Source organism: Homo sapiens, chromosome 14 (assembly GCF_000001405.40).
Source record: "Homo sapiens chromosome 14, GRCh38.p14 Primary Assembly".
NCBI classification, from domain to species: domain Eukaryota; kingdom Metazoa; phylum Chordata; class Mammalia; order Primates; family Hominidae; genus Homo; species Homo sapiens.
In genome coordinates, this window is record NC_000014.9 from 69,695,489 (window position 1) to 69,817,384 (window position 121,896).

General features: G+C 44.3%; 3 protein-coding genes, 2 long non-coding RNA genes and 1 other non-coding gene across 17 annotated transcripts in view, besides 9 other annotated features; 3 read left to right on the forward strand and 3 right to left on the reverse strand.

The window, feature by feature from the left end:
* SUSD6 (sushi domain containing 6) overlaps positions 1-19,656 on the forward strand; it is a 103,549-nt gene extending 83,893 nt beyond the window's left edge. Inside the window, exons 3-6 of the mRNA NM_014734.4 lie at positions 7,907-8,104; positions 9,116-9,254; positions 13,189-13,616; positions 15,466-19,656. Of these exons, the coding sequence (NP_055549.1) occupies positions 7,907-8,104; positions 9,116-9,254; positions 13,189-13,616; positions 15,466-15,491 (791 nt within the window). The 3' untranslated portion in view covers positions 15,492-19,656. The remainder of the gene's footprint in view (positions 1-7,906; positions 8,105-9,115; positions 9,255-13,188; positions 13,617-15,465) is intronic.
* Positions 5,804-6,098: a silencer, noted in NCBI's record as "tiled region #930; K562 Repressive non-DNase unmatched - State 5:Enh". NCBI's record gives its function as "represses a minimal TATA promoter and a strong SV40 promoter by Sharpr-MPRA in K562 cells {active_cell/tissue: K562}" and the evidence as "EXISTENCE:reporter gene assay evidence [ECO:0000049][PMID:27701403]".
* Positions 17,704-17,998: an enhancer, noted in NCBI's record as "tiled region #8327; HepG2 Activating non-DNase unmatched - State 8:EnhW". NCBI's record gives its function as "activates a minimal TATA promoter and a strong SV40 promoter by Sharpr-MPRA in HepG2 cells {active_cell/tissue: HepG2}" and the evidence as "EXISTENCE:reporter gene assay evidence [ECO:0000049][PMID:27701403]".
* Positions 44,822-46,021: an enhancer, noted in NCBI's record as "P300/CBP strongly-dependent group 1 enhancer chr14:70207027-70208226 (GRCh37/hg19 assembly coordinates)". NCBI's record gives its function as "activates an origin of replication core promoter dependent on BRD2, BRD4, P300/CBP, MED14 and CDK7 cofactors, with strong dependence on P300/CBP, by STARR-seq in HCT116 cells {active_cell/tissue: HCT116}" and the evidence as "EXISTENCE:reporter gene assay evidence [ECO:0000049][PMID:35650434]".
* LOC100289511 (uncharacterized) lies at positions 70,795-72,225 on the reverse strand. Its single transcript, NR_029378.1, has one exon. It is a non-coding gene; the product is annotated as an uncharacterized LOC100289511 (long non-coding RNA).
* Positions 71,521-71,570: an enhancer, noted in NCBI's record as "active region_8647". NCBI's record gives its function as "activates an Ori minimal core promoter by ATAC-STARR-seq in GM12878 lymphoblastoid cells {active_cell/tissue: GM12878}" and the evidence as "EXISTENCE:reporter gene assay evidence [ECO:0000049][PMID:35858748]".
* Positions 71,611-71,660: an enhancer, noted in NCBI's record as "active region_8648". NCBI's record gives its function as "activates an Ori minimal core promoter by ATAC-STARR-seq in GM12878 lymphoblastoid cells {active_cell/tissue: GM12878}" and the evidence as "EXISTENCE:reporter gene assay evidence [ECO:0000049][PMID:35858748]".
* SRSF5 (serine and arginine rich splicing factor 5) lies at positions 71,654-76,517 on the forward strand. 12 transcript variants are annotated; one of them, NM_001039465.2, is made up of 8 exons: positions 71,654-71,892; positions 72,650-72,794; positions 73,116-73,186; positions 73,310-73,408; positions 73,694-73,763; positions 74,979-75,052; positions 75,507-75,617; positions 75,706-76,517. In NM_001039465.2, exons 2-8 carry the CDS (start codon positions 72,669-72,671, stop codon positions 75,971-75,973), a joined length of 819 nt encoding a protein of 272 aa, NP_001034554.1. In that variant the 5' UTR covers positions 71,654-71,892; positions 72,650-72,668; the 3' UTR covers positions 75,974-76,517. The 12 variants fall into 12 exon arrangements, with proteins under 12 accessions (NP_001034554.1, XP_016877082.1, NP_001307143.1 ...); XM_017021593.3 differs by having other exon boundaries at positions 75,709-76,517; NM_001320214.2 differs by having other exon boundaries at positions 71,654-71,767.
* Positions 71,770-72,534: an enhancer, noted in NCBI's record as "NANOG-H3K27ac-H3K4me1 hESC enhancer chr14:70233975-70234739 (GRCh37/hg19 assembly coordinates)". NCBI's record gives its function as "activates a minimal SCP1, AML or CMV promoter by ChIP-STARR-seq in naive and primed H9 embryonic stem cells {active_cell/tissue: H9 hESC(naive and primed)}" and the evidence as "EXISTENCE:reporter gene assay evidence [ECO:0000049][PMID:30033119]".
* Positions 72,531-72,580: an enhancer, noted in NCBI's record as "active region_8649". NCBI's record gives its function as "activates an Ori minimal core promoter by ATAC-STARR-seq in GM12878 lymphoblastoid cells {active_cell/tissue: GM12878}" and the evidence as "EXISTENCE:reporter gene assay evidence [ECO:0000049][PMID:35858748]".
* Positions 75,027-76,226: an enhancer, noted in NCBI's record as "CDK7 strongly-dependent group 2 enhancer chr14:70237232-70238431 (GRCh37/hg19 assembly coordinates)". NCBI's record gives its function as "activates an origin of replication core promoter dependent on BRD2, BRD4, P300/CBP, MED14 and CDK7 cofactors, with strong dependence on CDK7, by STARR-seq in HCT116 cells {active_cell/tissue: HCT116}" and the evidence as "EXISTENCE:reporter gene assay evidence [ECO:0000049][PMID:35650434]".
* Positions 76,518-79,927: 3,410 nt separating the features above from the next.
* Positions 79,928-101,753, reverse strand: SLC10A1 (solute carrier family 10 member 1). The gene is made up of 5 exons (NM_003049.4): positions 101,312-101,753; positions 90,609-90,819; positions 83,694-83,872; positions 82,845-83,041; positions 79,928-80,900 (listed from the first exon to the last, which is right to left on the reverse strand). Exons 1-5 carry the CDS (start codon positions 101,665-101,667, stop codon positions 80,794-80,796), a joined length of 1,050 nt encoding a protein of 349 aa, NP_003040.1. The 5' UTR covers positions 101,668-101,753; the 3' UTR covers positions 79,928-80,793.
* Positions 97,524-97,818: an enhancer, noted in NCBI's record as "tiled region #10266; HepG2 Activating DNase matched - State 5:Enh". NCBI's record gives its function as "activates a minimal TATA promoter and a strong SV40 promoter by Sharpr-MPRA in HepG2 cells {active_cell/tissue: HepG2}" and the evidence as "EXISTENCE:reporter gene assay evidence [ECO:0000049][PMID:27701403]".
* A 6,961-nt stretch (positions 101,754-108,714) lies between the features above and the next one.
* Positions 108,715-108,843, reverse strand: LOC124900353 (small nucleolar RNA SNORA11). Its single transcript, XR_007064406.1, has one exon. It is a non-coding gene; the product is annotated as a small nucleolar RNA SNORA11 (small nucleolar RNA).
* Positions 108,844-116,271: 7,428 nt separating this feature from the next.
* LOC100506358 (uncharacterized) lies at positions 116,272-120,479 on the forward strand. The gene is made up of 2 exons (NR_149012.1): positions 116,272-116,510; positions 119,777-120,479. It is a non-coding gene; the product is annotated as an uncharacterized LOC100506358 (long non-coding RNA).
* Positions 120,480-121,896: the final 1,417 nt, after the last annotated feature.

A 121,896-nucleotide genomic window follows, 5' to 3' on the forward strand; every position in this document is an offset into this window, starting at 1 on the left:
GATCTGGTTCATTGCCTTCATGTATTGAAACTGAGGCCCAGAGTCTACGGGCAGTACCCAGTTTGTCCTTGTCACTGGACTCTGCCATCTGTGGCTCCCTTGACAGATTATGGGTGTGAGAGAAGCCTGACTCCGAGACCCTCTGATACTGCCCAGTGCTGTGGAATGGGAATACAGCCTTCTGGGGTTCAAATCCTAACTGTGCCACCCACCTGCTGGGTGAAATTGAGCAAGTATCTCAACCCCTGGCTCATCTGTGTAATGCATTGTTATGTTTCTAGAGGGTTTTTTGTGAAACTTAAATGAGTTACATATGTAAAGTGCTCAGATAGTGCCTGGCCTGTAGTCAGTGAACACAAGCTGTTGTTATTAGGAGGCTTCAGAAGAAACCTTTTGACCATATCAGATGTCATCACTTGTTTTTTCTTCTTTGTATTTGTCTGGAATGCTCTAATTCCAACTTGCCTGGGAGGCTTTCTTTAGGGGAATCACCTCCCCTTTGAAAAAGGCTGTTCATACTGGGTATAACTCTTTCTTTTATATGCTGTACGAAGTAGCTGGATGTCTCCAAAGCCATAGGCTGAGCACATCAAATGGGGAAATGAGCCACAAAACAGAACCTGGCAGGTTTCCTGATGCCCTGCCCCCCTCAGCAGGCCCCGGCTTAACTGAGTGGTCAGGCTTGCAGCTTAGAAGCCAGAGTTCCTGGTGAATCCAGCCCTGCCAATTACAAATGTGTGGCTTGAGGCAGATCACTCAACTCAGTTAAGCCTTATTGTCCTTATCTGTAAAGTGGAGAAAATATAGTACCTGCTTCATGTAGAGAGAGAACCCAGAAGAGTACTTGGCACAGGTAATAAACTATCTGTTTGCAATAATTACTGTTTTCCTTATTCCAAAACAAACAGAACTATACATTTAAACACCTTTGTTCTCTGTATTGACCTTGCTTTTTCTCTGGATCTCTTTGCTTCTACAAACCATTGAAGGCTAGAAGTAGAAATATAACCTTTATATATAAGAAAGGGTTTTGAGAGCAAGCACATAAATAGTGCTTTTCTAAATAACTTTAAGAGACCCTTAGTGCTAAATGCCTCCTTCTTTCCACATCTTCAGCCTCACATTTCATGCCCTGTCGTGTGGTTCTGAACCTTTTCCACTGTTTTCAGATCCCCAGACCTGTCCTGACTGCTGGCCAAGGACTCCTTCACTGAGACTGTGCTGTCCACTACAATAGCCACTACTAGGTGGCTGCATGTGGTGACTGAGAACTTGAAATGTGTTTAGTCTGAGTTGAGGTGTGCTATAAGTGTAACCGGAAAGGGGTCCAGATTCAGACCCCAGGAGAGGGTCCTTGGATCTTCCACAAGAAAGAATTCAGGGCGAGTCCACAGAGTAAAGTGAAAGCAAGTTTATGAAGAGAGTAAAGGAATAAAAGAATGGCTGCTGTATAGACAGTATAGACAGAGCAGTGTGGCATGGGCTACTCGGCTGAGTGTATTTATAGTTATTTCTTGATTATATGCTAAACAAGAGGTGGATTATTCATTAGATTTCCAGGAAAGGGGTGGGAATTCCTGGAACTGAGGGTTCCTCCCCTTTTCAGACCATATAGGGTGACTTCCTATGTAGCCGTGGCATTTGTGAACTGTCATGGCTATGGTGGGGGAGTGTCTTTTAGCATGCTACTGCATTATAATTAGCATATAATGAGCAGTGAGGACACCGGAGGTCACTTTCGTCACCATCTTGGTTTTGGTGGGTTTTGGTCGACTTCTCTGCCCAACCTGTTTTATTGGTGTGGTCTTTTGTGACATGTATCTTGTGACCTCCTATCTCATCCTATGATTTAGAATGCCATGCCTAACCTCCTGGGAATGCAGCCCAGTAGATCTCAGCCTCATTTTACTCAGCCCCTATTCAAGATGGAGTCGCTGTCATTCAGATGCCTCTTATATAAGTGTACAGACTACTATGAGAAAAAGAATATAAAGTATCTCATTAGTGAATTTTTATGTTGACTCCATGTTGAGATGTAATCAGTCAACATATTTTTTCATATGTTGGGTTAAATAAAATATTAAGATTAATTTCACCTGTTTCCATTTATCTTCCTAATTGGCTACTAGAACATTTTAAATTACATCTGTGGCCATGTTATATTTCTGTTGGACAGCTTTGTGCTAGGTTTGTGATTTCCATCCATTCCTTCCTCCTCTCCTTAGTTTCTACTCTTTTTCTTCTTTGCCTCAGGCTCTTACCCTCCCTGGGTGCCGATGAATGATCACCTAGCCAGAAGGACACCCCAGGCTATTAGAAAAGCTCATATTTGAGCAGCTTGTGTCACATTTAACACTTACTTCATTGGTTTAGGGTAGAGTTGGCTGTGACCATGTCTGTCTTCTCTAGGTTGTAGGCTTGTAGTGGGGGCATGGTTCTGTTACCGGAAAGAGGTCCAGATCCAGACCCCAACAGAGGATTCTTGGATCTCACACAAGAAATAATTTAGGGAAGTCCATAGAGTAAAGTGATAGCAAGTTGATTAGGAAAGTAAAGGGGCTGGATGCGCTGGCTCACGCCTGTAATCCCAACACTTTGGGAGGCCGAGGCGGGCAGATCACTTGAGGTCAGGAGTTCGAGACCAGCCTGGTCAACATGGTGAAACCCTGTCTCTACTAAAAATACAAAAGTTAGCCGGGTGTGGTGGCACACGCCTGTAGTCCCAGCTACTCAGGAGGCTGAGGCAGGAGAATCGCTTGAACCCATGAGGCAGAGGTTGCAGTGAGCTGAGATTGCCACTGCACTCCAGCCTGGGTGACAGGGGACAGGGCGAGACTCATCACAAACAAACAAACAAAAAATGCACTATAGATAATTTAAATGTAACCTTCTCCTACTCAACCCTAATCCCTTTGAGGCTGCATGCATGTCACACTGATCTTTATATTCCCTGCTTTCCACACCTTGTTTTGAAGGAGCTCAAGTATTTGTTCTGTTTGTTAAATTGAATGCTTTGACCCCTGGGGCCTTTCCTGGAGCTTATTTTGCTTTGCTTGTTTTGGAATGTTGTAAAAGTTTGTTTTGTTTTAATTTGCCTCCTTCTGAAAGGTTGGCCTGCAAAACCAACAAAACCAGGGAACCTTTAGAAAGGCTGGTGAGGGTCCTCAGCAGTTAGTTTCTGCTGAGGGTGTCAGGCTGAGGCGACGGAGGTGGTGGAAGTATCAGCTAGATCATTTTGCGTCTCATCTGCATTGTTACCAGGGTGGACTTTGACTGAATGCCTACTGTGTGCACTCCCTGTGCTCACTGAAAGCCTATGTGGCTGTGGGACAGAATGGAAAGCAGAGAGGAAGCTAAAGATAATTCATTGATTTTTTTTCCCCCTGTAAAATTGTCTGGCTTTCTCCTTTTCTTTTTAAAATTATGTGGCACTGCCACATCAGGTGAGTTCATTGTCTTCCCAGAGTTAAGTACAGAGCTTCCTTCTGCGAACCTGGAATTGTCAGAGAATGATCCTGGTGCACAGATCAAGACAGTTTCTTGCCTAGACTGTGGCTTCTGGAAGCCACTGAACAATTTCTTTGCCATGTGGGTTTTGCCTTTTTTTAGTGTTCTTCCCAGGCATCACTGAGAGGGTCCTCTTCAACACCTGCTGTTGGCCAGGACTCTGCTCTTGGTCAAGAGGATCATATTTTTTCATGTGTTCTTTTTCTTTTCTTTTCTTTTCTTTTTTTAAACAGAGTCTCACTTTGTCGCCCAGGCTGGAGTGCAGTGGTGCAATCTCAGCTCACTGCAACCTCTGCCTCATGGGTTCAAGCAATTCTTGTGCCTCAGCCTCCTGAGTAGCTGGGTCTAGAGGTGTGCATCACCACACCTGGCTAATTTTTGTATTTGTAGTAGAGATGGGGATTCACCGTGTTGACCACGCTGGTCTCGAACTCCTGACCTCAAGTGATCCGCCCACCTTGACCTCCCAAAGCGCTGGGATTGTAGGCGTGAGCCACTGTACCCAGCCTTTTCACATGTTCTTAGTGTCTTAAAATGACTTGCCTTTTTTTTTTTTTTGGACCCTTTCTTCTTAGGCATCCTTATTTCTTCTTTGAACCTGGAGCATCTTATGACATACTTCAGCTTTTTTCTTTTCTATGACCTTCATAGATGGGCATAAAATAATTTTTGTACTGAGTTTATTTTGCCATACTGAAGCGGTGTTGTTGTCTGGGGTAATATCTGAGGTTCATTGTCCCACAGCCATGGAAAATTAGGATGCAGACACACCAGAGTGAGGTTAAGAGTGGAAGTTTAATAGGCGAAAGAGAAGAGCTCTCTGCACAGAGAGGGGTCCCAGAGAAAATGGGTTGCACTTCTGCAGTTAAATGAAGAAGGTTTTATAGATGAGCTTGAGGAGACCATTTACATAGGGGACGAAAGATTGGTTGGACCATGTGTGCCATTTGCATAGTTGTGAAATAGCTGGCCGTCCCACCCTAATCTTTTATTATGCAGATGGGTTCTCTACCTGGTGGGCACCATGTTGCCTGGTCCTTACTGTACACGTGGTGACAAAGAAAAGGGAACATGGAGCCTCCACTCTGAACACACCTGGCTTCCAGGTGGCCCTTTTCTATTGGCACAGCTGCTGGCATTCACCTGTGCAAGCTTCCAGCTTGCTTATCTATGCAGCTCGATTTTTCAGGCTGCTCTTTGTTAGAAAAGAAATGATTTTGAGGCTGCTTTTCCTTAAAAGGGAAACCTTGCTGAGGACTCTTTTGCCGTCACTATCTGCCTAAATAATTTCTTTCTAGCTCCTGTATCAATACTAGGATTGCTATAATGTTGACATAATCTAAGGGGTCTCTCCTACCTCTAGTCCATCTTATATCAAATTATAAATTTGCTTTTCTTATAATGCTACCCTTCTCAAGAACCTTCAGCGGCTCCCCCTTTTCTTTGACTATAATTATAAATATCTCCTTTTGTAAGGAAGGTCCTCTACAAGATGGTTTCATCACTCTTCATGTTATTTTTTTGGACTTTTAAAAAATTACTCAACCCAGCCAAACTGGGCTGCTTGCTGTTCTCAGAAGTTAACCTACATTTTCCCACTTCAGTGCATTTACTTCAAACTATGACCTCCCTTCCTGATGAAGTGAAGCCCCATCTGAAGTGCTACTTCCTCGGAGATCCTTTCCTAGGCTCCCCTATTCCTGCTTTGAACTTCCTCTCTTGTGGCACAAATCACATTATTTGACATGTGTTAGAATAAATTTGTATATAGAGTATCTTTGGAAGAATATGGTAGAAACTGGTGCAGTGACTCTGGAAAGAGGAACCCAGTGACGGGACACTGTGCACCCTTTTTGAATTTAATACCTTGTATATTTCCCATGAGTCTGTTTTTTTTGTTTTGTTTTGTTTTGTAAAAGTATTTTAGATAACAAAAACCTAATCCCTAAAGCATTACAAGAAAATACTGGAGAGTATGTTTATAAACTCAGAGTAGAGAAAGAGTCCTTAATCCAGAAGCCATAAAGAGAATGATTTTTTAAATATATGTGTGCACTTAATGGTCATATCCCTATTTGGCAAGAAGGACCTGAGGTGCTTATATTTTTGTCCTTTTTCAGAGCATAGCACAGTGACCCCCTACTCAGAATCAGTAAGTATTAGTTGAATTGAAATTAAACTGAATTACAAGTCACTTCTTTGCAGTCCTCACTTTTTTTTTTTTTTGACTTATTATGAGTGCTAGGTGACCGCCAGGATCCCGCTCAAAGATTCTGTGGAGATGTGGGTTTTATGGAAAGAGATACCCAGCAAAGCAGGAGTGGCTTTAGAATCAGCAGCTCTTCCCCTGAGACTGTCCTTCCCAGCACATTGGACTTGTGTGTGGGTCCTGCCTGCTTTCAGGAGCTGCCATGGGGTGCTCAGCATTAATTATGCCACGGAAATGAACCAATTAGACACAGTCCAAGGAGAGCCAGGGAGTAAGTCAGGGAGATCTGTGGCAGGCCTGCTGCCCTGAACAAAAGAGGGAAAGTGTAAAGGCTAAAGCAGTTTGCGGAGGTTTCTTTGGAAATCTAGCTGGCCAGCGCTCTGAACTACTTGGCCAAAGTTAAAGAGCACCAGAAGGAGTGTTTGCGTTTTTCTTTCTCCTGTTCAAGACTCTGGTGGTGGAGGAGAATAGGGACAAGTTGGGTCCTTAGAGGGGACTTGGGGGGAGCTTACTGGAGCTCATCTCCTAGTTTCAGAGAAGCTGCCAGACTTCTCTGGATCCCTGTGGCACCTACCCAGCTTTGTTTTGTTAATAGCTTTTTAAAAATGGCATCTTTTTTTTAGTGGCATCACCTAAAAAAAGAAAAGAAAAAGTGCCTTTTCTCCCCATCTCAAGTGATAAGCAAATTGAGGGTAGGGAGCCATCATCTCTTTTCCATTTGGTGTCCACTCCCCAACCTGGCTGGCAGTCAGCTTGCTTAACAGCCATTTGTAGATTGGAAAGAAGAGGCATGGGTGAGAGAGGCTGTGAGGGCACAGCTGCAGGGTGGTGTGGTCTGCCCCTCTCGTGGATGAGAAACTGCCTTATCTTGGACAGTCAGGCACTGTGGTGTGACTCTCAGTCACTCCAGGCCTGTCAGAGGAAATGAGAAAAAGAAAACGACCGTTCTTATTCTCATACAGATGTCCTTGTGATATTCAGGATGGGGGCAGGTTATTTGTCAGCAAAATTGAATTTCCTTTGGAAAACTTTTGGTCTTTATTGCATTCATGGTTGCCTGGCCATTCTACCTCAGCCCAACATTCCAAACAGTGATTCTGTAGTGCCCCCACTTTTACTGTTTTGGCTGGTAATACCCGGCAGTCCACCACCTGGGGTCTTCAGTTTTGCAGTGTCAGTCCAGAGTGGAATCAGAGGTTGTCCTTTTCCTCCTCAGGTCCACTCAGACCTTCCAGATCCTCTGACTTACCATTACTGCAACTTACCAGGGTTCCCACCATACCTAGGCACTGCCTGCCATCTCCCTAACTGACCAGTTTCAAGAGGGCAAAGGGGAGGTAACCTTGACACCCATACCCCTTAAAGGCCATGCAGCTCATGGGGTAGAAGCAATGTCTGCTGGTGGAAAGAGCAGAGGTTTAGAATCAGAAGATTTGACTGTGACCCCAAGCCTGCCATTTACCTTGCTGTAAGCTTGGCTAAAAGTCACTTAACTTTTGTGGCCCTCAGTGTCTTCTTCTTCAAAGGAGAGTAACGATAGCTGTCTCACAGAGTTGTCAGGACAAATAAGGCGGGAGGTGAAGGTGCTTTTGAAACTAGGCAGTCCTGTATATCAGTGGAAAATGTGGAATTTATCATGGGATAGAGACAGGTGGTGCCATTGACTACTATAGTCAGAGAATGGAAGATGCACAGGGGGTTTGGGAAGCCTCCCAGGGAATCTATCAGAAATCCCCTCTCAGGCCAAGAGTGCACGTTTTTATTATACAATAGAGTCTTTTCTGACATTGATAGTGGAAACAAGGCCAACATTTTTCCTCCTTTCACTGTGATTTATTATGTGTGTTACAGGCTTTATTACATAATACAGGCTTTATTAAAACTATTATGTCTAGATCTCTATAGGTTCAAGACTTTAGAGTCTGCCGTTCATTTATGGATGGAATTCTCTTAAGGCATGGTGGGGAGGGAGGGGGAAATGTTGCAAGCAGCCACTTCCCCTGTTGCCAGTATACTTCCCCTCTGTCAGTGGCAACCTGAGTTTCCAGGGTTTGGTTAACAGTTCCTCCAAGGAAAGGGTTATTTCCTCCTCCTGTGTTTCCTGTAGAGGCCTTCAGAGCTGCGTCACTGAGAGCAGACTCCTACTGGATACCTCACCACTGTACCCCTGCTCTCTCCCTGTCTTTGCAGTGTGCCCCCTACCACCGGAGCCAGAGAATGGTGGCTACATCTGCCACCCCCGGCCCTGCAGAGACCCCCTGACAGCAGGCAGTGTCATCGAATACCTGTGTGCTGAAGGCTACATGTTGAAGGGCGATTACAAATACCTGACGTGTAAGAATGGCGAGTGGAAACCAGCCATGGAGATTAGCTGCCGTCTCAACGAGGGTCAGTCTGGCAGATGAAAAAGGGATGCTGCTGGGGTTCTGCTTTCTGTTAACTCACAGGATGCAAAGCATGCTTCCTCCAGAGCACTCTTTGCTGTGGTGCAGCCCAGCCCCAGTTGATGCTCTGCAGCCTCCCTTCCTTGGGTCTTCATGTCTTTGTGGAAGATACTTGAGGTTGCTGGTGCATGTCCTATTGCATTTCATTGAGCCATCTGCCCTGCTCTGTAAAGCCCGTTTGATGTTCAGGATCTCTTGTTTGCATGGCCAAGTGTTGGTGACCCTTGACCATGTTCTGCCCTCACAGTGAGCACAATGCTAATACCTTCTCTAATGTATCGTCCATTTCATTTTTCCTTGAATGGAGCTACAGACCAGCTGGACAAAAGACCTCCCACCCTTACTGCTTCCTCCTGTCTTGCATGACAGGAAAATCCACCTGCTTGCAGGAAAGTGTGTCATATAACCATCTTTGTGCTTCCCACTCAGGCTTCAAGACCAGAGCATGTTTAACCCATGACACCCCAGAAATGGGTGGGAACCAACCTGAGAGTTACAATTAAAGCTGTGGATCTTAAGACAAGGTTTTATTACAGTCCAGTTTCTGTAAATTAATCCTGCCACTTGGGAAGAACATAGGTAGAACTTAAGATGGTGGAATGACATGCCCAGTTAAATTGTCGATGTTTACAAACTTCAAGCTTTTGAGGATGGGATCAAAGTGGTTTATAAAGGTAAAATCTCTAGGGTTAAGTGAGTTTATGTGTCAGATGGACCTCAAAGATTGGAAGTGAGGGGAATTTTTTATTCAGGAAACAGGATAGGGAAATGGTCCTTTTCCAAAAGAACTGTGTATACATAGGTCATTCTAAGCTGTTATTCCTGAAATGACCCTGACCGTAGGATGTCTGTATTGCACCATTCAGGAGGCATTTGACAAGATCAGCTGTGGGGCCCATCAGCTGTTTTGTGTATTTGGGTACAAAACCCTTCTGATGATGGCTTGTTTTTATAGATAAAGACACCCACACATCACTTGGGGTCCCCACGCTGTCTATAGTGGCTTCTACTGCCAGCTCCGTGGCGCTCATTCTCCTCCTCGTGGTGCTGTTTGTGCTGCTGCAGCCAAAGCTGAAGTCTTTCCATCATAGCAGGTGAGTCCAGTGGCAGAGCTGACATGAGACAGGCAGGTGCAAGCATTACTGTGGGGGCCAGTCTTTGGTGGAGGGTTGCTGGTGGCCCCAATCTCTGTGGGTCTGTGTGTGTCCAGGGAGTGGGGAGGGCCCTGCCATGTGTCAAACTCCTAGATGTGCCTACCATTGTGCTTATTGCTTTGCATACATTATCTTAATCCTCATAGGAACATTGCAGATGAGGAAATTGAGGCTCAGAGAGGTTATTCACTCAGGGTTATACCTCTAGATGACAACAGAGCTCAGAACTGAGGCTGCGCGCGGTGGCTCATGCCTGTAATCTCAGCACTTAGGGAGGCTGAGGTGGGCGGATTGCCTGAGGTCAGGAGTTTGAGACCAGCTTGACCAACATGGTGAAACCCTGTCTCTACTAAAAATACAAAACAATTAGCCGGGTGTGGTGGCGCGCGCCTGTAGTCCCAGCTACTCTGGAGGCTGAGGCAGGAGAATCACTTGAACCCACGAGGCAGAGGTTGCAGTGAGCCGAGATCACACCACTGCGCTCCAGTCTGGGAGACAGAGTAAGACTCTGTCCCATTAAAAAAAAAAAACAAAAAAAAACGGAAATCTGTTCAATTCCAAAGCCATGTCATTTCCCCTACACCAGTCGTTCTCAAAGCGTGGTTCCAGCAGCGTCAGGATCATGGAACTTGTTAGGATCAACCAAATGAGAAGCTCTAGGGGTGAGGCCCAGTGATATTGTTTAACAAGCTGTCCAGGTGATTTTGATGAACACTTAAGTTTGTGAGCCACTATCCTGCACTCCTGGTTCCCAGTCCCGGCTGCAATATAGAGGCACCTGGGGGAGTTTAAAAACAAATATCAACACTTGGGCCTCCATTCCCATTCTGATTTATTTGGTTTGGAATGGAACCCTGGCATTCACTTTTTATAAAAAGCTCAGTTTTTCTGTGCAACTAGGATTTAGAACCACTGCACCACACTAAGGAGAAACAAAGGAAGTGGATTTTCTTGCCTGCCTTTATCAGTTTCCTTTTCCAGTCTACTGCTTTAGCCACAAGTTGTCTAGGGGCGAGGAGCATGAAGGGCAGAGCTGATGGTGCTGGCCCTGAGTGGATTCCCGATGATGGACTTTTCTTCCAGGCCATTGTGGCTTCTGCAGTTACTTGGCCCTTCCTGGCAGTTCCTCATTCCCTCTTGAGGAGTAACATTTTTTATATATCTTCACAGTCCTTCATCAGTCACTGTTATAACTCACAAACATAAAGGGCCAAAGTAAACTGCATTCAGTAAAATGTTCCAAATTTGGATTTACAGACAAGGACCAGGCTAGATTTAATCTCTGTGTACTATGTGTGATTTTCTTTCTTTTATTTTGTTTTTGGGAAGAGGCTAGCAGTTATTTTTAAAGGCTATTAATTAATAGGATGAAGAGGATTTGAAGGGGATTGTTTACTTGAAATGATCAGCTATTTCCACCTAAAGTCAAACTGATCAGTTCTGCATCTCATCTAAATGAGGGAGTTTTCCCCCCTATAGTTAACTTGTAAGTTTGTTAAAAGTAACTGGCTAGTTTTGCTTGATTTGAGTAGAGGGGAGATTTGGTTTTCATTGTAGACCCCATTTAAATTTTGTGCTGTGTACATATATTACTTTTTAAGCCAAACACTATTTTGAGTAACAAAAGTCAAGCACATGCCAGTTTACACACTGCTTTCTTTTTTTTCTTTTTCTGAGACAGGGTCTCACTCATGTTGCCCAGGCTGGAGTGCAGTGGCGTGATCACAGCCTACTGCAGCCATGACTTCCCTGGGCTCAGGTGATCCTCCCACCTCAGCCTCCCTAGTAGCTGCAACCACAGGCATGTGCCACCATACCCAGCTAATTTTTTTGTATTTTTTATAGATATGGGTTTCGCCACATTGCCAGGCTGGTCTTGAATCCTGGTCTCAAGCAGTCTGCCCACCTCAGCCTCCTAAAGTGCTCCCATCAAACTTTCCCTTCCTTCCAAAAACCTCTGCCACTTCTCTCCTCTCAGAGTGTATGTAGCACAGATTTTACTGCCAAGAGCAGGTGAGGAAATTGAGAACTACTAACAACAATCTAGCAACAATAATATGGTCTAGCAGCAGACCATCTATATTTCTTGAATTGATGAGCTGAAAGGACACAGCATCACCTAGGATTGGCCTGAATCCAATGCTGAGGAAACTATTAGACAAGTCCAGATTGTGGGACATTCTTTGAGACAGCTGGCCTGGACTCTTTAAAAAAAAAAAAAAGCCAATGTCATGAAAGAAAAACTATAGTGGACTGTTTAACAGATTAAATGAGATGAAAGACACAGGACAATTAAATGCAATACATGATACTTAATTGGGTCCTGGATGAAAACAAAGAAGACTGCAGCTGAAGTAGATATATTTTTGGATAGTTAGGAAAATTTGTGTTATTGTATTACACCAATGTTAAATTTCTGGGATCTGATGATGTAGTTGTATCAGAAAGGATACTCTTAGGAAGTATATGTTAAATAACATCTTCACCTTACTTTTAGATGGTTCAGGGAAAAAAAAGGCATGTTTATGTGTATAACAAAAGTGATCCCCAAAAAAGATATCCGCATGAATAAGCCTCACACGTATGATGTTGAGTAAAAGAAGCCAGAAACAGATATATACTCTCACAAATTTACTTTGTTATCCCATTCAAGTAAAGATTAAAAATATGCAAAACTGTCCAGGCACAGTGGCTCACGCCTGTAATCCTTTGGGAGGAGGAGGTGAGAGGATTGCCTGAGCCCAGGAGTTCAAGACCAGCCTGGGCAACATGGAGAAACTCCGTCTCTACAAAAAATTGGCCAGGCGTGGTGGTGCATGCCTTAGTCCCAGCTACTTGGGAGGCTGAAGTGGGAGCATCACCTGAGCCCAGGATGTTGAGGCTGCAGTAGGTTGTGATCACGCCACTGCACTGCAGCCTGGGCAACAGAGTAAGACCCTTTCTCAAAAGAAAAACAATTTTTTTAATTAAAAAAAAATATATGCAAAACTAAACCACAGTGTTGAAGGATTCATGTTTAGGTAGTAGAACTGTTAAAATAAAAAGCAAAGAAATGATTTTCCTGAAAGTCTGGATAGTGGTTACTTTTTGTGGTGAGGCAATGGGAGTGATTTTGGGACAGGTGCAAAGGGTCTAGGTTCTGGGCAGTGTTCTTTTTCTTGACCTATATAGGAGTTTTATACCAGTGTTACTTTTGGAGTAAATCAGCTAGCTGTACACAGATTTTTCTTGTGTTCTGTTTTCTGTATTTGTGTTCAAAGTTTTTAAAAAGTTTACAAACTTTTAAAAAAAGCAGTATGGCTGAGTCAGAACAAAATTATTGTGATTTCTAGTCCAGTATCCCACACTTCCCTGTTTTTTAACAGCTTTATTGAGATATATTCCACATACCATACAGTGTACCTATTTAATGTGTACAGTGAAGTGGTTTTTAGTATATTCACAGATATATGCCACCATCATTCTCTCACTTCCTTATTTTAGCTGTGCTGAATGAATGCCTTTATTTCTGGGTCTCTAGGCTCCTAGTTTTTCCACAGGGTAAAAGGGCCAGGTGCCTGTGTACCCAGAGGTTAAGAACACAGTTTTTGGAGGCTGATGGAACCGGATTCAAATCCTAGCTCCATCCTTTACCAGCTGTGTGATTGAGGGCAAGTTAATTAACTTCTCTGAGCCTCATTTGCATTCTTGGTGAATCCCTACCTGAAAGGGCTCAGGTGAGAATCCAGCATGATAAGGTGTTTAAAATTCCTAGTGCTTTGCCTGGCACATAGTAAGTGCTCAAAAATGGTGGCGGCTGCTATTATTATTATCATGCCTGTTTCTCTGTGTGTTTATTCTAATTCATCCTTTGTCTTTTCCTCCTCCACTCCAGGCGTGACCAGGGGGTATCTGGGGACCAGGTCTCCATCATGGTGGATGGAGTCCAGGTTGCACTACCATCATACGAGGAGGCTGTATATGGCAGTTCTGGTCACTGTGTGCCACCTGCTGACCCCAGAGTACAGATTGTGCTGTCAGAAGGGTCTGGGCCCAGTGGGAGGAGCGTGCCAAGGGAGCAACAGCTGCCGGACCAAGGGGCCTGCTCCTCTGCAGGTGGAGAAGATGAGGCCCCAGGCCAGTCTGGACTATGTGAAGCCTGGGGCTCTCGGGCCTCAGAGACTGTGATGGTGCATCAGGCAACCACCTCTTCCTGGGTGGCCGGCTCAGGGAACCGCCAACTGGCACACAAAGAAACTGCAGATTCAGAGAACAGTGACATACAAAGCCTTTTATCCCTCACGTCAGAGGAGTACACAGATGGTGAGTGGTCCAAGCTGAACATGAATTATTAGCTGCTTAGGGTCCTTGCTGGGAGTGAGGAAGGACTGTGAGCCTTTCTAAATAATTGGTATATTTTTAGCAAAAAAAAGATAGTACCTGGGGTATTTGCCTACAAAATAGAATTTCACCCTCAGAGTACTGAGTAGGGCTTTGGGCTCTCTGTAGTGAGACTTTTCACTGACGCCTGTGAATTCTGATCGTTTGGAGTCTCTGAGGCCATTCATAGTCACAGAGCCTTGCTAAATCAAAAGACAGCTTGCTGGAGTTGGGGGTGGGGTCTGTCCTCTTGTTATAAATGTTATGTTCCTGAAAGGTCAGGAATGACAAGGAGGCATAGGTTATTTTACAGAAAAATGAGAGCCTCTCCAGAGCAGACAGCTGCTGCTTTCTAAACAGGAGTGTTCCGGGTACTATGCTAGTTTGTTTTCTTGCACTATCTCAGTTAAACATCACAGTGATCCTAAGACACAGGTATTTATTGACATCCCCATTTTACAGCTGAGGAAACTAAGGCTCACAGAAGGTAAGTCACTTGGCCCACTGGTAAATGGCTGAGCTGGGATTTGAAGCCAGATTCTGCCTTCCAGGTGGCTCTAGCGCCCTTGTGGCAAACAATCATAGAATGAAATTACTGCCTCCTGATGTTTCTGCCTTTGCCAGAGGCCAGTTTACCCTGGGCTTGAGTCTGTCACTTTGAAAGCTGTCTTTAAGGTAAATCCCAATGTAGTTCAGGATGAGACTAACCCTAGATGCCCCTTTCTATAGTGAAGACTTGTACACTCAGAAAGCCTCCCTAAAAGAGCCTTAGAGGAAACTTTATGCTTCCTGGGTATCCTGGGCATAGTAAATGTCTAAGGTTTAGAATATCTGAAAGCAAAGAAGTTGGAAATTACTGAAAGCAGATCATGTTTATGGAGCTTCCTGGTTATCAACATCTTGCCTTCGTTTTTCTTGGTTGGCCATTAAAATAGTTGACCCAGGTTTGAATCTGGAAGCCAGTAACCCCACAGTCAGCCAGCCACACATATTGTGAGATGTGTGTAAGTGTATATCATAGCCCTTATCTTCCCAAGGAGCCAAGGTGGGGCCCTCCTCTTCCTCCTCTTCCATGCTACCTAGCTTTGTTTTTTGTATTTAACAAGCATTTTGAGAGGCCATCTTGTGCCTAATGCTGGATTAGGTTTCAGGGGTGATACAGAGAAATATGAAATGTGCTATCTTCCTGCATGGAGTATCAGCCATTTGGGAAGATGGTGGGGCCTATACTCAAGAAATAATAGAACCAGGAATTGTAGTGTCTGTGTCAGAATGAGGGGTTCAGAAAACAAGACACATTAAGTCAGTAAGTTCCTTGCAGGCCATGCCTGAGCTGTTTGGGACTGATAATACCCTAGGAAGTTGGGAGCTTGAGGCCCACAGCATATGAAGAAGCTGAAACCAAAAGAAGGGAAGTGATTTATCCAAAGTCACACGACTGGCAGATGGCTTTAGGAGGCAGTGGGACTTCACAGGGCTTTGTAGCCTCATAGGGTGGAATTAGGAGAGAAAGGGAAGTGACTAGACCAGCAGAGCTAAGGCAGAGAGGAGGATGGTTTGAATACCAGGCTGAACATTGAGTTTTTTTCACATAGGCACTGGGAAAGATAAGCTAGAAAGTCATAAAAAAGGAGGTAGGGAGTTTTTGCCTACCTAGAAGTGTATGAGTGGGACATTTACTTTCTTTAAATTAGGGGCTATGTAGGATAGCCCCTAAGTTGCAGTGGGGTCGAGAGTGCTCTAGAGTTCCACACAAGGTAACCACTGTGCTTTTCTTCTGGTCTTCCTGCAGATATTCCACTGTTGAAAGAAGCATGAGGGCAGCGGCCAGCCTTTCCTCTCTGCGAGGTTCTCTCAGCCCTTCCTCCCTCTCCCTGTGGGATTGAGCACCCTGTACTCTCCAGCCACCTTACCTGGATACCTGAGCTGCCACCTGTGTATCTGTGTATCTCTGAGGGCCCTATAGGCCCACCTTGCTGGAAACTCAAGGAAGATTCTCGCCATCTGCCTGTTGGACAGCTGGAGGAGCTGGCTCTTTGCCTGGCCCCGCCTTCCCATCTGTCAGAGACATATTTGAATGTGCTGGATCAAACCCTCCCTTTTCCTAAGCCTCTGGGTCCCCTCCAGCCAGCTCTTTGGCGGCAGCCCCCACCAGCTCCTGTGGGCCTGAGTGCTGCTGTGTTTACTTGTGCCTTTCCCCCACCCTGTCCAGTTTCCCTGTCATGCAGACTTGTTGCTGTCCACAAGCCTTAGTGGCTGCACTGCTGCCCCCTGCCACACAGGGGGCCGGGCCTGGGTCTGTCCTGTTTCCTTTGAGGGTTGCCCCTACTGCCCTTTGCAGGAACAGATCCAGGTGTGAGAGCTCTTGAGTCAAGAGTGGCAGAAGTGGCTCTAATTGGGGTGAGAGTGTAGTCCCTGGGCTTGCCCTGGGTTGACCCTGGTGGCATATTTCCTTGGCTGAGGATGGAAGATTTGGAGAATCATGTCCATGCTGGCCCAGGACCCAGCCATCTGGCCCAAAGGCACAAGCTCCTGGCCCTGTTGAGTTGAGAGTTTCCAAGAAGCATCCAGAAGATCCCAAGGGAGAGAAGGAAAATGGCTGATAATGATTGTCTTCCTAATATGCAAGTTCTCACTTCCTACTTCCAGCATCGGCCTTCCTGGCCTTGTCTTTTTTTTGTTTCCCTGGAGTATAATGGGAAGTTGCATGCTGCCTCCTGGGTTTTATCCCAGATAGCTCTGGCTTTCTTGCTGCCCACAGGGGCCTGGGGCAGGAAGGAGACTTGCTGAGATGCCATGGAGTGCCCATCTGGTCACTGGCAGTCTGGGCAGGTTGCCCCTTTCTGGGTTTGTGGTGACGGAGGGGAGGCCGAGAGGCACAGACCAAGTCCCCGGGTGGCTGCAGGCAGCTCCAGCCCGGTCCTGAGGATCCTCCTCACCATGGTCACGTGCCTTAGTAACTGTGCCCAGGAAGTGGCCTGCTGCTTGCTGTGCTGCTGCTTTTCCTACTTCTGCCCTTCCCTGCCACCCCTCGCATGTCACAGCTGACAAGCAATTCCTTGTCTTCCCTGGCCCCCTGGGGGAAGGGCTGAGAAACAGTCCGTGTGCACCCCAACCTTAATGGCCTGAGGTGGGCAGAGGGGTGTGGAGCAGCCTGGAGTACAGGGCCCTGGGGGAGGAGCCCACTGATGAGGGGCGCTCTCCCATAGCCATGTGTTGAATGCTAACTAGGCTGGGGTGGACGAACTCTGCCAACTGCTGTCATCTTAGAAGATAGATGCAGCAGTAAGGAATGTTTGTTTTGCTTTTTTCTGAAATTTTCTGAAGCACTGTGGCTGGGAAACTTCGAAGCGGACCCTGTGCTGCATGTCTGCTCCTCCCCTGAGCCTGTCTGCTTGGGGGTGGTAAAAATAAAAATCCCAGTTTATTTTCAGTACCTTACCTAACAGGGTTGGCTCCAGGCGTGGGTGGCCTAGAAGATGAGGGGAGTGGTCTTCTCCCAGCCTTTTACCCTCTTGCCTCCTGCCTCCGCGCTTACACACGCACTTTACCACCCGGTCATTCCCTGGCCTCTTGCTGCCACTTGTAGTCTTCCTTCCTTCCTCTCAGGGTAAGGGCAGTGCCTGCTGTGCCTGTTGGCCACTCCCACACTTCCCCTCCCCCAGGAGCCCTCATCTGCTGTGCTGAGTCCAGGAAAGCATAGTTAGGTAGGGAGCTGGTTGGAGAAGGTGCTAGAACTAGAAGGCAGATGAGACTAGCATGGGCCCACCTGGAGGGCTGTCCCTAATGGCCCCAGTCGCCTTACCTCACCCACAGCAGTGCCCTTGTCTTCCTCCAAAACAGAAAGCAGTGACAAAAGGGGGAGGGGTGGTAATCTGAAGTCTCACTGCTGAGCCTTCAGCTTTTATTTTTCACTGTTTCAAAACCCGCATTCTATTCTAGAATGGTTTTTAAAATGGAAGATCTTACCTTTTTCTATCTTGTTACTCTGGGGTTTTGTCCCCCTAAGAGATTGCACTTTTTGTTTGGGGTTTATTCAGCTGCATAGATGACCAGCTTGATCCCTGGTGAAATGAAAAGCCTTCCTTCTCCTGAAGCCTCTTTCCGCCCTGCCCTCCACTAACAACACTGAGGAGCACAAGCCCAGGCTTGCCCACCTGGTAGGAAAGGAAGAAATTAGAACAATGGGAGCCTTGGCTCCCCTCTCGTCTCCTCCCCTCCTTCTTGTCACTGGCTTTGATGAGGCCCACTTCCCAGAGGCTCCTGGGCCTGTGAGTGCAGGAGCTCATTCTCCCCTCACTGCTGAAGTCTGTGACAGCTTCTTCCTCCAGTTATGTCTTTCTTCCAAAGCAATTTCTTAACCATCAGCCATGTGCTGCTATTTCTAGGGCTTCTGGGCTTTGTCCCTTACTGAGAGATTAGGGACTCCACAGCTGCCTTGAGGTAGGGCCTGGCTGAGAGACAAGGGTAGCAGCAGGTGGCAGGCTGTTAAAAGACAGGCTGCCTGAGGAGCCTGGAGCAGGTGGAAACAGGTGGAAGAAACCGGCCACAGCCCTGCTTTACCGGGCTCACCTCTAGGGCATTCCAGCAAGAGGCTGATGCAGGAGAATGGCCAGCACCAAAGGACATTTAAAAGAGTTTTTGGGTTTTTTTGTTTGTTTGTTGTTGGTGTTTGTTTTTTTTTTTTTTTTTTTGGCACACTTGAGCTGACTCAGTGCAGGTTTAATATCCTGGTGACTTGCAGTCACATTCTAATGACTTTCAAGGGCCAGAATATGGTGAAAATCACTTAAAATATCCGTCCCTTCCATGCCTTAGTTTAGCAGGTAGGCTCTATCTTTTGCCATTTCTGTATTTTATGTGCTGTGTTCCCGTTTCACTGGGTATGAACTGTGAAATCGACTGAATCCTGGCCACTTTATGAGTTTGTTTGGTTTTATAAGGCATTTCAATGTACATTCTATAAATACAAGCACTCCATTTGCAAACAGATCTTAAGCTAATATTTTCTTTCCCATTCATCTTGCCCTCCCCCTCCTCCCGCCAGCTTTAAAGTTCAGTGGAGAAGCCAGATGGCAATTCAGACAAAGGTATACTCTTCCTGCTTCATGGGTGGTGGCACGGGAATAGATAGCCCTTAGCCCTTTCCCTCCCAGTCCCAGCTGAGCCCTCAGACCACTTGCTTCCCACATAACAATGTCGCCTCCATTTCCGAGGAACATCCTTGCGTAGAGAATGAAATATGCTGCAATCATTTCTGCATCCTTACTCCTCACCCCCAAAGAAAAAAAAAAGGCCTAGCAGGGAAGCAGCATGCAGGCTTCACAGCTTAATGCCAAGGACAGCGAGTGAGGCTGGGAGCTTCTCTTGGGCCTGCTGGGTCTGTCAGCTCTCGGAATAGGGACAGTCCTTACTGGTGCCCCAAGGTGGGACTTGGAGAATATTTTGCTTGGCATATGTTTGGTCTGAATGGTGTAGTTGCTGGTTCCCTAGAGAGGAAAAGGTGGCAGGCCCAGCTTTGCTGGGAAATGGCTCTTAATTTCCAGTTGAAACCCTAGTAGAATTGTGAATGAAAACCTCAAGGTTGAGCCCCTCTGCCAAGCAGCAGAGCTAGTAGAAGGGGATGCAGGGGCAAAGCACTCAGTTGCCAAGCAAGGAGGAGAGATGTACGTGGGCTGTGTGGCAGTCCCCACACCCTGCCCTGGCTTCTTCAGGTTATCGCACCACTATGGAATCCTTTGCAGAATGGTACTCATATAATGGTTTAAAACAACACATTCATAATTGACTCTGTGCAGGATGTCACTCAATCAGTTTGGGTTTGCTTTATTTTATTTTATATATATATTTTTTGGTATCCTGTACATTGCAGTGGGTGTGAAGATAGTATTTTAATATTTGTACAAAGTTTAATTTAATTTTAATTGTTCTATGTATATAACTGCATTTCTAAATAATTAAAAAAAAGTTCTTATGAAGGCAATTCTGGGAGATGTGATCCTTCCTGAAAGTTTTTGCAGAAACCTTAGATTGAAAGAGCATATGTGGGCAGGAGGTCATGGAAGGATGAGGCACTAGCTCTGTAGGGAGGGTGCCTGGCAAGAGGTGGAGGAGCCAGGATGGAGAGCACTTTGGGAGGCCAAGGCAGTTGGATCACTTGAGACTAGGAGTTTGAGATCAGCCTGGCCAACATAGCAAAAGTCCATCTCTACTAAAAATACAAAAATTAGCTGGGCGCGGTGGTGCATGCTTGTAATCCCATCTACTTGGGAGGCTGAGGCCGGAGAATCGCTTGAACCCAGAAGACGGAGGTTGCAGCCAGCTGAGATTGCACCATTGTACTCCAGCCTGGGCGACAGAGCGAGACTGTCTCAAAAAATAAATAAATAAAGAAGTCTTGGCCAGGCGCGGTGGCTCACGCCTGTAATCCCAACACTTTGGGAGGCCGAGACAGGCGGACCACGAGGTCAGGAGATGGAGACCATCCTGGCTAACACGGTGAAACCCTGTCTCTACTAAAAATACAGAAAAAAAAAAAAAAAAACCCCGGCATGGTGGCAGGTGCCTGTAGTCCCAGCTACTCAGGAGGCTGAGGCGGGAGAATGGCGTGAACCCAGGATGCGGAGCTTGCAGTGAGTCGAGATCGCACCACTGCACTCCAGCCTGGGCAACAGAGCAAGACTCTTGTCTCAAAAAAAAAAAAACAAAACACAGGAGTCTTGACCACCAAATCTTCAGTATGGTGGGGTGCGGGTGCTTGGGCAAGGGAGGGACAACAGCAAAGGGAGGTTCAAACCGGGCAGAAAGCCACCACAGCTTCAGTGTGGCAAGGAGCACATTTGAAATGAGCTCACAAAAGGAAGGCTTTGGATTATATTCCTGGAAAGGGCAGATGTCTTGGAGCAGACGGGAAGAGAGAAGGAACTGTGGTGATGGCTCCCAAAACACCAAGGGTTTCAGGAAGAAGGCAGTGAGGTCCAAGTTAAAATAAGGGAAGCATTCTATTTATCTGGGGAAACTATGGCAACAGTAGGCATTGCCGGCAGTTCAGTGGGCAGGAGCAGTGAGGAGGGCAGGAACACAGGGAGAAATGGTGGGAATGCATTCAGGGAAGCCAAAAGCAAAAGATAGCTGGCAGCATGCCAGGATTCATGTTGATGCAAGCCAGCGTCTACTGAGTGCTTCCGTATGTACCAGGCGCCCTTCTAGGCTCTTGGCCTGCAGTAACTCCAGATCTGGCAGCTGCACCAGGGGGTGGGCATTCTGATTAACCCTGACTTTGCAGGTGAAGAAACAGGCTCAAAATAGTGTAGCGAAGCTTTATTATAAAGTCACACAGCTCTGAAATGATGGAAATTGGGACTCAAACATGATTGTCTCACAGCCCAGTGTCTTAATATCTGCCTCAAAGAACACTGCCCACAGCATGCAGGCTTCTTTATGTTGCAAGAACAGAAAACCCCACTGGCTTAAGCCACAATGCGCAGCTGATTCAACACCCAGCACCCCACTTCCAGGCTAATTCTACCAAGACCTGGCTTGAATGACATCATTTTCTTTCTCAGAAACTCTTCATGAGTCTTGCTTTATTGTTTAGAGCAGGAAAGAAAATAAACCACAAACCCTCAGTAGTCATTTGTTTCAAATGCCCAGTTTTACAGACGAGGGCACTGATGTGCATGGCTGTACTCTGATTTGATCAAGACCACATGGCTAGTTGGTGGCAGAGCTGGGCTGAAATTCTAAGCCCCTAGTCCAGGTCCAGTGTGTGTCCCTGTCCCACCATCTTCAGCAAGTCCACTCTCTTCTGCTTGGCTTTGGAGCCCAGCCCCATCCTGTTCTCCAACACAACTTCCCTCTGCATCCTGAACACCTATGACTCACTGCGCTAGAGTCACCGTGGCTCCCTTGGCCCTGAATGCTGCTCCTGGAGAGGTTGGAAGGAAGAGCGACACCTGAGGACAAACTCCTGTATTAGTCCATTCTCATGCTGCTATGAAGAAATAACATGAGACTGGGTAATTTATGAAGAAAAGAAGTTTAATTAACTCATGGTTCTGCGTGGTTGGGGAAGCCTCAGGAAACTCACAATCATGAGGGAAGGCTCCTCTTCACAGGGTAGCAGGAGAGAGAATGAGTGCCAAGCGAAGGGGGAAGACCCTTATAAAACCATCACATCGGCCAGGCACAGTGGCTCATGTCTGTAATCCCAGCACTTTGGGAGGCCGAGGGGGATGGATTACCTGAGGTCAGGAGTTCGAGACAAGCCTGGCCAACATGGTGAAACCCCATCTCTACTAAAAATACAAAAATTAGCCAGGCCTGGTGGCTTATGCCTGTAATCCCAGCTACTTGGGAGGCTGAGGCATAAGGATCGCTTGAACCCGGGAGGCAGAGGTTGCAGTGAGCTGAGATTGCGCTACTGCACTCCAGCCTGGGCAATAGAGCGAGATTCAGTCTCAAACAAACAAAAAACAAAAACAAACCATCACATCTTGTGAGAATTCACGATCATGAGAACAGCATGGGGGAAACTGTCCCCATGATTCAATTACCTCCACCTGGTCCCGCCCTTGATATGTGGGGATTATTACAATTCAAGGTGAGATTTGGATGGGGACACAGAGTCAAACCATATCACCTCCTGAGGCAGCCTAGGTGTCTGGGGGAAGTTCTGAGAAGCTCTTCACTCCTTTCCTAGTTCCTTCAGATCAGGGCTGGGCAGGAGGCAAGGAAAAGAGCCCCAGTATGAATAGGGAATACTTCCCAGAGTTCAAGACCTGGGGCAGCACTTTATTTTCCTTCCTGTCTTGATCTCAACCTGAGGCTGTGGCCCATCTGCAGCCTAGACTATGGAGAGGAGACTAGGGAAGGAAGAGAGCTGCCTTGTTTATCACCTGCTTCCACCTCACTGGGTGACAGGCGGCCTCTTTCCCCTGCATTGGAAGTGGCAGGAGAGGAGGGAGCTCAGAGGCAAGGGTAGTGAGACTCTGGCTGGCCAGAGGCACTGCTGCTGAATCCCCCACTCTGGTAGTGGGAAGGCCCGGCTGAAAGGAGACTCCTTCTTTTCTCCACAGGCCTTGGAATGAGAAGAAGGGATCACAGGGAGATTCTGAGTGGCCCAGTCCATGGTAGAAGCTGGCTGGTCTGCCTTCCCAGCAGCGGCCCAGGGTGGGGGAAATGGCACTGTCCCAACCTTGCCCACTCAAGTGATCCCAGAAGCCAAGCTGCATACAGAGTGGGTCTCACGGTCTGTCTTCAAGATGAGAGGCGACAGCAGCAAATGCAGTTGTGCCCCAATAGGGACTTTGGTCTGGTGGGGAGCACGTGGGGGAGTGTTGGCTCCACAGGACATTTACCACACAGCTTCCCTTTCCCCAACCTTCCGTGATGTTTGCTGAGCACCTAATAGGTTCCCGGGACTGGGTAAGGTGCTTTAAAGATACTATTTTAGGCCAGGAGAAATGGCTCATGGCTGCAATCCCAGCACTTTGGGAGGTCGAGGTGGGAGGGATCACTTGAGGCCAAGAGTTTGAGACCAGCCTGGGCAACAGAGCAAGATCCTATCTCTTCAAAAAATTTTAAAAATTAGCCGGGTGAGGTGGTTTGCACCTGTAGTCCCAGGTACTCAGGAGGCTGAGGTGGGAGGACTGCTTGAGCCCAGGAGGTTGAGGCTGCAGTGAGCTATGATTGCTTCACTGCACTCCAGCCTGGGCAACAGAGTGAGACCCTGTCTCCAAAACAAAGAAACAAAAAAGAGACAGAGAGAGAGAGGTGTTATTTTAATCAATCAACTCAGCCAGTCTTGCAAGGCAGATGTCATTACCCTTTTTACAGGTGAGGACAGTAAGGCTCAGAGAGATTCAAGTACAGTCCAAGACCACATAGGTCATGCATCCTCAGCTGAGTTGCGGTTTGAATTCAGGTGTGCCACTCCTGGCCTCTTCACCTCACGCTGCTCACTTGCTCACCTCTTCTACTCCCCAGCTTTTCTCCCTGGGTTCTTGATCACCTGACCCCTTCACACCTACTATCCTGCCCAAGAATCCCTCTCAGCAATGTCCAAAACCAGGACACCAAGCCATTTAGCAAAATGCAGTCCCAGATGCTCAGCAGTCTCAGCAGTCAGGATGGGTTCTGGGTCCCTGGAAAGATCAGGCAAGGCCAGGAGACCCAGGCAGCCCCTGTCTCCTCCCTGGGCCTTGCTTCTGAAAGGTGAGGAGAATGCTCTGTATTCTCAGGTCTTCCCACTTCTCCTTGGGACTAGAGCTGGGGGCACTTGCCAGGCTTTTCTCTTTCTGTTACTGAAAAGGGAATTTCATCAGCTGTGAACCTGGGGTGAGACATGACACATTCCCAAGTTGAGCCTAGGTTCATCCTCCAAGCTGCCTGGTGATGAAGGAGCATTACCGGGCTTGGGGACCATCCAATCCCACACCCAAGAGGCAAACAGCTGCTCGGCATTTCCTGTGACGCTCCAGTGCCCCTAGAAAAGGAAATTTCACAAGCTAGGAATGTCCTGAGCAGGCTGTCTGGGACAGTATACACTGTTCTGAACCTGGGGGAGTAGATGATTCTATGGTTCTTCCTGCAGAGGTTTTGGCAAGCATGGACTTCCCCATAGCAGAGTTTTCTGTGGGAGTAAGTAGCCCTGCCTGCAGCAAAGGCAGCCTATTGCAGATGAAGCGTGTCAGCAGGGCTCAGCGTCTGAAGGGACTGGGGTATGCGACAAGACTATGGCTCAACACAAATGCACCCAGCGTGGGGGCTGCCCTGGCTTCTGGGGTTGGCCTCTTGAGGGCCTTGAGCAGCTGGGGTCCAGAGACTTTTAGGGACTTTTGGTGCTGTAGCCTCTCTCTGGGACGGCCATTCCCCATTCCTGCTGCAATCCTCATTCACTGACTTGTTTGCTAATTCATTCAACAAACTTTTATTTATTTATTCATTCATTTTGAGGACTTTACACAAAGCCTAGTGTTAGGTTCTAGGAACATAGTGATGAACAAGAGCCAGTCTTTGCCCTTAAAGAGTTTGTAGACCAATAGGGGAGAAAGAGATTAAACAGCTATCTAAAACTTAAGGCACAACTTAAAATTGAAAGAAACAAAGAAGCAAAAAACAAACCTATAATGATACACCCTGAAAAGTGCTTGGTAGTGATGAGAAAGGAGCTAATTTCTTTAGGGTATGAACAAAGATTCCCCGGAAAGGTGCCACTCGCATTGGGTCTAAATTGTTGTGTTTCGATATTATTCGTAGAGAAGTAAGTAAATGAGGGGCTGTGGGATGGGAAGAAGAGGACTTTTCAGGCTGTAGAGACCCATAGAAGCAAATGTACAAGCATCTTTTTTTTTTTTTTAAGACAGAGTCTTGCTGTGTTGCCAGGCTGGAGTGCAGTGGTGTGATCTCGGCTCACTGCAACCTCTGCCTCCCAGGATCAAGGAATTCTCGTGCTTTGGCCTCTCGAGTAGCTGGGACCACAGGCACCCACCACCACACCCAGCTAATTTTCTGTGTTTTTTTTGGTAGAGATGGGACTTCACCATGTTGCCCAGGCTGGTCTTGAACTCCTGAGCCTAAGCGATCTGCCCACCTCGGCCTCCCAAAGTGCTGGGATTACAGGTATGAGCCACTGCGCCCGGCCAAGTGTACCAACATCTAAAACATGAACCACATGAAACTGTCATTTTTGCAGGTTGAAAAAAAGTTCAGATATGGGCAATTTTAACCTAACATATAATTGTCTTAAGATCTGCTCAAATTAGGGATGCCTTTCTTCTCTGAGTTAGACTGCTACATTTTAATTATTTTAATCACAAGAAGGAAATTCCAGGACACCCAAAGTGTCCAAAGTCTTCTTGTCCTGGAGCCTATGCCCCACAATAACAGAGCACTGAGCATAGCTGACTCTTTGGTTACCATGAGCCAGCTCCTGCCGGCTGACTGCAGGAGGCGTTTTGAGAAATCACATGAGCCGTTCAAGTCTCCAGGACAGCACCAATGCACTTGTTCTTCCAGGTGGACAACAGAAGGACACCCACAACTCATAACTAAGTTCCTGCCAGCAACAGCCAGGCAGCTATTCCAATGCAGACGTGTTTTGACCCTTTTTATTGTTTTCCATAGGGCAGAAAATGAGAGACAGAAGTTACACCCATTTACAACATTCTCTCCTTGTTAACTTTTTCTATTTTTTATTAGAAACATTCAAAAAACGTGCTATTTTATGATAAGAGTAATACATATTAAAACATCAGAAATAATATTTTTTCACCTCAGGTTGGGAAAAGAAAAGGCTTAAAGGTATCTAGTAGGAGTGTAAATTGGTACATTGTCTATGGAGGGCAATTCGGCCCACAACCATCAAAATTACAACATAGGGCTAGGCGCAGTAGCTCATGCCTGTAATCCCAGCACTTTGGGAGGCCAAGAAGGGCAGATCACCGGAGGTCAGGAGTTTGAGACCAGCCTGGCCAATATGGTGAAACCCCATCTTCACTAAAAATAAAAAAAATTAGCCAGGTGTAGTGGCGCATGCCTGTAATCCCAGCTACTTGGGAGGCTGAGGCAGGAGAATCACTTGAACTTGGGAGGCGGAGGTTGTAGTGAGTTGAGATTGCGCTACTGCACTCCAGCCTGGGCGACAGAGAGAGACTCAGTCTCGAAAAAAAAATTACAATGTAGTTCCTTATCTTCCTCCCTTACTGAACTCATTCAGTCCTAAAGACAGTAAGTGAGGGCACACAAGAGAGTTACACATTCAGAAAGAGGGAACGACCCCAACCAAAACAAACAGAATGAACCCTACAATGCCAGATTGGAATTGGAGATATTGATGTGAACTTGTGGTTTTCTATATACATAATTGATATATAAATAAATATAGAAGTATTGTGGGTTTGCTGTTATACACACAGTCACACTCATGCACACACACAGAGAAATTCCCCAGCTCTTCCCAGAGGACTTGTTAGCAGTGATACCCCAACAGCAGTGAGTATACCTGTCATTCAGATCTTTGCTTTAAAATAGTATTTTCAGCCAGGTGCGGTGGCTCACGCCTATAATCCCAACACTTTGGGAGGCCAAGGCGGGTGGATCACTTGAGGTCAGGAGTTTGAGACCAGCCTGGCCAACATGGGGAAACCTCATCTCTACTAAAAATACAAAAAAAAAAAAAAAAAAAAATTACTTGAGAGTGGTGGCACTTGCCTATAATCCCAGCTACCTGGGAGGCTGAGGCAAGACAGTCACTTGAACCTGGGAGGTGGAGGTTGCAGTGAGCCGAGATGGTGCCACTGCACTCCAACCTGGGCGACAGAAGCTCCGTCTCAAAAAATAAATAAGTAAATTAATTAATTAATTAATATTGTCTGTGAAAAGGACCCAGGCTCCTTGGAGAAATGGCTGATTCCAGAGCTGAGGCAGGAAGACTGCGAGATGAGCCTGGAACATATTGTATCAGGAAGCAAGAAAGTGCTCAAAGAATGATAGGGACATGCCCGAAAGACTCCCACTGAAGGGGCTTCTACTGGCCACATCAGGGACATTTTGAGCATCAGAATAAATAATGATTATAATGGATTATAATCCATAGAATAAAACAAAACCATGAATCTATAGAGATAAATTTTACAGTGGAGACGCCCAGCAGACATTGCTTTCATCAGTGGGACAAATCAAAATCGTGTACCACCTGACAGGAGGCACCAAGTGAACACAGCATCACTTCCATGATATTCCTACAGAATGCAACCTACGCTAATAATGGAAAAGAAAATGAGACAGACCCAAAGTGAGTGATAATTCACAAAATAACTGGCCTGTAATCTTGAAAATGTCAAGGTCATGAAAATCAAGGGAAAATCTGAGGAACTGTTGCAGACTGAAGGAGACTAAAAGACATGAATAAAAAGAAATTAACATATGATTCTGAACTGTGTCCTTTTGCCATGAAAGATGTTAGTGGGGCAAAACTCAAACAGGGTCTGAGGATTCAATGGTAGTAATGTCTCAGTGTTAACTTCTTGATTTGACAGTTGTGGTTATGCGGGAGAATATCCTTGCCAGTGGGAAACACACATTAAAGTATTGGGAGGGGATTGGGAAAAGTATTCTCAAATGCTTCAGGAAATGATCTGTAAATTTGTGATTGTTTCTAAACAACATTATGTAGATAATGCACTCTTTGCAATGATATGAAATTCTTTCACCCTGGAAATTGTATGACTTAGTTTGTTCCTGTTGCTATAACCCAATACCTTAGACTAAGTAATTTATAAACAATAGAAAGTTATCACTTGAACCTGGGAGGTAGAGGTTGCAGTGAGCTGGGAAGGCTGGAGGCTGGGAAGTCAAAGGGCAGGGAACCTGCAGATTTGGTGTCTGGTGAGGGCTGCTCTCTGCTTCCAAGATGGCACTTTCTGGCTGCATCCTCTCATGGTGGAAGGGCGAAAGGGATGATTCCTACATCCTCACATGGGAGAAGAGATGGAAGGGCCTAAAGAGGCCTGGCTACTGCCCTCCAGCACTTCATAAGGGCATGAATCCCATTCTCCAGGGTGGAACCCTCATGACCTAATCACCTTCCAAAGGCCTCACCTTTTAATACCATCAACTTGGGGTTTAAGTTCCACCATATAAATTTTGGAGGGAGGCACACATTCAAACCATAGCATTCTACTTGCAGGAATTTTTCCTAGAGATATCTTTGCTCATGTGTATATAAGTTACTCAATGCAGTGGTTTAATAAAGCAAAGATTTGAAAAAAACCTAAATAATCACCAACATGGGCTGGTTAAATACATATGATATATCCAAACATAAAATGCATACAAAAAAAAAAGAATAATACAGCCTGGCACCAATCTGCAGAATACATTGTATGAAAAAGGCCAAGTATGGAGGAATAGAAGAAATAGGCCAAGTATAGAATAGGCCAAGTATAGAGATGCAATCATTTGTGTACAAAAAGAGATAAACAGTGTCAATGTGCTTGCTTTTGTATGCACAGAGGATCTCTGTAAATACACCCCAGACATTGAGACCACTGGGTGACTCTGGAGAGAGGTTCTGGTGCTTGGGAGAGTGACATGGGAGGAAGAATCTTCTACACCCTTCTGTACTTCAGAATTTTGAAGCAAGTGCATGTATTACCTGTTTAATAAATTAATTAAACTAAAATTATATATTAAAAAGTGAAATGCACTGGGCACAGTGGCTCATGCCTGTAATCCCAACACCATGGGAGGCTGAGGCAGGAGAATCTCTTGAACCCAGGAATTCAAGACCAGCCTGGGCAACATGGTGAGACCCTCATCTCTACCAAAAATTTAAAAAATGAGCTGGTCATGGTGGTGCACACCTGTGGTCCCAGCTACTTGGGAGGCTGAGGTGGAAGAATTGCTTGAGCCCAGGAGGTTGAGGCTGCAGTGATCTGTGTTTATGCCACTGCACTTCAGTCTGGGTGACAGAGATCCTGTCTCAGAACAAAACAAAACAAAATGGCATGCTACCTAGACACAGAAGGAATAGAAGGAATAAATTAACAAGAAATTTTAAAAATTTATCTGATCTCTTGTTACAAATTAGTAATCTGCCTTCTGGGACAGGTCGCACAGCTCCCTGCAGGGCCTTGCTTAAGAACAATAAACAATTCTCATTGCCTGCTATTTTCATCTACTTAACCCGGAAAAATAAAATTATTTGTTGGGACTTTCAGTATTATGGATGGAATTGTGCCCCCTTCCCCCTGTTCATATGTTGGAGTGTTGAAATCCTAACTCTCAGTCCCTCAGAATGTGATCATATTTGGAGATAGGGTCTTTAAAGAGGGAATTAAGTTAAAATAAGGTCACTATGATGGCCCTAATGCAATATAACTGGTGTCCCTACAAGAAGAGGAAATGGAAGAAGATGTGAAGACACAGGGAGAAGACAGCCTTGTATAAGCCAAGGAGAGTTTTGGAACAGATTTTGCCCTCACAGGCCTGGGGATGAACCAAACTTGATGACATCCTGATATTGGACTTCCAGCCTCCAGAATCTAAGAACATAAACGTTTGTTGTTTAAACGATAGTCTATGGACTGTTCAGGCTGCCCGGTCTATGGAAGATTGTAAAGGCAGCCCTAGCAAACCCATACATTCAGTCTCAGAAGTGGGAGCTGGACCAGGGCTTCTTCCCACAACAAGAACCCATCCAGGCCAGGTGCGGTGGCTCATGCCTGTAATCCCAGCACTTTGGGAGGCTGAGGTGGGTGGATCACTTGAGGTCAGAAGTTTGAGACCAGCCTAGCCAACATGATGAAACCCCATCTCTACTAAAAATACAAAAATTAGCCCAGCATGGTGGCTCATGCCTGTAGTTTCAGCTACTCGGGAGGGTGAGGCAGAAGAATCACTTGAATCTGGGAGGCAGAAGTTACAGTGAGCTGAGATGGCGCCACTGCATTCCAGCCTGGGTGACAGAGTGAGACTCTGTCTCAAAAAAAAAAAAAAAAAAGGAACACATCCAGAGAATGGGCAGGCAGCCAGCATGGAAGGGGCTGGTGAGGGAACTAGTGAGAAAGGGAAGAAAACACCCAGTGGGGCAGGACTTTGAATGCCATACTAAGGATATGGATGTGATTCCATAGGCAAATGGGAGCCGTTGAAGGATACTGAAGAGAAGAATGGTGTGCTGTCAGTGTAACATAACGGGAAAGAACTTGATGGACAATGGATTGGAGTGGACACTAACTGGAAAGACCACTGTAGGCATCTGGTAAAAGATGTTCATTAGCCCTCAGATGATGAGAGCACAAGGTGGGCTTGACTTAGCTAGGAAGAGTTGACAGAATTGCTCATGTATTTGGGAAAATCATTCAGGCGAAGGGGTCTTGAGCTTTGTGGCGGACTGCATGGAAAGGAATGAGAAACAGACAAAGGAGTCAAAAAGTCTGCTTATGTCTATGCATAGCAAGGAGAAGAAAGGCGGGAAGGACAGAGGAATGAACAAATTGCTTTGATTTGGAAAAGAGTGTGCAGGGAACCTGTGCAGAGGGCTGGGACACATGGGTCTGTGGACTGTGACCAGGATGCGGAGCAGGGTCCATCACACTTGTTCAGAGGGGAGGACCAAAGCCTGTTTCAGGAAATTGCTTCTGGGGTGAAATGGAAGTGGTGTGTCTCCCACAGGAAGACGTAAGGGAACTTGAAGGACCAGAGTATAGCCCACCTGTGAGAGGCAGTAATTTAAAACCCTCTCATTTTTCTCCATGGCCAGATCTTGGAGGCACCATGCCCACGGCTCTGCCAGGTCTGTTGCAGGCCTAGTTTTTCATTCCTGGGATGGAGTATGGAGGCTGCGGTGGGAGGATCACCTGAGCCCAGGAGATCGAGGCTGCAGAGAGCAGTGTTTGCGCCACTGCACTCCAGCCTAGGCGCCAGAGTGACACCCTGTCTCAAAACAAGCAAACAAAAAACCAAAACAAAACTAATGATGCAAAATTTTAAAATTGAAAAAAAAAGAAGAAAATACAGGGTCCACGAAGAGGAGTGGATCCACCCCGTCTTCTTTCCCTGCTGCCATGCCCTTTGGCAGGCAGCCGTCCCCACGCCCGGAAAGCCCCAGCTTCGGCTCAGCCCACAGCACAAGGGCATATCCTTCTGCCTGCGCAGGCCAGGGTGCTCGACGCCCTCGCGGTCCGCCTGCGCGCCCCCACGCAGGCTCAGCAGCGCCCGGGCCTGCAGCAGAGGCCGGAGGAAGCGCCACGGGCGGCTCAGACCTGAGGCCGCAAGGGCGCGCCGGGCGGGCAGGGCGGAGGGTCCGATTTCCTCCCTCTGAACGGAAAAAAAGCCACTTTCCCTGGGAAGAACTCGAAGAAGTTGGATGTCTGATCTTCACCTTGGATTTGTGGTCTCGGCCCGCGGGCGACTCACCCCACCCACCAGGATCCCACGAAGCCGGGCCGGCTCAGCCCGCTGGCGCCATCTAGTGTCGAATGAGGAGGCGGCCCTCTGCGGCTGGAGGGGACGCTTGGGCGTGTGGTGAGTTAGCTTCCAGGTTATGCAAAGCGGGGGTCAGCGGAGAGTCGGGGGTGTGACAGCCAGGGCCTCCAGCGGGTAGGGGATGCGACCTAGGAGTCTATGAGAAACTGACTCCTGCTTGGACTCTGTATTCTGTTTCCTAGAGCTGCCGTAACAAATTACCACTAACTGGGTGGCTTAAGGCAGCAGAGGTGTCTTCTCTCACAGTTCTGGAGGCCAGAAGTCTGAAATCAAGGCGTGGGCAGGGCCGTGCCCCCTCCGCAGGCTCTAGAGAGAGTCTTTCCTGGCCTCTTTCTAGCTTTTGGCGGCTGCCCGCACTTCTTGTTGTGCGTTTGCTTACAGATGCCTCACTCCAGTCTCTGTCTTCCTGTACGTCCAGGCCCACATCTCCCTCCTATAAGAACACGGGTTATAGGATTAGAGCCCACCCAATCCAGTAGGATTCATCTTAACCTGATCACATCCTATTTCCACATAAGATCACATTCACAGGAACCAGAGGTTAGGACACCCTCCAAAGAATCTTTCCGCTCAACAGATGTCCTTCGAGCACCTGTAAGGCGCCAGGCTGGTGCTGAGGGCTGGGCACATGGAGCTGCTCTGTCCTTGAGGTTCTCACGACTGGCACTAATAGTGTCATTACCGATCTCTGTCCCCCTTCAACCTTGACTCCTCAGTGCCTAGCAGGGCCGGCCCAGAGGCCCTGTATTTCATTGAATTAGGAAGGAAGGATGGAGGAAGGGCAGGAGAGAGGAAAGAAGGGCTGCAGGAATGATGCAGGGAGACCACGCAGCGGGGAAGGGGGTGCAGAGCAGTTGGCTAGTGCTTTACAGAGCAAGTGCTGTTGGAGCTGGGTCTTGAACCAATAGTAGTTTGGTTGCCAGGCAGAAGAGATGGGCCAGGGGGAGAGGCCTTCTAGGCAGAGCTAACAGGTGGGCAATGCCCAGTTGTGAGTGGGGCCGTGAGGTTGGGGAGTTTGGGAGCCAGGTGTGGTTGGAAGGGAGGGTGTGGGGGAAAGGTGCTGTCAAATGGTCCAGACCTGGAGACTGTGGCTCTATGGTGAAGGGCTTCGAGAGCCATTCTCTTGGTTTGAAGTATCTTGTAGGTGGGCAACCGAGAAGGTTTTAAAGCATGTGCTAGGTGTCATAATTACCAGGGGTGGAGACGGTGCAACAGGCAGAGACCCATGAAACAGAGGTCCATAGAATATCCTACCTTATAAATAAAAATTATTATTATTTTTTGAGACAGTGTAGAACTGTGATCTGATCTGATACGTTCTGTCCTTTAATATCTGAGTTAAATATGTTATTGGCTCCCAATCCAGACCCCAAGAGAGGATTCTTGGATCTCCCGCAAGAAAGAATTCAGGGCCTGTCCACAGAGTAAAGTGAAAGCAAGTTTATGAAGAACGTAAAGGAATAAAAGAACGACTACTGTATAGACAGAGCAGTGGCATGGGCTGCTCGACTGAGTATATTTATAGTTATTTCTTGATTATATGCCAAACAAGGGGTGGATTATTCATTAGATTTCCAGGAAAGGGGTGGGAATTCCTGGAACTGAGGGTTCCTCTTCCTTTTACACCATATAGGGTAACTTCTGGACATTGCCATCGCATTTGTAAATGGTCATGGTGTTAGTGGGAGTGTCTTTTAACAAGGCAATGCATTATAATTAATGTATAATGAGCAATGAGGATGACCAGAGGTCACCTTCGTCATCATCTTGGTTTTGGTGGGTTTTATCCGGCTTCTTCTTCTTCTTTTTTTTTTTTTTGAGATGGAGTTTCGCTCTTGTTGCCCAGGCTGGAGTGCAATGGCCCAATCTCGGCTCACTGCAACCTCTGCCTCCCGGGTTCAAGCGATTCTCCTGCCTCAGCCTCCTGAGTAGCTGGTTTAGCTGGCTTCTTTACTGCATCCTGTCTTATCAGTGTGGTTTTTGTGACCTATATCTTGTGACCTCCTGTCTCATCCTGTGACTTAGAATGCCTAACCATCTGGGGATGCAGTCCAGTAGGTCTCAGCCTTATTTTACCCAGCCCCTATTCAAGATGGAGTCATTCTGGTTTGAACGCCTCTGACAAATATGTTTATCTTTCTTATAGTTATGAATACATTTGGATCTACCATTTTATTTTGTATGAGCTCTTTATTTTCTTCTTTTTACTTTTTCCTATCTTCTTTTGGATTAAAAATGTTATCAATTTTCTACAATTTCTATTTTTCCATTGGACGAAATCCGTAAGATTGTATTTTGATTCTTTTGGAAGTCAATGTTGGGACTCAGAAACTGGTATCCCAATGGTTCTTTGACATGCTGGACTAAAGAAGCAGGCTCATGATCTCTTTGACCTTCCCCCAACTCCTGTTTCTGAATTCTTTGTTTCTCTCAAAGCACAGAATGAGGCTATTTTCTGAAGTTTCCAGGTGCTTGGGAGTTGATAAAGTTTAAGAAAAAATTTTTAATGAAGTTCTCTTATCTACCTAGAAACCAGACCCCGAAATAGGACCACAATTGCCTTCCGTCCTCTCCCTGAAATCTCATTATCTCAGAAAAGCAAGACTGAAGAATGTAACCACACCTGGATGAACTTTTTCCCAAGACATTTATTTATTTAATTTATTTTTTGAGACAAGGTCTCACTCTGTCACCCAGGCTGGAGTAAAGTGGCCAAACATGGCTCATGCAGCCTCAACCTCCCAGGCTCAAGTGAGCCTCCTGCCTCAGCTTCCTGAGTAGCTGGGAATATAAGAGTGTGCCACCATGCCTAATTTTTGATATTTCTTGGAGACGGCGTCTCCCCATGTTGCCCAGGCTATTCTTGAACTCCTGGACTCACGCAATCCTCTCACCTCAACCTCCCAAAGTGCTGGGATTACAGGCTTGAGCCACTACGCCCAGCTTTTTTCACAAGATGATGTCTGCCTCTTGTGCGCATCCAAATTCCAAAGAGAATTATTTACAAGTTAATTTCTGTTTTCCAGGTCCATTCATTTCCCCTGAAAATCATTTATTCTTACACTCCGCACTTCCCTCTCCCTAATGAAGAGGGTATTTAAGTGTCAGTCCTTTGGCCCTGTACTTGAGTTTTCATATTTGTAGACTCCCATGCATGTGTTTTCTGTTGTTATTCTGTGTTTCATTATAGGAGTGTCTCCTGTGATTCTTTTTTTTTTTTTTTTTTTTTGAGACTGAGTTTCACTCTTGTTGCTCAGGCTGGAGTGCAATGGCGCGATCTCGGCTCACTGCAACCTCCGCCTCCCTGGTTCAAGTGATTCTCCTGCCTCAGCCTCCCAAGTAGCTGGGATTACAGGCATGCGCCACCATGCCCGGCTAATTTTGTATTTTTAGTAGAGACGAGGTTTCTCCATGTTGGTCAGGCTGGTCTCCAACTCCCATCTTCAGGTGATCCACCCGCCTCAGCCTCCCAAAGTGCTGGGATTACAGGCATGAGCCACTGCGCCCGGCCTTCTGTGATTCTTTATAATGAGGAGAAAAGAAATCATCCCCTTTCCGCCCCTACATCACCCAGCTTTTTCTTAAAAAAATTGAAGTTATTCATTATTTCTCTCCTCCTCCAAAATTTATAGGCATTGGCCTGTCTGTCCTGAAATTTTAAAAAATTTGACTTTTGTTATAAATTTCTAATTATATTGCATTATTATCAAATAATATAGTCTGAATAATAAGGATCCTTTGGAATTTGTAAAGGCTTCCATTATAGCTTACCAAATTGTTTTAAATGTTGAATATCTCAAAAAGAATGCATATTCTTTATCCCCAAGTATAAAGTGCTATATAGAGCTAATAGCTCAATCTTATTAAGTATATTGCCCCTATTTTTAACACCTCTGCTTGACCATAGAAGAGTCTGGTAATATTTCAAACTACAATTGTTGACTTACCTATTTCTCCCTGAAGTTTGTCAGTTGTTGCTTGCCCTATGCTCCTATCATAAACATGTGCCAAATGGATTTTTCATGTCTTTCTTTCGTTTTCATGCCAAGCTCTGTTCTTATTTGCTCCATTTGAATGGTTTGATGCTCAGGCACATGGTCCTCTTCCAAATTAAAATCAAAATGCTGGTGAAGGTTAGAAACAGATTTGGGTTCATAAAATGGTCAGGCACTGAAAAGGGATCTGGTAGTGAAGGACGGCCCTTGTTTCAGAATACGGGGAGAGCTTTCTGACATCTGTGGCCTCGTCCACTCACTGGAGTAGATAAAAACTGCAGATACTGCAACTCTTTCACCAGGTGGTGCAGTAAGCACACAGTTTGGAGTTCAGTCTACCCAACTACCTGGACAAGAACACAAGATTCCAGTAAGAAAAAGAAGGAATGGGGGGTTTTCAATGAAAGATGAGAGGTCCATAGCCAATACCCTGTGTGTGTGTGTGTGTGTGTGTGTGTGTGTGTGTGTGTGTGTGTGTACCAGGACCAGAACCTTATAACAGCAGAATGTGAGATCTGAACTGGATCCTCTGACTTGCTTGTTTTTTTCTTTCTTTTTTTTTTTTTTTTAAGACAGAGTCTCCCTCTGTTGCCCAGGCTGGAGTGCCATGGTGCAATCTTGGCTCACCGTAACCTCTGCCTCCTGGGTTCAAGCAATTCTTCTGCCTCAGCCTCCCGAGTACCTGGGATTACAGGTGCCCGCCACCACGCCCAGCTAATTTTTTGTATTTTTAGTAGAGACAGAGTTTCACCACATTGGCCAGGTTGGTCTTGAACTCCCGACCTCGTGATCTGGCCGCCTTGGCCTCCCAAAGTGCTGGGATTACTGGCGTGAGCCACCGCGTCCAGCCTGACTTGCTTGTTTTTACAGAGATAATCAATCCAGAGTGATGAAACAGACAAATGCTTTGGTCCATCCATCCATCCATCTATCCATCCATCCACCCATCCATCCATCCATCCACCCATCCATCCATCCATCCATCCATCCATCCATCCATCCATCCACCCATCCATCCATCCATCCATCCACCCATCCATCCATCCATCCATCCAGTATTTACTGAATGTCACCAAGGACTTGCCAAGGTCACATTGCTGTTTAGTAGCAGAAGTTAGTTGAGAACTAGATCACCTAGAGAGAAAATGCAAAATCTTAGAATATCTCCAGATTTTATTATTTACTTTTGGAAAGAGATTTTGGCATTCATTTAAATATCAATACATTTAATATTTTATTTTATTTATATTTATTTATTTATTTTAATTTTTATTTATTTTGTGAGACAGAGTCTTGCTCTGTCTCCCAGGCTGGAGTGCAATGGTGCGATCTTGGCTCACTGCAACCTCCGTCTCCTGGGTTCAAGTGATTCTCCTACCTCAGCCTCCTGAGTAGCTGAGATTACAGGAACCTGCCACCATGCCTGGCTAATTTTTGTATTTTTAGTAGAGACGGGGTTTCACCATGTTGGCCAGGCGGGTCTTGAACTCCTGACTTTAGGTGATCGCACACCTCAGCCTCCTAAAGTGCTCAGATTACAGGCATGAACCACCATGCCTGGCTTATTTTATTTCATTTTTTGAGATGGAGTCTCACTTTGTTGCCCAGGCTGGAGTGCAGTGGTGTGATCTTGGCTCACTGCAACCTCCACCTCAAGTGATTCTCCTGCCTCAGCCTTCTGAGTAGCTGGGATTACAGGCATGCACCACCATGCCCCACTAATTTTTGTATTTTTAGTAGAGACAGCGTTTCACCATGTTGGCCAGGCTGGTCCTGAACTCCTGACCTTGAGTGATCCAGCTGCCTCAAGCTCCCAAAGTGCTGGGATTACAGGCATAAGCCACAGTGCCCAGCCCTGTTTAATATTTTAGAAATTAACGGCAGCCAAAACAAATAAGAAAGCATACTGGGGTGTGTGGAGAGGGAAGGGGTGTGATGGGGGCGGGACTGGAAGCCCTTGGATCCTACTCGTTCTCCAAGGAAGCAGCTAACAGGTAGCACCTAAAGAGGCACAAACAAACAGATGTAGTGTGTGCAACTCAATTGGCTCCTGCATTAGGGGGAAAAGCAATTCTTGAAGGCATTTTTTGGGAAATTTGAATATGACAATAGGGGAAATTTGAATATGCATATGATATGATGGGATGTTAAAGAATCGTTGTTAATTTTCTTGCGTGTGATAATGGTGTTGTGGTTATGTAGGAGAGTGTCTTTATATTTGGGAGACACACGCTAAAGTGTTGAGGGGTGAAGTGTCATGATAATGCGACTGACTGTTAAACTGTTTAGCCAAACACACACGTGCACGCACACATACATACACAGTCATTAAAGCTAACGTGCCAAATGGGTAACAATTGCTGAATCTAAGTGGAGCGTGTTTATTGTACTGTTCTTTCAGCTCTTCAGGGTGTTGGGAAATGTTCATAGTTGAAAGCTGGATGGAGGCATGCAGCTCTTAGGAGATCCATACATACAGGTCCAGTTGAGAACCGTGTGCTGGGTATTTACAGGGGGTGACACTCCCTGAAGGTTAGAGAGAGGTGGCCTCTGACCCCTTCCTGCGTACAGGTGTGAGAGGCAGAGCACCTCACTGTAGTCTGGATCTGCCCACAATGCCCTGTGGGCACTGGGTAGATAAGAGGGGAGGGCAACAGGTTTCTCTTAGGAAAGGAACTGAAGGGGCCAGTCTGAAAAAGTGATCTCTAGAGTGTGACTTGCACATAGTAGATGCTTAATAAATCTGCCAGTATTGTCTCAACAGATGCTTATGGATTTTATTGACATTAGATGGTAAAACTGGAAACATAAGTGCCTGTTTATTAGTCTCTTCTACTACACCGGTGGATTCCTTTGAGGAGTTGGTCTGACAGTCCCCTGAGAAGAGGCAGTGGCTGGCTGTCAGTGCTGTCTTGGAAACCCCTTTCTCCCTTAGTTGCCTAGAAAAACCTCCATAAGGGGCAGTGCATCTCAACTGACCCCACTCTACCCTGGGATGAGGATGGCCAAAGCAGGTGGCCAGGGGAGCATGAAGGACCAAGAAGTGCTTGGTATACAGTAGGCACTCAGTGGCTATCCCCTGGGTGGTAACCAATCATTTGCTGAGTCCCTATTATGTGCCGGGCATGGTAGTCCTTTGCATCCTCCTCATGAACCTCATTATTCTGGTTTTACGAACATGTGAGAAGAAAGGGAACCAAGGATGGTAGGAAGTTCCTCCTGGAGCTGCAGAAAGAGAAAGAGGCAGAGAGAGGGCAAGGGCACAGGGGAAGGGGCAGCGGTTTGGGGAGCGAGTCAGACCAGCCTTCCTCGCAGCAGAAACGTACAAGAAGGAAAAGGTGTTGAGTCTGCCAAAGAGGAGGGGAAGCAATGACCTCTGTGTGAAGGTGGACAAGCAGAAGATGCAGATGCCTGGGTAAAGTCAACTCCAGCCTCTTTCTAGTCATGAGGTTTTGACCTGAGCTGGGTCTACTTAGGTCAATCCCCATGGCTGACCTAGGACAAAGCAGGCACTAGCCTTGAAGTTGCAAGACCTGGGCTGATCCCCATAGGCCTTGATAGCTGCATGACTTGTGGGTCAGTAGACAATCAGAGTGCACTGTCTGCAGGGAATTCACAAACAGTAACAAAACTGACTAAAAGTCACCCTGCCTTTTAGCAACACCTTGTGCTGGCAATTCTGAACAATGGCAGTGATAAAGGACTTCTCCCTGGAAGAACTCCATTGTCAGGCTAAGTTCTAAGCAATTGCTGCCATTACCACTGAATTTTAATAAAATATAGGTAAGCTTCAGACTAGCTCATTTTTATTAGTTATCTTTTATTTATTTATTTATTTGAGACGGAGTCTTGCTCTGTCTCCCAGGCTGGAGTGTAGTGGCATGCTCTTGGCTCACTGCAATCTCCACCCTCTGGGTTCGAGCAATTCTCGTGTCTCAGCCACTTGAGTAGCTGAGACTACAGGCACATGCCATCATGCCTGGCTAATTTTTGTATTTTTTGTAGAAATGGGGGGTCTCACCATGTTGCCAAGGCTGGTCTCAAACTCCTGGGCTCAAGCAGTCTTCCTGCCTTTGTCTCCCTACTTTGTTTTCCTACTTTGCCTCCCAAAGTGCTGGGATTACAGGTGTGAACCACCAGGCCTGGCTGTTTTCCCCTCTTTTGTAAAAAAACAAAACAAAACAAAAAAATTAATGTAATTAACAAATATTTAACTCATTATTTATTTCTGTATTGTAATATTTATTTTATGTTTTATTTTGAATTTTGCTTGGAAGGTTGTTTTTTCTTTTTAGATGGAGTTTTGCTCTTGTCGCCCAGGCTGGAGTGCAATGGCATGATCTTGGCTCACTGCAACCTCCACTTCCTAGGTTCAAGCAATTCTCCTGCCTCAGCCTCCCAAGTGGCTGGGATTACAGGCATGCACCACCATGCCCAGCTAATTTTGTATTTTTAGTAGAGACGGAGTTTCACCATGTTGGCCAGGCTGGTCTCAAACTCCTGACCTCAGGTGATCTGCCAGTCTTGGCCTCCCAAAGTGCTAGGATTACTGCGCCCAGCCTTGGATGGTTGTTTATACAAAGTTTAATACAAGAAAAACTTCACTGCCTATTTATTTTCTGGTCTTTTTTTTTTTTCTTTTGAGACAGAGTCTTGCTCTGTTGCCCAGGCTGGAATGCAGTTGAACAATTATACCTCACTGCAGTTTCAACCTCCTGGTCTCAAGTGATCCTTCCACCTCAGCCTCCTGAGTAGGTGGGACTACAGGTGCCACCACCATGCCTGGCTAATTTTTTTCTATTTTTTATAGAGACAAGGGGTCTCATGTTGCCCAGACTGGTCTCAAACTACTGGCCTCAAGTGATCTGCCCACCTTGGCCTCCCAAAGTGCTGGAATTACGGGTATGAGCCATTGTGCCTGGCCTTTTCTGGCCATTTTATTATTTGTTTCATTCTATATTCGTCTGTTTCCACACTGCTGATAAAGACATACCTGAGACTAGGCAATTTACAAAAGAAAGAGGTTTAATAGGACTTACAGTTCCACATGGCTGGGGAAGCCTCACAATCATGGTGGAAGGCAAGGAGGAGCAAGTCTCATCTTACATGGATGGCAGCAGGCAAAGAGAGAATAAGGAAGATGTAAAAGCGGAAACGCCTTATATAACCATCAGATCTCGTGAGACTTATTCATTGACATGAGAACAGTATGGGGGAACTGCCCCCATGATTCAATTATCTCCCACCACATTCCTCCCATAACACTTGGGAATTATGGGAGTACAATTCAACATGAGATTTGGGTGGGGACACAGAGCCAAACCATATCATTCCGCCCCTGGCCCCTGCAAATCTCATGTCCTCACATTTCAAAACAAATCATGCCTTCCCAATAGTCCCCCAAAGTCCTAACTCATTTCAGCATTAACTCAAAAGTCCACAGTCCAAAGTCTCATCTGAGACAAGGCAAGTCATTAAAAATAAAGTACGGGTTGAAACCCACGAAAGTGATTTCAAGAGCCACCAATGGGTTGAAACCCCCAGTTTGGAAATCTTTGGGCTAAATGATCCACTGACATTCTGTGGGTGTATAACCAACGGTCCTGAGCTCAGATTCCCAGGGCCAGGCCTGAGGGATGAAGGGGTGGACAGGGAGGAAGCAGGGGTGATGTCCTGGTCGGCCCCTACAGCCAGCAGGTTGGAAGGCAGATCTCCAGATGCTTTTAAACAAGCCCAAAATACAGTGTCTTAGGTGAAATAGCTCCCAATTTTTAACAGTTAGCAGGTATTAACTCTGGTTTTAAATCCAATATAATAAGTTTGTCATTTTGATTTTTGAATACTGTGCAAGTAAGCAAGTGACGGGCAGGGGAGGGGGGTGGCGGGGAAGAGAGAGAGAGAGAGAGAGAGAAACCTATATGGCCAGAGGTTTAGTTCTCTATGTAAATTATCAATCCTCTTTTTCTTCATCTTTGCCAGCCTGTCCTATATCAAATCAGTTCAGCCGAATCACAGCCAGAAAGACCCCTGTGCCTAGAACAGGGCGCATGTTTGCTTAATTCACCTCCAGACCCACTCCTCAGCCCAGTCTTGTTTGCAAGCACCCCTCCCTCACTCAGCATGTCTGGGTTAGCTTTGCAACCACAGAGTCACTGGAGGCAAAGAGTGCCTTAGGTAGCAGGAGGTGAAAAGTGTTCCCTGGGAATGTCTTTTCCACCTGATCCCCATTCCCGAGCATCCTTGGGTCACCCATGGCCTGCCTCCAGTGGGTGCAGAGGGTAGCTCCTTCCAGAGGGCCCAGGTGCTAATGACAGGTCATGGCATCTGAAGCCTGGGCTGGCTCAGGAGGCAGAAGAAAGTGAGCAACTGTGGCTCCTGCCAGGAAGAGACCTGGGCAGCTACACAGAATAACTAGTTTCACCTCTGCATCCTCTCTTTGCCCTGCCCTGCTGATTGTACAATCGTTTTTCTAGAGTGAGAAACACCAGCTCCATACCTTGTGATTGGTTTTCTCCTCCAAGTGACAGCTTGGGGAAGAATACTGCCACTCAACTACTGAATTTGAGGATTCCTTAATCTCCCTGACCCTGGGGTGTGGTCTCAGAAAACAAAAGAGGCAATGTAAAAGCAAACTATATCCTATTAAAAAATTATGGTGGGCGCGGTGGCTCACACCTGTAATCCCAGCACTTTGGGAAGCCAAATCGGGCGGATCACAAGGTCAGGAGATCGAGACCATCCTGGCTAACAAGGTGAAACCCCGTCTCTACTAAAAAATACAAAAACTTAGCCAGCTGTGGTGGTCGGCACCTGTAGTCCCAGCTACTCGGGAGGCTGAGGCAGGAGAATGGTGTGAACCCAGGAGGCAGAGCTTGCAGTGAGCTGAGATCGCGCCACTGCACTCCAGCCTGGGCGACAGAGCGAGACTCTGTCTCAAAAAAAAAAAAAGAAATTATTATGGGACATTTCAAACAGGCACAACAGAGAATACTTCAATGAGCCTTCATGTACCCATTGCTCTGCTTCAACAGTTATCAATATTCTATTAATTTTGTGCCATTTTAAAAAAATGAGCCTTTGAAGTCATGTTTACTGCCAGGGAAAGATCTTCTTGGTTTATGGAAAAAGACAGTTTATAAAATATTAATAGTTATTGTAGTGTGATTTCAGTCATGTTAAAATGCACTTTTAGACATTTGGAACAGCAGATTACCACAAGGTAAATGTGTCTGATGGACTACTGCTGAGCACTTAGTATCTGTGGCTTGTTCTGGTGGCTTATTTTTTTAATTTTTTAAATTTTATTTATTTTTGATTGATTTATTTTTTTTTGAAATGGAGTCTCGCTCTGTCACCCAGGCTGGAGTGCAGTGGTGCTATCTTGGCTCACTGCAAGCTCCGCCTCCTGGGTTCACACCATTCTCCTGCCTCAGCCTCCCCAGTAGCTGGGACTACAGAAGCCTGCCACAATGCCCAGCTAATTTGTTGTATTTTTAGTAGAGATAGGGTTTCACCGTGTTAGCCAGGATGGTCTCGATCTCCTGACTTCACGATCTGCCCGCCTCGGCCTCCCAAAGTGCTGGGATTACAGGTGTGAGCCTCTGGCGGCTTATTTTTTAAAAAAGAATGTGTCCTGTTTAGAGGGACAGGGTGAGGCAGTCTCTTATCCTGGCAGAGAGATGCACAGCTGTTTGTCACCTGCTTCAAAACACTCTGCCACGCACCATTCACCCACTCAGCATTATGTTTCTGGTGTTGAAGAAAACAGCACTGTGACAGAAAGCGACTGGGGCTTCAGTAACACTGCAAACTGAATTCATAAATGCTAGGTGCCACTGAAAGTCATGGTGTCCAAATATATTTGACTAAGGTGTCTGCTGGATATTCTTACTAAATTTTTTTTTGAGACCGAGTCTCGCTCTGTCACCCAAGCTGGAGTGCAGTGGTGCGATCTTGGCTCACTGCAACCTCCGCCTCCCGGGTTCAAGCGATTCTCCTGTCTCGCCCTCCTGAGTAGCTGGAACTACAGGTGTGTGCCACCACACCCAGCTGATTTTTTTTTTTACTTTTAGGAGAGAAGGGGTTTTGCCACGTTAGCCAGGATGGTCTTGATCTCCTGACCTCGTGATCCGCCCACCTTGGCCTCCCAAAGTGCTGGGATTACAGGTGTGAGCCACTGCACCTGGCTATTCTTGCTAAATTAAAAAAAAAGTTATAATGCTGTCAACTGGATGATCCTAATTTTGATTCTGATAAAATATTAGCATAGGAAGAAGGCTTGGATGGATGCCAAAAAGTTAGCAGTAATGTTATGTGGGCTGGGCTTCTGTGATAGCTTGGATTCTTCTTGCTTATTTTTATAGTCTACTTTTTTTTCCTATGTGGTGCATATAGAAAAATGAAAGCAACTTAAACATTCAAAATAAATAAAGGTTTATTTTATGAATCTCAGTGCCATTGCATATGAAAGCAAGAAGTGCAACTGGGTGCTCTACCTAAGGTCCTGAGCTGGAAGAACCTGTCTGAGGAAGAACCTGTCTGATGAAAAACCCATCTTTGTCAGACAGGTTTGAGAGAGGACACTGGAAATGGCTTTGTTTCCTCAGGTATCAAAGAGGGTGGAGATGGGGTTACAGGTGTGGGCATTGCACAGGCAAAACAAAACACCCAACAGAACCTAGGGAGTCCTTTGTGCATGGGCACACACAAGAGAGTGGCACTTTAGGCAAATGGCCCTAATCTAGTGCAGCAGGGTTGAAATGAGTGCTTGGCTCCTCGTAAAATAAGGTTCCATTTCCCAAGGAGACTTTAAGCAGCTTGTACATGGAGTGAACCCAGAAAATCTGCACGAGTCTCAGTTAATTTAGAAAATTTATTTTGCCAAGGTTGAGGACGGGCCCGTGACACAGCCTCAGGAAGTCCTGATGACATGTGTCCAAGGTGGTCGGGGCACAGGCATGTGTTTATACATTTTACGGAGACATGAGACATCAATCAATATATGTAAGTAGTACATTAGTTCCGTCCAGAAAGGCGGGGACAACTCAAAGCAACCCTCGCCCCACCCCGTCCCTCGCACCCCCAGGTTTCCAGGTCACAGATCTATGGGAGATTCTTTTGAGTTTCTGATCAGTCTTTTCAAAGGAGGCAATCAGAATATGCGTCTATCTCTGTGAGCAGAGGGATGACTTTGAATAGAATGGGCGACAGGTTTGCCCTGAGTGGTTCCCAGCTTGAGGGGGCCAAGATATTTTCCTTTCACATTTCCCCCCTTTTCTTTTTAAAAATCTTTTGGAGAAAGCATTTTAGAAGAAAGTGAATCTCTGGTCTCAGGTTTCATCTGATCTCTCATGGCAAGGACAGTTTATTCCTAGACGGGTAGGCCTCAAAAGCCCATTTTTAGCAGGTTGTGAAGTCTCATGTCCTATAAAGAGAAAATGCGGGGAGGAAGGGAGAAAAACAACAACAAACAAAAGAACAATCCTGGAAAAATTGAGATAGGCCACATTACTCTAAAGTTCATACATTAGTAGGCAGGTATGAAAGTGGCTTATGTATGTAAATAGGTTACTGTTATTTTCTTCTGAGGTTTGAGTTGTTTAGCTTCAGTTCACAGGGCTTTAAGAAAGCACAGCTGAGTTTTCAGTGACTCCAAATTGGGCAAAATGGAAAAAAAAGAAAAAACCTGAAAATATTATTTTGAAGACTTGTAGCCAAGAAAAATTAGAATTTGGTTCAAACTGTAGAAAATAATAAAAATTGAAAAAACATTAGGCAAGACTAGAATCTAACAACAGGTGTACTATAGTTTTGAAAAAATTTTTCTCCAGTTTCCCATTTTTACTAAAGATAAATCATGCTAGAACTGGTTTGCTTTATTACACTTGGCCTAATTATTTGCCTACAGTGCAGCGAGAATAATTATTTTTTACACAGGCTTTTAAATTGGCTTTGGTGGAACTTCCTCCATAAGAGGAATCTCAGGTAAGACTTTTTAAAGCCAAGCCCAGCCATAGATATGTGTCATCAAATACCTGTGAGTTGAGTGAATTTCCTCTCCTGTTGACATTCCAAGATAAACCTGGGGCTTCTGTGCCTGTCAGAAAGTGACATACTTTATTTACCACAGGTCACAAACCCTGTACATGGACTGTGTACACAAAATATGAGGGCAGTTTCCCAAAGGCTTTATTGACTGTATAAGTCAAGTTTGATTCCTTAAAGGAAAGCACACCATTCCAGTCAAAGCCTTGGTATAATAACTAGTTTCTCCAATTGTGTCCTGTTACAAATGAGAACAGATTCTTATTACACTTATGCAAATAACCATATTACCATAAGTTAAAAATACTCACAAATAGTTTCCAAATTCTGGAGAAATTATGTAGAGAGAAACAAATATGCTCCAAATTTTGTTCATAGAATTATACTGAACTGTTAAAAGCTGTCAATAGCTCAAAAGAAAAGTTTTAAGGCTCTGAAAAACAAAACAAAGGATCAGCAAACATTTTAAGCAAAAAGTCAATAAGATTAGTTCAGTCCAGGCAGTTAATTCCTGTTCTGCTTGATACTCATGAACGTTTTAGCTCTCCATGAGTCCTGAAAGTTTTTCTTCTATTCTAATGTCACAATCTCCAAAGTTATCAGAAACCTCCATTCAAGAGCACCTATTATAGTTTTATAGCTGATTATAAGACCACCTTCTAAAGAGAACAAAACAAGACAATTGTCCATGGATGGACAAAGTCTTAGGGCAACCATAGTCAAAGACATAATTGATGAAGAAATTTGTTACTTCTGTGGCACACTGTAATTTTAACATAACAATTATGATTATTACTGATAATGTACACTAAATTATATCCTAATTATAGTTTTCCCTAATTTTGGAACACATACCAATAACATATTTATACAAAAATAGCTCAAAGAAAACCCAACACCATTTCATATTTGACAATGCTTCCTGTATAATTTTTGTATCAAATAAGCCAAATTATGGTTTTTTTTGGACTTTAGGGAACCTAAATATCTTAAAGGACTAATTAGGTCAGAAAAAAGACATAATTTATAATCCAATTTTGGAAAGTTTGTCAAATATCAAAGGTTTTAAACACTTGATATCACAAAATAGGATCACAGGTCATTGTAAAATAAGTCATTCATTTAACCAAAGTGATAACTCAAGGATTAAAAAAAAAAAAAAGGAGAAAACCTTTATTCTTTGAGACAGACAACTAAATTTTCCAAACAATAAGCCCTAATAAAAACAGCATGGGCCAGGCGTGGTGGCTCACACCTGTAATCCCAGCACTTTGGGAGGCCGAGGCGGGAGGATCACAAGGTCAAGAGATAGAGACCATCCTGGCCAACATGGTGAAACCCGGTCTCTACTACTAAAAAAAAATACAAAAATTACCTGAGTGTGGTGCTGCGCACCTGTAGGCCCAGCTACTCGGGAGGCTGAGGCAGGAGAATCACTTGAACCCAGGAGGTGGAGGTTGCAGTGAGCCGAGATCACGCCACTGCACTCTAGCCTGGCAACAGATCGAGACTCTGTCAAAAAAAACAAACAAACAAACAAAAAAAAAACCAGCATGAAACCAAACTTTTATAAACAATCTATAAAATTTTAATCTTGACCATAAGATATAACTTCCATAAACCTTTTATAGCCTTTATAACCTTTATTAAGGAGTTGGATAATGCTTCAAGAAAACCTTGTTAATCTGACATAGGCCCATATGCTGGTCTTGCATCAGTGTGCCTTTAACATTAATGATTAATTTATAGAGAAACTGAACTTATTTTATCATTCAAAATTGGCGCTTATAATCTTAGGTGCCTACCTCTTCCACAATAGTCCCTGGGCCTTGAGGAGTTGAATAACTTCAATTTCTTGCCCTATGTCTCAGGAATGCAGTTTACTTTGATTGGCATCTTCTATGGGGCCTAAAGATGAGGCTTTAATTGCTGTCAGTGTTTAAGATTTAGCAGGACTTGGTGTCTTTTTTAGACTCAGGAATCAAAGCCCTGTAACTCAATGTCACAAGGACTTTAAAAGCACATACAGGAAGATACATGGATGTAATAACCTTAATTGAGAAGATTTGTTTGTTTGTTTGTTTGTTTTTGAGATGGAATCTCACTCTATTGCCCAGGCCAGAGTGCAGTGGCATGATCTTGGCTCACTGCAACCTCTGCCTCCTGGGCTCAAGCAATTCTCCTGCCTCAGCCTCCCGAGTAGCTGTGATTACAGGCGCACACCACCACGCCCCACTAATTTTTGTATTTTTAGTAGAGATGGGGTTTTCCCAGGTTGGCCAGGCTGGTCACAAACTCCTGACCTCAAATGATCCATCCACCTTGGCCTCCCAAAGTGCTGGGATTAGAGATGTGAACCATGCACCAGCCAAGAAAAATTTTTTTATCTCAGTTTTTTTCCTAAGTGAACCAAAACTTAATAATAAGATGACAACTTGATCATATTAAAGTTTTTGCTTTTCAATATAAATCCTCTTATTGTGACTTACACTGACCATTTGTGACACGCTTGGACTTTCTGGTTTGTGCTGAACATCCCTCCTTCTTAAACAACCATTTTATTTTAGGATTAAATTTACCATACGAGATTCTTTCTCATATAAAATTATTTCGCTTTAAGCTTTCTTACCACAAAAAATACCTCTTTATTTTTATTATTTTTTATTTATTTATTTTTTGAGAAGGAGTCTTGCTCTGTCGCCCAGGCTGGAGTGCAGTGGCGTAATCTTGGCTCACTGCAAGCTCTGCCTCCTGGGTTCATGCCATTCTCCTGCCTCAGCCCCCGAGTAGCTGGGACTACAGGTGCCTGCCACCAGGCTGGCTAATTTTTTGTATTTTTAGTAGAGACGGGGTTTCACTGTGTTAGCCAGGATGGTCTCGATCTCCTGACCTCATGATCTGCCTGCCTCAGCCTCCCAAAGTGCTGGGATTACAGGTGTGAGCCACCGGGCCTGGCCAATACCTCTTTATTTTTATAACTTTCTTTACATCTCTTTATTTTCTGGTTCCTTTTACCTTGTTTCATACATAACCTTTAAGTTAGCTTTGAATTAGAAAAAACTTGTACACCTTTTTAAAAAAAGGATACACTTTTTTTTTTTTAGCAAGAATGTTTTCCTACAATATATATTTATTGGAAAATACCCAAATAATGAAATCTCTGTTACTTAACTTTGTATCCTAAATTCTGACCAGTTTATCTATAAGTATTCATCCCATTACATTTACCTAATTATTTTAATTGTTTACTTAGATTATTTATGAAAACTGTGATATGATTTAAAGTTATGAAACCACCATTGCAAAGTTATAACTGAGACAGTGAAAAAAGATTTGACCTAACTGACTCCATCTTGCTCTTAACCTCCAAGCTGTCCTTGTTCATTCCTGGATATAGGCTGAACTAACTTTAAGAGGAACTTAGTTTATAGTTTAGCTTTGAAACAAAGATGGTAACAGTCCTTTCCCAAAACAAACCTCCTCATTGCCTGTGGACTAGGTTGCCTAGAGCTACAAGATCAGAAGTTATGGAAATCTTACTAAATTTAAGATGCAGATATTTTCATTAAAGCAATATAAATGTCTTATTTATTAAAAATCACACAAGCAAAGACCATTCTGTTTTTGGCTCAGTTTATAGTTTTGCTATAACCCCTGTGCCAAGTTTTGACACCTTCTATTGTTTGGCAGGGATAAGTATGAAATTGCTTGATTAATAAATGCAAACAAAGATGTACGCTGGCAATTCTTTTTGAGACGGATTTTTGCTCTTGTTGCCCAGGCTGCAGTGCAATGGTGCAATCTCAGCTCACTGCAACCTCTGCCTCCTGGGTTCAAGTGATTCTCCTATCTCAGCCTCCTGAGTAGCTGGAATTACAGGCACCTGCCACCATGCCCAGCTAATTTTTGTATTTTTAGTAGAGATAGAGTTTCACCATGCTGGCCAGGCTGGTCTCGAACTTCTGACCTCAGGTGATCCGCATGCCTTGGCCTCCCAAAGTGCAGAGATTACAGGTGTGAGCCACCACACCCAGGCTGTATGCTGGCAATTAAGACATTTCTAATATTACTTTACCAATAATTTTAAAGCTAGCTTATTCATTAAAGATTTTACTTAAGTTACATAAATTTAAAAAAGCATTTGACTAGTCTTTTCTTTTTTAGTAGCACTTTAATTTTTTTAAGCCAATTAATTAGAGCTCTTTTATGTATTATTTTAGTAGTAAAACATTGTGTATATAACACATAAATACACAGACATATTCGACATGCCAATGGAAGCACATTTTACAGATTCATAAAAATGCTTTTGGCTGGGCGTGGTGGCTCACACCTGTAATCCCAGCACTTTGGGAGGCTGAGGCAGGTGGATCACGAGGTCAGGAGTTCAAGACCAGCCTGGCCAACATGGTGACACCACATCTCTACTAAAAACACACACACAAAAAAAATTAGCGGGTGTGGTGGCACGTGCCTGTAATCCCAGCTATTCGGGAGGCTGAGGCAGAGAATTTCTTAAACCTGGGAGGCAGAGGTTGCAGTGAGTCGTGATTGTGCCACTGCACTCCAGCCTGGGCGACAGAGCAGTGGCTGGGGGTGGGGGGGTGCGGGGCGGGGAGGGGTTTCTTTTTTTTTTCCCTATCTTCGACTTTCAGATTCTTGGTAACCTGTTTTACAACCCTGGGCAGTTGTCAGCTAAATAGCCTTAAATTTGCATATTAAGGGAAGTCAAATAGTAAAATTTACATTATAAGGTGCAGAGAGAAAAATTTGGATTATAGAAATTATAAAGGCCTTTTAAATACACACACACACACACACACACACACACACACACACACACACACACACACACACCCTGCAGCTTTTATTTCAGAGCTTTTAGCCATGAGATAAATACAAATTTACTGGCTTGCAAAAAGAACTTGTTGGATCTAAACAATGGTTTTGTCTTAATAGAAAAATAACAGCAGATTTAGAGCAGGCAGAAAAGGACAGAGAAAAAGAGGACTTAGGAACTCTGTAGTTTGCAGGTCAACCTTAGGGCTCTTTTTCCTTAATATAAATGTGCACAAAGATCTTATTATTTTCATTTTACATAAACTTTGGCAAGTAGAGGTGCCATAAAATCTATGGAGTGCTGAAAAGGGGGTCATTCTCCTTGTTTTCTCCTCATTTTTAGATTGTTTCACGCTTCTTTTTATTTCTTAAAAGGAGCACCTGAGCTGTGGTCTAGGGTTTTTGTGTGGTAGATTGACATGTGCTGCTTGTTGGCAGGACTCCAGAGTCTGTCACCACTGAGTCGTTTCCATCCCTTTACGTGTCTCAGTTTCTCTCTCGAGAGGTCTATGACCTTGGAGAGGGCTCAGAATGCTGTGTCATCAGCCCTGATATACATTTCCTGGACAAGCCTTTTTTTTTTTGAGACGGAGTCTCACTCTGTTGCCCAGGCTGGAGTGCAGTGGCGCGATCTTGGCTCACTGCAACCTCCACTTCCCAGGTTCAAGTGATTTTCCTGCCTCAGCCTCCCGAGTAGCTGGGACTACAGGTGCGTGCCACCACACCCAGCTAATTTTTTGTATTTTTAGTCGAGACGGGGTTTCACCGTGTTAGCCAGGATGGTCTCAATCTCCTGACCTCATGATCCCACTCTCCTCGGCCTCCCAGAGTGCTGGGATTACAGGCGTGAGCCACTGCACCCGGCTAACAAGCCATTTTTAAAATTAATTTTTGCTGGGGATCTCCCAGCAGGGCTGCTGCACATAGCAGGGGGTCAGCCCCCTAGAGACTCTCACAAGGCCCCCAGTCACCCAGGAGTGCCTTTCAGCTGGAAGGAGCAAAATGCCCTTTCTCTTTGGAGCTGAGAAAACTCAGTCTCTTATTAACAGATGAAAACAGTTCAGTTCCTCATGCAAATACACACAGACAAACCAAATTAAGATTAAATTTAGGAGAAAACGCAATAAAGAAGACCCTTTAAAATGCATCTCTGAACTAGAATTAGGATAACAACTTTAGATGGGAACAAACAACAACAACAAAAAACCTCAACAATATGATGAGGAGAAATTAAGACCAGCTGGTTGTTAATCTTAACTTTAGCCAAGACAAACCCCAATTCGGTTACTTACCTAAGGAATGGGTCTCAGGCTGAAGACTGCTCTCTACCATCCTAGAAGCAGGGGAAAAGAACAACAACTCATCTTCCCTGTTAGAAGTGAGCTCAAACTCCATAAAGGAGTTACCTGCCTTCCATCATCAAAGAAGCAGAAAAAACTTGCTTTCCTTGTGTTGGAAGCGAATAAAACTCCAAAAAAAAAAAAAAAAAAAAAAAAGAGAGGAGTTGTACAGCAAAATAAACTTATGATCTCGACCACATTTTGAGAGATCAGAGATTCTCTGGAGGGGGTGCTCTCAGACCTCAGCAAATTGTCCTATTGATTTGAGGCATAAAGTTAGCTCATGCTGGTACCAAGCACTGATAGGAGATTTGTCAAAGGTCAGGGGCATCTCTACTCAGAATCCCTACATGGTTACCAACATGTGAACCCAGAAAATCTGAGACAGGTCTCAGGGGCCCAAGATATTTTCCTTTCACAATGGAAAACAAAACAAAGTCCAGGATCAAAGCCCTGACTGAGTCAAAAAAGAATTCTTAGATAAAGAAAGCAATGATTACGACAAAAAGAGAATCTTTTTTTTTTTTTTTTTGAGACGCAGTCTCGCTCTGTCGCCCAGGCTGGAGTGCAGTGGCGCGATCTTGGCTCACCTGCAAGCTCCGCCTCCCGGGTTCACGCCATTCTCCTGCCTCAGCCTCCCCAGTAGCTGGGACTACAGGCGCCCGCCACCAGGCCGGCTAATTTTTTGTATTTTTAGTAGAGACGGGGTTTCACCATGTTAGCCAGGTTGATCTCCTGACCTCTTGATCTGCCCGCCTCAGCCTCCCAAAGTGCTGGGATTACAGGCGTGAGCCACCGCACCCAGCCAAAAAGAGAATCTTTAGCTCTGGGAAGTTTGCTGGGAGTCTTAGGACAGGATCCTCTATGATGCTTTTTTCATTTGTTCGTTTTGAGACAGGGTCTCACCTGTTGCCAGGCTGTAGTGCAGTGGCACAATCCTGGCTCACTGCTGCCTCAATCTCCCAGGCTCAGGTGAGCCTCCCACCTCAGCCTACTGAGTAGCTGGGACTACAGGTGCATGCCACCATGCCTGGCTAATTTTTGTATTTTTTGTAGGGATGGGGTTTCATCATATTGCCCAGGCTGGTCTCAGTCTCCTGGGCTCAAGCAGTCTCCTGGGCTCAAGCATCTCACCCTCCCAAAGCACTGGGATTACAGGTGTGAGCCACCGTGCCTGGCTGTTTTTGTTATTTAACATCAATGACCTAGTGCTGAGAAAACTTGTTCTCTAAAATCATGGACAATGAGAAGTGTTGCTACCAGAAATTTTTTCAATGAACATGGAACATCCCATTTTACACTTCTAGCATATCTCAATTCAGACTAGCCACACTTCAAGTGCTCAAGAGCCACATCTGGCTTGTGGTTCCATATTGGCCAGCAAATATTTAAACATTCTTATTTTTTCTTTTTAAAATGTCTCTGCCCAAACCAGGCAAGGTGGCTCATACCTGTAATCCCAGCAGTTTGAGAGGTCAAGGTGGGAGAATTACTTGAACCCGCGAGTTTGAGACCGGCCTGGGCAACATAGCAAGAACTCATCTCCACAAAAAATAAAAAATTAGCTGGATGTAGTGGTATAGGCCTATAGTCCCAGCGACTTGGGAGGCTGAGGTGGGAGGACCACTTGAATCCAGGAGGTCGAGGCTGCAGTGAGCCATGATTGCACCACTGTACCCCAGCCTGGGTGACAGAGTGAGACTCTCTATCTCAAAAAAAAAGTCTCTGCCAAGAGAGAAATCTTTGAGTTCATTTCTTCTTCTTTTAGAAAGCCTCCTGCCTTGCAGCAAGTTTGAAACAAAACTTTGACATGTATTTGTAATCAGTGTGTCTGAAAAGTTGCTTTAACTGCTGGTGGGGAGTGGGGTGGGTTCCTGGAAATCTGCCTTTTAACAGCTGCTGCAGGTGATTCTTGTGCACACTTCAATTTCTGGATCACTCTTCTAACTAGTCCGTGTCACATTTACATCCAAGTTGGTGGCCAGCTGTGCATGGTGGACTGGGCCATGGCTGCTATTTTTAGGTAGCCTGGCTTCATAACCAGGTTCTACCATGTATAGTTGTGATCTAAACACATTACTTGACTCAGAGTCTTCATCTTTACTATGGGGATAACATCATTCTACTTCACAGTGTTGTGATAAGACCCATTAAACCCCACTGGTGCATACCTATAGTTTATTTATTTATTTATTTATTTATTTTTTGAGATGGAGTCTCGTTCTGTCACCCAGGGTGAAGTACAGTGGTGTGATCTCAGTCTCACTGCAGCCTCCACTTCCTGGGTTCAAGCAATTCTCCTGTCTCAGCCTCCCGAGTAGTTGGGACTACAGGCGTGCCTGGCTAATTTTTGTATTTTTAGTAGAGATATGGTTTCACCACGTTGGCCAGGGTGGTCTTGAACTCCTGACCCCTGGTGATCTGCCCGCCTCGGCCTCCCAAAGTGCTGGGATTACAGGCATGAGCCACTGCACCTGGCCAACAAACCCACAGTTTAAAAAGTTAGGGTGATAAGGAAAGACACATACTATGACCATCCCTGGGCATCTCCTCATAAGGAAGTGGGGAAAGATTTTTATAGGGTTTGGAGCTTATGCTGAATGATTTGGGAATGGAACAAGGGGAAGCAGGAGCAGCTCTGGATTGAGTGTCACAGTGAAGCAAGGACAGTTTGGCAGTTGTGTTTCTCAGGAATATTTGTTCAGGAGGCAGGAGAAACCAGGGTATCACTTGCATCTGTGGTTTGCATTATGTTGCTATTGGACAGTTCTAGTTTAGATAATCATTGCTAGACTAGAGACCAGGGAGAAAAAAAAGAATGTCTGGTTAAAGATTATCAGAGCCCTTCTAGAATTGGTGAAAGGTCATTAGGCTCCTCCCAAGGCCACACGTAGCTGGATGAGGCTCCTAGAAAGGGATCTTAAAACCATTAAAGTCTCTTAAAAATTTGCTCAGTTGTTTTGTTGGGAATGCAAAGTTCTTCCAGGAAGAAACAGCTATTTATACCAACCACAGCGCTCTACTCCAGCTTATGTTTGGGACAGTTTCTTTCAAAGACTTTAGAGAATCTGATTCCATGGGTTTAAGGAAGGCCTGGAAATTGCATTGTTAAGCAGACCTTCCAATGGGTCCAACTCTGGTGGGTCTCTGAGTTTGAGAATCAGTGACTTTGAAAGTGCTTCTATAGGCTTGGTGACCCACTGCAAAGAACGAAAGAGGTGCCCAAGAGAGGGCATGAAATGGCCCTTTAAGAAAAGCCATCTGCTTCACAGAATGTCATCTGATGAGGGAAGTCAGGGAGAGGATTTAATGTGAGGCCAGGTGTCTACACTGTCCCTGGGGCAGGGTAACTCCCGTAACACTCACCCTTTTAAGCCCACTTCCCTGTGTTAGTGTGTTGAGCTCCTTGGCTCAGGCCTGTGCTCTTCCAATCTTATTGTTCACCTACCCTTTAAGTGTCCAAGAGAGAATACAGTCATGGGTTCTTAGTTTCTGTTTCTGGTTGGACCAGTAAAGCCCCTTCCTCATCCCTCTTTTCTGCTTATCACTAGAGACAGAAACTAAAAACCCTGGCTTCAGGCTGCTAAAAGGCTAAAACAAAACAAAACAGTATTGACATTTCAGAATAAAGCTGTTATATCACTCTTTTAAATAAATCCCTTGAGACCTGCATACTGTCACCATTTTTTTCTTTTTTTCAAGAGACAGGGTCTTGCTATGTTGCCCAGGATGGGCTCCAACTTCTGGCCTCAAGTGATCCTCCTGCCTCAGCCTCCCAAAGTGCTGGGATTATAGGCATAAGCTACCATGCTTGGCCCCATCACAATTTGATACTGATGATGATCCATTTTATTATTTTTTAAATTTTATTATTATTATTTTTTATATTTTATAAAATATAAAATATATTTTTATATTTATTATTTTATTATTTTTTATATTTTATTATTTAAAAAAATTGTTTTAGAGACAGAGTCTCGTACTGTCACCTGGGCTAGAGTACAATGGTGTGATCTTGGCTCACTGAAACCTCTGCCTCCCAGGTTCAAGTGATTCTCCTGCTTCAGCCTCCCAAGTAGCTGGGACTACAGGTGCCTGCCACCATGCCTGGCTAATTTTTGTATTTTTAGTAGAGACCGGGTTTCACTATGTTGGCCAGGCTGGTCTCGAACTCCTGACCTCGTGATCTGCCTGCCTCGGCCTTCCAAAGTGCTGGGATTACAGGTGTGAGCCACTGCGCCTGGCAGATTCATTTTAATACATAGAAACCAGTTTCTCTAATATGACAGAAATTTATATCATTCCTTTTCCATTTGAACTCATTGTCATTCTACTTCACCTGCAGACTTTTATCACAATATAATGTTTTTATAGCTGAAAGTGTTTTAAAACTCCCTTTCATATTCTATGCATTAAAATTGTATATCTAAATGTATATAGTGAATTTTAATTTCCTATGAGCAAAACAACATAAACATAATAAAAATTTTGAGAATTATTTCATTTCCAAAGTAATTTTACTAGAAATACATCTCTTAATGAGGTAGATAGAGCTTTTAAAATACAACTGTGGATAAATAATGTTCATTGGGAGAAAGATATTTATACATGAAAGTGCTAAGGAACGTTTATATTAATATAAACAAGTATGTGGGGATGGATAGAGTTTTATTACAGCAATGTCACTCGATTTTTAAAATTCCTTGAATGATAAAAAATTATACTTGATACATTAGCCAGCAACTTGGTTATGTCTGTCTTTTTTTTTTTTTTTTTTTTTTTTTTTAGCTGGGCATGGTGGCAGGCACCTGTAGTCCCAGCTACTCAGGTGGCTGAAGGGGGAGGATCGCTTGAGCCCTGGAGGTTGAGGCTCAGTGAGCCATGATTGTGCCACTGCACTCCAGCCTGGGTGACAGAGCAAGACCTTGTCTCCAAAACAAGCAAAAAGATTGAAAACCATTTGATTTCTGAAAGGATTTGTTATCTTATCATGAGACTCACTGGCTTTCTCAATGCCACCCAATATTTCCAATTGTCCCTTTGTTTGGGGCCTCTGAGGTGCTTCTTTATCATCTGACAAAAAGAAAGGTAACCTCTCAGTCATCTTGAATCTCTGTCTGGAGGGGAAAGGGCTGTTAAAAAGGAGATACCTGGGTCAGGCGCAGTAGCTCATGCCTGTAATCCCAGCACTTTGGGAGGCTGAGACAGGCAGATCACCTGGGACTAGGAGTTCAAGATCACCCTGGCCTTGAATATGATGAAACCCCATCTCTACTAAAAATACAAAAGTTAGCTGGGCATGGTAGTGTGCGCCTGTAATCCCAGCTACTCAGGAATCTGAGGCATGAGAATTACTTGAACCAGGGAGGTGGAAATTGCACCACTGCACTTCAGCCTGGGTGACAGAGTGGGACTCTGTCTCAAAAAAAAAGAGACACCTGGACCACGGGAGAGTTCACCATCAAATCAAATTAGGAAAGAGTTCTTTTCAAAGTGGAGGATCTAGAATAGTAGGTGGGTCCCTTAAAATGGAATTCCAAGTACCCCTTGGAAAGTCATGCTGTGTTCCCCAGGGGTTCACATACCCCAGGCATTCACACACAGGCATGCTGAGCAGAGCAGGTGCCATGGTTAAGAGCTTGATGTAAAGATAACCTTGACCTCCTGGAGAGGAGGTGGAAGCTGCTTTTCATAACCCAGAGCTGCCTTGCCATTCTGCTTTTTCCCTTTAGAGAGAATGTCTCCTTGGCCTTATTTCCTCTTGTGTAGCAAATTCCTTTCTTAAACTTCTCTGGATATGTCCTTAAGTTTTTATTCAGCCTACATCTAGAGTTTTTTTTTTTTTTGAGACCGGGTCTCACTCTGTTACCCAGGCTGGAATGTAGTGGCACGATCACAGCTCACTGCAGCCTCGACCTTGTGAGCTCAAGCGATCCTCCCATCTCCGCCTCCTGAGTAGCTGAGACCACAGGTACAGACCACCATGCCTGACTAATTTTTGAATTTTTTGTAGAGGTGAGGTCTCATTATGTTGCCTGGGCTGGTCTTAAACTCCTGGGCTCAAGTAAACCTCCAACCTTGGCCTCCCGAAGTGCTGGGATTACAGGCATGAGCCACTGTGCTCAGCCCTACCTCCAATATTTATTTGTTTGAAACATAGTAAAAGTTTGAGGCTCTTTGGGATAAAATGCTTGGGTTCGAATGCATACTTGCTGTTGAAATTTGGATCCATCCCTTCCTTCCTTCCTTCCTTCCTTCCTTCCTTCCTTCCTTTCTCTCTTTCCTTCTTTCTTTCCTTCCTTTTTTCTTTCTTTCGGCAGCAATCCTCCCATCCCAGCCCCCCTGTAGCTGGGACTACAGGCACGTGCCACCACGCCTGACTAATTTTTTGTAGAGATGGGGTTTCACCATGTTGCCCAGGCTGATCTCAAACTCCTGAGCTCAAGCAATCTGCCTGCCTCAGCCTCCCAAAGTGCTGGGATTACAGGCGTGAGCCACCACACCCTGCCTGGAAGTTATTTTCTAAGCCTCAGTCTCCTCTTATGAAAGCTTGTTGTGTTTTGGGGAAGTAGGTGGTTTAATGCAAAGTTCTGAGCATGTGTCAGGAACAGTAAGCACTTGATAAATGTGAGTTATTATTATGGGTATGTGGTCTAAATTTGGTCTATCTTTTAAATCTGCCCAGGACAGGAAATGCTTATAAAATGCTTTGAGACTCAAAAGATAAATCACTGTAATCATCATGCTACTCTGCTCCTTATTAGCCCTATTTTACTGGGGAAGGTTGAGTAAGATAGGCATGTGCTGAGTTAGGGCTGTGGGGAGTGTCAGTGCCTCAGAAACTAAGCAGGGCATCCACAGTGTCTGAGCCCCTCAGCCTAAACTCGGTTTCCATTTTAGCCTCTGCTTCCCTGGCCAAGGCGCTCAACTCCACTCTGTTCACTCCTCCATTCCACCCCAGAGTTGACCTTGGCCCATTGGAAGAGCTCTTGGGCTTGAATCCTACACTGTCACTAATAGTTATTGAGCTTGGGAAAGAAACTTCTCAAAATATATTTCCTCTACCGTAAAACAGGATTAGCAGTACCTCTCTTAGGGCTGTTGAGGGGGTCAAATGAAAGAAGCCTATGGAACTCCTTGAACAGTACCTGGGCATGTATCAGCCCTCCAATTATTCCTGAATGTTACAATTACAGTAGGTAACCATTAGGAAATCTTCTTGTGCCTAATCATGCAAGGAAGATAGGCATGACCCAGGCAGATAAGACGGTTTCACATGTCTTTGCCAAAGCAGGGCCTAGTGCTGGAAGATAAAGCGGGTTTGGCCTGCTTTGGTGAAAGGTTGGTGGGTGCTTGGGAATTTAATCTAGGGCAGTCAGGGCCATTTTGAAATGGAGCTGCTTGTTTATTCAACATTTGGGATTTCACCTTTGTTGACAATAATACTGAGAAACATCATCCTCATCTATGAGGTGAGCTCTTTGGCAGCCATGTTTGTACCATGTGACCTCATCTTTGATTGGACCAGAATAGACACCTTACCTAAACGGGGCCAATCAGGTTTTCCTTTCCAGGGAACTTGGAATTGAGACTCACATGCTCATTCTGGGATCTACCTTTTTTTTTTTTTTTTTTTTTGTGAGACAGAGTCTTGCTCTTTGCCCAGGCTGGAGTGCAGTGGTGTGATCTCGGCTCACTGCAACCTCCGCCCCCCGAGGTTCAAGTAATTCTCCCACCTCAGCCTCCCGAGTAGCTGGGATTACAGGCGCCTGCCACCATGCCTGGCTAATTTTTGTATTTTTAGTAGAGACGGGGTTTCACCATGTTGGCCTGGCTGGTCTTGAACTCCTGACCTCAGGTGATCCTCCTGTCTTGGCCTCCCAAAATGTTGGGATTACAGGTGTGAGCCACTGCACCCGGCTGGGATCTACTTTTGAATGGAAGGGATATGAAAACTGGGTGATAGGGTGTGGTCATCTTCTCCCATATGGATTGAGAGGCAAGGAAAGCCAAGCTGCAGGAGGTGAGCAAATGACATAAAAAAACAGAGGAGGGAGGTGGAAATTGTATGTATCTGAGTTCTTGACAGTTCCCACTTCCTGTTTCAGACTCCTCCTCAGGCCTGAGCACATTCTGACCTTTGGATTTCATGAGACACTTCTGAATCCTTAACAATAAATCCATTTTTGATTGCTTACACTGGATCATGTTGTATGTTAAGCTATTTTGCTCTCAAGTTACAGAAGCCAACTTGAGCCATCTTAAGCAGAGAGAGGAAATTAGTGGAAGGTGCTGGGGGCATCTCATGAGATCTGGGAGGTTTAAACAACCCAATTTTAGGAGGTGCTGGTACAAGGGCAGCCCTGGGTACTTCAGCCACAGATGGGAAAGCCACCTTTCTTCTCACCTGCTGTCATTAAGATGCTTCACCTTTGGGCCTCTCAGTTCAAAACTGCAAATTCATAGGGTAGACAGAAACGCATTGTTCTATGATGAGACAATTAGTAATGAGTAGGGGTAGCTTTAGACAGCAGAGACATAGCTGCTTAAGAGAGTTTAACCATGAGAACAGCACATGACATTATCCAAGGACAGGGAGTGGCACTGATCAGCCAGTCCAAGTGACGTCCTGTACAAGCTGGTTTGCACACTTGTTTACAACTTATTATGAGCAGGAAACTGTGCTTCTCACTGAGAAGGGTGCAAAGATCTGTAAAACAGGGTCTCTAACATCAAAGAATTTATAATCTGTCTACAAATAATCACATTCCAAGGAAGTCTGTGATAACTGCTAGAGGAGATGTACAAGCATAAAGTGCTACAGAAATTTAGAGAAAGGCATACATTTGAGCAGTGGTGACTGTGGCCCAGATGTCAGACCAGGTCATGGTTGGCAAATGGCTTCCAGAACAAAACACTAAATATGCACTTAACATGCCTTGTAATAACAACCAAAAGGAGCATTTATTTAAAATTAAATGTAAAATGCAATAAAGCAGGAATGTGTTTTTGATGGACTAATCCATAGCATGTGAGCCACACTGACATATACAAATGTACCAGGTCAAGAGTGGACACAAACCAATTGTGCCAGGGTTCTGTCTGAATTCTAAGGCAAGTTAATCATATTCCTGTGATCCTTAGTCCCAGCCCTGATTATAAGCCTTTGGTCGGCTTATCTCCCTTGAATTCTCACCCCCATAGTATTTGTACGTGTGCTCTTCTGGGCTCATGGCCCTTTTCACGCTGGTCATTAGAAGGCTCCTTCCAAGGCAAACACATTCTTAATCTGTGCACAGAATACTCCCTCCACATCTTGAATTTTTAAAAAACAATTTATTTTTAATTTCTAAAATGTTAAAATATTTTCAGAGACTGGGTCTCGTCATGTTGCCCAGGCTAGTCTTGAAGTCCTGGACTCAAGTGATCCTCCTGCCTCAGCCCCCCAAGTAGCTAGGATTATAGGTATGAGCCATTGTGCCGAGCTCTCCCTTCAAATCTTTGCCTCAACAAAAACCTGGGTGACTTTATCTGTTTTCGTGGTATCAACTGTCACATATATGGGGATTTTTCTCAACTTAAAAAAAAAATGGCTCATATTTGTCTCCTATGCTTTAGACGTATGCATCCTACTGCCTGACGGAATCTTCTCCTAGGATGGCCCAGAAACTTCCAAATCAATGAGCCTGAGTGGACTCGTGGGCATTACCTGTTCATTCTCTATTCTCTGACCCCTCTATTGCACCCATGCTACATACCCATACTCCAGCCTGGAAGTGCAATTTTATTCTTTTTTAAATAAAAAAATTTTTTTCAGATGGGGTCTCACTCTATCACCCAGGCTGGAGTGCCGTGGTGCAATCTTGGTTCACTGCAACCTCTGCCTCCTGGGCTCAAGCGATCTTCCCACCTCAGCCTCCCCAGTAGCTGGGACTACAGGTGTGTGCCACCATGCCAGCCTAATTTTTCTGTAGTTTTTATAGAGATGGGGTTTCACCATGTTGCCCAGGCTGGTCTTGTACTCCTGGGCCCATGCAATCTGCCTGCCTTGGCCTCCCAAAGTGCTGGGATTACAGGCATGAGCCACTGTGCCCAGCTTGAAATTTTATTCTTATCTCTCTTTTATCTATTATGTCAAATTGATCACCAAGTTGTTATACTTGGTCCTCTCAATATTTCTCCAATTTGTCTCCACCCTTTGCTGCTGCCCCATCAATCCCACGATTGACTTAATGCACAACTATTTTTGCCTCACCGTCTGGGTTAGTTACCTATTGCTGTGTGACAAATTACCCCCCAATTTAACCAGCAAACATATTATCTCATGTGGTTTCTGGGGGTTAGGAATCTGGGAGCACCTTAGTGGGATGGTTCAGCATCAGGGTTGCTTGTGAGGTTACAGTCAAGCTGTCAGCTGGAGCCACCATCGTCTCAAGGCTCGACTGGGGCTGGAGACTCTGCTTCCAAGCTCACTCACATGGTGTGGGCAGGACTCTTTCCTTGCTAGCTGTTGGCTGGAGGCTTCAGTCAGCCTCTGCATAGGTTGTCTGAGTGTCATAACATGGCAGCTGGCTTCTCCTCAAGTGAGTAATGTATACATTTGTGTGTGTGTGTGTGTTTGCGAGAGAGAGAGAGAGAGAGAGAGAGAGAGAGAGAGAGAGAGAGGAAAGTCATAGTTTTTTAAAACCTAATTGCCAACGTTTTCACTTCAGCCATATTCTATTGGTTACATAGAATAAACTTAGTGCATGTGGGAGGGTGTGTGTGAAGACCAGCATGTGAGGATCCTTAGGGGTCACTTTGGGGTTTGGCCACCACAATGTCAATTCACTCTTTTGGTAAAACAATCACTTGATTTTCCTTTGGGAAACAACCCCTCCCACATTGCCAAGCTATAGTATGAGTGGGGCTGCCCCTCCTTCATTTCTGATGTAGGTCCCCATTTATAGCATAGGTCCTGACTGGCTAATGCTGATCAGCGCATCCGTTCTGCTGTGGACTGAATGCTGTGTCCCCTCAAAATTCACATGTTGAAATCCTAATCCACAATATGATGGTATTTGTAGGTGGGGCTTTTGAGATGTAAGTGGGGTTAGATGAGGTCATGAGTGTGGGGCCCTATGGGATTAATGCCCTTAAAAAAGAGGAAGAGGCTGGGCGTGGTGGCTCATACTAGGTGTAATTCCAGCACTTTGGGAGGCCAAGGCAGGAGGATTGCTTGAGCACAGGAGTTTGAGACCAGCCTGGGCAACATAGTGAGACCTCGTCTCTAAAAAACAATAAACAAAATTCGCGGGGCATGGTAGTGTACCCCTGTAGACCAAGCTACTCTGGAGGGTTGGAGTGGGAGGATAGCTTGAGCCTGGGAGGTAGAGGCTTTCTCTCTGTCTTTCTGTGCATGCACCAAAAAAAGCCATGTGAGGCCATAACCAGGAAGAAGGCCCTCACCTACAACCCAACCATGGTGAGACCCTTATCTTAGATTTCCAGCCTCCAGAACCAGTGAGAAATAAATGCTTGTTACTGAAGTCATCCAGTCTATGGTAATTTGTTATAGCAGCCCAAACTGACTGAGATACAGTCGCTCTGGCCTTAGTGATAGACTCAGCGATGAGCAGATAACCCCACAGAAAGCCAGTGACATCAGGAAGTATTTGCTGGAGTTCTGGAAAGGATCTAAGAAGCTTCAACAGAAGCTCCTGGAAGGGACGCACTCTCCTCCTCTGGCCTACGTGGTGTGAGGCCATGAGGCTAGAACTACAGGCATTTTGCCAACGCAAGGTGAACCAGCCTGGGAATGAAGCTGATTCTCAGGGGAAGCAGAGCCGAGAGATGGATGCTGTAGACACCACTTGAACTCTGTATCAAGCCAAGCCCACAGTGTGCCTGTGTATAAAATGTTCAGTTATACTAACCAACAAATACAACTTTTTTTTTTTCTTTTGAGACAGAGTCTTACTCTGTCGCCCAGGCTGGAGTGCAATGGTGCAATCTCAGCTCACTGTAACCTCCACCTCTCAGGTTCAAGCAATTCTCCCGCTTCAGCCTCCCAAGTAGCTGGGATTACAGGCACCCACCATCATGCCCAGCTAGCTTTTGTGTTTTTGTAGAGACACAGTTTCACCATGTTGGCCAGGCTGGTATTGAACTCCTGACCTCAGGTGATCTGACTGCCTTGGCCTCCCAAAGTGCTGGGATTACAGGCATGAGGCACCACACCCAGCCAAAACTTTTCTTAAGGTGGTTATACTGGGATTCTGTTCCTTGTTACATAAAGAGTCCTAACTGGTTTTGGCCACCGTCCCCCACGCAGCCTTTCCCGCCTAAAACATAAATCTGATCATGTTATCTCTTGTGTAAAACCTTGTGGCATCTACTTGGTGCCCACTGGGTAGAGTATAAGCTCATTAACATGGTAGTTAAGATCTACTACCATCCTCCTAATGTCCACCTTCAGCTTCTTTTTTCCTTGCTTCTGTTTTAAGCAACACTCAGCTATTTATACAATATACCCTGACATTATGAATAGAGTCTTTGGCTGGGAGCTCATGAGGCTTAATCAGGAATTAGGACAGCAGAAGCCATGAGAGTGGACTATACCCAGCCTGATCAAGGTAGCTATATGCCCCAGACCTAGACCCAGAAGCTGTCTTAGTTTTATGTGCTAATGATGGAGATGCTGGGCCTTTCCTGGTCACTGGCACCTATGGTCTGAAGTTATCTCCCAAAATTAATGTGTTAGAAATGCAATTCCCAATTCAACAATGTTGAGAGATGGGGCCTTTGGGGAGGGTTTAGGTCATGAGAGCTCCACCCTCATGAACGAATTAATGATGTTATAAAGGAGGTTGTTGGAGGGAACTTACTCCTCTTGCCTTTTTGTCTTCTGCCATGTGGGGACACAACTTTCCTCTCCTCTAGAAGGTGCAGCATTGAAGGTGACATCTTGGAAACAGAGAGTAGCTCTCATCAGATGCTGGCACCTTGGTTTTGGACTCCCAGCCTCCAGAACTGTGAGAAATACATTTCTTTTCTTTATAAATTACTCAGTCTGTGGTATTCTGTTATAGCAGGACAAACAGACTAAGATACTGGCTTTTAGTCAGGCTCCTGGTTTCTGTAGCCCTGTATTCCTAAAGGTATTTCGCTGTGAATTCAACCAATTCTCTACAGAGCTCAACAGGATGGTCTAATTGCTTCAGCAGTGGGATATCTTAGTTCAATTCTCCTTAACCCAAGCCATGGCCCATTTGGATGAGTACTCAATATCCAAGCTCTTAAAAGAGGACACTTTGTTTTAGGTACAGTAGCCAGGAAGAAAAATATGGCAGAGCTTCCCATTCCCTTCCATACTTTTTGTGCAAGAGTAAGCCACTTTTTTCTGGACTAAACATGGCCCACTTGTGGGTGGTCTGATTTATAGAACAGATAAGGTATCAAATGTTCTTCACTGGATTAATTCTGTGTACCTTGCCCCTAATAATTATATCAGGGAAGGAATAATTCCCAGGATTGGGGCTGATTTGGCAGGGTCTCTACAATGGCACTGTTACGAATTGCTTTAGGGAGTTCATGCTTTTGAGGCTTCCCTCTTGATATCAAAAAAGGAAATAGCCCAGTAATTAGTCAGTTTCCAGTTCCTGATAGCTTGTGGGGGTGGAGGAGTTTTAGAGGGTAGGCATTAGGGGGTGGTCCTTGGGTAGATATGGCCCTTGTCTGGTTACTTCTCTTTTTCATAAATCCTTGAGTGCTGCTATGGTTTGAATGTGTTGGCTAAACTTTGTGTATTGGAAACTTAATCCCCAATGTAACAGTGTTGAGAGGTAGGACCTTTAAGAGGTGATTAGGTCATGAAGGCTCTGCCCTCGTGAATGGATTAATGCCGTTATAATGGGAGTGGGTTTGTTATTGAGAGAGTGGGTTTCTCATGAAAGTGAGTTTAGGCCGGGCGCGGTGGCTCACGCCTGTAATCTCAGCACTCTGGGGGGCCGAGGCAGGTGGATCACGAGGTCAGGAGATCGAGACCATCCTGGCTAACATGGTGAAACCCCGTCTCCACTAAAAAAAAAAAAAAAAAATTAGCCGGGCATGGTGGTGGGCACCTGTAGTCCCAGCTACTCGGGAGGCTGAGGCAGGAGACTGGTGTGAACCCGGGAGGCGGAGCTTGCAGTGAGCTGAGATCGTGTCACTGCATTCCAGTCTGGGCAACAGAGTGAGACTCTGTCTCAAAAAAAAAGAAAGTGAGTTCAGCCCTTTGTTGCTCTGTCTCTTACACACTCCTTGCTATGGGATGCCTTCTGATCTAGGCACTCAAATTAGTAAGTTCATAGGTATTTTAAATATTGTACACTGAGTTAAACAACAACAACAAAAATCAGAATGTAACAATCTAAGGAAGTCAGGTAGGTATATAAAGGTGAACCTGAGTAAAAAACTGGACATTAACAAACCCCATATATTTCTAAGAGAAATTACTTAAATATAGTTATTCTTTTGAAAAATCTTTAGAATTATAAGGTAGAGGCAAGGAAGTAACACTTTTTCTTCGTGTTGGGATTTTTTGGATAGCAATTTTTAAGCATCTGCTGACATTTAAGACATTTTCAGAAAAACAGAAAAGTTGGTCAGAATGAATATTTTCCCCAAGCATGTAGTTGTGTAAAGTGAAAATAACAGTAAAAATTTGAATATATACTCATGATCATAAAATATTAAGACAAAGAAACATGGCAAATGCACATGGTTAAGTTTTAGGAATTAAGAAGCCCTCATAAAACCAAGTATATGTATGACGATGATTCATATTTTGAAAACACAATTGTTCTTATAGAAGAACACGAAAGGGAAAGTTCAATAATGCTAAGTAGTTTTCTCTTAGGGGCTGGGAATAGGGATGACTTTTAAAAATCTCATATCTATGTTTTAAAAAACGATGAGGTACTACTTTTTTATTGAAAAACATTAAACAGAAAAAAAAAACCCACAAAAAGGAAATACAGCAAACTACAATCAGAGGTTGAGTTGCTGAGACAGGGTTGTGTTTCATTCTTTCAATATTTTTGACCGGGCACAGTGGCTCACGCCTATAATCCCAGCCCTTTGGGAGGCTGAGGTGGGCAGATCATGAGGTCAGGAGTTTGAGACCAGCTTGGCCAATATGGTGAAACCCTGTCTCTACTAAAAAATGCAAAAAATTAGCTGGGCGTGGTGGCATGTGCCTGTAGTCCCAGCTACTGGGGAGGCTGAGGCAGGAGAATCACTTGAACCCGCCAGGCAGAGGATGCAGTGAGCCGAGGTCACGCCACTGCACTCCAGCCAGGCGACAGAGCGAGAATATGTCTAAAAAAAAAAAAAGATGAGGTACTACTTTTGTACTGAAAAACATGAAACAGAAAAAAAAAAACCCCACAAGAAGGAAATACAACAAACTACAATCAGAGGTTGACTTGGTGAAACAGGATTGTGTTTTCCTCTTTCAATATTTTCCTGTTGAACATTTTTCCTATAATAAGCATATATGTATACTTCTTTTTATAACAGGAATCAAACTTTATTTTAAAAATAAAGATCAAATCCTGTTTCTTTGTTTTCAGTTTTTCTTTGTTTACAGTTTTATTATCTGACAAAGGGGGTTGGGTGGAGCATTCATAGAGCAGTTGAAAATCTAGGAATCAGTTCAAGGGTCAGAAAATGATTTTTAAAAATAATTTAAAATTTTTCTATTGATACATATAATTTCTACATACTTGGGGGCATATGAAATATTTTATTACATGCATAGGATGTGTAATGATCAAGTCAGAGTATTTAGGATATTCATTACTTTGTGGGTTTATCACTTCTATGTGTTGGGAACATTTTAAGTCCTCTCTTCTAGCTGTTCTAAAATATAAAATACATTGTTGTTTATATAGTCCCCTATTCTGCGATTGAATATTAGATCTTATTCCTTCTATCTAACTGTATGTTTGTACTTACTAATCAATCTCTCTTATCTACCCCACCCCATCAGCAAATGTTTTCTGTAAAGGACCAGACAGTAAATATTTTAGGCTTTCAGGCCATATGGCCTCTACCGTAGCTACTCAGCCCCGCCTTTGTAGCACAACAGATATAGGCAATAAGTAAATGAACAGGAGTGGCTGTGTTCCAAAAATTTATTCATTTATGGATACTGACCTTTAAATTTCATATAATTTTCATGTGCTATCAGATATTCTTCTTCTTTTGTTCCCCCACAACCACTCCACTAAAACACAAAAAATTAGCCAGGCATGGTGGCGTGTGCCTGTAGTCCCAGCTACTCGGGAGGCTGAGGCGGGAGAATTGCTTGAACCCGGGAGGCGGAGGTTGCAGTGAGCCAAGATCACACCACTGCACTCCAGCCTGGGTGACAGAGAGAGACTCCGTCTCCAAAAAAAAAAAAAAAAAGATTTGCTTCTAATTTGGATGTCTTAAGAAAAAGATGCCAAGCCATTTTGTTGAAACATTAATATAGGAATAGGACGACCTGAAAAAAATGCTCATGCAAATCCAGGTCTATAAATATTGAGTCTTTTTGGTGCTGTGCATTTCTGGAAAACATGAATAACATATATGAATCAGTGATGACTGTATAACAGAGGTATAAACAGAATATTGTAGGAACACATAGGAGGAAGAGTAATTCTGATCATGGAAGATGACTTTGTATTTATTAGAGAAATTGGTAAGAAACAGTCCAATAGTGATATGGTTTGGCTCTGTGTCCCCACCCAAATCTCATGTTGAGTTGTAATACCCAGTGTTCGGGGAGGAACCTGGTGGTAGGTGATTGGCTCATGGGGCGGATTTCCCCCATTCTGTTCTTGTGATAGTGAGTTCTCACAAGATCTGATGGTTTTTAAAAGTGTGAGGCACTCCACCCCTTGCTTTCTCTCTCTCTCCTGCCATCATGTGAAGAGAGTGCTCACTTCCCATTTGCCTTCTGCCACGACTGTAAGTTTCCTCGGGCCTCCCAGTGATGCTTCCTGTACAGCCTATGCAACTGTGAGTCAACTAAACCTCCTTTCTTCATAAATTACCCAGTTTCAGATAGTTTTTTTATAGTAGTGTGGGAACAGACTAACACAAATAGGGAGACTTGAGATTAGATGGTTGTCATGGCAAAAGCCAACACTGCAGAAGACAAGTGTTTTAAAATATTGTCTCTAGGCACTACTAAGGAAAAATTACTTTTGTGGGACTCATAACATTTTAAATAATAAATAAATCAGAGAAAAGGGTTCATTAAAAAATTGGTCCTGAAGAAAATCAACACCATGAGCTGAAGGTAGCAACTGTTTCCATGGTGTACAGCACCATCTTTTTTTTTTTTTTTTGGTGAGATGCAGTTTCGAGCCCAGGCTGGAGTGCAATGGCGTGATCTCAGCTCACCGCAACCTCCACCTCCCAGGTTCAAGCGATTCTCCTGCCTCAGCCTCCCAAGTAGCATGCCCAGCTAATTTTGCATTCACCACCATGCCCGGCTAATTTTGTATTTTTAGTAGAGACGGGCTTTCTCTATGTTGCTCAGGCTGGTCTCGAACTCCTGACCTCAGGTGATCTGCCTGCCTCGGCCTCCCAAAGTGCTGGGATTACAGGCGTGAGCCACCACGCCCAGTCAGCACCATTTTTTTTTTTCACCACCAGAAAATCTTTTCCAGATTACTTTTTCTTATTGCAGCCAAAATAAAGTGTAGTTGTTTGTTCCTTCTCCAGTCGCACTGGTTCACTTTACTAGCCTTAAAAACAAAACAAGGCCGGGCGCGGTGGCTCACGCCTGTAATCCCAGCACTTTGGGAGGCCGAGGCGGGCGGATCACGAGGTCAGGAGATCGAGACCATCCCGGCTAAAATGGTGAAACCCCGTCTCTACTAAAAATACAAAAAATTAGCCGGGCGTAGTGGCGGTCGCCTGTAGTCCCAGCTACTTGGGAGGCTGAGGCAGGAGAATGGCGTGAACCCGGGAGGCGGAGCTTGCAGTGAGCCGAGATCCCGCCACTGCACTCCAGCCTGGGCGACAGAGCGAGACTCCGTCTCAAAAAAAAAAAAAAAAAAAAAAACAAAAAAGTGGTAGTGAGTGAAATAAAAATAGTTGCTTTCACAGTAAACATAAATGTAGAAAGTAATCGGAAGACTTGTTTATTATGCAGAAACCAAACAAATGTAATTAAATACCAACTGGTTTGGGACAATTTGTGCATTATAAAATGCCAATGTTCATCAGGCCAACAACTAGGTAACATTTTTTTCTTTTCATTGAACAAATACATTAAATACATATTGTGTTATAAACCCATCCTTAACTCCCACATTATAGGTAACTAACTTCACTGAGGCTCTTTTTATTTGTACATATAACTATGAATGGACAAGCTTATCCCTTACAAACTATCCAAGTTTCAGTTCTGAGTGCCTAAAGGCCCCTGAGGTCGAGTTAAGGGTCAGTTGCTCTCCTTCCGGAACTACTTTTTCTCTGTTTAACTCTAGTTGCAAGCATGCAACTCCACATTCCAGGCACTTCTCAAAAATGGGGTGCACTGGGTTCTACATAAAAGCATTAAAGCGAAGTTAAGCAATCTCTTTATGCCTAAGTTTCTAGGTCTACCAACCTTATCGGGACAACGCGGGAGTTAATATGGAGGGCTGTGTTTTACACCCACTTTGAAAGCACGGCATTGTCTGTTTCTAAAGAATTGTAAACTTTCATGTGTTACATTACAGAAATCTGAACGGAGAGGATTAACCAAATACCATTTGGACTTAAAAGCAGCTTGAGGCCGGGCGCGGTGGCTCATGCCTGTAATCCCAGCACTTTGGGAGGCCGAGACGGGCCGATCACGAGGTCAGGAGATCGAGACCATCCCGGCTAACACGGTGAAACCCCGTCTCTACTAAAAATACAAAAAAATTAGCCGGTGTGGTGGCGGGCGCCTGTAGTCGCAGCTACTCGGGAGGCTGAGGCAGAAGAATGGCGTGAACCCGGGAGGCGGAGCCCAGATCGCGCCACTGCACTCCAGCCTGGGCGACAGAGCAAGACTGTCTCAAAAAAAACAACAAAAAACAGCTTGAAACCTCTTCCAGCCACTCTCCCAGAGTGACGGACATGCAGAAATCTGTATTCCAGCCTCAATTCAAGACAGCCTTCTAGCTGCAGTCCCATTTTCAACATTTCATCAGTGAAAATCCTTTCATTTAAAAAATACTTCAGTGCCTTAGTCTTCTCACCACAACAAAACCACACAGCTGTGGCATGGTTGAAAAAAGAACTCGAACATCTAGGAGCTCCCTGCTTTGAGGGCAAATTTAAATTGCAAGCAGCAAGAGCTAAGGAAAGGCCAGGTATTTCTGCAAAGCTAAGTTTCTCCTAATTAGTAATCTTCTGGGTGTCTAAGAAAAACTTTAGATACAAGAAGGGTTGCCACTTTTCTCAGGAGACTCTTCTGGGAGAGATGATGATGAACCGAACGCCAAGGACTTAGCAGGGGCGAACGACGTCAACAGATGTCCCTCCAGACTCCGGCACCAGCCGGCCGAGCCCAAACGAGTTCTCGCCCCCGACCCCACCCACCGCGGGAGCAGGGTTCGGTCACTCGCAGTGTCAGAGAGGCCCACATCCTCCTAAATTTCCGGCCCTCCCAAAACTTCCGTCTTCCCTAGGTCCAACGGGGTGGACCCAAGGCCCAGGGGCGTCCCCGGAAGTGACGTAGGACGCGCCCTCCATTTTGTGGAGCGCCAGAGCTGCTAAGTGCGTCAGTTGTGGAGTGGCGTAGACGAGTTAAGTCCTGGTCTGCGTGGAGGTCGACGACTCCGTCGCAGACTACGGACCTGTCTGGGTCTCAGCCGCCAAAGACCCCGTCCGGTAGGTGAGTGGCTCACTTTGAGGGCAAGCCTTCTCGGATCGAGGCTTCTTCATGGCCGCTCAGATCGTGAGCGGCCGGGGCTGCTCTCTTTGCGGAGGATGGCGTCTAATGAGCGCAGTTGATTCGAGGTGGGCGCTGGGGCACGTCTCCCTTTTGGCATACTGTTTGAGGGGTACTGAGGTGAAAGGGCGGTCACTGTTCGGGTCGTTTTTACACAGCGGTTGTGCGCCCGTCCCTGCCAGTCTTAATGTCTTCATCTCCTGGACACGTAGAATAGTGGGCCGGGATCTCCCTGACTTTGCTGGCGATGCGGCTGGGCCTTTTGTAGGGCGGCCGCAGTGACCCCCGAGAAGGGGGTTGCTGGGAGGAGAAGGGAAGAGGGAATTTGGCACGCGCAGCTCTGCTGCCTTTGATTCCACCGCCGCCATTTTGTGGCCGCAGAGCGCCCGCCCGCTGCTGTTGGCGCAGGCGCGGTCGAGGCGTCGCGAGATTCTGGCTTCCACCCGCTGTGACGCGCCCGCGAGGCCGCCATTGGGCTGGCTTTGCGGAGGGCGCGGGCGGCTCCGCCCGCACTTCTCGGCCTTTCCTAACTGCGGCAGATGGGAGGGGGCCGGAGAGCCCGGAGAGTGTGCGGCTGCGCAGTTGGAAAGGTGGCAGTGGGCGTTGCGGTTGCTGCGGTCTGGGCCCAGTAGCGGACCGTGTTGGGAGGGAGCTGGGTTTTCATTTTGTCTGCAGGTAACCTGGCCTCATTAGAGGCTCTGTTGGCAATCTCGTTCATAACATCACTGTGTAAACATTTTATGCCGTTGATGTTTTTGATTGTTTAATCAGGCGTTTCTCTGTGACAGTCATTGCTATTATCTCGATTGAATTACTTTCTAATAGGAAGTACTAGCCGGACATCATGAGTGGCTGTCGGGTATTCATCGGGAGACTAAATCCAGCGGCCAGGGAGAAGGACGTGGAAAGATTCTTCAAGGGATATGGACGGATAAGAGATATTGATCTGAAAAGAGGCTTTGGTTTTGTGGTAAGTATTTAGAACTGGGTGAATTATCTGCTAAGTAGGTAGAGTTTTGATAAGCAGTTGTTTTCGATCTTGAGTCCGGGTGGAATATTTGCCTTCAGAAAATGTTACCCAGCCTTATGTCTGAATTTTATTGAGGCTGAAAACAACTTTAACTTGCCGGCTCACTGGAACCCCACTCCCAGTGGCTCCTTGATTAGGTTTGACTGTATGGCAGTGTCGTTAAGATACTCTTCCCATTCTGTCTCCTGATTTCAGTGCTCTTAATGTGTTGTAGAATACTCTTCTAAAGCCAATGTTAAGAGTCTTATGCTTACATTTTAGGAATTTGAGGATCCAAGGGATGCAGATGATGCTGTGTATGAGCTTGATGGAAAAGAACTCTGTAGTGAAAGGTGAGATTCCTGTGTAACTAGATAACCCTGGGACATAGAGCAGACTGGGTCTGCTGGCATATTTTTCTAAGTAGATTTATGTAGCTTAAGTGTGTAACGGAGATTTTTCTTCCCTTTTTGTAGGGTTACTATTGAACATGCTAGGGCTCGGTCACGAGGTGGAAGAGGTAGAGGACGATACTCTGACCGTTTTAGTAGTCGCAGACCTCGAAATGATAGACGGTATGTGAAGGGTGGATGGCTGCATTGAACAATTATTGTAGGGGTAGCATTTAAGATTCAGGAGTCATTAGCAGTGATGATTTTGGGTCCTGCCGTATAATCTGTTCTTCTATTCCCACGTTAGCCAGTTGTTCTTGATGAATCTATATGAGTCATAGAACACAAATCTATTGACGGAAGTCATTAGAATGGCTTGTGATATCTGATGGCTTGAACTTGCCCACAGTTGAACACAAGTGCTGTCATTGCATTTCTTCCATTGTGAATACGAATTTTCTTCCTCAGAAATGCTCCACCTGTAAGAACAGAAAATCGTCTTATAGTTGAGAATTTATCCTCAAGAGTCAGCTGGCAGGTTTGTTGAAATACAGTTTTGAGTTATTTTGATGTGGCTTTTTAAAAAAGTTAATGGGTAGCTAATGTTGTATTGTTTTATTAAAAGTAGTTTTAAATTAATGGATTTAATGGAATTGTAATTTTAAACATTTAATTAAATGTAATTTGGGGGATATTTTGAACTTTAATATTAGTGATCAAATGTAAATGTTTTGAGGATATTTTTCTTGTTTTTTAAAATCAATTTTTAACCAAATATTAAACCCTTTATTTGCCAGCCTGTCTGTGTCGTTGGCCTTATGACGAGGAGTGCCTGTGGGTTATCCTAATCGTTGTCTTGGTCACTCTTGGTTGGGCCTGGTTGACTTTGCCAGTCAGCTCCTACAGTGATCAGTTGGCCACCTCTAGATCTGTGTTTGCCGGTCTAGACGTTATCGGTGCACTTCCTTGAAGTGCCAGGTTGCAGCGATCCCAGAGCGTTGATAACGTGATCTGATCCCTAAGTTGAGACCTGTCTTCCTGTAACGCTTCCGAATAAGAGGTCCGGTCGAAAAGAGTTGAAAGATACGAAATTAGGTGGTCGTTGGAATCCTGATCGCAGTAAAGTGGTCCTTGGTAACTGCTCGAGTAGAACATGTCTGCATCCGCCAATAGTCCGCTAATAGGGAGGGCTGTGCGATTAAAGGCTTCCATCGATTGGGTAGTGTCCTTCAAGTGGGTGGCGAAGAGCCAGTCGGGCATATGTCATGAAGGTTTCTCCGACCGATTAATGGTTTGCTGCTTGACTAGCCTAGGGAAATAATAATAAAGGTAAAGTAAACTTTTTTAATGACATATGGGGCACAAAATAACTGGTGTCTTGTAAATGTTCTGTTTTTTTAAATAAAACTTCTCTACTTTAGTCTTTACTTTAAAAATATGTACTGTTTCCTTTTTTGTTGTTTTTTTGTTTGTTTTTTTTTCTTTTGTACTGAGCTCAGCATAGACTAATACTACCTTAATGTTAAAATCTGAATTTCTTTTAGCATTTTGCTTAAAAGCAATATGCTATTTGCTTATTCCGTGCCCTGACATAGATAATTTTTGAATTCTGATAGAATACAAGTGTGGTAAATGCCATGTTTGTACTTTATCTAACATCTTCTCTTTCAGTAGTCTTGTTTTTTTTATATCATGTGATTGTTTGTGTGTCCCCTTTCCTCTTCTTTGCTTAACACAATTATCTTGTGTTAAGGATCTCAAAGATTTCATGAGACAAGCTGGGGAAGTAACGTTTGCGGATGCACACCGACCTAAATTAAATGAAGGGTATGTACTGGAAACTGTGAAAGTCTTTAAAAATATCCGGAAAATTTTACTGTGAACTTAGTTTTGAGGACTTAAAATTTGAATATGTTAGAATGCAGAGATTCTCCAGAGACAATTTTGCTGCTTCCCTCCTCCCCCCCACACCTTTGGCAGTGTCTGGAGACAAGTTTGGTTGTCACAACTGGTTGAGAGAGGATGCTGTTGGCATGTAGTCAGTAGGGGCTAGGCATCCTGCTAAGCATCCCACGGTGCATAGGGAACCCCCTCAACAATGAATTGGCTCAAAGTATAACAGTGCCAAAACTTTGCTCTTTTAATGCTGTGTTATCCAGAAATAAGACTCAATAGTAGCAATAGCAAAAGTGAACATAGAAACGACTTACCTAGACTGCTGTGTGCAATGTGTGAGACTACAGGATGTATATACTTTAAAAGTGGCTGTTTTCCATTTTAGGGTGGTTGAGTTTGCCTCTTATGGTGACTTAAAGAATGCTATTGAAAAACTTTCTGGAAAGGAAATAAATGGGAGAAAAATAAAATTAATTGAAGGCAGCAAAAGGCACAGGTATCTCTAATTTTTTAAAGTCAAAAGTTGTATTTAATGGGTTTGTTGTAGAGTCTTATCTAGGCTGATTTCTTTTCATTTTTCATAGTAGGTCAAGAAGCAGGTCTCGATCCCGGACCAGAAGTTCCTCTAGGTCTCGTAGCCGATCCCGTTCCCGTAGTCGCAAATCTTACAGCCGGTCAAGAAGCAGGAGCAGGAGCCGGAGCCGGAGCAAGTCCCGTTCTGTTAGTAGGTCTCCCGTGCCTGAGAAGAGCCAGAAACGTGGTTCTTCAAGTAGATCTAAGTCTCCAGCATCTGTGGATCGCCAGAGGTCCCGGTCCCGATCAAGGTCCAGATCAGTTGACAGTGGCAATTAAACTGTAAATAACTTGCCCTGGGGGCCTTTTTTTAAAAAACAAAAACCACAAAAATTCCCAAACCATACTTGCTAAAAATTCTGGTAAGTATGTGCTTTTCTGTGGGGGTGGGATTTGGAAGGGGGGTTGGGTTGGGCTGGATATCTTTGTAGATGTGGACCACCAAGGGGTTGTTGAAAACTAATTGTATTAAATGTCTTTTGATAAGCCTTCTGCTCACATTTTTGTGAATGTCTGAAGTATATAGTTTGTGTATATTGACAGAGCTCTTTTATAACTAAAGCAAATTTAATTTTTTTGTACTAGAAAAAAATTTGAACATTTTAGTTCTTGGTTATAAAAATGTTAATTCAGAATTAGTTTAATGCCTTAATTAAACTAATTAATAGCTTTGGACACTTAAAAGAGCTCTAAATTTGCTTGTACATAAAGGCTTAATTTGTTTTCCTTGTTAGGGTCAAGGGTGTCCTCCACTCTTTAACAGCTGCTGGACAGACACATTAGAGCAGCTGTTTGTTATTGATAATAAAATATTATAAAACTACTTTTTGTCTGTTTGTCTGAAGAAGTCCTATGCTGATTATTTCTCATCCTTATACAGTAGATTTAAAACACAGAACACATCCAGAATCCTGGAGTTGGTTACGGTCTCTCTTTAAAAATAATGTTTTTGACGTCTCCAGGCTAGTGAAAAGATACAGAAGTAAGTGAATGCCAAAATCACAATTGTTGAGTTTTGTGTCCGTGGCCCCCCTGTCCCCCAAAGTTCTTTCTCTATCTCCTGAATTTATTGGCATCAGGTTACTTAAGCTTCCAGAGCCAAGAGGAGGATAGTGTGGGAAGCAGTGTTTCTTGCCTACCTTAAAGATTAGGACAGGTTTTTTTGTTTTGTTTTTGAGATGGAGTTTTGCTCTTGTTGCCCGGGCTGGAGTGCAATGGTGCGATCTTGGCTCACTGCAACCTCTGCCTCCCAAGTTCAAGCGATTCTCCTGCCTCAGCCTCCCAGGTAGCAGAGATAACAGGCATGTGCCACCATGCCCAGCTAATTTTTATTTTTAGTAGAGACGGGTTTCACCGTGTTGGCCAGGCTGGTTTTGAACTCCTAACCTCAGGTGATCCATCTGCCTGGCCTCCCAAAGTACTGGAATTACAGGCATGACCCACTGTGCCCGGCCTTGTTTTTGTTTTTTTTTGAGGCAGGATCTTGTTCTGTTTGTCTAGGCTGGAATGTGGTGGTGTGATCACTGCTCACTGCAGCCTTAACCTCCTGGGCTCAAACAATTGTCCCGCCTCTGCCTCCTGAGTAGTTAAGACTATAGGTGTGCACCACTGTGTGTGGCTAATTTTTTATTTTTCTAGAGACAGGGTCTTGCTATGTTGCCCATACTGGTCTTGAACTGGCCTCAAGTGATTCTCCTAACTTGGCCTCCCAAAGTGCTGGGATTATAGGTGTGAACCACTTTATCCAGTTGTGATGCAGTTTTGGTGGTCAGATAACGTGAATGCTTAAGGGGCTTTGACATGCTACTTTTTGTCTTGAGATATGTATGGGATAGTACATGTTTAAGGGAAAACAATAGTGCAAAATGCCTAAGGTCCTATATCCACATTAACCTTAGACTTCTATATGTGATCTTTCAAGCCCTGTCTTAGATGTGTAGAAAATGAGCTTTGTTAATACAGGAGTCTCAAGACACTTAGATATATTCTTAGTTCTGTGGGGGCTAGACTACATAAATACTGGGAACCAGTGAATAACATCTATATAGCATCTGATAGTAATAGCCAGGCACTGTTTTAAGTGCCATTACCTCTGTGTTGACTGAATCTAATACCATCATTTTACTGGTGGGAATTCAGGAATTTTTCAAAGAACAGGGATGGATTGGTGTTAAAATCTAGGAAGTCTGATTCCTAAGACCCCCACACCACACTGTCACTGTTCACGTAAAGATTTTTGCCCCTAGCTTTTCAGGGATTTGGAAGAAGGCAGAATTAGAAGCACTAGAAAAATGTAGCTTTTAGCTTCCCGAAAGCATGCGGATTGGGAAGTGGGAATCTCCATTTGGGAGAATTGAAAGGTTTTTGGTATCCTTAATTTTTAAAAGGCCACTCCCCAGCTGTTTCTAAGACTAGAACAGGCCACGGAAGCTTAAAACTGCTAATTGCAGTAAGAGGCTGAGTTTAGGAGTTGGTATACCTGTTGAATTAGTTGAGAGAACTAGGTTTATTTTAATAAATGGTTAAATCTAGATTTTCTTAGCGTCTCTGAAGGCAGTACTTAGCCTGAAGTTGCTATCAAAAGCAGCTTCTCACCCTTGGGCTTTTAAAACATGCTCCTCAGTGCAGTATGGTAGTATGTTGATGTTCTTCCCCTCTACCCCTAGACAATCAGACAAACTTTTTTTTTTTTTTGAGATGGAGTCTTGCTGTTGCCCAGTTTGGGCGATCTTGGCTCACTGCAGCCTCTGCCTCCTGGGTTCAAGCGATTCTCTTGCCTCAGCCTCCCAGGTAGCTGGGATTACAGGTGCCCATCCCCATGCCCAGCTATTTTTTTTTTTTTTTTGTATTTTTAGTACAGACGGGGTTTTAACCTGTTAGCCAGTCTGGTCTCGAACTCCTGACCTCAAGTGATACACCCACCTCAACCTCTCAAAGTGCTTGGTTTACAGGCGTGAGCCACTCTGCCAGTCTTCTTTTTTTTTCTTGGGATAGAGTCTTGCTTGGTCACCCAGGCTGGAGTGCAGTGGTGGTGTCTTGACTCACTGGAACCTCCACTTCCCAGGCTCAAGTGATCCTAATGTCTTAGCCTCCCAGGAGCTGGAATATCCCACCACCATGTCTGGCTGATTTTTGTATTTTTATTAGAGATGAGGTTTGACCATGTTGGCCAAGCTGGTCTTGAACTCCTGACTCCAAATAATCTATCTGCCTGCCTTGGCCTCCCAAAGTGTTGGGATTACAGGTGTGAGCCACTGTGCCCAGCCAAGAATTAAGCTACTTTTAATCTTAGAGGTGTTAGGGAGTACGATAAATTCCTTCTTTTGAAAAAAATGGCAGGGAGATAACAATTATGTCTCAAAAAGGGACTCTCAAAACCAGGCTTCAGATACCATGAGGAGTGTGGATGTAATCCTAAGGAAAGGTTTAGGACCTGCCTTTGTAGGGCATGGTTTAACCTTTGTTTTCTATGTTTATATTAGTTTCATCTTTATTCCTTGCTTTTTTTTTTTTTTTTTAGACAGGGTCTTGCTCTGTTGCTAGGTTGGATGGAGCGCGGTGGTGCTATCTCGGCTCACTGCAACCTCTGCTTCTGGGGTTCAAGTGATTCTCCTGCCTCAGCCTCCCGAGTAGCTGGGACTACAGGTGTGTGCCACCATGCCTGGCTAATTTTTGTATTTTTAGTAGAGATGGGGTTTCACCATTTTGGCCAGGATGGTCTCAATCACTTGACCTCATGATCTGCCCGACTCGGCCTCCCAAAGTGCTGGGATTACAGGTGTGAACTACTGCATCCGGCCATCTTTATTCCTTTCTAAGAATGGTTTGAGGCCAACCCTGTCTTCCTCAAAAGCTAAACAAATGTGTTCTTACATAACTTGTATGTAACCAAGTCTCCTAGCAGATGATGTTGGTTAGATAATAGAGAAAACAATTTGAACAGGTAGGTATATATGGATATAATAAGTAAAAATGATAGGTGGTAGCCTTGTCAAAAATCTGCGTTTTTAAGAGGATGTTAGTAACCCAAATCTGTGTTTCTCGTTTTGGTGTTGGGAGTACTTGTTAGTCCTGCACATTTGCCAAACTGATACCCGAAAACTATATTGTCTTGGTTTCATTTGTACCTGACCATACAAAATGATAAAAATCCCAAGTAACTAATAAGCATGATTGACTTTTTGTAATTGTTAATATTAGTTGTTAATCATTTACTTGATCCTTATTTACATATGATATGCAAAATGTTTAAATTTTATTAGAGACAATTTGAAATTTGTGAATTCTAGGTATTTGAACATTTTTCTTTGAATTGGGAAACGACTCATTTTGGCAGTAGTTTGCTGTACCCAGTTTTGGGGGCGCCTTGTGTTAAAACCAAATACCTACTGAACTTAAAAAAGAGATTATTAGTGAGGTAACATTGTGTTAATGTATGTGTTTGTTTCCTGGTTTTTCCTTGTCAAAAGTTTTCCTCCTCTACTAACATGATGCATTCGCCCAGTTTTTTCATTTCATTAGCTATTTTTTGAGTTTGTTTTGCCTGATTGCATCTTACTGTGTTCACTTTTGCATACTTGATGTCAAATTTGACTTTTCGGGAGCATCATCCCAATAATGTCAAAAGGGAAGGAATAGGATCTGAACTTTTTAGGTTAGAACTTCTGAAGTTTAATTCTACAGCACTTGTGAGCATTTATTTCTCTTTTGGGTCACAAAACTTGGAATGGGATTTGGGTATTTGAGTAATGGGTTAAACATATATATTGATTAGTTCAGGAATTGAGTGACTTTAAGATGCTTATCAGACACTTTTAGAGATCCCAGCAAGAGGCAGATTCGGTTTCTGGTTTCATAGAGTTTACAGTCACTGAACAAGTCTTTAAAATAAGTAGCAAATTCTAAGTTGGGGATAGGTGAGGCTTCTTGGGTAGACACCCTGTCTGTGTTCCCGGCCAAGACTTGATGATTCTGATAGATGTACTGGAAATGCTGGAGAAAGACTCAGGCAAGACTGGTGTTTTTGCTGCTCTCTCTAGTTTACCACACTGGCTTTCAGAATTGCTTTGGGACCAGAATCCAGGCCACCAGGGGAAGGGCTAGGCTGTGCAAGGGGAGCAGTCCTCCCCTTTGTAGGTGCCATTTCCCAGAGCTCCTGGAATTGTTTCTTCAGTTGTGGCAGCTGTGTAGATCATTTTTGTTTTATCTGTAAAGTTAAAAAGGGTTACAGGTGTAGAGAGAGAACAAGAGGAGTGAACAATGAAGCTTGTTTAATCTGGAAAGTACAAAAATACCAACTCAGCCCTAGAGTGTGCTAAGTATATATTTTCCATCTCTGTCGTCTCTCCCATGGTTTACTCTTTAAACTCACTTTCCCCTCAGTCTCCCTAATGGTAGTACTAGTAGTAAAAGTCCTAATGAATTAGACTATTGTGTCTTCATCATCACTTCACTTCTAACTTCGTTATACAGTAAAACAACAGGAGATGAGTTTATGTATGCAAGGTCTGTGTTGCATTCAGGGAATGAGGAGGCAGGCAGGAAAGATCTTCGAGAAAGTCTAACCAAGAGAGTTTCCAGTTCTTCCCTCCAACCCCCAATTGATCTACCTCTTCTTGTCCGTGGTGTAGGCGGTGATGCAAATTTGAAGATAGCTTTGATTCCTGCACCTTTCTATACAGATGGGAGAGTTCTCTATACAGAGTTGTTCTCCCATCAGGTGCAGGAATGAAAAGTATAAAAACTTGACAGATTCCTCCCCCCTGAGAATAGCTTCTTGGGGCCATTAGGTCCAAAGAAATACGTTGCTTTGATTTAGTGTTTCCACTGGGGTCTTCTGAGATACACTGTGAGGAAAGTTCTTTTCAAGTCTTGAGAGCTAAAGATCCATAGAGTATTGTCCTTTGAGGTCACTTCAGGTCTTTCTGGTACTAAAACCTCAAATCTGGGAATTTGGTTGGTCTAGAAACTTCTGTGCACTTTTTGTAAGAGGGCAGCAAATCTCTTGCGTTCCTCTCAGATAAGCATCAGAGTAGATTCTTTCTCACAACTCTACTGTAGCTTTGAACCAAAGCTTCTAAAATGGTTCTAGTGTATGGTCAGCCTGTACTTGTTTCGTGTTGGCTGCTTGGCAACCTAATTACATCTTAGCTAATTGCAAAGGGAGAGAGAATCGGCATTTGCTTGCTAGTATAATGTAACAAATTCCAATAGGGAAAGTTGTGTATTTCTCCTAGGGTGTAAATCACAGTCCCTAGGGTCTAGAAAGGTTTTGAAGGGGACTTCAATTCATGGACATGAAGGGACAGTTGAAGGATTTGGGTAGGTACTTAGGAAGAATATACTAATGTTGAGAGTTATAATGAAATGTGTTATAAAGTGGGTTTGAATGTCCTGTTTTTTTTTTTTTTTTTTTTTTTTTTTAAAATTGGTGTTAAAGTGCACTTTGAGGAAGGCACTCTGTTCTCTGGTCTGTCTTGAGGTTCAATTTTATTTTGAAAGGTAATACTCTGAGCATTTTAGAGAAGAGATGCTATGTTAACCCCATAGTGATCAGAGTAAAGTATAAATCATATTAAGTTTATTGTGGAGGTAGTTACTGTTTAACAACCGTATGCTTAAGTTTCCTTTACTGCGTAACTAGAGTTGAGGAATCTTTTTTTTTTTTCTTTATTCTGGGTTATATTAGGGTGCATTGCTTTCATATGTTTTTCCTCATACGGAGGTGCCAGTGGTGCTGTGGCTCTGATCTGGTTCCAGGAAATGAGAACCTAGTCCTGAGAAATGGAAACTTCCCCAACTCTTGCGAATAGAGGCCTTTCACACAACTAATAACCTCAGTTGTCCAAGGCAGTTTTGTCCTATGATGTCTCCCCACTGAGACAAAGCAGCCCAAATTGCTTCAGTTTTATGAGGTAAACTGCATCTGCAATTTCATTCTCCCAGCTAGAAGGAAGAAATGGAGTGCAGTTGATGGAAGTAGTCTTGGATCTTTAATGCTTCTTGGGTGCTTCTTGGGGCTACCTGGTTCTTAGTGACTTGATAAGAGTTAAAGCCCTATCCAAAAAGTCCCTGCTAGAAACTTGCTTGTTGGCAGGCTCAGGTCTAATATTGGAGCAGAACTTGAAGTGGGGATAATTTCAGTACTCACCCTTGGGAGTCTTGAATTTCTCATAGCACCAAAATATGGCAATGAGGAGAAGCCCTTCTCCAAGCTGGAAAATCATGTAGAGGAGGGGAAAGAAGAAAAGTGGTCCAATGACTTCAGGTGGAAAGGCCACATTGAGGATGGTGGAACAGAGTTGGACATTTTGGCATCCAGTCTCCATGCTGACAGTGCGTCTGCACCTGTGCCGGTGAAGAAAACCCCACATACACTCAGAGGGAACTGGAGGGAGCAACTTTGTCCCAGTGCTGCTACCAAAGAGTTTCGCAGCAGATGGAATCTAGACCCTGGACAGGGGTACTTTGCTATTGCTGCTGGTGTTTGGATACCTTTGGTGTCTGGATTTTTAACCCGTTCAATACCTTCATTCAATTTTTTTCAAGTCTAAAGTCTCTTGTCCAGTTAGTGCATCTGAACATATTGCCAGGAAAGTGTCTTGCCCAGATTTCAGGTTCCTAGCTTCTTATTCGTTTCCTGAAAGACTAGGACAAGAATGAAGCCCATGGGACAGTGGGACCTAAAATAATACCTATCTCCAGGCATGCAGTGGCTCACACCTGTAATCCTAGCACTTTGGAAGGCTGAGGCAGGTGGATCACTTGAGCTCATTAGTTCAAAACTAGCCTGGGCAACATGGTAAAACCCTGTCTCCAGAAAAGTTAAATCAGCTGGTCATGGTGGCTTGTGCCTATAGTCCCAGTTACTTGGGGGGCTGAGGCAGGAGGATCAGTTAAACCCTGGAGGTTGAGGCTGCAGTGAGCTGAGAATGTGCTACTCCCCTCCAGCCTGGGCAACAGAGTGAGACCCTTTCTTAAAAAAAAAAAAAATACCTACCGTCCATTGAGGCAGAAGAGAGCAGAGAGAACATAACCCAGCAGAAAGCCAATAAAAGGCATCAGGGAGGAGGTGGCAATCAAGAGTGGTGTCATGGCAAACATGATGCTCTTCCCCACATTGATGGCAGAGAGAACTGTGACGGCCACACTGCACAAGAGAATGATGATCATCCCTCCCTGGGAATGAAGACAAGAAAAGGCAATTAGAAGAGTTGGGGATAGAGAGGAACAGAGGTGGGGAAGCACAGGTAGAAATTGGAGGTGGGAAACATTGCAATAAAACACTGGAAGTGGAAAGGAATATGAAAGACCTTTATCTTCTTTTTGGATTCCTTTCTTTAAATTTTTTTAAAATTATTAACATTAGAGACAGGGTCTTACTATGTTGCCCAGGCTGGTCTTACTCCTGGACTCTTAGCGGTCCTCCTGCCTTGGCCTTCCAAAGTGCTGGGATTACAGGTGTGAGCCACTGCACCCAGCCCATCTTTTTAGATTTCGTATCAGTAGCTAGGAAGCTTGGGGACAGCTGATTAACACTTTGATTATTACAAACTCAGCCAAGCACAGTTACTGCTTTTGACACATCTCTGGATAGCAGACTTTCAGTGAAGTGTTACGTGAGGCTATTCAGGACTCCTGCAAAATGGATATTATTTAAAAGTCAAGTATTTTTGGAACTTATATACACATTCCTACAATACTGTCATTGTTCCACATACTTTGAAACTCATGAGAACTTGTCATACATATTTGTCTCAAATACCTTGATTACAGATAGGGATTTTATCCATTTTAGGATCAATTCTGGAAATTGCCAAGAGTCATTTGAAACAAAGCTGGTAAACAAGGTGGATGATCAAGCCCGGAAATACGGTTTTAAACCCAAAATGATGTCTAATAATAAGGGGACAAACCTACTTTCTTGAGTGACCTGCAAATTGAATATGAAGGAAGTTCCCAAAAGAACTTTCAGAAATATCTTGGGTGATAACAACATCATTGGAAACTATGCAGGTCTACTCTGAATGAAATTATAGGGTTTTTCATTGTGCAACATAGGATGCAACCTTTCAAAGTGCATGTGCACTCCATGCACTTTGTACTTTCCAGTGTGCATTTTAGAGAATTGCGTCCTCCAAAATGATAAACAGGTATGTGTAAATTTAAGACTGTCCCTTTTATCTCCTGAGTAAAGAAATACTTAACTTTTCTCAAACTTACCATGTTATTTTGTAATAGTTACATGTGTTGGTTCATTTTTTGGTTCATTCACATGTGTTGCATTTTATATTTCCTAGTAACATTTTAAAAAAGTAAAATATGTATAGCAAAGTTTGCCATTTTAATCACTTTTGAGTGTACAGTTCAGTGGCATTAAGTACATTCATAATGTCCTAACGACATTTTAACATTTATATTGCTCAAATTTCAGCTGCACAGCTTTGTGTTTCTGTTTTTAATACTTGTTGCAACTGATATGATCATATAAAACATCACCTATACCAATTAGTGGTCCTATCCCAGCATAGGAAGGACTTTCACACATCTCTTGAATAACCATGTGCTTCAAGTTTTATTAAAAGACTTATTAGCTAATGAACTTCTCAGTTTACCTTTGCATTTTTAGTTGATTTCCCCTTTTAGATTTCTGTCTTTCGAATTTGTCCTTTACCCAACAGTCAAATAATTTTTAATCTCTATCAAGAGTGGAGTGGATAATGTAGGAGACATTGAGTTACAGGAATTGTCCACGAATCCAGAAGCCCTCTTCTTCTGTATAGGCATTCACTCTTATTCTCTCACTCATGTTCTCTGACTCTTGGGGACTGCACAGTTGTGGTTATGAGCACATAATTTGATATGATCCTGGTGGGAAAGCTGCCTCTGCTAGTCTCCAGGTGTGTAAGCTCTGGGGAGTCACTCAACCTGAGTGAGGTTGACGGCATAGGACCTGGCATATAAGAACCGCTCACTAAACTGTAACTCCTGTTATTACTCAAAGGGGAGGAATTAACATTCTAGAGGTTCCTGTCACTCTCACTGCTGCCATCTCTGGAAATTTATCCTGTCTACAACCCCTGTCTCCTGCTGAGACAAGTGGCCCCGGGTAGTTGCTTCTCCATAGGCTACCACATTTTGTACCACCTGACTTCATTGCCCTGCTCACAACTGGGATGAGTGCTCATTCATGGGCAGCCAATCCATTGGCTTACACATGAGATGACATGTCCACAGTCTACCCACAAAGGTGGCCCGCACAGGCTGGTGAGTGGTAGAAATAATCAGATTCTCTCATTTAGGAAGTTTGCAGGATTACAGAGAGGGAAGCAATAGCAGGGACAAGTGTCAGAACAGAGGTCTGGGAGCAATAGCCACAAGTTGGCAGAAGTTGTAAGACAAAGGAGAGTTAGGGGTCAGTTCAGCAGTAGCAGCAGGTGTGGGAAATGCATGAGTAGAGTGTTGAGTCAATGAAATGGTGGGATCCTTATTAAAGAGTGGTGGATGGCTTATGGTGAAAGTGGCTCCTGGACCATGTCATTCTCAGATTCATCACCCTTTTAGCCACATAGCCTTTGGATAAACCCTTGCATGGGTAAGTTAAAAATTACTTGAATTGCCTTTTAAAATGAGCATGCCTGAAATTGTATCTTGGTATATCTAAATGTGACCTTCCACCAGCGAATGCAACTGGTTGAACCCGGTGTGAGCAGATACCTGCTGCCAGAGCTAGTTATTGAAAGTTGGGTTATTTTGATTTGCAAGGTCCAAGGAGGGTTATGTGTGCGTAAGAGGCTAGGACAATCATTTGTTCGTTTTCCAGTTTGGCACTCACTATATTATTTATGGGACAGGGTGACGAAGGATGAGCATAGTCCTCGAAGAGCCATAGAAGCAAGGAAACCTTAGCTTTTGCAGCTTGACCCACATGTTAGTCTCTGCATCCTCACAGGAGTGATTCCAGTTTTGGAATATAGGAAGATCAGTGTAGCTGTTGACTTTGTGGTGGTTTAACCCTGGAGGTTTAGCCAGGGGCAAAATGGGTCCAGGGCATGCCTGGGTTTTTTAGATTACCTTTTATGTAGTCCCTTATTACTAGTCTCTGTTTTTCCAGCCAAGGTATTTCTTAGCCCTTTTAATGTTCTCTGGCTTCATTTTGACTTCATTTCGTCTGTGGCATTGAGTAGTGAATGTGCAACACAACAGGAACAGACTGGTTGAAATAATCCTGGCTCTGCCAAGTAACTTTTCCGGGCCTCGGTTACTCTATCTGCAAATTGGGAATAAGGCAGGAGACTGAACTTCATCTTAAAGGCTTCTCCAGCTTTAAGATCTGAGATTCTCGGCAAGGTGTGGTGGCTCACGCCTGTAATCCCAGCACTTCGGGAGGCCAAGGCGGGGAGATCACAAGGTCGGGAGATCGGGACCATCCTGGCTAACACGGTGAAACCCCGTCTTTACTAAAAAATACAAAAAATTATCCGGGTATGGTGGCGGGCGCCTGTAGTCCCAGCTACTCAGGAGGCTGAGGCAGGAGAATGGTGTGAACTCGGGAGGTGGAGCTTGCAGTGAGCCGAGCTCGCGCCACTGCACTCCAACCTGGGCGACAGAGTGAGACTCCGTCTCGAAAAAAAAAAAAAAAAAGGGTCTGAGATTCTGCTTTTTGCAACCTCAGAGAAACACTTTTAAAGCTACTCTGAGGTAGAAAAGAGACATGTTCTCACATCAGTTGTCATTAGCACTATGACTTGGTATTCTGTTTCCCAGTTTTCCCACCTATAAAATGGAGGAGGGCAGAGTAGCATTAAATGATAGCAGTGGTCACTTCACATTTTAATATTCTTTATATTTTATATGCATTTCTTTAAGATCGTTTATGGGTGTATAGGATTTTTTAAAAAAGCAATCTTATGCACCCCACAAACTATCTTAAAAAAATGAAATGATGCACACAAACATGTTTCTCTGTGTATGTTGTTTTTCTGCTGGTGTGTGGAAGAGCAGCAGACAGGACTTGCCCTTCATTCCTTTATTTATTCTCAGGCATTAGCTATGGGGGCACTGTGATAGGTGCTGTGGATTCAGTGTTAATTAAGACAGCCTTATGGTCTTGCTTCTTGATAAATGAGTGGGGAATAAAAATGAACAGATGTTCTTAATGCAGTGTAATAATTGCTACAGGGGTTAGCTGGAGTGTTGGGTGTTATGGGAGTGAATAGGACAAGCATCTTACTCAGGCTTAGGAGGTTAAGGAAGGCTTCCTGGGGGAGGCGCTATTTGTGTTGAGACTTAAAGGATGAGTGGGAGTGATCCAGTGAAAGATGGTGAGTGGGGTGAGAATTGGGAAGAAGAGTGTTCCAGGTGAAGAGAAGGGCACGTGCAAAGAGAAAAGAGCTGAGACTGGTGAGGTCAGTTGAAACCAAATCAAGAAGTGCCACATTAAGGAGTTTAAACTATCCTAGGGGGAAGGAGTCAATGAGAGGCTTTAAGCAGTGGAGTGACATGATAGAGTTTGTACTTCACATCTTCACCCTCAGGTTAGAACTGGGTGAGGAGGTTGGATGAGAAGGCCATTTGAGTTGTCTAGTGAGAGGTAAGGATAGAGAGGAATGAATGGATTCCAGCAACAGAAGGTGGAATCGACAGTCATTGATTAGATGGGTGTGAGTGGTGAGGGAGAAGGGAACATTGAGAATGACTTCCAGTTTCTGGTTGGGGCAACTGGGCACACACACAGTGCCACCGACTGAGATAACCACATGGGGAGGAGATGACTTTAACATATATTGAGTTTTAAATGTCTGAGGTATATTCAGATAGAAAGACCTGGTAGATAATAAATGGATTCTGGAGTGAGGATAGAGTTGACATCTGATGATGCTGTTCTGGAAGTCTCGGTTTGCAGATGGTAATTGCAGACCTGAGAGGGACCAGATCCTGTGCTGGGAGAGGTCTGGTGAGAAAGGCAGAAAGCTTGGTCTGAATGCAGAGAAGTGCCTTTGACCAGAGGAACTCATAAGGGAGTCTGAAGGTCATGAGAGGTAGGAGGAAAGCAGCAGAGCTTAGAGTCACTAAAGCTGACAGAGAAGGCTTTTGAGGAGGCAGTGGTCAATTATGTCCAATGCTGCTAGAAGGTCAAGGAAGGATTGAGAAATGTCCATTGGATTTGGCAAAGAAAGTGGAGCAGGTGGTCATCAAGATGCTGGGTGGATGGGAGACCAAGGAGAGAAGAGAGGGATTCAAATAATGGAAACGAATTGCTGAGGGCCTGGTCACTCATGAGAGAGCTCTGGCGGTGGCATGGGGGAAATGGAAGGTGTTTGAGAGGAAGCGATTGACAGAGAGAGAGAGGAGTGAGGGGGACTACTCCTAAAACCTGGCTAGGAAGGAGAGCAAAGGGAGATATTAGGTGGAATGGGAGGTGGATTCCACAAAAAATCCCAGTGAGAGACACTTTTTGTTTTGTTTTTTGAAGATAGAAGATATGTGAGTTCGTATCAAAGCTGATTGTGAAGAACCAATACAGAGATATTTTAGAAATGAGAGAGAGGGGAGGCTGCTGGGCCAGGGGCATAATCAATAAAAGGAGGTCTCTTGAGTACAAGGGTAGAGAGAATGATTGCAATCCAGGGCTGAGGTGGGGTGACTGGCCACAGAAAGGAGGAGGGATGATTCCTCCATGTCCTCCAGCAGGCGGGAAGGGGAGCTGTGGCCATGGCACTGGGACAGGACAAGGGCAAAAACTACTCTTGAGACAATGGTAGTGTGAAAATAAAACCCCCCTGAAAACTGGACTCTTGACTTCTTTGTTCCAGGCCCAAAGCTGCTGCCAAACTTTGGGGTTCTCAGCAGCACGCCTTGCAGACCAGGCCAGAGGCATTGATCCAGGGGCAGAGATGGTACAGGAGGTCAGGAGGTCAAGTCCTTCCTGAGGACCAGGATGACCTCCTGGCCCTGGGGGATGAATAGTGAGCCAAGGGGGAGGCTGGCAGGGACCAAACTCCAAGGTTGAAAATATTGGTGGAGAGACCATAGCTGCACTCTAGGAGTTCTGCACACAAAGCAGTGGCATGATGCCCTGTCTGTGACCACAGTGCTTCTCAAAACCTTTGTGGCCTTAATTCACTCCACTTCCCACCCCATCCCTCTCTTGAAATGCTGGGAATGGGTACACTACCTGTCTCCTCTAGCTTCTTGCCACATCAGCCAAATTTGCCCTTAGTGCCTGCTGAACTCTATTCAGGCTTCTCCCCAGGTTTACCTAAATGCCTCAAGCCCTTCCTTTTTAATAAGGCTCTTTGACCACTCCAGCCCTCACTGTTCCCATCTCCTTGCCTTCTGCAAATACTTGCGTGTACACTGGAATTGGATCTTGTTTCTCTCGTGTGTTACTTCATTTTCTTTCTTTTCTTTTTTTTTTTTTTTTCGTTTTAGAGATGGAGTCTTGCTCTGTGGCCCAGGCGGGAGTGCAGTGGCGCGATCTCGGCTCACTGCAACCCCTGCCCTCCCTGGTTCAAGCGATTCTGCTGCCTCAGCCTCCTGAGTAGCTGGGATTGCAGGCACTCGCTACCATGCCCGGCTAATTTTTTTTTTTTTTTTGTATTTTTAATGGAGACGGGGTTTCGTCATGTTGGTCAGGCTGGTCTCAAACTTCTGACCTCAAGTGATCCACCCGCCTCAACTTCCCAAAGTGTTGGGATTATAAGCGTGAGCCACCACGCCAGCCTCATGTGTTACTTCACTTTCTGCAAATATCAAACTCTGGTGACAGTGAATCCTTAGAGTGCATAGCATAAAACTTAGCATCTAGTAGGAGCATATGTATGTTTATTATTAATATAATGATTATATCTTATAGTTGTATATGGTGTTTTTACTCTTTTGCCCTAATTTGTCAAGCCTCCCAGGTTCTTACCTTGATGACATAGCGCATGTATTGTGGCCGTTTGGATTTGAGGACGATCCCTATGGTGCAAGGAATGAGAACCAGGACCAGTGATATCACGATGCCTTTATAGGGCACCTTGTCCTTCAGGTCCCCATCATAGATCCCCCTGGAGTAGATGTACAGGAGGAGAGGCATCATGCCAAGGGCACAGAAGGTGGAGCAGGTGGTCATCACAATGCTGGTGGGAGACATGGGAAGAGGGGAGAGAGAGAGAGCCCATAAATACAGACTATTTTGTTGAGTGCCTGCTAAGTGCCACTGTGCTAAGTGCTTGACATATGTGGCTTCAGTTCCTTTTCCCCATAACATTAGGCAGTAAGCATACTATCTTCTTTTCGCTGACAAGGAAGCTGGGGACTAGAAGAGTTGTGTCCTGCTCAAAGTCGCACAAGGTAGTAAGTGGCCAAGGCAGCATTTGAACTTAGGGTGGTTCAACTGCTTCAATCCCTGTGTGCTTCATTGTGGAAGGAGCCATTCTGATCTCCTTCTCTGTAATGGAACCCTTTTCGCATTGAGCACCTCCCCCATGCCAAGCCCATTTTGTAGAAAGCCAACTGTGTGATTCCATTACTCTGGTCATTAGCCCATTGGACCATGGAATGGCACCTGACCCACAGTTACTAAATGTCTGGTTTAGAGCCTAGGGAATGGCTTCTTGTAGTGACTTTGTCCAACGGAGACAATAACAATTAGCTATATCAGCACATTTTACCTCGTGGGGAGTCTGAGTGTGAGACACAGTGACAGGACACTTGGTCTTTGGGGATGGGTGGCATGGGAGTGATGCTCAGGCAGAAGTCAAAAACCCTACTAGAAAAATCAATAAACAGATACCATGATTAAAAGGACTGTAAAAGAAATAGTGAAGCAGTAAGAAACAGAATAATTGAAGGGCCATAATGGTGGGGTAGTAGAGAAGGCAGTAATAGATACCCATGTTGAGTAAGTGACAAGATAACCTGGTCAGATTTGCTTTGCATCTTGGATAGTATTCCAGTCCCCAACTCTGGTGTTCTCATGTTCTTTACTTTCTGGTTCCTCTTGATATTATTTAAAATAAATTATGACACTCAGAGCCTGAATAATATGTCCTTCCAGCTCTAATATGTATCCTACTTGTCCAATTTCCTTTTCCATTTGGAATCTTATATATGTTAGTCCCAGGACCCTGTCTAGGGAGAGGCCCTCCAGAAAGGTCAACTGAGAAGGAAGCTGATAGGGCATCTCCTTAGATTTATGGACATTTACATTAACAATATATGGCTCTGACTTTTATTCCAGTGGGAAGATGGTTGGGAGGTGAGGGCTTGGCAAGATCTTAGGAAAACCACACTCAGTGTGTCCCTCCTCCTCCCCACAGCCCTACCCTCCATCTACACTTCTTTCATTATTTCTATAAAGATGGAATATGGCTTAAATATGCATGAAGAGCAGCCTATATCAAAGGTTCCAGAGCGTAGCCATCAAGAACAATAGGTAGGCATGTCATAAGGATAAGAGCTGTTAGAGGTGAGAAGAGTCCCTCAAAGAAAATTGTGAACTAGGTAATAGGAACTCCCCCACCCCCGTGAACACTTAAATACACACTTGAGCTTGTAAGAAATTAACACTCAATTTAAGTGTGGCATAGTGGCTCATGCCTATAATTCCAGCATTTAGGGAGGCCGAGGAGGGAGGATTGCTTGAAGCCAGGAGTTTGAGACCAGCCTGGGCAACAAAGTAAGACCCCTGTCTCTACACACAAACAAATGAACAAACAAACCAAAAACCACACACAAAAATTAGCCAGGTGTGGTGGTGTGCACCAGGAGTCCCAGCTACTTGGGAGGCTGAGGCAGGAGGATGGCTTGAGCCCAGAAGGTTGAGGTTACAGTGAGCTATGTTAGCGCCACTCCACTAAAAAAAAAGGTGCCCACGGACAAGAAACAAATGCAAAGTAGTGGGGGAACTCAAGCTGAAGCTTCATAGAGGGGTTCTGGAGGGGAGTGGGGTGTTAGTCTTGGCACTGTGGAGGCTTTAATGCCCAAGGAAGGGACCAGAATTGAGGTATTAGACCTGGGATGGGAGGAGCATTGAAACTGAGCAACCAATAAAAGGATCATGGGATGAGGGGAGGGGAACTTTCTAATTATATCATCAAATATGAAATCATGGTGGAAACAGTATTTAGAATATAAAAATAATAAAATACATATTTAAAAAACATGGAGAGGGGACTTTGGATTAGGCAATGGTTTCTTAGACATCTAAAGCACGAACAGCCAAAGAAAAAGGCAAGTCAGACTTCATTAATATTAAAAACTTGTGATTCAAAGGACACCATCAAGAAAGTGAAAAGCCAACAAGAGAATGGGAGGAAATATTTGCAAGTCATATATCTGATAAGGGTCTAATATTCAGAATATATATGAAGAACTCTTTTTTTTTTTTTTTGAGATGGAGTCTTGCTCTGTCGCCCAGGCTGGAGTGCAGTGGCGCAGTCTCGGCTCACTGCAAGCTCCGCCTCCTGGGTTCACGCTATTCTTCTGTCTCAGCCTCCCGAGTAGCTGGGACTACAGGCGCCTGCCACCACGCCCGGCTAATTTTTTTTGTATTTTTAGTAGAGATGGGGTTTCACCGTGTTAGCCAGGATAGTCTCGATCTCCTGACCTCGTGATCCACCCGCCTGGGCCTCCCAAAGTGCTGGGATTACAGGCGTGAGCCACCGCGCCCGGCCAATATATGAAGAACTCTTATAATGCAATAATAAAAAACAAGTAAAAAATGGGCCAAGGATTTGAATGAGATATTTTCCCAAAGAAGATATACAAATGGCTAATGAGCACATGAAAAGATGCTCAACATCATTACTTATTAGGAAAATGCAAATCAAAACCACTTTGAGATACCACTTTATATCTACTAGCATGGCTATAATTAAAAAGCTGGACAATAACAAGTGTTGGAGGGTATATGGAAAATTAGGAATCCTCATACACTGGTGGTGGGAAGTAAAATGGTGCTTTGGAAAATAGTTTGGCAGTTTCTAGAAAATTTAAACACAGAGTCACCATATAACCCAGCAATTCTACTCTTAGGTATATATCCCAAGGGAACAGAAAGCATGTTCACACAAAAACTTGCCTGTGAGCTTCCATAGACATTATTCATACTAGGGAACAAGTAGAAACAACCCATGTGTCCATCAGCTGAATGAATGGATGAGCAAAATGTATTATATCCATACAATGGGATATTATTCAATTACAAAAACAAATGAAGTATTGTGACATGCTATCACATGAATGAACCTTGAAAATATGCTAAGTGAAAGAAGTATAGATACAAAAGGTCACATATTGAATGCTTCCATTTATGTGAAATCCATAGAGACAGAAAGATTAGTGGTTGTCAAGGGTTGGAGCAGGAGAGAGAAATGGGGACTCCTGCTAAATGGGATGGAGTTCCTTTTTGGGGTATTGAAAATGTTCTGAAATTAGATAATGGTGATAGGTTCACAGGCTTGGAATTATGCTAAAAACCAAGGCATCGTACAATTTAAAGAATGGATTTTATGGTATGTGAATTATATCTCAATAAATAGTAATTAAAAACCATGCAGGGAGCAAATAAAGCAATTATTAAAGGGCAATTTATAGCCTAACATATTTATATTGAAAAAGAAGATTAAAAATTAATGAGTTAAGCACCTTAAGAGGTTAGAATGAGAAAAACCCAATAAAAAGAAAAGGAAGAAATTTTTTAAGTTTTGTAAATTGTTAGAATCAGTAAAACCAAAAATAGGGTTTTTTTTTTTTCTTTTTTTTTTTAAAGGCCAATTAAATAGGCACCTCTGGCAAGGCAGACCAGGGAAAAGAGAGATGGCACAAATTGATGAGGTTAGTGTGAAAAAGGGAACATAACTACAGAGAAAATGAAGATTTTAAAAAGTCATTAAGGACATTTTCATACTTTCATTTTTAACTTAAATGGACAATTTCATGGGAAATATAACCTACAAAACCAAGTCAATATGAAGCCGAAAACCTGATTCAACTTAGAATCATTTAAGACATTTAATAAGCAGTTCAAAACCTATCTTCTAGAACCCTACATGATTTATACTGTCTTACGGTAGTGTTCTACTAAACATGCAAAGTGCAGATTGTTGCAATATTATGCAAATCTGTCCAGATAATATAAAAAGGGGAAACATGCCCTAATTTATTGTATAAAGTTAATATGATCTTGGAACGAAAGCTGGAGAATGATATTACGAGAAAAGAAAATTGGGGACCACTCTTATTTATGAACATAGAAACAAAAATAATAAAATATTAGCAAATAAGTGTTTTAAAAAATACAATGAACAAGATGAGTAAGAATGATTTAACATTAGATAATCTATTAATACATATTACTATATTATTAAAGAAATGGTACAATTTTGTAGCTATAGAAAAGTCAACAAAATTTAATGTTCTTACATAATAAAAATTTAGTACACTAGCAACGGAATGAAAATTCCTTAACTTGAAAGGAAATCTATTAGAAAAAGTATATTAAACGTTAAACTTAATGGTAAATAGAGGGATTTTCTTTAACAAGAGGAATAAAGCAAAGATAGTCATTATTATTACCTGTTTTATAAATTATACTATATATAGGCCCTAGTAAGCACAGCAAAACAAGAAATAGAAAAAGTATAGGGATGGGAAAAGAAGAAATGAAACTTTCTTGTTTTGCCAATGATAGGATTGTCCACAGAAGAAATCTAAGTAATTTTCCATTATAACTGGTAAGTAAGAAAATGTATGAGGTTCTAAATACATTAGCATCAGTCAGTCAATCAATTGGGTCTGATATACTAGAAACAAATATATATATATTTTAAAAGACACCATTTATGATATTCACAAAACTAGAAAATACTTATACATCTAAAGGACATGTAAGATCTTTATGAAAGAAATTACAAACCTTTATAGAAAGGTATTAAAAAAGGCCTAAGTAAAAGAAAAGCTATATCATATTTATAGATGGGAAGATTCAATATTATAAAGATAGTCTCTCAATTTATATATAAATGTAATGCACATTTAATAAAACTTCCAGACTTATAATTTTTTTTGTAGACTTGAAAGGTGATACTGAAACTCAAGTGAAAGAGTAAAAGGCTAAGAATAGCTAACATGATTTTTTTTTTTTTTGAGACAGAGTCTCGCTCTGTCACCCAGGTTGGAGTGCAGTGGTGTGATCTTGGCTCACTGCAAGCTCTGCCTCCCGGGTTCACGCCATTCTCCTGCCTCAGCCTCTCAAGTAGCTGGGACTACAGGCGCCCGCCACCACGCCCAGCTAATTTTTTGTATTTTTAGGAGAGACGGGGTTTCACCGTGTTAGCCAGGATGGTTTCGATCTCCTGACCTCGTGATCGGCCAGCCTTGACCTCCCAAAGTGCTGGGATTACAGGCGTGAGCCACTGTGCCCGGCCCATGATTTTCAAGAACAAAGTAGGGGGACTTAACTTTCAGATAACAAAACTTATAAAATTGTAATTAAGAAAGTGTGGAACTGGTACAAGGGTAGCCACATAGACCCGTAGAAGAGAAGAGAGATCCAGACACAAGCCCTGCATTTATGAGAGAGATGTCATTACAAATACCTGGAGAAAAATTCACTCAACGTGGCTTGGAATCTTCTATTTGTATGGAAAAGATAAAATTAGTTCATGCCATACATAAAAATAAGTTCTACATTGATTGGAGCTCTCCATGTGAAAATCAAACATTTAAAACTTTTCAAAGAAAATACAGGGTAATATCTTTGTAACTTTGTAGACAGTAAATTTTTTTTTTTTTTTTGAGACAGGGTGTTGCTCTGTCGCCCAGGCTGGAGTGCAGTGGCATGATTTTGGCTCACTGCAACCTCTGCCTCCTGGGTTCAAGTGATTCTCATGCCTCAGCCTCCTGAGTAGCTGGGATTACAGGTGCACATCACCATGCCCAGCTAATTTTTTTGTATTTTTTAGTAGAGACGGGGTTTTGCCATGTTGGACAGGCTTGTAGATAGTAAAAGATTTCTTAAAGAAACCCCTAAAAAACATAAACCACAAAGGAAAAATATTGGCAAATTTGACTAAATTAACATAAGCAATCTATCAGACATTATTATCAAAGTGTAAAGACCAGCTCCAAACTGTGAATAGACTGTTGCAACATATATAAAACAATAACTTTAGAAATTAATTTTCAAAACCCACCCAAACCACAATCCCATAGAAAAACAGGCAAAGGACCCAATGTTTCCAGAAGAGGACACATGAATGGCCAACGCACACGTGGAAATGTGGTAGGCCTCCCATGAAATCAAATTTAAAACTACTGCGATCTGCTTCACTGTTTTCATTTGGAAAAAATTAAAAAGTCTGACAATTCCAAATATAGATGAAGGCACAGAGAAACAGGGATCTTCAGACACTGCTAGGGAACGTGTGAAGTGAACAATGACCTTGGAGACCTCTTAAAGATGTGTGACTCCCACGACCCAGCAGTCCTGCTTCAATTGCATATGCCCTCATGTGGGCAGAGGGACACACACAAGTCTGTTCACAGAAGCGAGACGTAAAATCCACATGAATCTGACAACAGGAGAATGGATAAATGCAAGCAAACTGCACAGCAGTTCAGATACATGAGGTAGCTATTTTCTTTACATGCCTATTTCTCAAAAAAAAAAAAAAAAAGCAAGCTGTTAGGTGATGTGGACAGTATAATACTGTTCGTACAAAATTAAAAGACGTAAATCCCGCAGTCTATCTTGTTTATGAATATATACGTATATAATAGTTGAAAAGGGTCGGTGGAAATGCTGAACACCAAATTCCCAGGGATGCTCCCTTTGGCAAGTGGTGGAGGGTAATGAGATTGGGAATAGGAATACAGGGGGTTTCAATGCTACTGTTGATCTTCTCTTAGGGAAAAGCCAAACACAACTTGTGTGTTTGTTCTGGTGACCTAGAGCAGAGGAATCATGCTTACTTTGGCTTGTGTGTCAGGAGTTTTGGAGTTTGGACTTGGTGTGCCTTGTCAGCTTGGGTATGCAGGAGCCATGTTCCCTGATCCCCAGGTACTTCCTCCACTTGCACAGGTCCTGGGGTCAGGTCAGGGACATCCATCTCCTAGCCTGCTGGCATCCGTGACTGTTGTGATCCTTGGTTTACCCCAAGGGACAGGGACGGGCAAGGACTTTTTCAGACTCTAGATTCCTGAGATTGTAGGCCTGGTTGCCTTTCAGGGGGAAAGGGGCACATTTGTTTTTTTTATTTTTCCCTCCTGCTTAAGTTCCAAGAGCACAGCATAGACCTTGCTTTTGGACATCTGTGTACCCCATTTAAGGGACTCGTTCGAGTGTCCGTCAATGCACAGATTGGAGGCAGAAGCTGAGGGAGCTGTGAGGGGCCTCAACACAGTCTCTATGAAGTGGAAAACTTCTGGGACCCCAGTGGCTTCCATCTTGTCCTGGTTGAGCTTCCTACATCATGGCTGGGAGACCTGTGGAAGTGCTTGGGTTGTGTCCAAGCCCATTGTCCCCATGGCCATTGGCTCTGGGCTCTGCTGTGAGTCCGATGGTGGCAGGGGGAGCAGATGAACTTGGGGCAGCAAGGATGGTCAAAAGAGGCCAGTTCCTGCTGGCATAGCACTCTCTTCTCTGTGCCTGACAAGCCATACTCACTTCAACTGTGAGGGCGTTTTCTCTTGCCTGTTTGTCACCTACATTTTTTGAAACTTGTCTAGTGGCCTTCCTTGAGGAGGGAGCTGCCGTCCCTGGCTGCATTGAGGGGTCTGCTTGGTGGCCTGGCCTCCTGGGATGGCAGGCTGTCCCCAGACTGACTCCACCTATGAGGCAGAGTGAGTGGAGGGAGACACAGTTTCCCACAAACTCTGGGAAACCTCTGGCAAGTCTCTGACCTCAGCCTCTTCATGTGTAAAATGGGATCTGTGTCTTACAATTCCTTCCAGTTCTAAATGGGATGTAGAGTATTGTGCTTATCTCAAACTGGGGCCTTTGGGCTACAGCTGGCCCTTTGACATGTATTGTTTGGTTTGCACATTTAAAAAAATGGAATGAGTTGCTGATTTCACATAAAATGGATATTTTACCTTCTTTTGAAAAGTGGGAAGCTCTGGCTCCCACACAATACTTGCTGCTGAGACACGGGTGTCTGCCCATGCCTTTGAGGCTGTCTGGCCATTTTGTTTGTGGAAATGCTGACCTGGAAGATATTTCAGTAAAAGCACAGGTTCCGGAGCCACCCAGACCTGGAGCCAATGTATTGACCTCTCTAAGATTCAGTTTCCTTACCTCTAAATGCTACTTGTTACATGCTGTCCCCCAGGGTGCTGTAGGAGGATCACATATACTTATCCAGGTAAGGTGTTTAGCACTGTGCCTGGCTGTTTCTTATAATCGTTGTCATTATTATAATGCATGTAACAAGTTGTCCCAAATTGGAATGGGATTTGAAGTCTGGCAGCACATGAAGGTAGATGACCAGATTCCCATTCCGACAGTGGGATCTGAGACATGGTTTAATGTGCATGGGAGGGTTGTTTGTTGGGAAGGAGTTTTATGGCAGAAGGTGGCTGTCCCAGCAGAGCTTATCTCTTGTGGGGGTCTAGGTAAAAATGACAGTCATCAGGGGTCTGGACAAGGAGGTTGAGCAGGAGAGCATGAGGGGTCATGTTCTTGAGTCACCAGAGGCTCTGCCTGGGTGGGGCCTAGAGCCACAGCAATGTAGGCATTGTGGCAGAGGCCTCAATAGTGGCCACTGGCGATGGGGCTGGGACATCTGGCCACTCACACTTAAAAGCACAGTTGCCTTCCACGTCCCCTGCTCTGCTTCTTCCACAGAAACACAAAGCCCTCAGAGTACCCCTTCGCAGGCCCCTGACTTCTGCATCCCTCATACACCAAAATTCAGATATACTCTAGGATTCTTGGGACACACAGGCTGCCATGAGCCTTGTCCAGAAGCCAGATCCAAGACCAAGGGCTTGCTTTGTAGCAGAGAGGATGTGGATTAGACAGAGGAAAGCATTTTCTCACAGTGAGGTAGTTGAACATTGAAATACCTTTCCGTGGGTGATGGCACAAGCCAAATGCCCTCTTTGTGCCTCTCTTCCCATTGACTACTAAAGTGAGGGCTGAATCATATGGAAAAAGAGCCCAGAGCTTCTCAGATGGCAGATCCTGTTAAACCCCAACTCTCATTCACTCTCACTTTTTTATTTCCTTTTTTTTTTTTTTTTTGAGAGAGAGACAGGGTCTCACTCTGTTGCCCAGGCTGGAGTGCAGTGGTGTGATCATGACTCACTGTAGCCTTGAACTCGTAGGCTCAAAGATCCTCTCATCTCAGCCTCCCAAGTAGCTGGGACTACAGGCATGTGCCACTATGCCTGGCTAATTAAATATATATGTATATATTTGTAGACACAGGGTTTTGCTATGTTGCCCAGGTTGGTCTTAAACTCCTGGTCTCAAGTGATCTTCCTGCCTTGGCCTCCCAAAGTGCTGGGATTATAGGTGTGAGCCACCGTGCCCAGCCATTCTCACTTTTTTCATTTAAAAAATCTGTCCCAGTGTCATTTTGCATCACTAGGAGGGGCTTCTTGACTGGGTTAGTTTTCCTAGGAAAGTTTGGCTAGGAGTAGGGTGCTGACAGACACAAGCAGATGGACTTTCTGGGTTCTGCTGCTATACCTGGCATTGAATAGCGTCTCCACGGAGGACTAAACCAGGGGGGACTGGCTTGAGACTGAGGTTTCACTGAAAGCAAGAGCTTCTGCTAGTGAGTTTTCTTTAGCTTCAGCACAGGCTGCTGGAGCTGGAGCAGGTCTGAAGTAGCTCCTCTGGCAGATGTTCAAGACTAGAGTCTCCCCAGTTTGGAAGGATGAGCATCAACCAGCCCCTGTGTGCTGCGTCTCCAGGAGCGAGCCCTTGCTGATTTCTGCTTATAATGCTTTGGGCAGGGGGTTAGGGGGTGCTGCTGTCTTCCCCTTATCAGGGTGGCTGAGATGGGGCTGGCCTATCTGGAGTGGGTGCTGGGAAACTCTAGGATCTCCCTGGTTGTGCCTTTGCATGGAAATGTCATTGCATCTGATGGGGAATGAGGGACTTTAAAGAGAAAACATCTTAGATGACCAGGTAATTGGGAGGACCTTTTGGAAATTCTTGCCCGCTTTGCAGGAATTTGAGGTGCTCATTTGGTTCCAAGTCACCTTGATCTCCCTGATGATGTTTGGAACGAATCACACTACCTTTTAAATCTCTGGGCTCAAAGCAGGCAACTTGTCCACTGTTGTAGGTGGATGCAGTTCTCCAGAGGTTCCTTTGGCTTTAATCAGTGCTCCTTTAAGACAATCCTTGAGACACCTCTGGAAGCAAGGAGATCACCACGAGCTTCCTGGACCAGTATGGTCCCTTTGGCTTGGTGCCTAAACCAGACGTACCCCAACTCCTGCCCCCATCCCAGCATAAGCTCTTGGCAATAAATGCCAGACTTCCCCTGCCCTAGCCTCCACCCAGCCTGCATTCACTCCTTTTCCTGGCTTTAGCCCAGCTCTTCCCCTCAATTGTGACATATCTAATGTAGCTCCTGTCCCAGGCTGTTCCCTCCTCACCCCCAGGCCTACCTGAGGTTCATGTCCCCCTTCATGGCCAGACTGAAGACATTGGACAGGTTCCCTCCAGGTGAGCAGCCACAGACCAAGATGGCCAGTGCCTCAATGTTCTTCAGCCGGAAGACCTTGCCCAGCACAAAGGCCGTGAGGGGCATGATGCCATACTGTGCCACCAGGGCGATGGCCAGCCCTTTAGGCTTCCATAAGTGAGCCTTGATCTTGCTGAACTCCATGGTGCAGCCCAGCGAGAGCATGATGAAGAACAACATGAACACCAGGATGACGCTCAGTGCCAGGTCTGTGGGGCGCTTGCCAAAGTTGGGTGGCAGGGTGAAGTTGAATGGGGCAGACGCGTTGTGGGCCTCCATCCTCCTGTGAGGCAGTGGAAGACCACTCCTTGTTCTCCGGCTGACTCCGTTTCTTGTGCAGTTCTTGCTGGATGCCTTCTTTAATCACCTCTCAGGACAGAGAGTTTCTGGACAAAAGCTCTGGGCAAATAGAAGGGTTATGCAACTATCTGAGCTATTTCTCTGGCTGTCGCCCCAAAGAGGAACAGCCCAGAACCTTATCTGCCTGCCCTAGCTCTCCCAAGCTCCCTGACCTCTGCTGGATTCCTGGGTGCTACTTGTACTCCTCCCTTGTCACTTTGCTGCTTCTGGGCTTATTTCTCCCCTTTGCCCTCCACTGAGTGTGCCTCATGGGCATTCATTCAGTTACTGGGGACCTGCCCAGGGCCCACCTGAATCTAGGTCCAGCCCATCTCCTTCCCTGCAGCTCCTTTTCCCAGCTCCGCTCTTGATTCCTTAGTTTCTTGGTTGGGGGAAGGTGCCCTCCCCATGTCCAGTGGGTTATCATTTGTCCCCAGAACCCATGAGAGTGAAAGGAGCTGGGTGTTGCCTTTGGTTCCTAGATACAGGTAGCATAGTCCAAGGGGGTGTGGGACAGGCAATGTCACTGGCCTCCAGGAGGGGATGTGTCCATGACCCTTTTCCTGGGAGCTGAGAGGATGCCAGTATCCTCCCTGCCTGTTCTGGGGAAATGTTTGTTTTATCCCCAAACTGGGACTGTATGAGTCCCAGGGAGGAATACTGGTGGTGGCTGCTCCACACTACCTGGAATGCTTACCATCAGAGGGAATAACCAGCTGGGATGGTGGGTGGGCTCTCAGGAAGCTTGGAGGCTCTTTCCCCGAAAAGCAACCTGAGAGAACCCTGGCTGTGGAGATTGCTTTGTGCCCGAGGAGGCCCATTGCTTGCAAAACTTGCTGAGAAGGAAGCAGGAATGCAGTCTTTTCTTCCTGACTTCCTGATTGCTTTACTTTTGCACTGGGCCTGTGTGTTTCAGGCTGGGAGCCAGGCTTGGGGCGTGGAGCAGAAGCAGAGAGAGGTGGGCATGCCAGGGGCGGGGCCACCTAGTGTGTGAGGTTATCCTAGGCCTTGCTCTTTCCATCTATCCCCACTGCAGAGGTGGGACAAGGGAGGAGGGGTCTCCTTCAGAAACACAATTGCTTCTTGGCTTGGTTGGAACCTAGGAGGCCTGGGTGGGGTCTGAAACAGGTGATTAGGCTTTGTATGTAGGACTCCAGAGGGCAGAATAGGGACCAGGGTGTGAACCACTGTTGGGTGGAGGTGGGGACAGATTTTGGCTTGGTGCAAGGAACCACCTGAAAATGAGAGCTCTCCAAGAATGGCCTTGAGGCCTCTGGAATCCTGCTTGGATAAGGGTTGGATGGCAGGATCCATACATATTGCATCATATCCATGAAAAGGCTGCTCCCTGGGCTTGCGCGGTGGGCAGCCTGCGGGGCCGTATACTGTGGCCCTGGGTGACATGAACTTGAAGCCTCTTTTCCTTTGAGAGTCTCTGCTAATGATTTCCTGGTGCTTGAGTTGGGCTGGTATCAAAGGGAGGGCAGGCAGAGGACTGGGCACTGGATGTGATGCCTGGACTGAGCGTTCCCACAGGGTAGGGTTGAGTCTCAGAGGAGGCTGCTTCCTCTCCCTGGGGCTAATCAGAAGGGAACAGAGTTGCTAGGGGAGAATTATTGATCACTAACTGAGTACCAGGCACCATGGGAGGCAAAAAAAATAAAAATAAATAAATAAAAAAAACTATATAATTCATGTTCCTGTTCTCAGGGACCTGATGGTCTGTACAAGACCACAGATGGCCAGATGGTACACAATGCAATATGGAAGCACGTGAGGGTGGAGGCCATGCAGGGCTGCCAGGTACACCTGTTCAGGTTGGGCACTACACAATGCTAGGGACGCCACTCTACAGATGTCTTGTGCAACCGTACATGAGGCCTTGAAGTCAAAGGGAGACGTTAGGTTTTTACACATTTGCCTGATGCCAAAGGGTGAGGAGGAATTGACCAATATCTGTTAAAGATCAGGGTCTGGGCATGTGTCTATTGTGCACATCCAAAGAGAAGAAGAGTTCCTATGAACACATTTGTAACCTGGATTCTAAACCACGTAGTCTCTATCAACTCTTCCTCCTCACCTCTTCTCAGGAACCCAAAATCCTTCCACCTCCTACTGTGAGTTTTTCCCTTTGAGAAAACAGTTTCTTGCCCTGGCTGCCCCTCCTCCCACTCCTTCCCATTCCCTCTGTTCCTAGCAATGTGACTTTGCAGAGAATGGAAAAATCTCTTCCAGGAACCTGACACCCTCCATTCTTTTCCCCATATCCCCTCAGAATCTACTCTAATTTAATACAATTTTGGAAACAGGAAGATCTTTTTGTGTTATGTTAATGATACCTGAGAGTTGTTGAGCACATGCTGTGTGATGGATGCTGTGATTTAAATTACATTTCTTTTTAACTTTTATTTTAGATTTAGGGGTACATGTACAGGTTTGTTGTTACAGACAAACTTGTGTTATGGGGGTTTGGTGCACGGACCACTTTGTCACCCAGGTACTAAACATAGTACCTGATAGTTCTGATAGTTATTTTTCCTGATTCTCTCCCTTCTTCCACCCTCCTCCCTCAAGTAGGCCCCAGTGTCTGTTGTTCCCTTCTTCGTGCCCATTAGTTCTCATTATTTAACTCCCACTTATCAGTGGGAACATGCAGTATTTGGTTTTCTGTTCCTGCATTAGTTTGCTAAGAATATTGGCCTCCAGCTCCATCTGTGTTCCTGCAGAGAACATGATCTCATTCTTTTTTACGGCTGTATAGATTCCATGATGTATATGTACCACATTTTCTTTATCCAGCCTACTGTTGATGGGCATTTAGGTTGATTCTATGTCTTTGCTATTGTGAATAGTGCTGCAATGAACACACGTGTGCATGTGTCTTTATGGTAGAATGACTTATATTCCTTTGGGTATATACCCAGTAATGAGATTGCTGAGTTGAATGGTAGTTCTGTTTTTAGTTCTTTGAAAAATTGCCACACTATTTTCCACAATGGTTTAACTAATTTACCCTCCCACCAGCAGTGTATAAGTGTTCCCTTTACCTTGAATGTAAATGGGCTAAATGCCCCAAATAAAAGGCACAGAGTGGCAAGCTGGATAAAGAAGCAAGGCCGAACAGCATGCTGTCTTCAAGAGACCCATTTAACATGCAATGACACCCATAGGCTTAAAATAAAGGGATGGAGAAAAATCTACCAAGCAAATGGAAATCAGAAAAAAGCAGGGGTTGCAATCCTAATTTTAGACGAAGCAGACTATAAGCCAACAAAGATGAAAAAAGACAAAGAAGGGCATTACATCATGGTGAAGGGTTCAAATCAACAAAAAGGCCTAACTGTCCTAAATATAGATGCACCAACCGCAGGAGTACCCAGATTCATAAAGCAAGTTCTTTTTAAAAAATAAATAATTGAAATTTATTTTTTATAATTCTGGAGGCTGGAAAGTCTAAGATCAAGGTGCTGGCAGATTCAGTATCTGATGAGGGCTGCTCTCTGCAGATAATGCCTTGTTGCTGCATCCTCCAGAGGGGGTGAATGCATAAAGCAAGTTCTGAGAGACCCATGAAGAGACTTAGACTCCCACACAATAACAGAGGGAGACTTCAACACCCCACTGACAGTATTAGACAGATCATCAAGGCAAGACGAATCATCAAAGCAAAGATACTCAGGACCTGAACTCAACACTTGACTGAATGGACCTAGTAGACATCTATAGAACTCTCCACCCCAAAACAACAGAATATACATTCTTCTCATTGCCACATGGCACATTCACTAAAATCAACCAAAGAATTGGACATAAAGCAATTCATAGCCAATGCAAAAAACAAAAATAAAATTATACCAATCACACCCTTGGACAACAAAGCAATAAAAATAGAATTGAGTACAAAGAAAATTGCTCAAAACCATACATTTACATGGAAATTAAACAGCCTCCTCGTGAATGACTTTTGGGCAAATAAATTAAGGGAGAAATCAATAAGTTATTTGAAACTAATGAGAACAAAGATACAGCATACCAGAATCTCTGGGATACAGCTAAGGCAGTGTTAAGAGGGAAATGTATAGCACTAAATGCCCACGTTTTTATTTAGTCTTCACAATAGCCTTATGAGATAAGATGCTATTGCTATCCTTATTTTATAGGTTAGGAAAAGGCTTAGAGTGGTTAAATAATCTGCCCAATTTGCATGGCTAGTGAGTGGTACAATTGGTATTCATGCCCAGCCTGGTTCCGGGCCCCAGCTGCTCTTCTGACCTGCTCCTTCTTTTGCCTCATCCTGTCTCCCGAGTTAGCCTGCTTTTTGAGACCTGAAAGCTTTGACTGGAAAAGATCCTGTGATTGCATATTTTTTCCAAACTGGCCTAGACTTGTTCTTTCACAGGCTGGATGTAGCAAGCAACACAACAAACACAACATCCAAACAATCATGGGGGGGTAGTGGTGGCTGTGTAAATTTTACTTAAGGGACATTTTAATTTCATCTCTGGCAAAAGTCAGCTATTTTCCCAGATTCTGAAGTGGCATAAAAAGCCTTCAGTCAGCCATTGCTCTTGACAGTAGAATTCTACTTGTAGAAAATTATCCTATAGAGATAATTGCTTGAGGATCTACGTAAAGAGATTTTCACTGCAGCATTGCTTTGTAATAGTGAACTATTGGAAATAACCTAAATATCTATTAGTAGGTGATTGGTTATGGCCCATTTAAAAGAATGTAGCCATTAAAAAATATGGTAGTGACTTATGGTATAAATGTGGCTGTAGAGGCTGGACATGGTGGCTCATGCCTGTAATCCCAGCACTTTGGGAGGCTGAGGCAGGAGGATTGCTTGAGTCCAGGAGTTCCAGACCAGCCTGGGCAACATAATAAGACCTAGTCTCTACACAGAATAAAAAATTAGCGAGGTGTGGTGGCAGGCACCTATATCCCCAGCTACTTAAAAGGCTGAGGCAAGAGGATCGCTTGAGCCTAGGAGTTTGAGAGGTCAGGGCTGCAGTGAGCTATGATTGCGCACTGCACTCTAGGCTGGGCGACAGAGTGAACCTTGAGGCTAAAAAGAAAAAGAAAAAAAGGGCTGGATGGCTGGGCTCGGGCTCATGCCTGTAATTCCAGCATTTTGAGAGGCTGAGGTGGGAGGATCACACAAGCTCAGGAGTTTGAAACCAGCCTGGGCAACATAGTGAGGGCTTGTCCCTACAAAAAATAATTTTAAAAATTAGCTGTGTGTGGTGGTGCATGCTTGTAGTCCTAGCTACTTGGGAGGCTGAGATTGGAGGATTGCTTGAGCCCAGGAGATGGAGGCTGCAGTGAGCTGTGATTGCACCACTGCATCCAGCCTGGGTGACGGAGCAAGACCCTGTCTAAAACAAACAAATCAGAAAGAAAGAAAGAGGCTATTTCTCCCTTCCTTTTCTAGAAATCATTCAAAAGCAACAAGGAAAATGGGGAAAAATTCCATAGACAATAATTTTTTGGTGAAACGGGGACACATACCATTTGCAGACTCCAGAATGCGTGAAAAGGCTGCCGGTGTCACCATTAGGCAGCACTCACTAGGGAGAAAGAGAATGCAGAGGGGGTGGATGTCAGGAAGCTCTAGGAATATGTATACCTCCTGCAGGTGGAGGATGCAACCTCAAGTGCAAAAGAGATCTCCTTCCTTTGTAACAACAGCTATGGGAATTGGGTGAGCAAGGCTGACAGCAGAAGCCATCTTATACCCCGCTCAGGTTCATACAGCCCGTAGAAGCGGACGTTTTAGCTATCCATTGCTGTATAACAAACCACCCCCAAATTTGGTGATTTTAAACATTTATTTGTTATTCTCTTTCACAGTTCTGGGATATGACAGGTTCAGCTGATGGCTTTTGCTTGGGGTCCTCATATGGTTGCTGAGGATAAGTCATCTGCATCGTGATCTCAGAGTAGTCAGACTTCTTATCTGGTAGCTGATGGCCCCAGAGCAATTGCTCCACGAGGCTTAAGTCAAAGCTGCAAGGCATCTTATGACCTAGTATGGAAGGCCTACAATGTCACTTTCAGCACATTATATTTTGTCAAGCAATTTACTAAGAGTGTCCCAGATTTGAGGGATGGGAGAAATAGACTCCACCTCTAAATGGGAAGAGTAGCAAAGAATTTATGACCATCATTAACTGTCCACATGGGGCTATACAAAAAATCAAATGGATGAGCAGTAGTTGTATGAAGCAGTCTGTGTCTATGGCTGATGGTGGTGGAGGGAAGCCAGCTATCCTAAAAGGATACCTTGTCCCGCCCCCCAACAGAGCCTCATGCAAATAACTTGCCCACTCAATAATGAGTGACACATAGCATCAAATTAAATCCACTATAAGGTGAAGGAGGAAAAAAGAGTGTCAAACATTTCCAACAATTGAAGAATACTTACCAGAAAAAATTGACATAGAGCAGCTGAAAAAAGCATTAGGCAATTGAATTTTAAAAAGTGAATGCAGTAATTGCTTCTATGAAGAAAGACCACAAAACAGAAATACATTAACAGATTTTTTTTTTAATTACCATTTTGCAACCCCTAATATAGCAATTGGTTTAGGTAGGGATCATCAATAGATGTGAAAACCCTTGAGTAAAAGGCAATTGGGGAATAATATATTCATGGTGATAAAGTATCACCACATGGAGTAATTATAGAGGGAAGATATGTACCTTTACATTGGAGAAACCTAGCAGTTACCCATTTTAACCAAGTGGTCAAACTTGGAATTACTGATATCAAGACAGCCTAAACTCATGTGCCTCCTGATGGAATGCAATATGAAATTCACAACATCATTACAGGCAAAATGTTTAATCTGAATTTTATCAAGTCTTTGGACCTAGCTGGCAATTTATCAGAAATACAAATGCTAGATAAACAAATGAAATATAAAGAAACAACCTGACAAATCTAGTCTATGGGATATTTTATAAAACAACTGGCATGGATTCTCTTTTTTTTTTTTCACATGTAGGGAGGACACAAGTTTTGTGCCCCTTGTCACAATGACCCCAGATTCCTGTTTGGTGTATTGTAAACAGAGGAGCCACTCTTCAACCTCCCTGCCCTAAGCAAACCCTGGCATATACTCTTAAAGAAGTAAATGTCATAACAAAAGTTGGAGATCTAGTCTAGATTAAAAGAGAATAAAGGCTGGGCGCAGTGGCTCATGCCTGTAATCCCAGCACTTTGGGAGGCCGAGGCTGATGGATCATGAGGTCAAGAGATTGAGACCATCCTGGCCAACATAGTGAAACCTCATATCTACTAAAAATACAAAAATTAGCTGGACGTTCTGGCATGCACCTGTAGTCCCAGCTACTTGGGAGGCTGAGGCAGGAGAATTGCTTGAACCCGGGAGGTGGAGGTTGAAGTAAGCTGAGATCTCTTCACTGCACTCCAGCCTGGTGACAGAGCCAGACTCCATCTCCAAAAAAAAAAAAAAAAAAAAAAAAGAGAATAAAGAGACATAACAAGCAAATGCAATGTATAATTGGATACTGGGTTGGAATAGTATTTAAAAACATTTTTTGAGGTAATTGGGGAAATTTGAGTATAGATTATATATTAGATGATATTATAAAGTTATTGTTAAATTAGTATGGTTGCTATGGTCTGACTGCTTGTGCCCCCCTAAGATTCATATGTTGAAACCTAATCACCAATGTGATGGGAGGTGGGGTTGTTGGGAGGTGATTAGGTCATGGGGGCAGAGCTCTCATGAATGGGTTTTGTGGCCTTATAAAAAAGGACCCATAGAGCTGCCTTGCCCCCTCCACCATCTAAGGGCACAGCAAGAAGGTACCATCTGTGAACCAGAAAGTAGGCCTTCGACAGACACTGAATCGTGGGTGTCTTGATTTTGGACTTCCCAGCCTCTGGAACTGTGAGAAATAATTTTCTGTTGTTTACAAGCTACCCTGTCTATGGTAATTTATTCTAGCAATTCAAATGGTCTAAGATAGGGGTTATATAGTGGAATGTTTTTATTTTAGGAGGTGCAGACTAAAGTTTTTGTGGTTGAAGTGTTCTGATGTCTACAATCTATTTAAAAATGATTTGGAAAAATGCATGTATGTATTGTTTGTGAGTATAGAGACAGTGAAAGCACATAGAGCAAAATAATAATAATTGGTGAATCTATATGAAGTATATGATATATGGCTGCTCATTGTATTATTCTTTCAACATGTCTGTAGCTCTGCAAGTTTTCCAAATGAAAAGTTGAAAGGAAAAAGAACATAGGGATGAGATTGTGAGATAACAGAATGAGATGAAGCATGGGTGGGCAGAACTCAGATCAAAGTATCAGAGAAATAAGGATGAAATGGAAGGGGTGCAAATAATAGGCAATTAAAAAAACCACAGCAAGGGACAAAAATATAATTTTCTGAAATAGAGACATTAATTTATATTATGTATCAGAGAAAATTAATGCAGGAGAGCCAACCTAGAGATGTGTCCTAGTAAAGTTATTAAACTTCAAAGATAACTAAGCAAAATGATCAAGTCACTGAGGGGCGGGGGAAGCAGGCTTGTTTCCGAGTTCCGTGCAGCAATATTCAATGTCAGAAGAAAGTCATGCAATACTTAAAAAAGATGTCCAAGGGAAAAAAAAGTGTTACACATGGAGTTCAAATCCAGCCAAATTATCCTTCAACCATAAAGACTACAGATATCCTCGATCATAAAATAATTCAGGGGATGTCGATTCTTTGAATCTTTCTTGAAGAAACAATCAGAGGATGGATGCCAGCCAACAAAGAGATAACTGAGGACATTATAGAAAAAAGACTGGAGGCAACTTTGAATATATGTAATGTAGACTAAAGCAAAAATAATTCCACACTTTAGAGTAATTGAAAATAATGTAAAAATGACATGTCCTGACAATGTATAAATACATGCACTGAACAAATACTCGTGGAGGAAGGGGGAAAGTAGGTGAGAGGTAGATTAAGGTAACTGATTGTTACATCTGTAATAAGTGGGAGTCAAAAAATATTACTCAAGACTGACAAACCAAGTAATAGAAGCATACACATTTTTAATAGTACAAAATGAAACTCAGAGAAAGATGTTCTCTTTGGTAGGAGAGAGGAGGAAGAGAGGAAGAGGAAATGTGCTTTTTTTTTCATTGTTCCTAGGCACTAATAGACATTTCTTGAATAATAGAAAACTAGAGGTATTTTTTAAAAGTTTTATTATAAAAGTAACAGAGCAAAAATGAAAACCTATTGAAATTTGAAAATAATTATTCACAGCAACAAAGACAACAGACTACATAGTGAATGTTTTTAAAAAACTAAACAAAAATAGAACATAATGTTACTATGTTAGAACTAACGCTAATTTATTTGACATATGAATAGATGTTGAAATAGGCTTAACTCACCTATTAAAATAAACAATATTTCAGAGTATTCTTAGGCAACACCCACCTTCATGCTGAGCTCAAGCAAGTGAGCACCTACAATAAGTGTTTTCAGAAAGGTTGAAAATAGGCCAGGTGCAGTGGCTCATGCCTGTAATCCCAGCACTTTGGGAGGCCGAGGTGAGTGGATCACTTGAGGTCAGGAGTTTGAGACCAGCCTGGGCAATATGGTGAAACCCCATCTCTACTAAAAATAAAAAAATTTTCCAGGCATGGTGACACATGCTTGTAATCCCAGCTACTCAGGAGGCTTCGAAGCAGAAGAATTGCTTGAACCCGGGAGGCAGAGGTTGCAGTGAGCTGGGATTGCGCCATTGCACTCCAGCCTGGGTGACAGAGCGAGACTTCATCTTAAAAAAAAAAAAAAGGTTGAAAATAAAAGTACATACAAAGATAGGTGAGGCAAATGCAAAACAAAACAAAAGACAAACAAAAGAAAGCCCAGGTCATAATTTTAATATCACACTAGATGGAGATGAAGAAAGTCACTTTAAGGTGGGGTGCTGTGGCTCATGCTCGTAATCCCAGTGCTTTGGAAGGCTGATGTGAGAGGGTCACTCCAGCCCAGGAGTTCAAGACCCACCTAGGTAACATAGACCCTGTCTCTACAAAACATTAAAAAAAAAAATTAGCCAGGAGTAGTGTTGCATAACTGTAGTCCCAGCTATTCAGGAGGCTGAGCTGGGAGGATCACTTGAGCCAGGGAGGCTGAGGCTGCAGTGAGCAGTGATAGAGCTACTATACTCTAGCCTGGGTGATAGAGCCAGACTCTGCCTCAAAAAAAAAAAAAAAAAAAAGAAAGAAAGTCACTTTATAATACTTAAGGATGGAATCCACAATGAATACAACAGTTCTGAATATCTATGTACCAAATAGCAAAGCACAACATTCATAAAGCTAAAATTATAAGAGATACAGGGGGTAAAAACAGACAAACAAATGGTAGGAAACTTTAATTCACCCATCACAGTCAATGATGGATCAACTGAAAAAAAATAATTAGGATATAGAAAAAACCTAAATATCATATTTAGAAAAGCAGATACAGGTTTACAATATCTTTTCCAAAACTCTCTATAGTTTTTCAAAGTGTGGAAAGCTGATATAGTACATATACTGAATATTATGTAATATCTTAATTGGGGTTCATAATGAAACACATTGATATTTTCTGCAGTGAACCATATGATGCGGGAAGCAAAAACCATAACTAGTCTTACATCAGTTTAGAACAGAGTTTGCTGTCAAAAGGAGTTACAAAAAAAAGTTTAGAAATCAGAACATTTTGGATTTAGGATATTTCAGAGTTGGGAAGGTGACTCTGTGTTGGGCTCCACATAAGGAAAAATTTCAACCTAGAACTGTCTAAAAAAGAAATGAAGTCCCTTGGAAGTGCCTGCCACTGGGGCTCAGGTGGGTGGGAGACATTCAAGCAGAGATGACCATTTTTTCAGGCGACTCAAGTACCAAGTAGAGAGTTGGACAAGGAGACTACCAAGTTATTTTCTCACCTGGGATTCTAGGGTTAGACTAGCTGGAAAGTGGTGGGTTAGAGAAGGGGGATGAGCAGAATGGGTTCATACAATCCTATGCGTTGTCTCTTAGGTATCTGTCAAAATTAAAGCAAAATGGTACTGATCCAGTGTTCCAGCATGTGGTTGGGAAATGCGTATACAAGCTACTAACTCAGTGAAGATGGCAGACAAGTTGCTTTTTACAAGCTCTTAGAGGATGGATCCCATTCCAAAGTAGGCGTAAAATATGCTGAAAAGTGGCTGGGCGCGGTGGCTCATGCCTGTAATCTCAGAAATTTGGGAGGCTGAGGAGGGTGGATCACCTGAGGTCAGGAGTTCGAGACCAGCCTGGTCAACATAGTGAAACCATGTCTCTACTAAAAATACAAAAATTAGCTGGGTGTGGTGGCACATGCCTGTAATCCCAACTACTCGGGAGGCTGAGGCAGAAGAATCACTTGAACCTGGGAGGCGGAGGTTGTAGTGAGCTGAGATTATGTTATTGCCCTTCAGCCTGGGCAACAAGAACAAAACCCCGTCTCAAAAAAAAAAAAAAAAGTGCTGAAAGGTAGGGTAGCAAGTGGGGCTTTGAAGGGACAGCAAGCTTGTCCCCTCACTTCCTATGGCTGAAGCAGCAATATCACTCAGTGAGTACTTCTGAACTCTCTCTGTGCCATCAAGCACATTTGTAAATTTCTGAATTTGGTGCTGCATAGCTGGGGGCCACAGCAGGTTTAGGCGGTCAGTGAATACTGACAATAGAGAGCTTGGCCCATTTCTGAGAGCTGATAGGTCAGGTGGATGCTGGCGAGAAAAGGCAGTGGCAAGTGGAGGGCATTAGGCCTTTCTTGGGCCATAATTGGCTGATTTGATGATTATGAGCGAGGACTGGGGAATGGGGAAGGTCATTGCTGCTGGCTGCCGCTACCTGCCACGTGTCAGTGATGTTTTCTGGGTGCATGGGTTTCCTGACCCTTGTTGGGTTGCTTTACTGCTTTTTAAAACTTCCAAAGGACTCACCCTGCCTTCTTGGGAACAACTATCAGTGTTTGATGACTTTTGCTGAGGGAGCTCTTTCAATTATCTTCCTGGAATCACGCCAGTTGTGATTACTGCCACACTCTCTATGGTTCCACCACTCAGCCTGGAAAATGGTGAGGCTGGTGGAGTGGAGGTCAGCTACCCTCTGAAGCACTTCTTTCCCCCTTGCAACTTTAAGCAAACATTCCATGGCCAGAAGGGAGCAAAGTCTGTAGGAGGGCAGAGAGCAGCAGGACTCACCCGGTCAGAAGTCCTTTAAAACATTGATTTCTCTTCAGCTTGAACAAAACAATATGAGTTGCATTATGGAGGAGGCAGAAAATGAAGATAAGCACAAAAAAGAAAACAAAAATCTCACCACGCAGAGATAAGTGCTATTCATGGTTTAGTCTGACTGTTTACAACTGGGTTCCTAGATGTCCTGGGGTTCTATGGAGGTGCTTCTAAGACGCCTTAAATACTTAGAATTTAACCAAAGAATGGCCGGGTGCAGTGGCTCATGCCTGTAATCTCAGCACTTTGGGAGGCCGAAGCAGGTGGATCACCTGAGGCCAGAAGTTCGAGACCAGCCTAGCCAACATGGTGAAACTCCATTTCTACTGTAAATACAAAAAAAAAAAAAAAAAAAAAAAGGCCAGGCGCGGTGGCTCATGCCTGTAATCCCAGCACTTTGGGAGGCCGAGGCAGGTGGATCACGAAATCAGGAAATCGAGACCATCCTGGCTAACATGGTGAAACCCCATCTCTACCAAAAAAAAAAAAAAAAAAAAAAAAGCCGGGCCTAGTGGCCAGTGCCTGCAGTCCCAGCTACTCAGGAGGCTGAGGCAGGAGAATGGCATGAACCCGGGAGGCGGAGGTTGCAGTGAGCCGAGATCGCGCCACTGCACTCCAGCCTGCGTGATAGAGTGAGACTCCATTAAAAAAAAAAAATTAATCAAAGTAGAAAATATTTTGACCACATAAAAATGGCAATAACCAAAAAAATAACAGCAACCTTGGGGCAAACAGCAGTCTTATGGAGACCACCAGCATGTGATCGTGTGTGTCTCTGCCAGCCTCAGCCCAGCTCCTCCTGCTGTCCCTGGGTGGTTATTTGCACTTGTCATGAATGTGCCTTGGTTGGAAGGCTGGAGCCCTGCAGACCCACAGGTCTATCAGAGGGCTCAGGGCCTTACCTTCTGTATGTTCACCTCATGAGGAAATCGTGGGGTGTGTAAGAAGTGAATTTGTAACACATCGTGGTGTGATTCCATTGTATTATGGATCACTTTAGCACCTGTCTTTTATTTTTATTATTGAGGTATGGTAAATACCTCTTAATAGAAATACATTTCAGTAAGTGGCAGGATACAGAATGCTGAGTACTAACCTTCCCCACCCCAAGCCCACAATATCCTGTAACCTGTGGCCCCTCAGCTACCTGGCTGGGAAGTTCCCTCATGCCTTTAGAGGAGGATTTCAGAAATGTGGAGAGAAGGAAGCATGAGGATACTCAGCTTTTTCATTGAAACTGAAAGCAGAGGAAAGTACTGATAGCTTTCAAGACCAGAATCTAGGCCAGGTGTGGTGGCTCATGCCTGCAATCCCAGCACTTTGGGAGGCCAAGGCAGGAGGACTGCTTGAGATCAGGAGTTTGAAATTAGCCTGGGCAACATAAGGAGACCCCATCTTTACAAAACAATGAAGAATTAGCTGGGCTTGGTGGCGTGTGCCTATTGTTCCAGCTACTTGGGAGGCTGAGGCAGGAGGATCCCTTGAACCCAGGAGGTGGGGGCTACAGTGAGCCATGATGGCACCACTACACTCCATCCTTGGCAACAGAGTGAGACTCTGTCTCAAAACAACAACAACAACAACAACAAAAACAAAGACCAGAATCTAAACAGTTGTCTAAACAGCAAAAGAAGAGCTGGGTTGGGGAAGGGAAGAGAATCAGAGGGAAAGCTGGAGAGAAACAAAGTTCCTGCACCCTGACCTACTATCCCACCCAAGGTCACAATCCTGGGTTGGAGACAGTCACCAGAATAAATGTGGGGACTCTGAGGCCAGAGAAGACCTGTGCTCCTTCCCAAGCATGGCCTGGGGAAGTTGGCTGAGATCCTGGAGTACCCTGTCTGGTCAGCTGTCATTGTGTCTGACGACTGCTGGATGGAGCATTGGGGCAGAGAGGCCACAAGTTGGCAAAGTCCTCCTCCTTGAGACTCCCGTGGCTCAATAGGTACAGGGAGCCAAAGGCCCGTGGGACGTGACCAACTCAGCATTCCACTGAGTCTATATGATCAAACAGCAAACTGTTTATCATGAATACAGAATGTGGGCAAACTCACGACCGCGCCTGCCCCAGAAGGTTTGCTGAGGGCAATCACTTCCTGGCGCCAAGCTCCTTGAGGTTATCTACTGGGACATCTAGAGAATGCAGTCTTGTGAGACTACTCTGGACGAGCAGCTGACCCCTTCTTCCACCCCCCTTCTCACTATCTCTTTTGCCTAATAAATACGGAGGGCTGTGTAAAGGTCAGGGCCCTTGTCCACTAGAGGCAAGGTGCCCCCTGACCCCTTCTTCCAAATATACGCTTTTGTCTTTTATTCCTGCATTCGCCCGCTTTGTTCAGTCCCCCTAGGTCCATGTGGGTTACATAGTGGCGCCGCAGAACAGGGACTTCAAGGACGTAAACGAAGAAGGTCTGCTGGAGCAGAGGAACTGAAATTGAGAAGGTGAACGGGGACCCCAGGCCGAGTCTGCCGACAGGGATATAAGGTCGGTGCCCTAAAGAGGTACTGGGAGCAGTGCTTTAAAGAAGTACTAGGAATGGGAAGTTTTCTGAATCAGGGTAACATGAGTCAGAATTTGTCTGTTGGAGAAAAACATTATGTGCAGTTGCTTAAAGTTTTGTTGAAACAAACTGGTGCTCAGGTCAGTTCTCAGACATTAAGATGCTGCCGGAGGTTATTACGCATAACCCATGGTTTCCACAGGCACTCTTGATGTGGAAAATTGGGATAGAGCAGAAGGATTAAAACAGGCTCATCAAAAAGGTTTTAAAGTTGATTCTTCAGTTTTTTCCACTCAGAGTTCAGTTCGTACTGTACTTCTGCCATTATCTCATTATTATGCGGGGTAGCAGGCTGAATCTAAAAATCTGAAAGAATCTGTTGTCCCACCCACAGATCCAATTGAAAATAAAAGACAGGAGAGGGAGAATAAAAATTGGCCTATACCACCTCCTCCAGTTGCAGAAACATCTGTACTGCCTCCTTTGGTGGCAAAAATAGAGACCCCCCAATACAGAGAATTTATGCTCTGCTGTCATAGCCGGAGAGCCCTTAGGACCTTGTGCTTTTCCTATTTCCGTAACGCCTGATCCAAATAATCCGCAGCAGGTTATTCACGAACACACTCCACTAGAGTTTAAGTTGTTAAAGGAATTAAAAGCGAGTGTGGTAAATAATGGCATACAGAGCCCATTCACTTTAGGATTGCTAGAATCAGTGTTTGGTGTCATACATCTTTTACCCTTTGATGTGAAACACTTGGCGCGAACTTGCTTGTCTGCGAGTGCATAGCTGATGTGTAATTTCAATTGGCAAGAAAAGTGTGCAGAGCAGGCTAGACAGAACTGTGCTGCTGGAAACGGAGACATTACAGAGGATATGCTATTGGGTAATGGCCCTTATTCAGACCTGGAACGTCAAATGGCACTCCCAGACGCTGCTTATCAGCAGTGCGCATAGGCCACTAAATGCACTTGGGCCACAATTCCTGAAGAGGGAGTCCCAGTACAATCCTTTTTACATATCATGCAAGGGTCATAGGAACCCTATGCACAGTTTCTTTCAAGATTACAAGACGCAGTGAAGCGTCAGATTCCTCATACCATGGCTGCAGAAATGCTAACCTTAACTCTAGCTTTTGAGAATGCAAACACGGATTATAAAAGTGCACTGGCACCTGTGAGATGTACAAAAAACTTGGGAAATTTTCTCAGAGCTTGTCAAGATGCAGGAACTGAGCTTCATCGCTCTTCAATGTTAGCTGAAGCAATGGCTAATTTAGTAGTTGACAAATCTAAAAGGAGCCAAGGGTCAAGCTCTAAAATGGGAAAATGTTATAATTGTGGAAAAACTGGACATTTAAAAAAGGAATGCCACCAGATCTCAGGACAGAAAGGATCTTACAATGCAGTTCCCCCATCAGCGGAAAAAACGCCAGGACTTTGTCCTCGCTGTAACAAAGGAAATCACTGGGCTAATCACTGCTGCTCAAAATTTCATCGGAATGGCACCCCCCTGTCGGGAAATGAGATGGGGGCCTGGACTTGGGTCCCACAAACAGTGAGGGCATTCCCAGTCCAGACCTTAACCCCGTTTTAGGCATGGGTTCCTGGAGGCACATTGATTCCATCACCCCAGGAACACCAGGAAGTGCAGGATTAGATCTACCTGCCAGAGAAAGAATCACATTAGTTGGGGGAGACAAACCCATCAAAGTTCCCACTGGTATTTGGGGAACTTCACCAGCAGGATACATGGGACTAATTTTAGGCAAAAGCCGCCTTAACTTGCAAGGCATGACTGTAGTCCCAGGAGCTGTTGACTCTGATTATGAAGGAGAAACTCAAGTAGTTTTAATGTCACAAGATCTTTGGGTTTTTGAACTGGGAGAATATATTGCTCAATTATTGCTTATTCCCTGCAAATTACACCCTTCTCCATGAAAGGAGAAACGAGGAAATAAAGGGTTTGGGAGCACAACTACATGGGAAATCTATCTATCCCGACCCATAGCCTCTAATAGACCCACCTGTGTAGTACAAATTAAAGGAAAGAAATTTTATGGGCTTATGGATACGGGAACTGATGTATCAGTAATATCTAAAGACAATTGGCCCACATCCTGGCTCTTGCAATTAACTTCTACATCCCTAGTGGAAGTAGGAACAGCTCAAAGTGTTCAACAGAGTGCTGAGATTTTACCTTGTCTTGGTCCGGATGGGCAGTCATGTACTTTTCAGCCTTATGTTGCAAATATAGCTATCAGTTTATGGGGCTGAGACTTACTTACAGCATGGGAGATGAGACTTACAAATGAAAACTTTGATAACCCAGGATTTAAAATGTTGAAGGACATGGATATCAGAGTGAAAAAGGTTTAGGGAAATTCCTACAGGAAAATCCTAACCTGATATCAGTAACTGGCAAAACAGATAGAAAAAGGCTAGGAAATCAGGATTTCTGACAGAGGTCATTGATATTTCTCCCCTGCCCACTGCCTTACCATTAGAATGGCTTAGTGACAAACCTGTGCGGGTGGATCAATGGCCCCTAACACAGGAGAAGCTAGATACCTCTGGTGCTTCAGCGCAATGCTGAGAGCTAATTACAGTCATTCAGGTTTTACAGCTCACAGCTTCAGATCCTATCAACATTGTCTGTAATTCAGCTTATGTTGTAAACGTAGCCAGTCACATTCACATGGAAACTGCTACAGTTAAAAGTACACTAGACCCAGAACTGCTTAATTTGTTTCACTTATTCTCAAATGCTGCATGCTACATGCCAAACAGGTGAGACAGCTGGTCATGTACAGTGACATTGTCTGTCATCATTTGCTCATATGGGGATACTTAAACAATTAAAAACTGACAATGGACTCGCTTATACTAGTCATGCTTTTCAAAATTTCTTATAGCTTTGGGCTATAACCCATAAAATAGGAATTCCTTATAATCCTAAAGGACAAGGCATTGTAGAGCAGGCACATTGAACATTACAACACATGTTGAAAAGACGAAAGGGGTATAGGAGGCCAACTACCACCTCAATCAAAACTACATTTAGCCTTATTTACTTCACATTTTTGGACTCCTGGTACAGATGGTAAGACTCCAGCAGAAAGACATTGGCAAGTGTTAGAGGAAAAGAGGAAAGTTTATCTGAAAGCATTATGGAAATCCCTGGAAGGACAATGGAAAGGTCGGGTGGATTTACTGACGTGGAGAAGAGGGTATGCTTGTGTTTTCACAGGAGATGGACAAGCCGTGTGGGTGCCCTCAAGGTGTGTGCAACCATGGAATGGGAGACTGGAGGAACCCAGGGTGGCCAACCATGGGTCCGGTCCCTCTGGTGTGAGCCATGAGCCAGCTGAGCCTGAGTGCGAAGACGGAGAGAAGGCCGACCACAGTCATGACATCAACCCCCATAACCTGGGGACAACTCAAGAAAACCACACAGGAGGCTGAGAAACTACTGGAGCACCAGGGACAGTCTGTAAAGTTGGATGGACCATCAATGGGAAAATGAGAGCTGCCCACCCTGGCCTTACACTCCTTCAATTAATACATAAACAGAAAGGAGGATATACAGAGAGCCAAAGGCCCATGGGACGTGACCAACATTCCACTGAGTCTATACGATCAAACAGCAAACTGTTTATCATGAATACAGAATGTGGGCAAACTCATGACTGTGCCTGCCCCAGAAGGTTTGCTGAGGGCAATTGCTTCCTGACGCCAAGCTCCTTGAGGTTATCTATTGGGACATCCAGAGAATGCAGTCTTGCAAGCCTACTCTGGACCGAGCAGCTGACCCCCTCTTCCACTTCCCTTCACACTATCTCTTTTGCCTAATAAATACGGAAGGCTGTGTACAAGGTCAGGTCCCTTGTCCACTAGAGGCAAGGTGCTTCCTGACCCTTCTTCCAAATATACTCTTTTGTCTTTGTCTTTTATTCCCGCATTTGCCTCCTTTGTTCAGTTCCCCTAGGTCCTTGCAGGTTACAAATGGGCAAGCAACTGGCTGGTTTGGAAGGGACTTCTGGGCTGGGATAAGAAGAAGCATAGTGCAGGACTCAGGAATGGGATTAGGGAAGGAGTGTTCTGGGCGGAGGGAACAAGTGGAGCGGGCCTGGTTTGGGGCTCATTTGGCTGAAGGGGCAGAGGAAAAGTTAAGGAGGAAGGGGCACGCTGGTCGGTGTAGGCTGTGGAGGGGACTGCTGATTGTGATTGTATTCTCAGAGTGGTGGGGGCCATTGAACATTTTAAAGAGGGCAGCAACATGATCATTCATTCTGGCTGCTTTGTGGGAAATGCCTTCCAGGGATTAAGAGTGGAAGAAGGAAGATGACGACAATCCAGACCAGAGATGAAGGTGGCTTGAGGGCGGCTTGGCCACGGCTGTGCTGTCCCACATGGAAGCCATTGGCCAATTAGCTATGAGCACTTGGAATGTGGCTGGTCTGAATGGAGATGTGCTGTGAGTGTAAAATACAGACTGAATTTTAAAGGCTTAGTACAGAAACAAGAACATCAGATATCACACGGATAATTTTTAAAACTATTGATTACACGTGGAAATAACACTGTATTTTGACCACCACGCTGTATGGGGTTAAATATTTTATTAAAATTCATCTTGCTTGCTTCATTTTACTTTAAAATCTGTCATCTAGAAAATCTACAGTTAGATACATGGCTTGTGTTTGTAGCTTGTGTGATATTTCCAGTGGACAGCAGTGGACTAGAGTGCGAGCAGTGCGTGGCAAGAAAGGCTTGGATCTGTGTTGATCCTGAAATAGAGCTGAGGAGAGCATCAGGGGTAAAGGAGGGAGAGCTGAGCCATGGGTTTATCGGTTTTCCAGGAATGAGGGATCCTGGGGAAGAAACACGTCTGGGGAGAGGCCATTCATGAATAAAATGTGCAAATGTTGAGCGGTCCCTTCATCATCCAGGTGGAGATGTGGAGTATGGGGCTGGACTTTAGAGGCAGTCAGGATGCACAATGGAAGTCATCAGCGTTTGGGTGGCATTTATAGCGCTGGGACTGCAGGAGATGATCTGGAAGTGAACATGAAGACGGAAGAGAAGAGGACTGAAGTCAGAACCCTGAGGTGCTTCAGCATTTAGAGTTGGGGAAAAGGAAGAAGATGCAAAGGAGACTGGTAAAGAATGACTAGTGAGGCCACAGAAACCCAGAAGAGTGTGGTGTCAAAACGCCCTGAAAAACCACCTGGAGGACCGGACCTAAGTGGCTGCTGCCCCCTGGAAGCAGGTCCCCCGCGGGGAGGGGGAAAGGAAGGGCTGCACTGCAATGCTTGGTTCCTTATCCTGAGCTCACCCTTCCCATCAGTCACTACACAGCAGCAGAGA

Excerpts from the sequence above, each read along its gene's own strand:
- SLC10A1 (NM_003049.4), bottom strand. The coding sequence starts at position 101,667 with ATGGAGGCCCACAACGCGTCTGCCCCATTCAACTTCACCCTGCCACCC. Across the intron at positions 90,820-101,311 it reads AAGGGGGACATGAACCTCAG|CATTGTGATGACCACCTGCT; the intron begins GTAGGCCTGGGG and ends GTCTCCCACCAG. Across the intron at positions 83,873-90,608 it reads ACATGCGCTATGTCATCAAG|GGAGGGATGATCATCATTCT; the intron begins GTAAGAACCTGG and ends CTTCATTCCCAG.
- SRSF5 (NM_001039465.2), top strand. The coding sequence starts at position 72,669 with ATGAGTGGCTGTCGGGTATTCATCGGGAGACTAAATCCAGCGGCCAGG. Across the intron at positions 73,764-74,978 it reads CCTCAAGAGTCAGCTGGCAG|GATCTCAAAGATTTCATGAG; the intron begins GTTTGTTGAAAT and ends TCTTGTGTTAAG. Across the intron at positions 75,053-75,506 it reads CGACCTAAATTAAATGAAGG|GGTGGTTGAGTTTGCCTCTT; the intron begins GTATGTACTGGA and ends TTTCCATTTTAG.